Source organism: Paramormyrops kingsleyae, chromosome 23 (genome assembly GCF_048594095.1).
Source record: "Paramormyrops kingsleyae isolate MSU_618 chromosome 23, PKINGS_0.4, whole genome shotgun sequence".
NCBI lineage: Eukaryota > Metazoa > Chordata > Actinopteri > Osteoglossiformes > Mormyridae > Paramormyrops > Paramormyrops kingsleyae.
The window spans coordinates 13098390-13242568 of NC_132819.1; the positions used below are offsets into that span (position 1 = coordinate 13098390).

The 144179-nt window shown below is 50.1% G+C and overlaps 2 protein-coding genes across 4 annotated transcripts; one reads left to right on the top strand and one right to left on the bottom strand.

Moving 5' to 3' along the window:
* Nucleotides 1–370: 370 nt before the first annotated feature.
* dtnbp1b (dystrobrevin binding protein 1b) lies at nucleotides 371–17966 on the top strand. Its single transcript, XM_023811998.2, has 4 exons — nucleotides 371–662; nucleotides 15032–15187; nucleotides 16631–16774; nucleotides 17611–17966. The coding sequence occupies exons 1-4, from the start codon at nucleotides 620–622 to the stop codon at nucleotides 17754–17756; spliced, it is 489 nt and encodes a 162-aa protein (XP_023667766.1). The 5' UTR covers nucleotides 371–619; the 3' UTR covers nucleotides 17757–17966.
* A 369-nt stretch (nucleotides 17967–18335) lies between these two features.
* jarid2b (jumonji and AT-rich interaction domain containing 2b) lies at nucleotides 18336–78528 on the bottom strand. 3 transcript variants are annotated; one of them, XM_072705384.1, is made up of 19 exons: nucleotides 77778–78528; nucleotides 46820–46958; nucleotides 44578–44704; nucleotides 35719–35888; nucleotides 32327–32350; nucleotides 30926–31102; nucleotides 30155–30357; nucleotides 26759–27821; nucleotides 25457–25947; nucleotides 24809–24901; nucleotides 24529–24647; nucleotides 24347–24417; nucleotides 23839–23953; nucleotides 22701–22806; nucleotides 22046–22228; nucleotides 21390–21520; nucleotides 21110–21293; nucleotides 20176–20283; nucleotides 18336–20084 (listed from the first exon to the last, which is right to left on the bottom strand). In XM_072705384.1, exons 1-19 carry the CDS (start codon nucleotides 77820–77822, stop codon nucleotides 19902–19904), a joined length of 3732 nt encoding a protein of 1243 aa, XP_072561485.1. In that variant the 5' UTR covers nucleotides 77823–78528; the 3' UTR covers nucleotides 18336–19901. The 3 variants fall into 3 exon arrangements, with proteins under 3 accessions (XP_072561485.1, XP_072561486.1, XP_023667746.2); XM_072705385.1 differs by lacking the exon at nucleotides 32327–32350 and having other exon boundaries at nucleotides 77778–78526; XM_023811978.2 differs by lacking the exons at nucleotides 30926–31102; nucleotides 32327–32350.
* Nucleotides 78529–144179: the final 65651 nt, after the last annotated feature.

The following is a 144179-nucleotide window of genomic DNA, read 5'->3' on the forward strand; positions in this document are numbered from 1 at the left end:
CTGGAAGCTCTGTCCAGAAGTTATTGTCTGAAGTTGTCAAACCCATCATGATAACTCTGACCTGCGATTCTTTTCCAGAGAAACGTGAACACATGTTTCTGGGATCACAGATCAGAGAAGTTCTGCAAGGGGAGGCATGAATCAGTAGTACACAGACAGACTACTGTCTATAGTCCTAGCGGCCATGTTTTTTTATTTTTATTTTGGGGAGGACAGTATTGTTTGATACCGTGGGGATAATATGACCCCGCCACGGAAATAGCCCTGTTGTATTGTGACAGGCTACAGTTTCTCTCTGCCTCCCCCTAATCTGAAGCCGCTGAGTGGTACGTTCCCGAACTACTACAATCGCTCCTACAGTAGTAACGTCTCCATATCGCAGTCTATCCAGGGGCGACTCTGCAGAGAGCGCGAGGCGGCGCGGCGGACACAGTGCGCGTTACCACTTCCCGCGTTTGCTTGTGCGCGTGAGCGGTTGCGCGCGCCTGTGTATGTACGTTTACAGGACTGGCTTCAGCTCCTGCTCCGTCTGCGCTCTTACCGGTCGGCCGTGCAGGATGTGCGGCGGCCCGTCCGCGCTGTGACCCGGAGTTGTACCACCGGCAAACACCGCTCCGGGATGTCTTCCCCAGGCTCCACTGACAGCGGCAAGAGGGACTCCTGTAGGTTCTCCGCTGCTCTCCATCACCTCGCCTCATCGGATACGGTCGCTCCTCGAGACCTGTGGCGCGCGCCGCTCCGTGCGTTTACCTTCACGCTTTCGGTGTCGGCACGTAACGGCAGCCGGGTGCCGGGCGATATGCGTTCGCGATCTGCCCAAAGTCGGAGACGGAGTACAAGATTGCGGGGCTCTGCAACTTTCAACAGCCGTCAGGGAAGCAGTGAGCGGGGACGAGGGCTCCTTTTCATGCTCTTTTTAGGGGTGTGCACTTGCGCCGTAAACGACGTTCAGTACGCCGGTGTTTCGGTGCAGGTTCCGCCTAATGCGTGCCGATGCATTTTAGCGACTTTAAATTATGATGATTTGGGGTCTTTGCACGACAGCAAATTTTATATGAAAACCCCGAAGCCGTGGCGTTCCTGCATGAATCATCTGACATTTTTATTCGTTTAAGCCGACGGAGCAGCCTGCCACTGTTTGGATTGTTAATTAGTTTAGTCCTGCCGTGAGGAATAAGAATGACACGCAGTTAAATTTCAGGAGTGCCGTGTGTCTGGCCTACTTAATAGATGATTTAAAAAAAAATCTTTACTGTTTCAGAATGCTATTTTCAGTGTCTTAAATTGTTGATAATGATTAACAGAGTAACAGTAGGACTTGGTGAACAGAATTTCATGTTATGGCTTCAGTTATGGTGGGGTGGGGTGGGATCGATTGCCTCTGTCAGAGTGGTGCTTGTATCATTGCTCTCCTTTTTCTGTCAGTGGTCTGCTTGGCTCTTGACTTGATTTCACCATCTGGGTTCTGTAGCTCACACTTGGAAGACTCCCATCTGTAGTGTTAACTGCAAGTTCCCTTGAGCAACTTCAGGCTTTTAAACTTATAATTTAATAGATTGTTTTTGGGCAACTCTGATCCTTCAGTCCTACTGAATTTGTCTAACCTGTTGACCAGGAACGTGTATCATGGTACTGGATTTCCTGCTTAGCCAGATAACTTTGTAGATTTAAGGTACTACAATTTAAATGGACTTTATCTTCATTCACTTACATTTAGCCAAGACTACCTTAAATAAAAAAATGTATCCAGCTAAGCAAGAAATCCGGCTTTGTGATACAGACCCCTGGTCCTTAATATCCAGATAGGGATGTTAGTTAAGTTTGTCTGAGGTCTGTGATTGGATCTTGTGTGAAGGACTCCTTTTCCCATGTTCCCCTGGGGCATTCCTTGAAATTAGCCTCTCCGCATGGGCGCAGTACGGTCATGTCACCCATGCTTGTTGGGGTGAGGCTTTGAGAGCAGAGGAGATGGGTGTGATTGCAGCATGTGTGTATTACAGTTCAGGTGGATGCTGTCACAGTGAGGCTGGAAACACACACCTGGCCCTTCCCTTCCTGGCTGTTCCCATGCTTCCCTCGTGGAGATGCTTTGCCTCAGAGATCTAGAATAAAGCACTAATTGCATTAGAATTCTGTAGAGCAGAAACTAAGCTCTGCACTGTGTTAGACTGTGCTGGAGACATCCATCCTGAGCCCAATAAATGGCTTTGGCTTCACGCAGTAATTTTTGTCTGGTCTTTAATATGAATGTCAGACACATGATTGTAATCCAATGTCTGTACTGAAAATGAGGGAGCGAGTGTAACCTTTGGTGCTCCAGCTCTGATTTCCCACCGCAGGGGGTGCTTGGTGTTTCCCTTGGAGTGATGGTGCCTCCTTTTGGGGCTAGTCCTGGGCCTTCTCCATGTGCACCTCTGCCCACAGAGTGATGGACTCCTAGCATTAAGGAAACATTAGCTGTAATATTCCGCCGGTACTGAACCGGCCGCGGCATCTTTATTGTTGTCAGCCGGCTGCCCTGCTGGGTCTTCATTAACAGGCGGCAGAAGGGTGTGGGGGGGTGCTTGGGGGAGGTGTATTAATTCAAGCTGCCTTTTCTCATCTGTTTGTAACCCACTTTACTGCTGGTGCCTGAAGCAAGGTCTTCATGTTAATTACTGCTATTTCTGTACCGCGGTGCTGTCCACACCTCCATGCCGGCGTGCAGGATGGGCCCAGGTGCGCTGAGCGTGTGGGGGGGCAGCGAGAGATGTGTTGTCGGTGCACGCTAATTGGTGGGAGGAGGGGCAATGAGGATAAGGGAGCCCCTCCTCTACATTTCAGCGGAGCGACGGCTGATGTCTTTCTGGTGAAATTCTGTTCAAGAAAAAAAGCCACTTGAGTGTCTATCCCCCCCTCCCCTGTTTACACCCCCCGACGGTCACCCCCGCCCCCCCCCCCCCCACCTTCTGCAAACTCCCAGTGCAGCTGTCACTGGTGCAAGGAGGCTGAGCTGTTACTTTGTTCCTGAATAGTCTGATTGCGATGGGAACTGCTCACCTGGGGGGGCTTTCCGCACGGTGGAGGAGCTATGAGGGAAACAAGGTGAGGAGGATCTCTTGGCCAAAGCCCCCCCACCCTTCAAGGAAGCTGCTGTCCTTCACAGCTGGGTGGGGGGTTAGGGTGCTGGCATGGCAACAGTGGGCACAAGCATTCCAGTTTGGGGGGAGGGTGATATGCTGGGTTGGAGTGTGTGGGGGGGGGATTAAAACTATTGTTCTGCAGGCTCTTATGATGACAAACAGGGTGCTCAGGTGTTCTTATGAAAACAAACCAAAGTTCTGATCCATCATTATGTACTATTTATTGAAGTGAATTATGCTCAACCTGAGGCTGCTGGGAGGGGGGAGGGGGTGGCGGCGTCCTAGCAACAGGCTGGACCTGGCATGCCTGCAGCATGTTTGGGGCTTCATTACATTCAGCGGGGGGGGGGGCTGGGTGACAGCCCACACATCCCATAGAGCGTTAGGAACGGAGAGTTCCTCACGGTGCTGAAATAGAAGTAGCCACAGGATGAAGGTGTCATCGGCCTGCAAAGCCGCTTCTAGAAAAATCCTCCATCCCAAATGCCATGGCCTGTCGCCATGATCACCATGGTCCTGGGTTCACAGAGGCGTGCGGCAGATGACATCATCCTGAATCAGGACCAGTTTGACACCCCACACAAAAGTAACGATGAATTTAGGCATGCCCCTCCCCCCGGTCTGCTTGCGGTCAGTTGTCGTCTACACTCCACCCATGGCTGATGGAGGGACCATTACGTCTGGGTTCCTGGGGTCGGATTTATTTATTCATTTGAACAATTTGCCTGCAGTGACCCCTACTCCTAGGGATACCTGAGAAGGGACAGAGAGGGAGATCGAGTACCTAATTGGTTGTGAAACAGGAGCTCAGAGGAGAACGGGGGAAATGGGAGGTTTGAATTTAATGAGCTGCTTGATCGCTGAAGTCTCCAGTGGAATTGTGTAGTGTATGCTTACAGGTCACTGTAAACCGTTAATGCTGCAGGTCTGACCAAAGGTGGTGTGAGAGAATCTGCTGTGCGTTCAGTTGTTTAGTTTTGGTTCAGTTTATGTCTGTAGTTCTGGTTCAGACAGATCCTCAGTTCACCATTCCTGTAAGTGGATAGCCCCTGTGACCGAGGAACCACTCAAGATTCGGCTGCAGAGATTAGTGTGTAAGCATTTCGGGCCCCAGGTGCGATTCAGCCCCCTCAAGATCGGCTCAAACCCTTAAGCAAAAATGTCTTATTTTAAAATGTTTTTGCTAGTCAAGTTTAATTAGGTCTCCCGGGTGTCACGCCTCAGGTTTGACACATGACATGTGGTAGAATTTTATTCTATGTGTTAAAAAAAAATAAAAAAAAATAAAATAATAATAAATTTCTTGACAGATTGTTTAATATGCTGCAGCATTAAAATATAGTTTATATATTAAAGCCTGATCCTCATGTGGTCTCCTGGGGGTAGATTTATTAAACCAAAAAAAAATGGTAGTTAAATTTAAAAAATGCTATGTGATTAATATACCAAAGGCAAGTACCTATGGACAGGCATATGCGTTAAAAACCACTGCTATCAGCAGAGGGCAGCGTTCCTTCCTTTATTCAGCACCCCATTGGCGGGAAAAAGGATGCCAAACAAGCCCTGCAGGCAGACCTTTGCACCTGTGCCATACTAATGGGTTCTCCTTGCTGATTTTGTCACCTTCCTCCCGCCAGTTCTCGAGATAAATGGTGTGGTTTTCCATGCATGTTACCACACTCCCTTCCAGGAAGTTAGCCGGCTCTCCTGGGAAGGCCCCGGATTTCTTTATTCCTTAATCAAAACCCTCATAACTGAAGCGCTTGCGTGCCTCTTGCGTTCAGTGCAGGCTAATCTCACTGCATGCTCTTCACAAATCCAACTGGGGATTCGCTGCCTGCTGAGGCAGCCTACCGGCTAAGTGCCCCAGCCCGCCCCCCCCCCCCCCCCCCCCAAAGGTGGATTTAGCAGTTGTTTACCTGATTCCCATGAATCTGGGGACATGTTTGGCTACCTACGTTAATAGGTCTGTACTGCACATCACAAGGCCATAGACATTGACTGCCGAGGCTCACTGACCTTGGCTTATGTGTGATTGCTATTAGGGTATTTCGTTAAAGTAGTTTCCATAGCAATGTTTGAAATCCTACATGTATATAATGAGAAATTAACACAGTATATCTGCAGTTGGATAGTTATATTTCGAAAATAATAAGGAATGGGCTGGTGTGCTGATGACTGCTCAGAGTCATGACATGTATTGTCAGTACTGCGTGTTTTTGTCCTTAAAGCATTTCATGTCTACCTATTTGGTGAGAAGCGGCTGCCTAGAGTGCCATCTTCTGAGGGGGTGCCAACTTGGCAAGGGGTCAGCACTGATGCTCAGGGCTCCACGTGAGCTTTGCCCTCCACTGCCTGAAAGCCACATTTGGGTCCTGAGGTCTCTGTAAAACAGCAGTTGTCTCCTGTTCAGTGGTAGGGTCTAGAAAAACAAAGGCATAAACTAGCGATTAGTAGCTGCGTCCCTCATGCATCCCCTGGGTTTCTTGGGTTGGACTTTGAGCCTCCCTTGACTTGATTGAGAGCTTAATTTGCTCACCCTGGTCTCACATTATCGTCCTGCAGTTTTTCGGCCTTCAGTGCCGAGGAGTGGAAACGCTGCCCATTACTGTCCTTCTGAGACGGCCGTTCAGAGCCGTGGCCCCCGGTCGGGCTAGTGGGATTTCTGCGGGGGGGTCACCCTCTATTTCCCTTCCTTTTATCCCTCCATTCGCAGCGCTGGCTTGCTGGAGCGCCTGGCCATAAAGGGTGCCCCTTGCCACTGTTTCCAGCAAGCTCAGCGCTCTGTCTGGGGGCCCGCTTCGCTGCCCGCTGGGCTTTATTCTTGAAGTTAAATTAGGAGCTCCAGCAGAGCTCCCTGTCGTACAAACACTTGCAGGGTAGTTAAAGGTTAGTTACATCTGAGGCAGGAACAAGGAGTGCCTGGGGGCACAATGGAGACATGTGGTTCAGATAGCCGTCTGGGTGTGGAGTAGCTTTGTCTGCTCCGGCTTAAGCTGACGTGCAGAAATGTGCCCCGACTCTTGAACAGCATTAAATGAATTGCATCAGCCTTTGTAGCAGAAGCACCTGGACATAGTCTGCCTATTAAATTTCGATGCGTGCTCACTCGCAGGATTGGCTGCTTGTGGCAGTAGTCAGGCCAGCGTGTATCGAAATGTCACGCATGGATCACAGGCCGCATGTGCTGGCGTCCTGCTTAAAACGGTGACTCATCCCTCCCCCGACTTGAACGATAAACAAGAAAACGTACATTGAAGTATATTCAATGTATTCAGCACTTTTATACCAACACTCCCAGATACTGACTTTCGTTGATTCAGTTCAGTTATTACCAAAGCTGTGGTTTTAAGCCTGTTTCTTTTATTAGCGTGACGTGGCCCTGTTGGTTAATTGGGCTTGGGTTGGCTTACGCAGACCCCCCCCTTGTGCCCCTACACTCTCAGATGGGGCTTCTGCTGTGGAGGATAAAAGACAAATCCGGCTAAAAGCTGCATCCTGCATCACAGGCGAACGCAGCCTCCCAGTGCTCCGCACCTGCTGACTCACTCATGCCTGATTTTTTTTTTTTTTCGCATGGCTGCCAGCACCAAGCGGCTCCGGTCATGAAGCGGGGGGGGGGGGGGGGGTGTGAATTTATTCTCAGAAATTTCACAGCACAAATGGCAGTGGCCGCCCCCATTTGCAGACATCGCCACCCTGTGTGACAAAAGAGAAAGCGTGACTGTGTTATTGGGGCGTTTCGTAACTCGTATCTGTTTCGTGACCCAGTGATTTTCCTTACGATAGAGATGTAAACCCTTCTTCACTGAGGTGTGGGTGGAATACCCTTCAGGCTGGCTACTAGGTTCCATTCTGGTTCCATTCTCAGAATTTGTGTAATGGACATGTGCCATGCGCCATGTTACGTGCAACAGTAGAGGGCACTGGTGAGTCCAAGGTTGGGTTAGGGTTAACCACAGTGCCTCCCTGCTGTAACAGATATTTTGTTGATGCTGGAGAGCAGTTACTGATTCAGCTACTTGGGATTCTGGTAGAGAACGTGGATGCATTCACCGCGAGCCTCTCTGCACCCTAATGGCCCTCTGAGTTTCGCACCCCTTCTGATGGTATGGGGGGGCATTATGCTTCAGTAACAGGCCCCCTAAACACCAGCAGCAGCGGTGGTGGGGGTGGTTCATTTATGCAGAGATGTGACCATCAAAACCTTTATAAAGACCCGTTCTGCCGCAATCATTTCCTTTTCTCTGAATAACTTTTTTTTAAAGGCAAATGGCATCTTGGGGTGCGTCTGCGTGCTCATAGACCCGAGGGAAAGGTGTGCACTTTGCAGGTCCTCCCACTCAGCATTTCATAAACTGGCACATAGATCGCATATACATTTCTTTACAAGGTGGACCTGGCATTCATCATGGCGTCATGAAAGAAACCGCATGTTTTTCATCCTCGCCTTTCTGCACTGCGAAGTTTAATGTCAGCGTGCCGCGTCTCCTTGGTGCCAGAGGCCCTTGACTATAAACACCTGAGATTTGTGGTTATGAATTAGTGTAGAAAAAACCCATATCACCATAATAAACAAAAATGCCACATAACTTGGAATGATTAGCTATGCAACAAATGTTTTTGATAACTTAATATTTTGTTGCTAAAAACTAATAGTACCCCATATAATTTATAGGGTAGACAGTAGTGTTGTTGTACCTTTGACAGGATGTTGATGTGGAGTCCGGCCTTATAACTGCAGTGAAATGGTCCACATCAGCGTTATTGCATTTCCTAATAGATCAGGGTGCACCAATGAATAATCCATCCATTCATCCACCTTTGAACTGCTTATCCTGGCCAGGGCCTCGGTTCTAATGAATAATTCAGCCGAGAAATAAAAGATATGAGTGTGTTTTTCCCCCGGTTGGGACTGGAGACTTGCTTGAGTAGAGCCATCCACATCAACCAATATCTGTGATCGTAGTCAGCTCTGGGCTTACTGTGTGGTTACCTACATAAAGTGATCATAGCAAACAGCTTTACAATGAAATTGCAAATAAGAGAAGGGTAGCTTGTTTGAAAGACCACCTAGATTTTTCTCTATATATCAGTAACTGCAGAAGCTCCATAACCATGAAAATCTCTTCTGGCTCACTGTTCATTCTGCACCCACCAGTCTGTGCTCTTTGGTACTGATGGTGTGCCTTAGCTTTGGTTTCCCTACCGAAGACACAGATGAGTGAGATGCCAGCTCTGAGTTGGTCCACCCTGATGCATTTACTGTCTGCTGAAATATTACGTCTGATGACTTTGATTATCCTCGGCCTGAAATGTGTGACTGTCTGAGCTAATTAGCTCGGTACAGTACTAGCTTTTCATTTTATTATAATGGTTTGGAACAAAATCTCTTTGTTAGGGATGTTAGGCATGAAGGAGCTGGCTGGGATAATAAGGAATAAGAAAGCCAGATTAATGGCTGGCCTGGACCTTTATACATCAGAGAATGCAAGAACCACATCTCTATTCAGCCATGGATTCATAATCAGTGTTCAGCAGGAATAATACAGTTGGATCCATGTGATGGAGGGGAAGTGAACTTAGGGTTCTTTCACCTCCGAACAGTCCCTCCTCCAAGGTGAAGTGTCTCTTTGGAACTGGGATAACAATCATAATTATGAGGTTGTGTGTTGCTACTATCCATCCGTTTTCTGCAGCCACAGGGGTCTGGAGCCTATGCCAGAAACTACAGGTGCAAACTAGGGAGCAACCCAGGATGGGGGGCCTGCCTGTCACGGGGCACTCTCACACACCTACAGGCAATTTGGTAACGCCAATCAGCCTAAGCTTGCTTTTAGAGTGTCGGGGGGAAAACTGGTGCAACACAGAGAACATGCAAACTCCACACACACACACAGCCATGGTGGAGATTTGAACCCTGGTCCCAGAAGTGTGTGAACAGTGCTAACCACTGTGTCACCCCATATACTGATCTAATCTCTCTAATAAGATGTCCTCACAAATTACCCGAACGGGAGTGAGGAAGCGTTTGAATGATCCCTTAGAGTACAGAGCTCTCCATTACTGTGATTGTAAGATACTTGTTAAACCAAGCTGCAGATCTGAGCACATGAGGCCAACCCTGGAGGAAACGCTGGGCTAAAATCACAACCAAATTAGGGAAAGTGATGCTGCTGAAGTGACTAATCAGACACAGGAGGATGTGCCGTGATGAGGTGATGGAAACGGTGATGGAGACGGTGGTGGCTGTGCGTGCCGGAAGAGAGGGATACAGTGTACTGCGCTGCAGTCCGCGGGGTCTCCATTGTTCCGAAGTCTGAGCTGCTCATTCTTCAACTCGAGACCTGATTGGGGCTCCCCGTCTATTTGCTGACTGCCAGAGAGAAGAGCCTCCAGCTGTGACCTGCCAAGTGGTTCTGCTGGGGTTCTGGAAGAAAGGCCAATCTGTCTGATTTAGAAATGTCATCAAAGGAGGGAAGATTTAAAAATAAAAATGGAGAAGTGTGTCATGTTGCACGTGGAGGGTGGCCAGCATACTTCTGCCACTCTGACATTTTACGAGATTCAAATGGGAAAGGAAACTAGAAGATGATAGTGATGAGGACTCAAAAGCAAGCGGTACTGTTCCTGCATTACTCTTGGTTCGTTCAGTTATTTGCCATGTGACTTAATTGCAAATATCCAGTTGCTCAACCTGTTTCATGAATTCATGTCCATAAATAAGAAGTCTCTCTCCCTCTCAAACCTATAAGGCTGACTGTAGTTTATCCATGCTTTAGCGCACTGTAAGTAGTACCTTCCTTTGTGGTTCACTATAAAGGATTCACAAGGTTGCTGCATGATTATGGATTCTTTTAAAATTCTACATTTGATAAGTCTGCTGATATATAGATATTTAAATATGCAATGGGAAAAGGTGGTTGGGTTGGGAAATCGTGAGCAATGTATGCAACAGCCTCTGGAGCTAAAGGGACACCAAAGAGATGACCAGAAAAGATATTCCTCATGCTCCTGGATCTAAGGGGTAATGCAAAATCAGGCATTACCCAACGAGTGCCTGGCAAAATCAGGCATTACCCAACGAGTGCCTGGCAAAATCAGGCATTACCCAACGAGTGCCTGGCAAAATCAGGCATTACCCAACGAGTGCCTGGCAAAATCAGGCATTACCCACGAGTGCCTGGCAAAATCAGGCATTACCCAACGAGTGCCTGTTGGATCTTTCATGCATCTAGTCTTGTTCTGGTGATGTCTTCAGGGAGGTCAGTGAGAAAGGCTGGCGTGGAATAATGCCTGTATATCACAAATAACGGATACCACAATGGTCTATGGGGCAGTCTGGAAGCATTAGGATTTAGCATTTTAAGAGCAGCACATTGCTCTGAAGCAGAGAGGTATAAATGTATTTTTGGTGCACCTGGCGAGGTTAAGGCCTCGTTTTCATTCTAATGACATCAATGGTCAGTCAGCCGTATAGTTCGCCCATCTGATTGTGATCTGACCCTGTTTTCCTATCAGGACATGACTGGCCTGTGATTCAGCCCGCCTGCAGTTTCACACTCCCACGTTGCTTGCAGGCGTTTGCACAAAGGATTCTGGGAAGGTCAGCACACTATCCGGTGCAAAATGAGGCAGGGGAAAAGCTTGCACTTCCTGATGTTGAAGGTGAGGTCCACTGTCTGACATCAGGCAACACCGGGACATGGCATCCTCTGCTGGGGACGGTGGGGTTTGGTGTCATGCTGCACTGTGATGTCATACTTGTACAGGCTCACTGCCTACTGAGAGGACTTTGATTTGATTGGATATTAGCTGGCATGCTGATGACAGGTGGGAGACGGGAGGGTGAGTTAGCCGCCTTATGCACAGTCCCGCCTCCGCCTCCTCTCCCGCTCTGCTCTGTGCAGATGAAGCTGCTCCGCACATCTACCCAAACTGATCTCCTGGAATTAGACATCAGCATGAGAATAGAAACCCGGAGTTTTCTTTGGCGAGGAAAATCGGGTGCCTCCTGATGTCTTCAAGAGATTGTTGCATGCTGTGTGCATCGTGACTCATTATAGTGTGCGCTGTGTGGTTTATCGAATAGCTTATTATAATGAGGGTGCTGCTTTCGGCATTAACCAAAAAGGGGAAAGCATGGCTTCCCTTGTTACTGACTAACACTCTAGTGTTGGATTTTTTAAACATTCTTCTTCTATCCGCCCATCCATTCTGTGACAACTCAAGCGATCCTCGTTAAATATCCCTGCCAAATGACTTCTGGTTTAGTCAGTGCAGTGACCTTTGGAGGACTCGGCATCCCAGGTAATTTTACCCGTAGCCCATCGGCATTGGGCCTGCCTCTTCATAACATTTTTTCGCCGCTGTAAGGGCCCATACAGTATCAGTGGCCCTGAAGGGGTGACTGCATTCCTGCTGCGACACTATGGACCTCTTAATGCTTCACTGCAGATTACTGACTGTGTTATTTTGATCTCTGGACTGTGCAACATGGAGACACAGCCTTACAGGATCTCAGAAATCAGTTTCTCAAGAATGACACAAGCTTCTAACTGCCGTGTCCGACTGCTGTCGTATAGATTTCAAGGCCAGAAGGGAGGCCTTTAGCAAGCTCGACGGTGAAATAGCTGCTGTAAAATGTGAACGGGGGCTCCGAGTCACTTGTGGGTTTACAGCAAAGTGCTATGTCTTTGTCTTCATGAGGCAGCTTTACTAGTCTTTTGCCTTCTGGTCCTAAGGTATGGTAGGCTGGGCTCACAGTCACCACTGCTTTTCGCATGCCACATTTAGTCTTATCTATAATGTGGGGGTGGGGAAGTAGATTCCACGGGCTGCCTGCCCCTCGTCTTTCGGCTGAGGCTGAGATGATGCAATTGGACAGGTCTACTATCCTCTTGGCACACGGACAGACAGGAGCTGACAGACCATGCCGGGCTCTGTCTTCCAACACTCCCCACCCCCCCTCCCCTCTGTCTCGGCCCATTTTACTTGAAGTCTGCCCAGGGCAGTGAAACGTGAGGGCGGACCCCATTTATATGGATGGATGTGGTGGGCGACAGGTTCCTGCGCGTTCCAGGTGTCAGCAGACGGGTCTTCGCCCAGCAGACACTGGCACGCACATGTGAGTGGGCTGTCGTCCATTTGCATCACAGAGAAATGAGGATTATCCACGTAATGAAGCAGGCAGGTGAGATGAGGAATATTGAGAGAGGGATGGATGTCATGGAGAGCAGGAGCGGTGATTCTGCAGGAGGAACCTGGAACACAGAGGAAACCTGTGTGATGCGTCGAGGACATGCAAAGTTCACGATGAGAGCGGAGGTGGAATTCAAACCCCCAGATTTGGAGGTGTGACACAACAGTGCTACACAAGACACTTTCCCACCCCCAAAGAGGAGCTGATGAAGGAGGCAAATGTGGAATCGATCTTGTTTACAGAAGATGTATCTGATGAAAACCCTTAAAGGAAGTGGATCTGAAGGGTGAAGCTGTCCCCTACTCCTTAGTAGATGAGAATAATAAACACTTCCACTCAAGGAACTGGATGTTCTTGGTCTCCAGCTTTTGCCTTCTGGTCCTAAGGTAGAGAGCCCTCTTCAGGACACCACCTCACCGCTTTCTGTTCCTCCCTCACAGCACCGCCCTCACAGCACCGCCGTCAAAGTCTGCCAATTCACTTTCAGATATTGCTTGCATTTTTCATGTCTTACTATGCTGCTGAAGAGCATGGTGTTATTTGTAGGAGGCCAGAAAGTTGTTTCCTCATAAAGCCTGTTTCATGTATGCCTTTTACGGTTCCTGCAAGGCCATTACTTCGTAACGATACCCCAGTCTCTTCAGATTAAAGTGGAAATGACTTGGTTTATGTAAAAGGGTGTGCAGGGGTCTCTAGTCATTAGGCAAGCTGAGAAGGTTCTAGCGATGGCCTTGCTGATACATTATTAATGGCAGGATGAGCACTGCCAGGCAATAGTAGCAGGTTGAAGTTGTACCCAGCTCAGCCCAGCATGGAGCTGGACTGTGCCTCTCAGACTGACAGGAGGCACCCTGCTCATCCACCCAAGAGGGACTCGGTATGTCATGTGACTGGGGCCCCCTGGGGCTCATCTGGAGACCAACAGCGTGCAGTGTGCCTCCGGGGAGCCGGCAGAGGAAAGCGCTGTCATGCAGGCCTTGTGTGAGTGTCGCAAGCTGAGGATGGAGAGGCCTGGACACACGGCTGATACTGTGGCCGGTGGAATCGGGCCTTCAGCCAATCATGCAAGTTCCTGCTTTTTATGCTACCGTCTCAAACAAGGTACAGCCGATTTCCACCGGGACGGGCGTACAGTTAACGAGCGGTTTAGGCACTTTACAAAGACATGGGTGAGTGACAGATGGGCAGTTGTCTTGGCAGCATGCAAGCAAAAAGCGTAATTAAAACCTCCAGTAAGTAACTTAATAAAACAAAAGGTTTTATGACCAGCTCCAATTATACAAACTCAAAAATGAGCGTAATACCTCGCCGAGCGCGTAACCCTCCACCGCGCTAAGGCATCTGCTGGCAATTAGCTGGCTTCTGCTGTCAGGCTAACAGCCGCTCAGTCAATCACTTTGGGAGGCGCTGATTAGGAGGCTGGCTAATTGCTGGCAGCTAGCGCTCATCGAACGGGTGTGAGGGTTGGCTGTGGAAGGCCTGTGCAGGGAGCGTCTGGGATCTGATGGACGGAGGAATAAGATGGACAGAAAAATTCGAATTATTCTCGGAGCTGTGCTGAACTGAAAGGTTTTAAATTATGAAACCAGGCTAATTAATTTCCTTTTAGAAACATCCATCCGAGTCCTAATCTCCCACGGCTCTTGGAGACAGTGCTGCTTCGAACTCACTTCAATGTGCCTTGCAACCCTCCGGACCAATCCCTAATAAGCAGTGGAAGCACTTGCCATTTACTGCATTAGCTGGACGTATATTCAGGCATTGCTCCGGTGAGGTGGGGGTGGGGGCTGTTGTTTTCTTGGAGAGAGAGGTGCCAATCAAATCGGGGATCAGGAGCATCATCCGGGGCCATCTAGCACCGTGAACAGTACCCTTTTGGAAGGCTGGGGCCTGTAAGAAATGCTGATGTGATGCCAAACTAAAGGGAAGGGGGTATTTGAAAGCACCTCCCCAGGTCCCAGACCTAATCGAGCAGCCTGTGCCCGCCGCCGCCGGCTTTCCCTGCGCTCTTTGCTTTTACCGGCGCACGGTGCTTTAGGCTGGCGTCTGTTTATGGAGGAACAGGGAGAAGCCCTCAATCATGTTATCGCTGTTCTATTATGCGGCCATTACGAACGCGAGCGATCGTCTCAGGGCCAAAGAGCACATCACGTCTCGCAGGGCTCAGCATACACTAAAAGTAAGAACTCGGCCCCCATAGTGGTTTAAGGTTTAAGACTGTGTTCAGCCCCATCTACGTGGTTGTCCGCGTGTCCCCTGCCATAAATCTGTAGAGGCATCTGCAGCTACGGCCTGCCACACCTTGGCAAGCCACTCGGATCATGTCCAGTCTCCACATGCAGCGGTTGCTAGTTGCTTCGTTTCCAACACTCATTGTCTGCCCTGGCACAATTGCTGGTTATTGTGTATTTGGATGTGGTCTTTATGTCTGGGATTACTCTGAGTTCAGGAAGCTTCCAGTTCCCCTCTTTCCTGCATCGTTGCCATTGGAGCACAAGCTCTGCGACATTGTTCTCCGCCGCCGTAAACCAAACGTGCATTATTTAGGATAGTAGCAGCCTTCCTGCCATGATAGAAAACGCAATATGTGCAGAACCGGCTTTTTGACTCGCATTCAGCAGGTCCAAAGTAAAACGAGGTCACATGAACTGGAAGATTCCTGAGGTTGTTTGCGTCCAATAGCTGACATATAATTCACCCTCCGCAGCGGAGCCTGACCCCGAGCAGGACCAGAAGAGGCTGGAAGCAGAGCGCCCCCCACAGGTCAAGCTGAAGGAGAGGCAGAAATTTTTCGAGGAGGCCTTCCAGCAGGACATGGAGCAGTACCTCTCTGCGGGGTACCTACAGATTGCTGACAGGAGAGGTGAGCGGCCATGTTACATTTTTTTTGTATTGTGGCTTTAGAAATGACTTGACTAATTGTGGATTGAGTGTGGTTTACCTTGCTAAATATATTTTATAAATCTTCAAAACTGCCAGAGGACTCAAGTGGTGGTTAGGACTCTGTGACCATGGTCGAAAGGTCACTGGTTCCAGTCCCATGGCAGGCAGTGTTATTTTACCGTTGGGCACTTGAGGAAGGCTCTTATCCCCAAGTGCTGACTGTGATCTCAGATTCTCAGTCATATGTCACTCTGCACAAAAGCATCTGTTAAATAAATGATATTGGCACACAATGAGTCTCACAGCCTATATATATCAGGGTTTTTTTTGAGATCTTAGTTCTGTTTGTTTCTTCTGCCACCATTTAAAAGGAGACTCTGAGAGAGTGTAGAATGATCATCCCCCCCCCCACCTCAGCTGAGATGTTTCCTTCTCAGCCATGTTACTGTGCAAGAGAAAATCTTTCTGTGAGCAATTCCCTTAAGGTCAGGGAGGGCAGACAACTCAGCAAGTCACCTCATATGTAACTGGCCGATAGGGAGGCTGTATGTGGGCATTTCGGGGAGCTCACAACCACGTGCAGTGTGAGAGGTTTCAGTGATGCATTACCGTGGTAACAGTGTCATCTCTCTCTTCTTCTTGCCCGCCCCGTGGCCGTCTCCTGCCGCCTGAGGTACGCAACCCTGCCAGCACAGCAGAAGCGACACATGGCCGCATTACACACGTGTCTGTCTGCTGCGCAGTGCATGCAGTGTCTGTGAAGCATGCACTGGCTGGGGTGGGGGGGGTCACAGCAGTGTGAGTGAGCATGCGGCTGGGGGTACGCTGTCAACTGCACTCTGTATGCTCGGCTGACGGTCTGAATACAAGGGGGAGGGGTGTGCCGTGGACTGGTCGCCATGGCAACATGGGGGGGGGGGGCACATTTCTATGCGTGCCAGCCCATCCATCTGCATGGCAAAGGAGATTTGCGAACATCTCTGGCATTTGATACGACACGTCGCATTTTGGCACCAGTGCCGACAGACAGGACGTGACCCCCCCCCCGACAGACAGCCCCCCCGTGCTCGTCTCCACTGCACCGCTGGGCGCCATGCCATTCCACACAGCTTCTGCCTCCCTAGTACCTCGTGTTGTTCTTGTTGCTTTGTCCGTGGAGCCTCTGATCCTGGGCTTGTGGCATCTTGCCCCACTGGGCACCTTTGCTCGTGTGATCAGGCCTCTACTGGCCCAGGGTTAAAGGTCCCTGCAAGTGTCTCTCACTAGACTCCACCTCTGGCATGTGAGCTGATCCATTCGACACACCCTTGGCTGAAGGATGCCTCTCTCATCTACACTCAGTGGTTCACTGATGGCAAAGCCCTTTGGGATTGCTGGATTTTCCCCTGATTGTGACCCATTTCGCTGTCTGTGTGACGCTCAGAACCTCTAGGGAGCATGTCTTCGATGGAGGTGAACGTGGACATGCTGGAGCAGATGGACTTGATGGATATGTCTGACCAGGAGGCCTTGGACGTCTTCCTGAACTCTGGAGGAGAGGACAACAGCGTGGCTTCACCCATGCTGGGTAAGGCGCAATGAAAGCAATGGGCCTACAGTTCAGAGGGTTAGCTTAGCAGTAATGGAGGGTGACTATAAAGTCATAAAGGTGGAAGAACGGTCATTCCAGCTGCACTGGCCAGAATGCAGGTCACATGACCAACCCAGATTGCTCTGCAGTCACCACAAACCATGCTCATGTTGACCTAAAGCCGAGTCTCCTTTCATTTCGGCCCTTTTCGAAGGGCTGCAAACACACAGAGGAACAGCACAGATGAAAGGACTCTCCGTCCTGGCTTTGTCCTCCATTAATTATCCACTACACCACAAGGACTTAAGGTTGATTGTCTGAAGTCTGAGTCTTGGCCCAGCCGCCCCCCTGCAGGACACTCTGTCCATCTGTGATGTGTCAAGTCCTGCTAGAGAAACCCCTCACGTACAGCTCACACCTTTACAATATTGAAATGGGGGCAGCATGTGGCTTAGTGGGTTAGGATGCTGTGCCTGCGACCGGCAGGTTGCCAGTTCTAATCCCAGCGCTGGCAATGTCACCATTGCGCCCTGGAGCAAGGCCCTTAACCTCAATTGCTCCAAAGTTTGTCTGACCCTGATTTTGCTTAATGCATGTCACTTTGGATAAAGGCACCTGCTGAACAAACCATAAGAAATTAAATGACCCACTGCTCATCAGATTAGCCATTTAACATATGAGTCAATATTTCACACCAACTCCATGTTCCTCTAGGTGGCACTGCAGCAAGCAACACGGCCACACTATATAAACGCGTCACCCTTGCCTTTATTAGCTTCATTAGCCCTTATCTACTGGCCGCCATAACTGAGCCAGTGACCCCCCCCGCCCAGGTCCGGATCTGGAATCCTTCCCGGCGGAGATCACGCTGCAGGTTCCCACACAGGACGAGCTGCGGCACAAGCTGTCCTCCACCTGCACAGGCACGCCGGGCCAGGAGGGCGGGGCACGGAGCGAGGGTGGTACACAAGCCACCTAGAGGCCAACGGAGGATGGGACTGCTTCTGCAGCCAGCGTGAGTGACGCTCACCACACCAACGGGAAATCACTTTTCAGATTGATTGTTTTCTCTAATTTTTCTTTTGTAAAAAGCAAACTGTCTTGTATCTTAACGCTCATTCCTGTGCAGTAAAAATTACCCACCCAGCTTCTACATCATGTACTACAATAAAATGCCTTCTTCTAAGTCCTTCTTTTGTTTGTAATCCACTTATGTACTTACCTAGTCTTGGCTAACCACGCCAAGAGGCAGGTTCTGCTGAAGACCATTTAAATATAGACTCTAGTCTGATAGGGCAGCAACGGGAAGCAGGAGATTGCCTTAGAATAGTGTGGCTGTACAGGCAGAGATAAGTAGGAGCCTGTTTTGGTATCCAAGATAGATGCCTTTTTAAATTAATCCTGAGTCAGTAAAATAGGAGTAAGCGGTGGGGAGGTCTCTAAAGCAAGCTGACGGCCCGATGGTGGTGCTGACGCGTGGGTTTTTTTTGATAGGAGACTGGTGTTAGGAGGTGGTGTGTGCAGAAGAGCAAAGAGAGGAAAAACAGTCTGGGAATAATTGACAGTGAATCGTCCTTTAGTTTATTAAACCTTAAAAGTACAAACTCGGGGGAAAAAAATTTAAACTGGCAATAAGCAACATGAACATTTGTTTCCCTGTGGGAGGAAGGAGGTGGGGCTAATAAATTAAAGACGTCAGACTGTAAGCAAGTTTTACCGTAGAAAAGGACAACAAAACTAATTCGGAATAAAATACATCGTAAGGCCATAAAAACTTGACAACCACACTGTCTGAAAACACAACTCTGTTTTCATTAAATATCCTAAAACAGCTCAGTCTTCCGTGAAGGACAGCGACCGACAAACAGGGTATAAGATCTTGACAGTCACCACTGGCAAGCTCAGTGCAACATGAGTAGCTACTAAATCGTTGTAATTTTCAGTAATGAAAATGTAAAAACCATTTGTGAATATTTTCCCTTTTCTTTAAAAAAGTAAAGCTAGAAAAACTAAAGGGGGCGCCACTACTCCAGGTCATTTTCTTTTCTTCTCCTTGTGACGTAAGCAGCACTTATTTATGGTACAAGAGCGACCCTGTAAGATGAAGAATCTGAAATGTAAGGCTATTTCTTCATCAACCCCCACCCCCACACCCCAAGAAGGCTCAAGTATTTAAAGAAATTTACAGGACTATGTACAAAAAGAGAGTCTGCTGTTTTTCATTCATCTCACGGCGTTTATAATACATCTGGAAAAGCGGAAAACCCAAAAATGAGGGACAAAAAAAACCAAAAAACTGGGATTCTCGTATTTCACATTTCAGACCTAGTGGCTCTACCTGTGAAGCCCATCAGATCAAAATAAAAATCAAAACATTAAAAATAATATAATTATTAATGCTTACCGGTACGGATGAAACTGTAGGACTAAATGTATGGAATGTTAATAGGATTGCACGTCTAAAGGGGAAGGACCCACACCTTCCTGCTGAACAGAACTAGCACGCAGCACTTCCTGTTTGATGTCTGATATACAGTAATACCCAACAGCACCAAAAAATAAACAGAAAAACCAACACAAGGTGTCCTAATAAAATCAGGCACAGTTTCCACATGCTTGTGGGAGGGCGGCATTTTGCACGTGTCCAGTTGGCCACTCCAGTCTTGCCGGAACCTTCCTGAAGCGCAGAGCCCCACATAAGGCTCCTCTCCCATGACTACCTCCCCCAGCAGGGGGGAGGGGGGATAAATGACAGAAGCACCCAGAAAACAAAGTTGGCACCCCCCACCAAGGAAAGACTGAACCGGAGCAAGACTGCGCTGGTGTGTGTTGTCACCGACCACGTCATTTAAAGGGAGCGGTTTTTTTGTCTGCCAGGTTCATGGGTCAGGATCGGCGTCTGATGGCCGGGGGGGGGAGGGTGAGGCGGGGGGGTGCAGCCACATAAATGTCAATGTAATGCTAGGCTCTTCCACATGAGAAGACCTCATAAAAACAAGGATGACATCAAACTCTAGTGCAAAAACTTCCTCATGGCAGGAAGGAAGTGGGTGACAAGTGGGGTATCGTGGGCAAGGGTTACAACAAATAAAGAACACCACCCTGGGACTTCTTGGCATCTTCACTAGGAACCCGTAGCACTTTTGGCCAGATGGGAGGACGGGAGGCGGGAGCGTGAAACCTCCACCGTCGCTCGCTTCCGCGGGCCGCGCTTGGCAGCCATCTTGCCCGGCACGACCCCGTTACAGTTCTGATGGCCTTTCATTGCCTTGCCGCACACGAGGTCCACCAGGCTGTCGATCTGCTCCTGTCCCAGCCAGGAGGAGAGAGAGTGGGCATTAGAGAGACTCTGCGGCCTTAACGCAGCCGGCACCTAACCGCGTCACATGATGTCGTACCTCGTCGTAGCGATACATCATCTTCAGGCCCCGGCAGGACTTGTGTTTCTCCACATGGTGTGACGCGCACTCCAAGCAGAAGACCACATTCTCGTTCTCCTGGACGACCTGCCGCCACATGCAGATTATCAACGGGGCGGAAATCGACAGAGGGGGATTTGTGGTGCCTTTGCTACGTAATCAGCTCATTGTGGTCGCTAAGCAACCGGATGCGAGTCACTGAGATCGGCGGCGGCTGTGTTGCGGTGATAAGGCTCCGCCTGTGAGGAGGCTCCGCCTGCGATAGCCCAGTAAAGTGTCGTGACACCCTACCCCACCGGGGGGGGGGGGGGGGGGGTTAGCCAGCCATCCCGTTTACAGGGTGCTGAGATCAGCAGAAACTGCCCCTTCAGGCTCAGCGACTCCCCCAACAAGCTGCTCTTTAATTTTGCAACTGGCAGTAAATAAAACAGCGTTTCACCCAGAAGTCCAAAGAGGGACCTTGGTTCTCTTATCCCCATCGGCCTAAGCCTATACGTTGAGCTGTACAGACTGATAAAAGATGGAAATTAAATAAAAAATAAAAAAGTGGCATTTTCAGCAAGTATAGGAGTCCGAGTGTGACGGGCTTGGTGTGCACGGCTCCATCTGAACAGGACGGTGGGATTTGGGGGGGGGGGAGGATCAGGCAGGAGTTTAGCAGCATCCTCAGCATATAACAGATGGGAGCGGTGAAGATACAAACACACAAAACCACTTTGCTCTCTAACCAAGCCCGGAAACATCTGGTCTCCCTCTCCCTCACAAACTAACTGAATCGTCCAATTAATGACAGGTGAGTATATGTGCCCTGACCTCACGCACCCCCCTCCGAGGCACTTGCTCTCTACCCCATCTCATAAAGAGCAGAGTGGGATGGGTCAGTCCATCTCATGGCGGGGAGGGGAAGGCTCACCATGGATAGGTAGCAGAGGTGCTGGCATGTCTGGCAGCGGCGCTCCGATGACTCCAGTGCCAACCACTTGCGCTGCTTCTTCCTGGCCTCGCCGGGAGCCTGAGTGCCATCGTGCGAGCCGTAGCGGGCCGAGGAAAGCAGTCCGGCCTCGTACAGCTTCTGCCGCTGGCGCATCTCTATGTCCCTGGGGTGGCCAGAACACGGGGATTACCTTGGAGGATACTGTCCGCGCGCGCCGCTCCGGTCCGACCGCGGCAGGAGCGGGTAGCTTTGAGCCTACCTGAGATCTTTGAGAAGAGTGGCGATTGTGCCCAGAACGTGGCCGTTCTCACGCTTGGACTCGAACATGGCGATTTGGTAGAGCAGCTTCTCCATGGAAAAGGGTTTTGCGATGCGCCGGCATTTCAGGTCCTGCAGGGGGCACCGTGGGGCTTACATCAGGAATGTTCTGGCAGCACAGAGGGGCGGCCATGTCGGCGCACCAGCCCCCCACCCCAGCCAGCTGGGCTGTCATCTTCCCAGCATTCCTGGCTCCCGTTCGGCCATCCGGTCTCCTCTAATTATTATGCTAATTAACAGCCCCCAATCTAGTCCTCAGGGCCCCCAGCCTGACCCAGTTTTTGCCACAGTCCAGCATCTGTATGCCTAAACCAGATAATTAAGGGCTTCAAATTTAAAATTACAATGCCAATTTGCAAATAGTTAAAATTACAATTACAATTGGTAAACGGGGGAGTGTGACTTGATTGCCTGAGGACTCCAGCCTCCTGTCCTGGCTGCAGGGCAGTTTTACTCTGGGGGGTTTAAGCTACAGTGCTCTGTAAAAACTGCCTTGTAACAATTCCCATTATAAGAAGTGCCACGCAAATAAGATCGAACTGAAATAACCTATTTACAGGGATCTGGAAAAATGAAAGGCAGCCATGACAGGCTCACCTTAGCAGCCTCGTATCCCAGGTTCATCCACTGGGGGGTGGCAAAGTGCACGCTTTCGGAGACGCTGTACCCACAGCAGACCCTGCACACAAAGGTTCCCGGGAAAGAGACGACGAACTGGCCACTCTGCTGCACCGTGCGGTGCACCTTGATGCCCTCGCGGGAGAGAACCTCCGGAGAGATCTGAAGGGGGGTGACGGATGGGGGGGGGGGGGGGACAGACAGATCAACCATTGGTGCAGCGCTTGGCCTGGTTCACAAAGCCTGATCCATACTGAATATAAACGGAAAACCATGACATTAAACGAAACAAGAACAGAATGAACAAGCGTCCAGGAGATGCGTCTGCTTTAGGTTGCCTGGCTCTCCTTCACAGAGAGCCTGACGTTAAACAGACGGGCTGTGGAGGCATAATTGGTATTAATAAACATTCCTGTTAGCATCTGTCTGGTTTCTGAGGCAATGCCAGGTCTTGCTGGCAGCTCGAGAAGGACCTGCACCTCCTCGTCCTGACAGCTGAGCAGCTGCAGCTAGAAAAGCTGTTGGAAACACTGTGTGTATGTGTGTGTGTGTGGGGGGGGGGGGGGGGGGGGGCGTTAGGCTGAACCACCCCCCCCCCCATTAATGCCCCAGGAGCTGCTGCCCATCTCCTCACCATGATGTTCTTCTCCAGCATCTCCAGCCCAGGGGTGCCGTTGGCCTGCAGCAAGGTGTGCACCACTTTGTCCAGCTTCGCTTTTTCTTCAGCAGGAATACAATACCTGGGGGGGACGACTCTCTCTTAATACCAACCCTTTGCCCACTGGAGAGAGGACAAAATCATGTGGACACACAAAAATCCCCCCTCCCCCCAGACAAGGATAAACCCCCTCACTAAGACTGTGACTTCTGACATGGAGCTTCTCAACAGAAATTGGCTTAAATGGATAGACTGAGATGCCCACAGATGGAAACCTCCTTCATTCCGAATGTTGCAACTACACCATTTTGTCATCGTCATGTAGCCAAGACTATGGTGATCAGATATCTGGGATCAAAACAAACTTCCACCATTGCTTACTATGTACTTTTATAATGTGTCTGCAAGTGTTCCAAACTGCATTCTGCAATGTCTATACTTTGATGTCAGATTACAAACTTAACACAATGTCTGACATATTTACAATATACATTAAAATTAAGACGAGTGTAATGCCAAAACAAATATATAAGAAATAATTTATGTGTCATGAATTAAGTTTATGATATTGAATGAAATTGTCACTGACTGGGGCTTAGTCACACATGTGTTCCCTACCCCTAGACCCTAGAGAGTAACGGGCTGCTGAGAAGGGAGACAAAAGAGCCTTGGGAGAGCCAGATAAGGGGGGGGGGTTGCTTTGGCCACCTACTGATTTGCCATCATACTTTCGTTTTGTCTCGTACTATTGACCTCTTTGTAAATTGCCTTATTTGATCATTACATTCTAGTTAAGATACTTGGTGTGTCTCCTGTGTGTCCCTTCCGCTCTGAGCCGAGTGGATGTGACATAGGATTACATTAAAAACTGCACTAAACCTCCCAGCATAACCAGTCACTGGTCCACAGTTCAGACATTATCAGCCACTATCCAACCCAAGCTGCTCCCTGCCACACACGTCATTCTATATGCGCTCCGGCAGGCGTGTAGCATTCTGGTTGCATGTTATAAATTAGCATCTATTGATCTAAAGCTGAAATGCGGCGGTGACCTTTACTTTGTGCTGGGGAACGGGGAGGGCGAGGCGACCACCCCCGGGCGGGTAACACTTACCAGATGCAGTCCGCACCCGTGTGTAAGTAATCGATGAATGGAAGGCGGTTCTGGTCGCGAGACCAACATGAGGTAGAAAACACCATGCCGATGTTCAGCCAGGGGACGGTCACCCCTGCGGACAGAGGGGGGGGGGGGGGGGGGGGCAGTTGAGTGGAGTTCCAGCAGGAGTAGTTTTGGGCCAGATGGAGGCAGAGAGTGATTTCGGTGCTGCAGACCCAGAGTGAGAAGCTGTCCCTAGGTGGGGGTCCCAGAGCTATGCAGTCCCCCCCCACGGCCCTCTAGGAGAGCAGCACTGGTCCCGCACCATCTACACCATACTTTCACACTCAGTCACCCCCACTACTGGCTGGATCCTCATGCAGTCCCTATGCTCAAAGGGCTAGTAATTATGCTGGGAAAGCCCCCCCCCCCCTCCCATTGGCCCCTGGCACATTATGCAGAGCGAGGTTTCAGAATGGGGGGTGGGGTGAGCGGCTAAGAGCCAGTTGTGCACGGCAACCCTTACCAGGCACAGCACCAAGGTAACGCAGGATGGACCCAGAGTTGTGGGGCAGGATTGTGAGGTTCCATCCATGCCTGTGGGGACAGAGGCCAGGTTAGTGAGCTCCGCAGTCAGGCGGCACGCGTGGCGAGGCAGGAGCAGGCCGAGACAGCGGGCGAGAAGAGAAGGCGAGCGGCGCTCCTCACTTGGAGAAGGGCTCCGACTTGGCCACAGGGAAACCACTCCCATGAGTGCTGGTGTCCACCTTCCCGCTGTGGACGGCCACATGGCAGTCCTTCTGCTCCACGATGCGCCAGTACTCTTGCTGTTGGGGGGTTAGAGACAGGGACGGCAAAAGGAAAGGAATCCATTTAGAAGCGTACGGAGACCGGGATGCCGTGCTCCTCTTCGGCTGAGTCACACTGGAGGGTTTAATGGCTTATTAGCAGGCACAGGGCAGAAGGCCGGCGGCGCATGCAGGCGTACCTCCACTTCGGCGGCCGTGGGCTCCTTGTTGAAGCACATGTTCATAGTGTTCCTGGCTGTCCGGTAGAAGGTGGTCAAGGAAACAGAACGGCCCTGGGGGGAGGGGGGGGGCGGAGAAACGAATCAGGGGGCCGTGGGCATGGTCCGGGGAGCGCCGTCGGCGGCCAGTGGCAGCACTGGCACAGCGAGCAGCAGCCAAATGCTACGTTTCACCAGAGTTACACTGTAAATGAATGTGGATCCTGTCTGCCTCTGAAATGAGGACAGTCTGCTGACCAGAAAGCCTGGAGAGATGACTAGATCTTTTCACTGACCTACATTACATCCCTGTCTCTCTGACAGACACCAGAGCAAACACACACATGGAGGGGCCCAGGGGGAACCTCACTGCTTCTCAAAAGAGACCATGGTTCAAGTTTGCAGGCCTTTCTTGTTCTTTGTCATATATATAGATCATACTTGGATGCTTCTGGAGCACAGATCATGGAACTTTCTAGAAACTCACTACTTCTCCAAAGAAAGCACCGTAGTTCAACATGCACGTTTTTATTTTATTTTTTTTAATAGTCATTCGTGCAGTTCTTGCATGCGTGCCTCTGCGGTGAGAAATGCTTTGTGGGAAGCAGGAGGAACATGGAGTGTGCTCACCTTGTAAATACACTTGTGCTGGTCGCTGAGGATGCCGCGGTCCTCCTGCTCGTCAGCCTTCCTCTCCTGAGCGAACAGCCGGCGCCGGCCCATCTTGAGGGCGTCCACGGCGTCCTTGAGTCGGCCACGAAGGCCATCCTTGTGCACCATGCCGTTGACCAGGCCGTTCTTGGGTTCGTAGCGCGGCAGTGCCAGCGAGCGATGTGCATTCTCTGAGTGGCCCTCCAGGGGCCCCCGCCGACACTCTAGGTTCTCCTTCTCGGCCAGCACCTCCCGCTCCAGCCTCCGGCGCTCCTCGGCTGACAGCGAGTCGTAGGACAGCAGGTACTGGCAGTAGGCCTCCTGCAGTTTAGCCAGCCGGTCCTGGGCGGAGCGCGGCACCCGCAGCAGGTCCGCCAGCTTGCTCCACTTCTTGAGGTCCGTTACCTGCTGCATTCCGCCCATGTCGTTGATGAGCTGAAAGAAGCGGGCCAGGTCCAGCTCGCAGCCCCCTGTGGAAGGAAAAGGGGGACTGAGATCATGCATGTGAAGGCAGGGTGGGGGCAGACTGTCCTGGGGCACGCATTCACCTTCCCAGCTGTGTAAGCGGTGAGAAGACACCGATAAACCACCCCCCCGCCCCCCCCCAAAGCGTGTATCGAATGACAGAGCAAATCCACGGGATCGTGTGGTGCTGTCTGGATCACATGTCAGTCTTGAAAGGCAGCTTGACCCGAGGGGGCAGCCAAATTTAACGGTTTGGCAAACGCAAGAACCCCCCCCCCCCAAACGGTCCCGTTTCCCCCAGACTCCCCGCTGGGGCCTTTGAAGCCAACACGGAGACACTCCCTGTCCATCACAGACAGTCACGAGCGAATCCATCACTCAGAGTGAGCCAGGAGGGGGTCTGGGCGAAGGGGTGCCGGGGTCGGGGGACACACGTGGACAGAAACACACACACAGACAGAGCAAAACACACACGCATACTCAACAGGCCCTGGATAACTTGTCTACACTACAGTATAGAATCCCTCAGAACAGGGAGGAAAAATGAATTTGCTGTAAGGGGAACCTTGATAAATGCCTAACCCTAACCCTAACACTGCTGTAGAATATTCATACATCCTGCTCCTTGTCCGATATCTACAGACAGACAGAGACAGACGCAGACAGACAGACACTTCTAAGGAAAATGCTTCCCACTCTCGGATTTCAGCACAGGGCGTTTCCCCACACAGGACACCACCATGGGAGGGAGACGGAGCCCAGACCCGATCCCAGGTGTGCTCGCAGCCCGGCCTTGCGGAAGGTGCCGGCACTCACCGATGAGGGGCGGCTCATCCATGGTTATGCCCTGAGAGCGCAGGTGCTTCCTGATGCAGGCCAGCTGCTGCACGTTGGGGCCCCAGCGCCGGCCCAGCTTGTGCACGTGCTGCACCTGCGTGACGAAGCGCATGTCCTCGTTCAGCTTGCACTCGGGCCGCCACTCGGGCGGGGGGACTATGCGGCAAAGCCCGTAGGGCTCGGCCCGCTCGCGCACCGAGTCCAGGTACGCCAGCGGGTCCTGGAACTCCGTGGAATTGGGTCGCAGCACCAGCACGTCCGTAATGGGGGGGCAGCCGGCCTTGGCACGGGGCTCTGCCTGCTTGTGCTGGGGGCGGGGCGGCTCATGGGCTGAGGTAGGGGAGCAGTCAGGGGCGGCCTGCTGTGGCGCCGGCCCCACGCTGGAGATCTGCGAGTGCCGGCCGAACATGAGTCGCCCCGCGGTGGAGCGCCTGGGCCGCTGACGTTCCGGGCTGGGCGCGCCCGTCTCCGTGGCGACATGCCCGTTCGGCACTGCCGCCCCGCTGGGCACGGCCGCCTCACCGGGAGCCTCGGGGGCGGGGGCCGGAGGCTTCGGTTTCTTGGATCTCTCCAGAAGCAGCTGGACCGTGGCCCCCGCCGCCGCTAGCCGTCTCTTGGAGTTGCGAAGGCCCTCCCGGCCCTGGGGGGCGCCGTCTTTGGGGAGCAGCTGCCCGTTGAGGCGCCCGTTGAGGCGTGCGGCGCCCTCGGTGGCCAGCTTGTGCGCCCCGTTGGACAATAGCACCTGTTTGCGTGTTTTTGCATTGCTACCTTGGGCTTTTCCTGAGTTGGAGTGGGGCAGTCCGTTGCCGGGGTGGTAGTGGTTTCTTGGGGGCGGTCTGTGGAGCGTGGCGTGTTTGCTGTGGTTCAGTCTGGACCTCCTGACCAGCGCCCCCTTGGCTTTGGTGTGCGTGACACGGGCTTTGCTCGTAGCCTGCGTGCACTTCACAGTTTTGGACGGCAGACGGAAGTCCTTTGTTTTTTTGGCACTGGCTGTGTGCGTGACGGCAGGGGCTCCCCGCGTGAGTCCGTTCACCTTGGAAACCTGCCGGGGTGGGGGGGAGACGGAAGACAGCGTCAAGGACAACTTCTGCGAAAGCCACCGGGGGCCACCGGGGAGATCCGCCGCAGGGCAAGTATGTGGGGTTAAACTCGGCCTTATGAAACAAGAGGCTGACAGATCAAACTGTGACGAGTACCAAACGTTTAAGGAGCGAAGCCGAGACAGACGGGCAGGGGAGGGGCGAGGGACATTCTGGCTCATCAGTGGTACCAGATGCATCCTTTTGGAAGATCTTGTTCTCCAGCTAAAGCTCCACTGATTTTAACACTTTACAGCCAGCGTCTACCGGCCCAGAACCTGCACACGTGTACGGTATCACAGGGAAGAGGCCACCGTTTAAAGGGACGTCAGCGATTTTTACTTATGAAGTACGAAAAACAAAGCGTTCCCCATCAGTCAAGTAACAGCTCGCTCTCAGGAACACTCCCAACTCAGTCTCCGTCGCAAAAAAAAAAAGATGTTTTCATTTTATGTTAGTAATGCCAGATGTTCTGCAAAACACAAAATATGGTTTATATAACGGAATCACATCCCAGAGCATAAAATAATTATACTGGCTTTGGTTTGCTTAAGCTCTGTAATTTAGCTTTCATGTAGGAAAGAAAAGGCTCTTCCACTGAGCGGCCTGAGTGAACCAGGCTGTCATTCTCCGTCTGCCTTTGCGCCCCCAGCGGACACCGTTGCTTTTAATGCGATGGACGCACACTGGAACGCCACCTTACCTCACACGCCCTCCCAACACAGAGGTGAATGTCGCACCAGGGAGGTGTCAAAATGGGGGCAGCCAACAAAGAGACAAGATGGTAACATGACGCCTGTCGTCACGCTGCCTCCCAGTGGGCGAGGCGGGATGGGCGCTCGGCCCCGCACGGCACATTAATCATCCCACCCAGCAGGTGAGGCCCCAGACACAGCGAGCGGCCTGGCAGTGAGGAGTCCAGCTAAACCTGATTTGCCCCCCCCCCCCAGCACAAGGTATTAGGGGGCCTCGACTGTCACTCAACCTCCTGCTAGCTCCTCCTCGTCCTCATCCAAGCTCCCCCTACCCTTCCATGACATCACTGTACCTGGCTAATGATGAAATAGATTATTGCGACTTGTGGTCCAGTCAGGACAAGGTACCTTTTCGGGGAGATGCCTTTGTTTGGGGCAGTTTGGGGTACCTCTATGACAAGAAGCTGGTTTGATACAATTCTAACAATGAACAACTCAGTACAGCCACACATTCCACAGAATGGTGTCCTACAGAGAATGGGGTCAGGACTGTAATTTATACATTTCAACAATTTAAGAATAAAAAAAACTCATTCTTAAATCACTTTACTTTGTGGCAAGTCTGTAAGGACAATAAACAATGCTTTCGTTTAGATTTTTCACCATATATTACGAACTTCAAGTTTTAAAGGAAATTACTCTGTTTCACCAGTAGAGGGCTCACTCACACTACCTCATAAACCTCCTGAGAATTCATGCACGTGAGCCCAGCCTCGCAGCACGATTGCGGAGCCGGCAAACAAATAAATAAAAATTTCAAAAAACAAGAAAACACAGCTGGGGGTGACGCCGACCTAAACATGCGAGCATCGCCACACGGTAATTCCCAGCAAAGCACGCTGTGTGTGTGTGTGTGTGTGTGGACAGGCTGGCGATCACTCCCAACCAGATCACACGTCCCCTGAAGAAAGGGGGAGAAACCAAAAGAAAAACAAGCACTGTAGTGTGCTGCACGTGAGCACCGGGGGGGGGGGGGTGGGGTGATGTCATATGTTGCTATGGGCAGCTGCGGGACGGCTGCGCACTAACGTGAAACACGTGCGGCACAGATCCCTGAGCAAGCAGGAGGGAAACGACTCGAGTGCCGTACGGCTCAGCGAAAAAAGCCCCCAGCACGGCGCACCACACTGGCCTCGGCCCTGGGGGGCATCACCATCACCTCTTCCTAAGCGCCCAAACGCGCGTCAGGTCCTCTGGTGATCAGCAATCATCCCTCGCACCAGGCTCTCTCCCGAACGCTCACAGGCCCAGCTGCAGGGTTAGTACCCCGTTAAAGACGTTTAGAGGAGAAGAAGAAGGCGGCGGCGGCTACGGTGCCAACAGGAGCCTGCAGATCACCATCAGAGCCAAGTGGGCCCTTCTGATCCCAAGCAGATGCTGTCGGGGTGGGGGGGGGGCACACACTGTAAACCAGCACACGCTCGTGCACAATCACACACTATAACCCGGCACACAATTATGTTTGCTCACACTCTGCAAAGTGGCACACGCAAACACGTGCTCACACGTTTGGGGGGGTGTGAGGTCTCAGAGGGGTGTACCTGCTTGCGGAGCTCTTCGGCCGCGCGCTTGTATGGGACGCTGCCGGCGGAGGGCCCCCTGGCTGGGGCTCCAGCGTGTGGGAGGGGCTGTTCCCTGCGGCTGTCTGGCCGCTCGCCGCGCTCCTTCGCCGGCGTCGCCTCCCGGCCCTTCAGCTTGCCGGCACCCTCTCTGTCCCGCGACGCCTTGCTGTAGCCGTTGAAGACTGAAGGAGAGGAGGAAATGGAGAATCAATGGCACAAACAGCCTTTCGATGCCCCCCGTCAGCCCCGGAGGAACCAGGACATAAAGTGCACGGCGTGACATGCCCCCCCCCCCCGGCCCCGGTGTGCCATCACACCTTTTCGGGGAGAACGCCTTCACCACCAGCACTGACAATGAGCTTTCGCAGACGTGTCTGCACACAGCCCAGCAAAACAGAATCTGCATACATTTCTTGTCACACTGCTTACACACCCCCTCCGGGGCACAGCTCTGACCCCCCCCCCCCCCCGAGCATCCTGTGGCGTCCTGCACAGCACAGCACCCCCCACCCACCCCTGCTGCAGCTACATGCAGCACTGACATCATGCACTCCTGTTGCTCCTTACTGGAGCCCCCAGACCCAAGGGTGTTACCCTACCCATTAGGGGGCCCTCACTTTGCCCCCAAAACCCCAAGACTCAGTGGTACACGTTTCAGTGCTAAATTATTTTCAATGACAAGCCCACACTGCAGAGGGCACCAGTGAGCGGAAGCCGCAGCAGCCCGGGGAGGGCGTCTAAGGGCCGTACCATGGCCGTTCAGGGCCTGCTTGCCAGGTGGCTTGCCCTTCCGCGGTGTGCATGGGCAGGACGCCGACGCCACGCTGGCCTCCGTCCGTGCATCCTCAGTCTCGTCCTCATCCTCCAGCTCGTCCTCGTCCTGGGAGCTCCCCAAGTAGGCCATGCTGCTGGGCAGGGCCACCGAGTCTGAAAGTGGGGAGGGACATGGGGGGCAGGGGGGTATGTGAGACGAGGAAGCGAGGACCCATGCACCCGGCTTCTCCTCCAGGGGGCGCACCAGCTAATCCCCCCCGAACAATCATGATGATGAATCCTTACAGACGGAGTACACTGGCTCAGCCCCTTCACTGCCGATACCCCTCGGTTCGGGTTCTTAACAGGACGCCGGACGCCGTTCGCCTGCTCACAGGAACGTCAACAGACTGAAGTGGGCGGCTGTCGGCCCCCCATTCCCACTCCGGATCACGGGAATTAGCCATCAATGAAATTTACATCTAATGAACCTGGAACTTGTCCAGGTCATCAAGTCATTTCGTAATTACTGAAATCAACAAACAAACTGATGAATAAGTCTCTATTTACACACCTGCAGGCCGGCGGAGTGCCGTCTGGGCGTGATGTCACAGCCCGTAGATTCAGCAGCGGCCTCCATAAAACGCTGCTCATTAGTCGGCTATAAATCCCGCCTTTATCTGGCCGCCTGGTGCTAACGAGACCCTCATTAAAGCCCGCTGGCCAAAGATCATCCGTGGGGGGGGGCGGGACCATGGCTCAATCTGGGCGGGGCCATCAGCAGCCTTTTCACTGAGATACCGCCTGTGGCAGCAGCCTGGTTAACAGCAGCCTGGTTAACAGCAGCCTGGTTAACAGCAGCCTGGTTAACAGCAGCCTGGTTAACAGCAGCGGTCACCGGGAGCTTCTCAGAATGCCGTCCGCCGCTTAGGGGCCGCGCTGCCCCTCGCTCCACATGGCGCAAGTGACGGGAGAGCGGATCAAACCACGCTCACCGCTTCCAGAGCGGCGCTACAGAAAGGCTAAAGGAGTTTCCTGAAGCAAGTAGCCGGCTTTTCTTAAAACATGGAGGCCCAAACTAAGGATTCCTGACAACGACCTCTGAAACCAGGAAACTGGTTTTAAGATTACAGATTTTCAGGGAAACAGATTTTCCTATTAAAAACATGTCTACAGAAAACATGAACAAAACCACGTTTCTATGCATGTGCAACATGCTTAACTAACGTACATCAAAATGAACCAGAATTAATGAGCCGATCTGCAAACGCTCTAATTACTCTCTCAGAGTGGAAACATCTTAAATACCAGAGTTGGGGACTACAATACGGGGGGGGGGGGGGGGGTGACAGTGGTTACTGGAAGTGTTATTGATAGGAATGGATAAAGTTAACTAACCTGCGTTGTGCCACGTACTGTAACCTGAAATCAAAGGCACAGCAAACCCAGGGTTAGTGTGACGCTTCTCAGATGTAGCAGAACAACACAGGCGGATGAGAATCATCGTGCGCTGCTGGCTACTGACGGAGGCAGAGAGACCAGAGGAGACGCCAAGGAGGTCAGCTGGGGGGGGGCGGGGGGGTGGGGGGGGGCTAGGGAATGAACGCAGTAAGAGGATACCTCTCCTGCCCGTCTGCTGGCATATTTAAAGCATAGCATTCAGAACCAGGTAAACAGCACTGGGTGGGTGGGGTGGCTGGGAGAATGCAGACTGGGAGGGGGTACAGCTAGATGGCAAGCAGGAGCCATGGGGGGGAGAATGTAGCGTAAGAAAGACACATTAACTTGACCTGGGGGTGGGGGGCTAGATTGGGCTATAAAAAATTACCACATAAAATTCAGACAAGCTGGAGGACCTGCAGCTTCCATGGCATCAAAACCCAGTGTGGGCCACTGCACTTGGGGAGAGCCACACCACCCCACTGCACTGCCGAAAGGGGGGGCCCACGTGATCAGACTCTGTTAATGGACAACATCTTCACGAGTACACCAGCCTGACACGGCAGGTCGAAGGTCAAGGCCCCCGGCGTCTGAGGGTGCGTCTCGCAGTGGGGGTTAGCCAGTTAGCCGCCACGCACAGACGTGACCCAAAGCCCCGCCCTCGGGGGCCCCTTTCAGCCCCATTTTCAGCCGTTTTGTTTATGACAGGCCCCCGGGATGATCTGATAGGCAGCCACGCGGTGAGGGATTTACAGCAGAGACGCACAGACTCTCGCGACTAAGCATCTGGCACAAGCGGGGGGGGGGGGGGGGGGGGGCTGACACAGCCCCCACCCCAATTACTGTAACGTTTAAAAACGGGAAGCGTGGACAATCAATCACGTATTTCTGTGAGGTCGATCTTCCGTGTGGGATTATGTAAACAGACATACCAGCAGCCGCAACATGCTACTTATTGGGCTTAAGGGTGATCTTTAATTATGCAGCCGAACACAAACACAGACACGCATGTGATGATCAGTGCCTGCGCAGACATCGCAAAGCGACTGGACCCCTCCGTAAGGAGATCTCATCCTATAGACCCAGGGAGAGACCCTCACGCAGAACCTCTTTGTTCCTCAGGCTGTGTCTGGACGACAAACTGCAGCTGGCCACAGCATCGCACCCACGTTTGATTTCCCCCGGGGCGGCACTCACGTGCTGGGGAGGGGGGGGGGGGGATAATCCGGCAGCATGCGGCAAAGCGGGAGGGCAGGCCCCTTTCAACAAGCGTCTCCAAACCTCAGTGGAGGATGCGAGAGGATTATGGATTATATCCTCTCTAATTTACATTCCTGAATGTTGGGAAATCCATTAACCCAGTTTGCCCTCAGCCGACGAGTCACAGGCAAATTTAATCAGCTCGCTCCCCGCCAGAACGCAGCCCCTCTGCGGACTTAATTGAATTGGAGGAGTCTGCCATCTTCTTCTGGCTTCGAAAATTCCCAGCGAGTCGAACTCGCGGCCACAACTCAGCACTGCGGTGGGGGTGGGTCTCTTATTCAGAACCGTTGCCCCGCCGTGAGAAGACGATGGCCGGGCCGGACCTGTGCCTCGGAGGGTCGGAGACGACCGGAGAGTCCGCACAGCTCTGCTTTAGCCTGCGTCTGCACAGCCAGCGAGGTGATTGACAGGCAGTATCCGAGGCCACAAAGGAGCATCCGTCTGAGGACCCGGAGGGCCGATAAGGGGAGGGACACCAACCGAAAGCGGCCACTGGGCCAGTGCCGCGCTCAGAGTAACGTCAATGGGCGACGCTAATTACTCCTCACCGCATGGGGATATACACACTTCCAGGGAGGATTAAAAATATATCAATCTCCCACTAAAAATATATAAAAGGCAGAGTCTGACATTTTTGTTAAATCCCTGCTGGAAAATCTCCGGTGACTGCAAACCCAACAATGACTTGGGAACAAAGGCAATGACAAAAAAAAAAAATATCCTCATAAAAATCACAAAGAACCTACAAATAGCTGCTCTTTTCACAAAAAAAGACCCCCCCCCCCCCCAAATGTTTTCAAAGGATTTTATCACACAGTCGGGCTGCCTGGCTGTAGGGCGCTTGGCGTGTTTGTTAGACAAGATAAACACTTCATTGTGGGGAGGGGGGCGGGGCACAAAGGAGGCGACCCCTGTGACCTCTCCCCTCGTACCGGGAATGCCATCGATCTCTTCCTGCACTGAAATAGGACCTCTTTCTGAGGACTGGTCCCTGAACAGAAAAAAGTCGAACATCAACAGCATGTTCAGGCTCAGTCAGAGATAGCTCTTTGAAATGGGAGTTAAAAAAATAAAGTAAAAATTTATTTTAAAATAAATAATGAGAGCATAACCTATCTGAAATACACGAGATGGTCACACGGTTGCTTGGCACCCCCACCTCATCGGATGGTGATGGGGGGGGGGTGTGGGGTGAAATACAATGCGCTCCCTCAAACCCCGCCCCCAAATGAAAGAGTGCACGACAGCCACACGGCTAACCGTTCTGCCCATACACTGGGAAAGGTCGCTTTGTGAGACAGCAAGGCATTCTGGGAAAAACCCGCCACTCCGCTTCAAAGTTTGACTCCTGCAGAATCATGTTTGCATTGGTGGTGGTGGGGGCTTCTCAGTAGTGGACTTTCTAGGAACAGAACGTTTGAGTCACTTTTTTGGGGGGGGGTGGCAGGGTGCCAGGATTGCGCAGATTCTGGGTGGGTTATCAAATAACCTCACTGGCAGGGCCATTGAGGATAGACGTGGACTGGAGGCCAGCAGAAGCTCACTAAGACAAAGGCACAGGAATCTGGCCTTGTGAGCGTCACGTGGGGCACGTTGACCATTGCGGGACAGCCGACTGGCACACGGCAGCCTTGGCCAAACACCAAACACGGAACCTGGGGCGTCGGATTTCAGCTGGAGCCACCTGAAGGGCTTGCCCAACACCGCACGGGATAGCAGGTAACGGAGGTGGAAGATCTGCGACGGGTTCCTCAGGTGGGCCGAGAGACCGGAGGCCAGAGCATCATTTCCCAGGAGAGAGAAGGGAAAGCCTGGGTTCAGAGAGTGCCCAGCACCCCTGGAGAAGCCATGGTTAAGGGCCTCGCCCAAGGGCCCAGAGCTGATGCAGTTACTCTGCTGGGCATGAGCTTGGAACCCCTGACCTTTCACATACTGAGACACAGACCACCCCCATCTTTAGCAAGATGACTGCTCGACCCATTTCAAAGCCCAGAATGCACTGCTCCTCTTCAGAAATGATCCGCTCCCCAGAGGTGGCGGACTGGGGTATTCGTGAGGGGACGTGTCACGGTGCTGGGGTGCCTCACCTCGGAGACAGAGGAAGGTCAGGAAGTCCTCCGTTTTGGGCTTGCGCCTGGAGAGGTCCGTGATCTGCGAGGCAGGGGTGGGCAGCATAGCCTCAGCTGCCTTCACTGGGGTCGTGCTGGGAGAGTTGGGTTGAGACTGAGCAAACTTCCTCTGGGCTTGCAGTCTGGGCCTGTAGGGAGGCAAGAAGACGGCATGAATCAGACTCTAGCATGAAGCAGCTGCCCAATGGGAGTCATCAGCACAAGTCAGGGGAGAAGCTTAACCTCAGCACTGTGAGTGTGACGGCTAGTGGGCACCTCAACACACGGCTGGCGGGCACCTCAACACACGGGTGGCGGGCCCCTCAACACACCGCTGGCGGGCACCTCAACACACCGCTGGCGGGCCCCTCAACACACCGCTGGCGGGCCCCTCAACACACCGCTGGCGGGCCCCTCAACACACCGCTGGCGGGCACCTCAACACACCGCTGGCGGGCCCCTCAACACACCGCTGGCGGGCCCCTCAACACACCGCTGGCGGGCCCCTCAACACACGGGTGGCGGGCCCCTCAACACACGGGTGGCGGGCCCCTCAACACACGGGTGGCGGGCCCCTCAACACACGGGTGGCGGGCCCCTCAACACACGGGTGGCGGGCCCCTCAACACACGGCTGGCGGGCACCTCAACACACGGGTGGCGGGTCCCTCAACACACGGGTGGCGGGCCCCTCAACACACCGCTGGCGGGCACCTCAACACACCGCTGGCGGGCACCTCAACACACGGCTGGCGGGCACCTCAACACACGCCTGGCGGGCACCTCAACACACGCCTGGCGGGCACCTCAACACACGCCTGGCGGGCACACCAACACACGGCTGGCGGGCACCTCAACACACGGCTGGTGGGCACGCCAACACACTTTGAGAAGCCAAGATGTCATCTAGCCATGTTAAGCAGACCCATCATGACCACCATCAAAACCTACCTGCATCACTGTGTGCTAACAGCCAGTTATGTCAAGATTTCAATACAATTAACTACATATAACCAGAGAAACACCAATCCAGTCACTTTTATCTGATTCTTGATCGAACATAATCATCTTTTGGTATTTCAAGTTCAAGAAGTTTATCATCATATACACAGTAAAAACACTGAAACGTTCTTACTTTGCTGTCTTACTTTACTTATCGTTGAGTAAAAGGAAAGTGTTCTGCGTATTGCTACAAACAAGGTAACAGTCAATGACAGTAATGTATTTTAATCCTGATAATTAACGACAACTGATCCGATCTTCACTCACAACAGTATTTCTTAAAGATAAGCTTCATTAAGACCGACTGCCGAACAGAACTCCACACTTTAACTACCGTTCAGTTATGTAGGTCCTGCACTTACGCTCCTCTGCTCTGACCTTCCCACACAAATATTCTTCCCCTAGCTAAAGAAAACAAGATTTCAAGCCAGGATACCTCTGGCACTGCAGATCAACACTTCACAGCTTATTTTAAACACACAGGCCCATTTCCCGTCTCAGACACGGACAGGACTTTTTAATCTGTGCGGTGCGTTTAGAAAACAAACAGATGAATTAAAAAAAAATTGAAAATGGCCATAAGTGGCTGGGGGGAGGAGCAGTGGAGGCTGGCCAGCCAAGTAAATATCTTCAGACAACTGCTGTAACCCTCGAGTCGGTTGCAGGTCGGGGGGGGGGGGGGGGGGGGTATCTGTGACATAAATGGAAACCAAACTATGCTTGTGGCAAATTGGCTAGTGTAGACTCTTCCTGTGTGTGCGTGTGTATGTGTGCGTGTGCGTGTGTGTGTGGGGGGGAGGATAGCTCATGTTGGAGCCGTGTGAAGCCGTCCTGAACTCCAGAGTAGTGGGGGGGGGGGGGGTGCAGACCTTCTCCACCATTCATCAGAAAAGAAGCCGCCATTCATAGAAAAGCCAGGCCTATGATGTACAGCAGTGCTTGTGGAATGTTCCGGAAGTGCAAAGCAGGCAACTGGTCGCAGCTGACAGGCCCCACCACACGCAGAGCGGGCGAGCAGAGTGTCCTCAGCGAGCGAACGGAACCACCCACTTCCAGAGAGGAGCCAGACATGGGCGTTTGCATCGCGTTGCGTCTGGCTGACTTCCTAATCGGATGAAAAACGGCCCTATCGCTGACATTAATCTGCCAAACACGCATGCTGTATCTGAGACCGGTCACCCTTACATACATATTACTCTTAGCACGGAGGAAAAGCTCTCTGGCACATTAGCAGCACATTACTAAATATTTTGATGGCAGGACTTTACTGGTTAGAATCACAGTGTAAAAATAAGTCAATTGTCTTATTCCCTAACCAATTGCTGGTAAATAATCTGGGCAACTATTCAGCATCTACACGATAAAGACATTTGTCTGTTTGATGTTTAATAACACCTTAGTCAAGAAGAGGTCTGTAAATTTAAAACAAATCTTGCACCCAAGACAAAAACAAACGATCATCCAAAAACACAAATCCACCAGCCAACAGAAGATCGCATACGGACTGTCGGTAGTTAGCAAGTATACCCCCCACCCCCCCGGAGGGGACGGCGTCTCGTCTTGTTAAACTACAACGAGGGCCAGCACTGGGGTGTCTTTAAGAGCTACCAGATGAAGTCCAGGCGGCTAACAAGTTAAAGGGAGGTCAGAGGTCAGGCGCTCGAGCGCTTTGTGGCAGAGCAAACAGCCGGCAGACAGCAGACAAATGTGCTGTTTGTTTTTGCTTTTGTTTCAGGTTTTTTTTTTTTTTGGAGTCTGCTTCTTGCATGAGGCCCCAAAGGCATCGGGGGGGTTCGGGTTGCTATTGATTTTACCTCCACTTTTGTTTTAGGTTCACAGGATACAAAAAAGATGAATGGGGGGCCCATCGGCTGAATAATTAAGGAGGACTTTAATTGGATGAGACACCAGTTGAGCAAAGGGGCCAGTAAAATGAGGATGTCTGTGGTCTAAGAACTCCGTCTAGACGGCATCAGGAGTGGATTTTATTGGACCGTTACGCTTATCAGTTACCGTACTGCCCAATTAAATGCAGCTCTGATTCATATGCGTGGACTCACACACCAATAAACACTGGTGGTGATACCCGGCTTTATCTGCTACTGAGAATTAAGAATAGCCCCCCCCCCCCTCTCCCGACTGCCCCCACTGGAAAATGAGAGGAGACAGCCAAAACGTGCCACTTCTCACTGGCTTTGGGGAAAACTGGGCGCAGTCGCTTCCAGCAGAAACAGCCCCCACTCCTTGAAAGTCACGGGTGGGCCCCGCTCATCTGGATCCAGTGTCCCAGACAAAATCCAGGACCCGGCACCAGAAGTCCGCAATCCTTTCAAATTCGCCTCCAAAGGACCTTTGGCACTGGGACCACTCAACAGGGCGAGATCCAACGGCGTGACCTTCCTGTTTATGCAGAGATCCGAACCCCCTCCCCCGACTGCAGCTCAGCAACTTGGGAGACGGTGGGGGTGGGGAGGGGCCACAGAATCGCTTGTCATCACCAAAATTACCGCCACCCTCCATATGTCACAAAAGCTGCATTGTCTAAATTATTTCTCACGGGTCAAACATGAACGTGCAAATACTATGATGTCGGAAGAATCGAGCAGAAAAGGAGAGCGCCGCCCTGCTGGCAGGCCGTGGGAAGGGCCTCCCACTCAGGGCAGAAATCAAAGCCCAGGGTGAGAGTTTATCCCAGACATAACCAACTCCCACCCCCCTCCTTCAAAGGAGCCTGTGCTCTGATGTCCTGTATGATGATGCACGGACACACAAACCCAGCAAAGAAATGCTTTCCAGAGCTGCATGACCCAAACGAAACACTCCGAGACCATCCAAGGCGGTCGCTCAGGGGCTCAGCTTGCTCCCCACGCGAGAACAGGCAGGAAATGCACAGGATTGAGCCCTCAGCTCCCAGCTGCAGCCCTACTAAGCTTATACATTCATAAGTAAACGCAAGTCTGCTCCTGCACCTGAATTTAATTATGGTGACCTAGAAAAGAGGTCGTTGCATCTGGGCCTATTCCAGGAGGTGCCGGAGGTGACCCACGTACAGACCCACGGGTCTAGACTGATCAGAACACGCCGGGTCCACAGAGCTTCCACAAATGAGGGGCAACACCCTAATCGCACCCCGGTGCGGGGTCGGGGCAGCATCAAAGGCATTCCTGAACAGCGGGGGAGGCTCTTAATCTGCAGGTCAGGCTGAGACCCCGCGAGCGCAGCGGCGAGGAGGTCTGCGAATACAGAGGGGTGTCTGTGGTGCGGAGCCCAGGCAGCCTGGATGCAGATGGTCCCGCCGCCACCGGGTGAAACAAACGGAGGCCAAGGACAGGCATCTGGCGCTGAAACACACCCCACAGCAAGCAGGCGATAGGTGGCCACCCCGACTATAATTAATCATGTCTGACTGGCAGCTAGGTGACCGAGGTAAGCGGCCTCACTGAGGACCCCGCGGTGCCAGACCGTCCGGAACGTCGGGATTAAAAAGCGAAATGACGTCGGTCACGCACGCGTCCCTAAGCGCTTGACTCGAGGTCAAGAGGCCCCCCTCTGCCGAGGGCTGTTTAATTGTGAATGTTTGCGTGTGTCATCCACTGATGTGGTGGAAGGGGGGGGGGGGATTGAGGTACCAGGCCATGAAACCACATTGAATTCTGGGTGAAACAGATGATCCGGATGCCTGGCTGGACGTCCCGCGACCTGGTAAACATATCCCAGAGACAGACAGACACAAACAGAGCACTTCAAAGCCCCCAGGGTCCCTCGTATAACTGCACCCCCTGCTGGTGGACACTGCACTCTTAATTAACAGCATATCTGGGGTCCTCGCCCCAGTGACACAGAGTAATGGGGCAGCTTATGTGACGGCAGCCCCCCCCCCCCCCCCCAATCAGCACCCAGCAGAATAAATGCTTCCAGATGTGCCAGATGGTGCGAATGATCTCTCCCGACAGCAGCTACCAGCTGATTCCAGTGGGAGACGTCTGCACATCTGCACGGAGACCGGAGCAGTCAGCGAGGCACGCAGTGCCGCTTGGTGGGGCGGGGGGGGGGGTAAAAACCCTGCTACCGCCATCAAAAAACATGACCAGCGACTCCAAGGCTGAAACCTGATTTTTAAATACGAACGAAACAAAGAAAGATGACGTACCCAACTACGATGCGTTCTAGCTGAAGAACGTTTCATTAACATTTGATTAACTCTATAAATCCGTTATTTAAGAGCCCACTGTGGACACGTGTCCGACAGTCACATTAATAAGCACACCGATTAAGGCCTCGTTTAACTCTGTGTGTTTACTGCCTGCTGTCAGCCCACAGCGGCCTGATTTGTGTCTGTATTGATGGATCGTCCCATACTAACCACTGACCCGGTGCCTCAGCCAAAGGCCAAGCCGTGAAATGCCAGTAACGACCAAAGGAGGGCGCTAGTGTCCATCTGAGATATTGACACACCCCCGGTAATGTGTACACTGTCAAACACCAGTCACATGATCACACTGTTGGCGTACAACGCGTGGAGGAAATCCTTCTTAAGCTTTCACTCTCCGTTAAACCGGATTGACAACCATCTCGAAAAAAATCCCAAGCACAAGCAAACACACATACAGGACATTTGAAGAGCGCCACCACTTGGCAGGTAAGAAGCACAGCGACAGGCCAGGGCTGTATGACACCCTTCCCCCCCGAAATCCGACTGTTCGGTCCCCACGGTTCAGCCGGACGGGAGCTCTCCCAGGCTGCGTTAATGGCATCTACGGAACCATGAAACTGAATCCAATCTAACTGCTATTTCATTAAGGGGGGGGGGCATATTTCAAAAGGGACCCACATAATGCTACATAGTATAACGCATCTCATACACCCACACTCCCCCAGACCCGCACTGACACATTATCACCATTAGGGGGCGCCAGTGGAGGACGAGCAGCGGCAACGACAGAGAGGCAGTTTGTTAGATAAAACCGCAGGGTGCTCGCTTCCTTCTGAGCCAACAGCATGCTTCAGTCACGATAGAGAGACCAGCTTTGGCGCCCTCAGCTACGCCATGCCACACCTAACCGCCCAATCGGACAAGGCGTCACTACTACAGCAGGAAGCTGCTCTCATTCTTACGCTGTGAGTCAGGCTCTCCTGCACCGAGGCTTCTCACGCTACACGATGCCACGGCCACACGCACGTATGCAGGGGCGTATGTGTGCGCACACACACACACACACACACACACACGTTTCACTTTCACAAGGAGCCGTTTTGCGGTTGGGCAGAATTGCTAGGAACTGGAAACGTGGCCAGGGCTGTAGGTTAGAGGCTTTATCGGGATAACACCAAGCCGGGAACATTATCCGCGGGTAACGCAGGCATGACGCCCCATTCTCTTAGCGTTATCATGGACGTATCTTTAGCCCGCATGGCGATATTCGATACGAGGCACATGCCTCACAAACGTTAGAGTATGGGGGCATGAGACGCGACGTTAAGCCAGCGATCAGAAGCTGGGATCACGACTCTACGCTTAACAAAATATACTGTTGTTCTGGTTGAAGGAGCCCTTTATCAGCATCGTCGTCATCATCCGCCCCTCCTGGGCCTCCCGAGGGGGCACTTGAAAGACTGATCTCAGATCGGCGACATACCGGCGCCCTTAAAGGGACAGGCATTCCAACAGAACTGCCACGAACTAAACCCCGAGCATTTGGATAGGTCACATTCGACCTCCCCATCACCCAAGATGTCCAGGTGGATCTTTCTGGAAACAGCACAATGTCAGGGTGAATGCAGGCCGCACAGAAAACGAGGCCTAATTACACCAGGCTTCGCTAACGTGCCTCTCCTCCCTCAATCAGCAGCAGCGTTCCTCAGCAGCCCAAGGCGGTGAGACTGACTTAGCACGCTGTCCAGCCGATTCCATTGCGACTAACGTGCCGCTCGCTCCGCCAGTACAGCGGGCTCAGCCATGTCTCATCACACCTTGGAAGCACTGCAGCTGTTTATGGCTCCTTCCCCAAGTGAAATGCCAGCGCAGTACGTTCACAGCCCAGATGAACATGGCTCATAGCCCCGCCCCCTTAAAGACTCCGCCCCTTGTCCTCAAACAGCCTCTTCCTAGCTTTAGGAGCAGACCACCTGGATCAGAACGCTGAGGTACCTGTAATGCCTCTCCCTGTGGTGCTACTGAGCTACCCCTGCCCCCTCCTCATGACTGCCAAAGGTAAGGCTGCCTGACTCCCACTACTCATTAAAAGGGGCGGGGCAGTGGAAGGTGGGCGGGGCAGTGGAAGGTGGGCGGGGCAGTGGAAGGTGGGCGGGGCAGTGGAAGGTGGGCGCTCACCTGCACTGCTCCGGCCCTTTCAGACACCACGGGACAGCAGGCCTTTCCTTAACGGCCACATCTGCTGCCCTCCCCCGCCTCACACTGACTGGCCGCAGAGCAGCTCGCGGTGACAGGTACGCCGGCGACAGGTGCGCACCCCACGGGTCCTTCTGGAAAGCGGGCCAGTGTGAGCGTGGGGCTTTCCAAGCGGATCACAGGCGACCCGACGTCAGAAGCCCGAGATCGGGGCCAAGCGAAGCGGACATCTGCTGGAGGCGGCGCCCAGTCAGCCGCGGATTAAAGGCAACCTTTGATGTGGGGATTTCGCGTCTCTCCCTCCTCTCCGTTCCCGTGCGGCGGCCGCGTTTTTAATCCGGGGCTGAGGAGCGACAGCGTCAGGCCCTGTGTGCTTTTACAAAGCCGCATGCCTGAGAGGCCCCCGCTGCTGGGGGAGGGGCATCTATCCTGCCCCAGTGAGAAACAGCACTGGGAAGAGAAAGCGAGAGACGGGCGGCGGAGACGGCAGGTGGGATTTCAGCACCAAGGACCGTGAGATTGGAGCATCACAGGCCATCAAAGCAGAAGACCTGAGCAAAACATGGCGGCGACAGGTCAAGGTCACGGCCGTGACGCTCATCATTTAATTTCGCTTTCCTGACCACAGATAAAGAGGCTCCCATAGCAAAGGGCAGCGTGATGGACAGCGTGGCTTCACATGCAAACGGTCCACATGGCCGCTTACCCAGGCTGCTACTGTAAACAGGCCAATTCCTCCCAGCTAGACGGGGAAGGGGATGCACATCTTATCTGACAGGAAGGACGCCAGAGACCCCCCCATCCCATATCAGCGGGAAGCCAGGCACAGAGCTAGCTAATCGGTATAATTAATATGGAGGGGGGGGGGGGTTAATGGTCATACAAATGCAGCTACCGGCCTCATTGATTGGTGCCATTACAAAGATAAATGCGTGCCTTGCTTGGCAGGGAGGGGGACACGCTGCTCAGAGGCAGACAGGAAGTCACATCCAGCAGAGGGGAGGGGAGGAGGAGCCCTTGCTGATTAGGAAGCAGCAGGGGATCTTGGGTAATCTTTCAGAACCGCCCACTTCAGAGCCCAGGACGCCGCACTCTGTCTTTGCCCTGATTTTAATAAAGTACCTGGTATGAAGGGAACCAGACGCTGTAAAACGGTGCATTTACCGTGGTATGAGGAGCAATTGACTAGTAAAACGCCGCATCTACCGTGGTACAAGGAGTTGCAGGGCCACCCTGAATATGCCTTCCCGTCCACACTGACGCAGCCCCCAGATCTGTTCCACATTTTACACAATCGCCTCTGCTGTGCTGACAAGCAAGTCAAGCAAATCTGCTTTTTAACTTACCACCTATGTGTCAGGATTAAAAAGGTCACATTTTGTGTCTTACTCAGCATTTACGGTTGACATACAGCCTAGCGCAGTTCTCATTGGTCCACCTGACAGCCCTGTGGTGCAATAGTAGCCGCCGGTTCTGCAGGTGACTCACCTCTTCTTGACTGGGCCGTCCTCCGAGTAGTCACTGCCGCCATCTGTGCTCTGAGTCGAACCCCGGCCGCCCTCCTTAGCCAGGCCTTTGGACCCCGAGCCATTCAGCTGACCAATCGCCAACGAGCCTGTGTGTGTGTAGGGGGGGGGGAACGTTTAAGGTAAACAATAAAAATGGAGTAACAAACGGCCTCATTTCTAATTACGGCACAGAGAGGGATGGGGATTAGGACACGCCGAGTCATGTGACATATGACAGACCCACAAATAGTTTTTCCCAGCATTCACCAGGGTCTCCACGCGCTACACCATCAGACACCAGAGAGACGGCCACGTTCCATTCCCCACACACACACACACACACACACACACACACACACACACACACACACGCACACACACACAGCCAGCAGGATACATCCAATGAGCCACCCCACACTGAGACAACGCCCCCCACTGGAGCAATTTAAGGATCACACACGCTCTTGCTCAGTCAACATCCTCACATACAAATTAAGGATATAGAAACTTTAGATCAGCGTTTCCCAATCTGCGACCCACAGCCAGTCCACGTTTTGCTCGGAGCTCCCTGACAATTGGAAGCTGGGAGGAAGCAAAAACGTGGACTGACCACGGATTGGGAAGCACTGCTTTAGGTGGCTACAGGGAGGCATGAGCACAGTGGCTCTCATACACACCCCCACCCCGTACAGCTGCCCTGGGGCAGATCTGTCCCTGGTACACAGCATCTCAGCCAAAGCCCTCTGCAAACACACTGAGGCACATTGTGTGGAAGCATGAGGTCAGGCGATCGCGTGTGCCGCTCACTCCTGCTGCCAGGGGGCGGGGGGGCAGGCCAGACGTCCAACATGGCCCAGTAATGAAGCCCAAGCAGATATCATCATCATCATCATCATCATCCATTTCACTGTAGACAGATATGCAGCGTTGCCATGGCGGCAGCGCCCGCCTCTTCCTCCTCCTCCCTCCCCCCACCATGAGCAAAGCCCCAAAGAGCTGTGCTGGGAGAAGAGGGGGTCTCTGCAGGAAGCAGGGGCTTCTGGCCACTGATCTGATCACAGAGGTGAAACAGTGACCCCTCAGGTTCCAGGGGTGCGGCTGGGCGGGGGAATGACATCACTGCTCATTTCCATGCAGTGACTCCATCCGGAGTCAGAGCCTGTTGCAGGGAGTCCTTCGCACTTCACACCAAAGAGCAGCTACTGGGAACCATGACAAGGAGACACCCCGTGCTCCAGGCCTCCCTCAGAAGCGGAGCTCCTCCTGACAACTGAAATATCACCCCAAAGAGCATCTCTAGGAAATGTGACCCTGCCCAGGAACTTCCATGGAGCACAGAAAGTGGGGGGGGGGGGTGGATGCTGTCATGTGAAGCTCCCCCCACTGATGCCAGCGCCAAGAGAACCTCGTCAGAGTCACTTCAAACGGCCCCCATTTCAACACCTCAGGCAAATCCACCATATCCACCCCCCCCCCCACCCCACCACCCTCAGATCTGCTTTCTTGATGTTCACGCTGGTGCCCCCGCTTACAGTTTCCATCCTCACCACATGCCCCCCCCCCCCCCTAATGTGGAATAATCACCAGCCCTTAATAATTGTGCCTATCTAATGTGAGCAGCCTCTCAGCACTGACGGACATTCAGGTGCATTTTCCGACATCGTTCCGGAAATCTGTTGTCCTGTAAAAAATTTTTATCCGTCCCACTGCCTATGAATCAAATGCACTTTGCCCATTCAAATCACATATCTGACACAAAAAAGTGAAAAACAGCTGAAATACTTGTTTCATTAATGGTTTATACACATAACACGAAACAGGCTGCTGTCAGCTTTACAATTAAAATGCCAGACTGGAGCCGAACGTGGCTATGCATTTCTCACACTGTATCCAAAGATTATGTATTTTTAACCAAATTAATATTCAGGGGCATCTGACGAGCAGCTTCAGTGGAATATCTCCACTTGGTCTGGTGGGATGACAGATGGATACATTCCCATCCAAAGGCTGCTGACAGCAGTGCAGGTCAAATCTTACACTCATCATATAGCCAACCTGACCTACAGTTCCCATAAACCCCTGCAACAGGAAGTCCTGGCAGCACATGACCATGCCCTAACCAATCAGGTCGAGAACATCTGGAGACAAGACCCCCTCAGCCTGTGCTGTAGCTCTAAGAAGGACCCGACTGGGTCGCGCTGATTCGGGGAGAGGGAGCTCACCATTCGCACCCTTGGTTCCATCGCTGATGCCGTCCTCCCCGAGTTGCCGTTTCCGGGAGCTCTTGAACTCCTTGAGGGAGAGATAGAGGACTCGGCGCACCACTCGCTCCTCTGACCAGGGAATGCCATCGCTGTCGTCCTGCACAAAAGCACAGCAGAGGAACACAGGTTACCATACAGCCACCGTCCACACCAGTGGTCACATGATCACTATTACCATACAAGCGACATTCCAAGTTCACACATCACCATCAGCAAGCACAGATGTACACTTGACCCGTGCGAAGCAGACGCCACTGCGACTGCACACAGCTACACAGAACAGCCAGAGAAAGCATGTGAACAACACACTGGACTGGCCAGGGATACCGCCTTGGGAGGACTATAGAGTAGGGCAACTCTGGCTGCCAGAACCTTCCATGGAACCTCCCTGCTACCCATCACGTAAATACCTGTGAGGTTTTGAACACCATTCCCATGACCTAAGGGTGAACATGGACACCCACCCACACCACACTTCCGGAACAGTGCACTGCACACGCACACGTGTATACGACCAGCAACATTGCTGAACATCTAACGTGCCTCCGACCGGATATGACCGCGTGCTCCCATTCAAAGCCGCAGGTGACCTTACGTGACCCGCTACAGTCGTTTTAGAGGGAACCTGCAGCGGTTTATGGCTGACCAGCCAGAGTAAACACATAAACAAATGACATCACCCCACTGAAACCACCATGCAACCAAAGCTGAGGCCCCCTAAAGGCCAGTACGGGAATGGCGGCTAGAGCATGCCGTCAAGTCACGCACGGGCGGTTCGAAGCGCGATTCGGCTGCCGTCAGGGGAGACTGCACCACTGATCCAGAGAGCCCCGTCGTACACCACGACCCCCCCAGCCCACGCTGCATGTTTGCCTCCTTAAACAGCCAATTAAAAAGTGGGCTACGGTGGAGACCCACACACACACACAGACAGATACCCCCCCCCATCCCAGAAAACCGCCAGCCAGCAGGTGCCTGCGTGTCCCGTAGGTAAACAACACCCCCTGAATAAAATTTGAATGTTCATTTAAAGTACCTCAGAGGATTATGGGCAGAGAGGCACAGATGAACCCCCCCCCCCCGTTCCCCTAAACACCGAAAGCAGAGCGACGCCATGGGGGGGGGGGGGGGGGCATTCATTACAGGAAGCTGACAGGTGAGCAGCGTGTCGGCGGGGGGGGGGGGCTGACAGAGCCGCTTCCTGAGCACGTGGCAGGAATCCGCAGGAGTCCCTCATTAGACATGGGGGGCAAGCAAAAAATAATTATAATATATTTATTCAAAACAGGCACGATTTCTTCATGTTAGCCCTGCAAGGCTGACTCTGTAAAGCTGAAGGAGCCCATGCACAACCCCCCCCCCCCCCCGAATAATCAGAGGCCCATCGCCGCGGTTACGGCTGGCCCATTGTCTGAGGAGTCTGGGTTCTGGGTGCCAGGTGAGAGACAGGGGGCGCTCTCTGCGCAGTTTGGCAGCCGGCCAGGCCATCGTGAAGGCAGCTCTCTGACACAGCAAAGGTTGAGATTTCAGCTCTGGTGGGGGGGGGGGGGGGGGAGGGGTTGAGTTAAAAGCCTTTCAGGATTTGGCAGGGGACCAAGGTAACACCCCCCCCCCCCCCAACAAAATGCAGCACTTAAAAGGCACCGTGAAAGGCATTACCAGGTGATTATGAAACAAGTCCAAGCCCCCCCTTAAACACAGGTCAGGCGAGCAAACGGGGGCCACAGCAAACGGGGGCCAGCTTGGGACAAACTCCGCACAAACCCCGGCAATTCAAAATGCACAAGGGCCAAAAAAACGAGAGCAGCGGGGCCGCGATCGCACACTGTCCGCCAAACCACTGTCAGGACGGCCCCTCAGAGGCACGCCCCCCCCCCAAAAAAAAGGACACTGGCCAATCATGCTCCTGCCTCAGAACCGTCCGAGGTCAGAGACATACAGAGTTCAGGGAACAGCATGGGTGCCTGAACACGTTTGTATGGAATCAGCCAATATTAACGCAGCCGAAGCTGGATTTTTAAACTAAACTCAGTAACTTCTCCGGCATGTTTCTGTGGGAACAGGCGTGTATTAAACACAGAAGCAGATGGCATTCCACACCACAGCTGCACTGAGGAATTTAATCAGTTACATATAACCCAGGTAAGTACAGCTGCAATTGTGGGGGGGGGGGGATTAATTACTCTAAAAAGTCTCAGAAAAAAATTAAAACAATATCAGACGCTTACACTCTCCCGAGCGAACAGATCGCAGACAGCCCCCCCCACGATGTAACGCCGCCCTCTCTAAAGGCCTGTCTTCACAATCACAGCCCTGCCGCTCACAGCCCCATCTGCCCTGCTGAGGTTGACAACAGTGTGGCATCCGACAGCCACTGCCACCCCCCAACATGGGTGATTACTGCCACAGAAACATGTATGGGACCTGGGGGCATTCCCCACCCCCCGATCTGGGAGACCAGGTCCAAAACAGGAACACCCCCCAGGATCACGTACTGGAAAAATGTCCCGATTGAACTGAGGGAGGGTGAATACAGCGCTGGGTCAGACCAGTCGCTCTGTCAAAAACGAACAGGAAGGACGGCTGATTGCGGGGGACAACAAACGGCACCCCCTCTTACGCGTCGCAATCAAGCAGGAGGGGAATCCAACAAAGACGCATCAGAATGGATTTGGTGAGGGGGGAGGGGGGGGGGGCAGTGGAGCATTCAGAAAGGACTGTCTGTAAACAAACGAGTGCAGATTCACACGGCCGGCTCTATTTATAGCTGACTGGATCTCACCAGCAAAGAGGGGCGGCCGTGTGTCAGAGGGACCCTTCCTGCTCCCAGGGCCACTGCCTTCCACTGCTCTCCGGGAGGGGCAAGCAAGCCCCCACGCGGGCATTGGGGGAGGGTCAGCATTCCGGTTTAAGAGGTGACACAGACCTGGCAGCTCCACCTTCCCAGTCACTCCTCACTCAGGGAGGGGGGTCGGGTGACAGGTCTGGGGGCTAATGGAACGGGAAGTTCATGGTGTCTGCCAAGGCTGCTGTCTGCGCGCTTTTGGCAGTTTATACCCATGAGCCCAGAGTTCTAATGAACAGGCTTAGCTGAAGGGGGTGTGATGTTCAAAGGGAAACCTGACCCCCCCCCCCCCCCATCCGCCCCCTCGCGCAGGTCCCGGCCCCCGGATGTCGAGCCTCTCCATGTTCGGTGCTCTTCATTTCAGAGCGGCCCTGTTTGTCTGAGGGCCGCGGTGCCACTCCAGCGGAGCCCCACACCACCCCAGGTGTTTACGAGAAGACCGGCAGGGCGGGGGGTGGGGGGGCTCTAGGACAGCAGCCAGGAGTCATCTGTCCCTTTAAAAAAAGCCTCAGAAACGAATAACAGCCCAGCGGGTCCCAGGTCAGAGGGATCGCCGTCGCTCCAGCTGGCTCAGCGGGTCCCTGGTGCGGGCATCAGGCCAGCCTGGCCCCCCCCACCCGCCTACCCACCTGTGCTAAGCCCAAAGCAGGTCAGCAACACTCACCCATGGGAAAACATAACACTCGCCGACCCATAATAGCCTGACTCTACCTCCCCTGGCCCAGTAAACCACAACTCTGGCCAACATAAGGAGCACTGCCTCTCGCTGCCTCGCCGTGCCTCTCGCTGCCTCGCCATGCCTCTCGCTGCCTCCGCCTGCCTCTCGCTGCCTCCGCCTGCCTCTCGCTGCCTCCGCCTGCCTCTCGCTGCCTCCGCCTGCCTCTCGCTGCACCAGCATGGGTTACGCCATGATCCCACAGTAATGAAATGGCCCTAAAGGTACACCCCACGACCTCAATACAGCAAGATGAATTTGCCGGAAATCCTTTCCACATGCCGGCACTGAGAGCAGTGAGGGGTAGGTCAATGCACAAAGTGCAGCTCCAGTCAGAATAAAATGAGGGGTCAAAAAACAGGCAGCATTTTTATAAAATCCACATGACGAGCCCCAGAATGGGTGTAATGATTCAGCCAGATCCCCTAACGGGGGCCATGGTGCACGCAAGGCTGTGACAATTCCCCTAAAACACAGCTGACAAGGGAGGAACTCAGGACACGTGATAGGCTGAATCTGGACACATGACTTAAAGCAGGAATGTATGTGAGCAGATGATTGGCTGCCCCAAGGTGGTGACCCTACGGTGGACCCAGTGTCGGTCAGATGGAGCAGAGCCCCCAACAACATGCTGGCTCAGGGAGCCCCGGGGGTCAGACTTGTGGGCTGAGAGGTCAGATTACCGAGGCAGTCAAACCCCCCCCCCCCCCCCCCCCCAATGCCCTCAACAGAAGGGCGCTTCCTGGAAAGGCCCCACCACTGCACCCCCCCCTAGGCTGAGTGTAAACAGCTAACTCTGAGTTAACTATTAGACCAGGTGAAAACAGGCCCCCAGCGGCCCACCTGATTTGGGCCCAGACTGGAGGGAGGGTGGCTAGGCCCCCCCTCATGGGCACTCTGACCTCGCAGGGGTGGGGGCTGAGGCAGGAGCCCAGCGGCTCTGCTCCTCGCCAACGCAGCAAAGCGCAGGCAGAGCAGATGGCGTGACGGACCTACCCCCGCCCCACCAGGGCTAATTGTAAGGGCTCTGACAGGTTCCTCTACGTCTCACACGATAAATAAGCAGGACCTACCGGAGGTCCGAGGTCCACAGGACACATACAACAAAAGGGGGCGAAAGCAGCCAATCGGCACAGGGCGGCCCGAGTGTGTGAAGCGCTTATAAAAGGGGCTGTGGAGCCGTGCAGGAATCCCATCAGCGAGGGGCGGAGGAGCTGCAGCCGATTCCCTGCCCTCATTATTCCACCCTCCCCGGGTATCTAAATGCCATCTGCATCGCAGAGAAAGGCCTCGCTGGACAGGCTTGGGGGGGCGGCAGCTCCAGGGCCTCATGCCCGTCACGTTTCCAAAGGAGGAACCGCAACATGTTTTCATCGCCCCCATGAGCGGCACGGCACCACCCACACCCGACCGCAAAGGGCCATTGTAACCCCCCCCCCCCCCCCTTATGCAGAGATTCAGACACATGTGGGCCACCTTAGTCATCCATACAGCCAACAGCGAAGGTCTTCCAAACCCCCCCCCGGGTCACATCATCGGGAGGCAGGAGAAAAGCTGATAGAGGGTCAGAGTGAGGCTGGGGTTGTGACACGGGCAGGGGGGGGGGCACCCTGCAGGGAGGGGTCACAGAAGGTTGCTAGGCATGCAAATAGAATGTGCTGGAGGTGCTAACTTAAGGGCGGAGCCAGACCTTACAAAAGCGGAACAAAAAAGGCATGGGGGCGGGGCCATACCTGTGGGAATAAAACGGCAGCTGACAGGGGGAGCCGCCCTCCCCAGGATCCGGCCCTTTAAATAGCTGCCAGGATCAGAATTCAACACCCCCCCCCCCCACCACCAAATCACGACTCTAGGGTCATGTGATTATTGTCCTGGAGACGTAGACAACATTCACTCTGCAAAGACCAAACGCCATTTTCTTACAGCACGCCGTCGGCAGGGGGAGCCCCAGGTGACCGAACGGGTCACATGGCAGGAAAAGCCCAGTCAGATGATACGCATCACTAGGATGGCACGAGGATTCCTGAACTCATGGGGGGGCTTTGGTCACCCTCTACCTGCAGGGATGTGTGTATACAAGGCACAGTGTGGAGGCTGAAGCCCTCCGTCGGCCCCTACCTGTGGAGCCGTGTACATGCAGCGTGGAACCTTTTCTCGCGCCTCATCTGCGTTTTCCTTCCTCGGCAGTGGAACCCCATAAGGATAGTGTGACATGTTACCTCGGCGACAGGGGTGACCAGCAGGACGGGCGCCAAGAGCAGGGGACACATATATGAAAAGGTAAGGTGACTCTCCCCCGGTAGCAATAAGCAGGTTGCACATCCCCCCCCCCGCTGGCAGTTATAAGCAGGCTGCCCATTTATTATTACGGCCAAGTATCAGTGCTGTTAATAAAAAAGGTTTTTCAGACCAAAACACATTCCTAAGTCCATCAAGGGCAATAAAACTTGCTAATTTTACCCAAACAGGTTTTTAATAGTAGACACACTGCCACGGTCACCTTCAGTTTTTATCAAAACAGGCAACATGCATCAAACCACACTGCCTCGTGATCTCGGAAGAACATTCCGGGTGTGGGAAGGTCAGGAGCCCGGCACCTGTCTAGCGACGGGACAATTACAGGAAGCCATTTAAAATGAGCAGGAAGGCGGGGCTTGACAAGACAGGATCCAGCTCATGGGGGGGGGTAGGTGGGGTGTGACAGGTACAGGACCGAACCAGCCAAATGTCATTAATTATCCCACACTGGCCAACACATTGCCTCTGGGGCTGAGGTGCAAAAAGCAGGGGGAGGAGCCCCAGGGTGGGGGTGTCAACACGCATAGGCTGCACACGCTCGCTGGGAGGAATTCACGCCCTGCAGATGCTGCAAATACTCTAGGCTGCTGACAGGCCACAGCGGTGAAGCGTAACTTCAGGGCGGGGGGTTAGGAAAGAGGGTTGCTGTGCCCCCCCGGGGAATGGCGGCCGTCCTCAGGTGCCCCCGGCCTCGCGGTCCGCAGCACGGACTCCACGGAAAAGATACTGTAACCAGCTGAGGTTTTATGGGGGCCTTGGAGAGAAAGGGCGGCTTTGTTTTTGCCTGACTGGACTGTGAGGCACTGGTTTCCCCCATTTTTTTTTCTTCTTTCCTGGGGGGTGGGGGTCCAAATGAGTGAGGCTCCTCTTTGTAGCAGAGCAGAGACTCTAACACGCGAGGGACTGTGCCGACAGGGCCCCCGGGGCTGGACAGTCGAGCCCCCCCCCGACCCCCGACTGTTTCTGCCCCACCTGCAGCCACACAAGGGATAAAGGGGGCTTGCAGAGCCAAGATGCATCATGGGTACTGGAGTCCCTGTCTGCACCCAGGAGGCCAAATGTCCTTCAAACCACATTGAGTCAATTACACATCAAGGGGCCAAAAAAAAATGTCCACCATCGGTGAAAATTTAAAATGCTTTTTCAAAATAATACTGCTGCTACTAATAACAGTAATAAATACTGTCACTGTGGTCCCGAGGGAAGGCCTATTCTTAACCTAATAACAGAGTACTGAGCATGAACCTGCAAATTATCTGCCTGAAATAGAAACGTAACGTTATATTCAGACGGAGACGCCACACGCCACGCCAGCGGCCGGAGCCCTAATTACGCCGTCGGCCGTGTTAATAACGAGGCTGACAACATCACGGCCTGCAGTGGCCTTTCAGGGGCAAATCGGCGTCGTTACGCACAGGCCGCCTAAAAGGCTGACATTACAGCTCCATTTACACCCGTGGCCGTACTTTCCTGTTCCAGTGTGACCTGCGAGGGCCCATCCCTGTTCCTCTACAGCAGAGGTGGCCAATCTGATCCGCAAAGGGCCGGTGTGTGTGCGGGTTTTTGGGATAACCTGTAGGTCAGCTGTTCAAACCCAGGTGTGAGGACTCTTCAGCCAATCAGTCCTCTAATTAGTAATCTAATTAGGGAGTTGCAGCGAAAACCCGCATACACACCAGCCCTTTGCAGATAAGATTGGCCACCCCTGCCTTACAGCCCTGCTCCTGTAATGATTTTTTTTTTAACATTTCTGTGGCTGTCCGTCAACAGAGAGGAACTGGGGGGACAGACACCCTGAGACATAATTCATGTTAGATATAGATACACATGGATACATACTTTATTGTCCCCATAGGGGGCGTATTACCATCTGCCTTCATCCCCAGGAGGACGGCTGTCACACACAGGGTCTCGGAGCTTTAAGATTCCGGTAAATTCCCGGAGGAGCACGAGGTCTGCAGCTTGCCAGGGGAGGCTGGGGCCCCTTTCTGGCCCCCCCTCCCTTTCAGAAGCATCAATGGCCGACTATGCAACTTTCCCGAAGCCTGCGGAGCACTCAGGCAGGATGCCGTAATGGGACACGCGCTCCCCCCATCGCGCAGAAGCAGACGCCTTTCAGCTGGGCCCTTTAAAGCCCAATAAAGCCATATAAAAAGGCATATAAACATGACGCCATAAACCGTCACGCAACACGCCGTGCCTCACGGGCACATGCACACGGAGTCACGCTTAACGGGCTGCACCGCCCCCCCCCGTATCGCACTCAGAGCTGAATCTGTTTCCAGGGTCGTTAAACATTGATGAGGAACAAGCCGGCGGAGGCCGTTGTCATTACTGCAGGGTGTGGCTCTCGCACACGCTCCCGGTGACGAGCCCCCGCCAGCAGGGGGCAGTATAGCCAGCCGGCGGGCGCGCTGATCCGCGACTGAGAAAGGGCGAGATGGAGCGAGGCCACCATTGCTGTAAGGGGCATTAATGCGGGCAATCGTCACTAGCCATGACATCTCACCAGACGATCCAGGGGGAAATGAAGAGTAAAGATGGGAAGGGTGGTCCATAGGGGGCGCCAGGGGTCAGGGAGAGCAGGTGGGCCCAGCGGGTGGGTGGGGGTGGGGTCATACCATACGCAACCCGCGAAGGTTGAGTGGGTTCGCTCAAAGAGTCCGTCAATCACCACCCACCAGCCAACTCCCCCGAGTCCAACCTGCCCCCACCCAAATAAAGGTTCCTTTTGTATGACAAATGCCAACAAAAGATCCACCCACCCAGCCTCATGGCCCCTAAACACCTCCCTTGCCACCAGTCAGTGCCTCCATCCCTGGTAATGGCAGGGGGGGGTCAAACCCCCAAGTCACCATAGCCAAACTGAACTACACCCAGGCTACACCCAGGCGCGGAGAGACCAAGGGGTCATAAAACAAAACTATTCAAAATCAGTCACTCTAAGCATCTGACCCCCCCCCCCATTTTAATAAAAGGTAAAGGCTGTCATTCCTGCGATTCTGAGAGCATAGCCCATGCAAAGGCAGCAGACAGGCAGCATTCACATAGAGAGACGTGTTTGAACTGCTCCTCATGGTCGAACCATGTATCTGTGTGCTGAGTCCTAAACATGCCCCCAGCAGGGGGGGGGGCACACTCATCTCTCTCTCTGTCACCCCCTCCCCCCCGAGCCACTGTCGGCCACCTCTGTTCTCCTCACCATCCAATTTCACACAGAACACAGTGTGAGCTCCTCCTGCCAAATGAGGCAGCCCAGCCCCAAAAAAAAAAAAGGGGGGGGGAGGGCGGAATGGTACGTGTTGTTCCGACGATCTGTCAGAGCAGCGAGCCCCAACCGCGCCAATCACCTCCCTCCAAAGCAGCCACTGTCAGCAACTCGCCAATCCAGCCAACTCGTCTGAGCTCAGGGCCACACAGCCTTCGACCCGTCGGATCAGAACCACTGGCTTGAGAAGCGCAGGAATGGTACAGCGCCACCGGATCGGCGGCCAGGGTCCCGGACGGGCAATTTGTCCGGCATGCAGCCTCAGGACCTGTGATATTTAGTGCAAACCCCCCCCCCCCCCCCACCGACCGACAGCTCAGAGCACCGCCAGCCTTCTCTGAGCTGCCTGAGGCTGTGCCCCCCCCCAGCACACCTTCGGGACTTTTATAGCTCAAACAAAATCTTCATCCATCACTGACAGCACCAGCGGCCGGGGTGGGGGAGGGGGCGTGATGAGGAGGGGTGGCGTGACAGGGCCGGGCCAGCGCTTCCTTCTGCCCCCACCCCGCCGCATCTGCAGGAAGTGACACGCTGAGAGACAGCCACGGGAGCCCAGTTCGAGCCCTGCTAACAGGCTACCTTTCACAGGCCATTTACAAGTCAAACAAGCCTCTGCTGCTCAGACAAATCAGGGGCCGGCAGCCTGAACCAGAGCCCCCACCCGCCTGATCTCAAAGTCACAAAACAAGCTCCCAAAAACAAAACCTGCAGAAGAATTCTGTACACCCAACAGGCATGGGGAGAGGAAGCGGAGCCAGTCACAGTTAATGTCCTAAGCATGAGCGACCAGCAGGAGGCGCTCTGTCACGTCAAACAGCTGCCTCCTGCTTCACTGAGCCCCTCCCCACGCAGAGACATGCAGGCAGGTGGCCTCAGCATGCTGAGGTTTCAAACCCTCCCAGTGTGGACTCTGGTCCCCCAACTCCCCAGGGATATGAGCAGCTGGGGGCATCACCAGTGACAGAGGAGGGGGGAGCACACTTCTCAGGTCACCAGTCTTTGTGTCTCCCAGACGCAGAACACATGGAAAGAGGCCTGTGATCCAGGGCAATATCCCAGGGCCAGAGTGGACACTGCAGCAAGATGGCCTGATGTGGTTCAGCCCGTGGGTGGGTAATGCAAGCGCGCCTGACCCCGCCAGCCTTCCCAGAATCCTCTGAGGCAAAGCATTGTCATGAAAACCCATCCAATGCAGCTTACACAACATTTTCTATGTACCTAGACATTCGCCATTCAGATTACAGACACAAACACACACAAACACATAATTCTAAATCACCCCACACTGCTCAGGTCCCCACTGTGACGAACCTAATTGACCCCAGTCGTATCCAACCACAACACACTATGCCTGATAGCAGATGGCATGTAAACGCAACCTCATTTAAAATCTTAGGTTATTTTTAACTCCCGCCCCCATAAATTGGCAGTCTGCAATGAAAATATGCCAACATATCTGACATCGTTCCCCATCCGCTGTTCGGCCTATGAAATAAAATGTTTTACGTTTCAATCTTTAGATCATTCAGGTGCTGATGAGTCGTTTCCGCGGGTGTCTCATGTGACTGACCAGTCGCCATAAATGTGACTAGCCATTGCCGGCCCATTTTATCTAGCTAAATATTGCATTTACCCAGAATGCACAGCAAGCCAGGGATGATCCTTACACTTCCCTGCCTGATAGAATAGCACATTGGTGGAGGGGGGTGATCTGGGATGCCGGAGAAGGTTAAACAACAGCAGTCTCTTAACAGGGGGGGTGGGTGCATGAATGAAGGGCCAGCCTCTAACGAGCTGACATGGGGGGGCGCGGATTCAGGGTGTTGATCCACGATCTGTGAGGACAGTAGAGAAACCAGTCTGACTACAGACAGACAGCGTGTTCCTATGTAAGGAGACGTGAGGAGGGGCGGGGAGGTGGAGAACACAGACATGCGAACACACCGACAAATACAGACAGACACACACAGACACCGACAAATACAGACAGACACACACAGACACCGACAAATACAGACACAAATACAGACAGACAGACACAGACACAAATACAGACACAAATACAGACAGACACAGGCACAAATACAGACACAAATACAGACAGACAGACAGACACAAATACAGACACAAATACAGACAGACAGACAGACACAGACACAAATACAGACAGACAGACAGACACAGACACAAATACAGACAGACAGACACAAATACAGACAGACAGACAGACACAGACACAAATACAGACAGACAGACACAAATACAGACAGAGACAGAGAGATACAGACAGACACAAATACAGACACACACACACACAGACACACACAGACAGACAAATACAGACAAATACAGACACACACACACACATAAATACAGACACACACAGACACACACAGACAGACAAATACAGACAAACACACACACATAAATACAGACAGGTGTATAACGAACAAAGAGCTCGCAAAGGTCACGCTTCTGCTAGTAACTCCTCAGTGTCGTCCACCTTCTCGAAATGTCACAATCTTCAAATTGAAATAATCAGATTAAACAAACATAGTAGCATCTTTAAATGATAAAAGATTTCCCAGATGAGGGAATGCTGGTCCGAGCTGTGGCCCAGCATCCGTACTGGAGCTTTTGTAATAAAGCTGCGTGATGTGTCAGTCGTAATACATTTTAGCCCCCCCCCAGAGTAGGGCTGCACAATTAATTGTTTAAAAAAAAAAATGAATAAAAAAAAAAAAATCTCGATTCACAACTCTATGTGATGTAATTTCAAATTACAACGGTTCTTCTGCATTGTATTACATCAGATGGATCAAAACAAGCGCTTTTCCATACTTCTGCATTCTCTGTAAAAGGGCACTTCCCCACCGCATCGAGTACCTAACCTTTGGTACTTCAAGTACATTATAGCACAGGGAATTTCGCTTGTTGACCAATCACAGGAGTGAGCCTCTGAGGCAGACTCCAATCAAAAGCAAGCAGGGCATGGACTGGCCTATGAAAACATGAGTGTAAACCCATAACAAGGAGAGATGATCCAAGCCAGCCTTAACTCACAGGCCACAGGACCCCCACGACGAACATCACAAGCCCAGGAAGACGAGGAATAGCTGGAGTCAGTGGGGTACTTCACTAGCACAGAGGGAGGGGTCCAGTCATGGAACAATGGCTTGATGGGCCGAGCACACTCTTAAGGATTTCACAGAAACGATTCAAGGCTTGCGTTCAAAGACCAACGTGTAGGTGACATCACCCCTGAGAGCTGTGTGTAACATCACCGAATGGCTCAACGTGGGGTCATCCCAGGCACCACGGCAGGGGATCGCCGAGTCAGCCCCGTAGGGCACAATCCGTGCGAGTCACACGAGTTCTCTTGGCGTCCGTGCCCCTTCCGGGACCTTCCGTGGAGCCAGCAGCTGGGATCCATTCTGGTGACGCTACATCCACAAGTGGTTGTTTTGGAAGAGGCCCTGTTAACTGCAGCCGTGCACATATGTTCTTAAATAACATGGGGGGGGGGGGTCGTTCAAGGGGTAGAGCGAGCGGGAGGGGGGCATGCATGCTGACGTTCAGAGCTGTGAAACAGCTGGCGCACCAAGGGGGGGGGGGGGCGCAAAACAATGAGCCAGCCTCGGGAAAATGAATGAAAGCGTCTGAGATGCACTGCTTAGCGGACATGGGGGCCAGCGCAGACACGGGGGGCCAGCGCAGACACGGGGGGCCAGCGCAGACACCGGGGGCCAGCGCAGACACCGGGGGCCAGCGCAGACACCGGGGGCCAGCGCAGACACGGGGGCTACAAGGCAGCACAGGCAGGAGGAGATTTATAGGCCAAAAGCACAGGCCCTGTCAGTGGGGGGGGGGGGGGGGCATTTGGAAACACCGCAGAGCTCAGCCCTGGCAGAAAACCATCACGGAGCCTGAATACATGGTTGCCTGTGATTTGCGAGCCCCCCCTTAGCACAGCATGCTTCAGCCCTCCCCCCCCCCCCCCCAGGAGTACGGGTCGACTCACGTCCCTCTCCCCCCACCCTTGTAGTGAGACAGCAGGCAGCTCTGAGTCAGAGCACAGATGCTACCGGGCAGAGGGACCGGCCGGGAGTCCTGACGGCCGCCAACGCGAGACGAGTCACTGGCACAGCTTACTGAGCACGCTCGCAGGCTCCCCGGGGTCAAAGGTCACATGGGGCCCAATGACAATGAAACACACATGTAGGGATAACGACATAGCAGAAATAAGCCTCACTGAGAGGTCATTCTTATCCAGAGCTGCCAAGTCCCATTTCTTGAAGCAGGGATCCGCAAAAACGCCATAAAACATGAAGAAATGTCCTGCCGACCTCCCCGCTTGCTCTGCGCTGTCATGTCATGCTCACCCTCCCAGCAAAGGGAACTTCAACAGAATTTCAAATGTGTTTCCTCCCCAGCACCATCCCCAGGGTGAAAAAGGGAAACCACTCCCCCCCCCCCCCCAAGTTATTTACAAGACCACACATCACCCAAGCTCTGGCCTGTTCTCCTTCGGTGGTTCCTGGTCTGAGAAGGTTTAAAACACCCTGTTTTTGAAGCCATGTTAAAGAAGGGGCAAACCCAAACCTGACTCAGGGTGGCCAAATTAAGGCCAGGAGATGCCTCAGGTCTACAAAAGGCGTCCCTCATGTCCCCCCCGAAGAGCTCAGGGCAATGGCCCCTCAGCCAGGGGCTTCAGGAAGTGACCGGGAGCTAGGGGGAGGGCCGGCGTGTCACACAGCAGCCATTCACACTCCTGAGGGTCCGAGAACGACCGCCAAAAGCTGCAAACACAACCATCCTCCATAATTAACAAAGTCTGGCCACAAACACTTATTCAAGCTTTCACATCCTTATATGCCATCCCACCCCCCGATGATGTCACACCGATTCGCCGCTGCGGGCCCATCTGTTCCGAAGCGGGAAGACGAGCCGATTCCGGCCCCGGTCTGCTGGTCCAAGGTCCCGCCATACCGCCAAGCCAAGAGAGCAGCGGCCGGTGTGACTCTTCTGGCAGCGGCACGCCTCCATAGGCCTGGCGTGAGTTAGCTAGCCACCGCGGCCCGGCCACGTCAGGCCGACCTCCATCAGCCGCTAAATGCTAACCCAGCACTCTGGCAGCATGTCAACTACCCTCAACCACAACTTAAATAAAATAAAAAAAAATGGCGTCAGGCAGCTGCAGTTCCCCTTTATGGGGCGGGGGGGTGGGTTCCTGTACGTGAGCAGCCGCACAGAGATGCCCGACACGCTCCCGTCTCTGCCAGTGCCGCATGTTCCCGTCAGCCGCCTGACCGCTGTCATCATTTCCTACTTCCCCTGCCTGCCGCCATTAGCCAGTGACATTTCTCCTGCCAAGCTGTTGTTCTTCAGAGATTAGTCTCATTGGAGTAACCCCCCCCCCCCCCCCCCCCAAACCAGACCCGGGGGATGACAGCTTAAACCACAACACCAACCTCAACCTCATCACGGCAATAACAATTCAGCATTTCCCCCATGATGAGCAAAAACTGGGATGCGAGATTTCATTCTGTCCTAGGCCCCCCCCCCGGATTTTCTGGTTGTGGCGGGTACCAGCGGGGGCACAAATGGCACAATTCCGTCAAGGAAAGACCTGCCCTAGACTCGCCTAGTTCCTGGTAGGAACCTTTGAGGAGGTTCTTCCCCAAGGAGCCATTTGTGAGGCTTTTCCAGACCAAGCGGTCGCCCTCACGCCACGCAGTGATGCCGCGCAGTGATGCCGCACGCACGGCCAGACGTGACTCACACGCCTGACAGGATCCGTCCGTCTAACAGCCCGGGCAGGCTCGTCTGCCAGCACCCTGCGGCAGCGCCACACTGAAGGGACCAGGAAAGAGGCGGGGCTTGTTTCACCACACATAATCAACATCACATCCTGCACATCAAAGGGAAACACTTCCTTCCGAATGTTGTGTCGCATTTTGGCCACAATTACACACCAGGGGGGCACCAGAGTATCCCACACGCAGCCCTGGGTGGAGAGGGGGTCCTCACTGTCCCCTGTAATTAAGGGGGACACAGGGCCGGTGACATTAACACCCAGCAAACTCGGCTAAAGCATCCCGCGGCCTCCGCATCAGCGCGGAGGCATGCGACACGCAAGTTAGGCTCAGGTGCATTTTCTGCATTGTTTCCCTACCCTAAAGCCATTGTGTTGATACTTCGGGCTGAATCCAAGTTTGTTGCGATGAAACAGTCTCAGCGAGAATAGTACAGTTATGTTTATGTGGTAAAAGCAGAAGCAGAAGGGTCTTCATTCATTCTGAGGTCTGGTGGGGGGGGGGGGTCTCATTCTAGCAGGTTACCAACTATTCTGACTGCATGGCAGGAAGGAGGAAGTACATGCATTTAGTAAAGCTATTTCAGAGGTCTGTATGTATGGGATTTACTACTTTTTAGCTTGTGGGGACATTTTCCAGGTTAATAAATAAACAAACAAAAATAAGATAAAAAAAAACTAAAAATGCAAAGTTTCATATTTTGTTTAGTTAATTATGGTTAAAGTTAGGGCCTTAGTTAAGGTTATGCTCACAGAAATTAATTATGAGTCCACACAATGATATGAATGTATGACACCATCTTGTTAGCGGAAGAATGCCTGGGGAGGGCGGTTGGTTAGGTTTAGGTTCCCCCCCCAGGGCCACAGAGACACAAACGGAGGGGCCTCATTGCTGGGCCTGTGCCATGCAGACAGACACCCCCACTGTAACGCCATTACTGATCCGACAGCGACGGGAGCGTGACATTGCAGGGGGGGGCTGGACAGCGGGAGACCTGGGAAAGACGGGGGGGGGGGAAACGGGCTGGAGGATAATTTGGCGCCGATCTGCCGCTTCCAGAACAGAGCGCGTGGCTCAAAAGCAGAGCAAAGGCCCTTGCCTCTGTCAGTATCCCCTCTGCTGAGTGTGCAGGAGAGACCTAGCCACTCACCCCGAGAGAAGAGGGGGTGGGGACTGTCCGAGCGGGTACAGCTGGTGATTTTTAAAAATTAGCGTCATTCTTGGTCAAAAAAAAACCCTAAAAGCTCTGCTCTGCCAGCTCGAGTCTAACAGTAACACGGAGCCTAACGCTGGGCGAAGACGGACCTGCCCGTCAGATGCAAAACATCCACAGCTTCCCATCCGCGCGACAGATCTCCGCACGTTACGTAAAGCCCGTCTGCTGTCCGCACTGCCCATAGGCTGCTTCCGGATCGAATCGATCTCCTTCTTAGAAGGGATCAGGGAATTATCTGTTTTCGGCACCAGTGGCATTTTAAGTGTTCTCAAATTTCCTTTGTGTGTGGGGGGGTGGTGACTAAGAGCTCTTAGTTTGTGGTCGGCAGATGATCTTTGTCACCAGTTGCAGCTGTGTAACATTCAGAGGAAAAGGAACAGCACTTAACTGAACGGCGGGAGTTAGCCAACAAGGAGCCGGCTGCCCGTCATTGGCCGAGTTTAGACTCATGCGCCTCCACGGACGAGAGGACACGCCAACAGGACGAGCTAAAGTTACCGCTGACGCTCAGGTGGAATCGGCTCTGCTTTGACGGGCCGAGGTTTACATGATGACAGGAGGGCGACCCGGCCAACCTGAAAGGTATCAGGTTGAGTAAAAGTCGAAGAAAGTCGAATACTGGAAGCATAGGTGGGTCTTTCCTGTAAGACGTGACGGCGACGTGACGCTATGAGAGACACAGCGGACGAAGGCAGGGAAACAATGGCATGAGTGTACCCTGAGACTCACAGAGATCGCAACACTTTCACTATTAATCACAGTGGCATCGAACTTGCGATTCATGGCAACCCAGAGAAATTCAAACTACGGTCAAAACAGAGTCAAACGAGATAACATGCAAAATATTTTCAGGAGGGAGTGACAGACTGGGGACAGGTGGCAGTGCAAGATGACAGTCAGGGGGCCTGCCTGGACACCGCCGCCCGGCTGGCCCGCACAAGGACACATATGAGCCCTTCAGGGAAATAACCGAAGCATATGGGTAATTCTGCGCGCTTTCGTATCTTCCGCTGATGCCAGACCAGGGCTACGAGAATTAAACCTTTAGCAACATCTGGCTTTGCCTAACTGTCGAGCAAAACAGAGGTCCATGGTGAGCGAGCACACACACACACACACACACACACACACACACACACACACACACACACACACACACACACACACACACACACACACAGGCCGGCCAGAGGGAAAGGGAAACCAATCCCCCCCCCCCCCCCCCCCCCGCATCTTCAGCTCAGGTTTCCAGATTTCCAGCAGCTCTTGTTTTGAAAGGCCTTAATGTCAAAATGTGGCCATTGACTGTGGGGGGGGGGGGGGGTCATTAAAGCCAAAGACGAGGGAGGAAAAACAAAAGGCCGAAGGTAGAGATTTCACCCCATGGGGTGAAACGGGGAGCAGGAGGGGTAGAATCATGGCGACCAGGTGGGGGCATCAGGGAGCACTGCTGACATCACAGCTGTCCTGGCACCACAGACTTGGGGGGGGGGGGGGGGGGGGGGGGGGACTGGGAATGGCCAGTACACGGAACTGGCAAAGTGATGATCATCTCCACTGGCCAGGAGGCGAGATCCCCCAGCGCGTTAGGAAACTAACCAGTCTGAGCAACCCTATCAGTGGGCGTCACCATGACAGCTAAAGCAGCCAATGACGGCACGTTGTCATGACAACAGAACAGCACCCTGAGCTCCACCCCTCCTCACAAACGACACGCACAAGCATCAGCAGTGTCTCTGACTCGCAAATGATGCCGGCTGGCGTGAGAAATGGTTGGGGGCCCGGGGCGGGGGGGGGGGGGGTTGGCACGTTTTATTTTCCGGCTTACCGTTCTCACATTAGAATTAGATTATAGATTGAACAGCTGCTGGAGAGAGGACTTCACAGACTTCTGACAGACTCAAAAACACCACAGCACGTGTCAAAGATGCTAAAAATAACTGCGGACAAAGTCAATTAAGTGTGATTAATTACGGTGAGGCAGTAACAAGGAGGGACAAACCCGTCGCGAGCGCGGGGCCTGACAGAGGGACCGGGGACAGCGTTCACATGTCAGCGGGTGGAAAGCGCTGCAAGTGAACTTCGGTGACGTTGTCACTCCAACCACAACGACTTTCCACCACAATTTCCTCTCAGGGCTTCCATTGCGCTCACAGCATCCCCCCCCCCCCCCAGCAACACCAAAAGGACTTTTCCAAGTCGCGTCAAACGCGAACACAAACATCAGCCTCTGCCAGTCCCACTCAGAGCAGGGGTGCTGTTGTTTTTGCGAGTAATTCTGAATGCCGGACAATCCCGCCTCATTTGTTCCTGTTAAATAAGCAGGTTTTTCCCCTCGGCAGCCATAACTAGTTAAAAAAAATAAAAAATAAAAAAAATTACGTCTATCGAAAACAGAACCTACTGACGAGCCAGATCAACACTGACTGGACCTGGGCTCTTCATCAGACGGCGCAGTCATCAGAGATTGTTCTGGAACAGCACCCCTACCAAGGACGAATAACACTCAACCCAAAATCACAGGTTTGCCCCTCCCCCAGCCATAACCACATTAGACGCCTCACATCTGCTTGCCAAGGAGACGTCCTGTAAAATTAGACAGCCAATAATAACAGGAAAACCAAAACAATTACAGCAAATGACAGCAATTATCATAAAAGGGACATCGGTACCAGCCAGTCAAACCGCTGTCTGGATCCCAGTCTGGTCGCTTTTTTGGGGATATGTAAAAACACATCATCACCAATTTGTTAGTCAGCACGCAGCTTTAACTGACAGTTAGGAAATTAAAATAGAAATTAAAATATTTTTAAATACCTGAGAAAGCATTTAATGTTTTTTTGTTTACTTGGCCCAGAGTGGTATCTGGACTACTGACAAAATTCCAAAATAGAGTGAACCGTTGGCGAAAAGCTCATATGAAGTAAACAGCAGGATTACGAGGCAGGATAAGAATGCAAAAGCAGGAAAGTGAAGAGAAATGGACACATGCCTGTTGCTATGATGAGGTAAAACCAGAAAACCAATAAAAGTTACAAATTGACCATAAAATGAGTATTGAAATCAAAGTATGTGCAAATTAACATGCTGGACTGCTTTCTGACAGCGGGACTGTGAGACCCACACTGGGGGGCGGGGGGGCGTCACAGCACGGCAGGGCCCCGCTACTCCGGCATAGACGCCTCTGTAAGGACACGCTGACGACACGGGCCAGCGGAAGGGCCATGAATCACTGTCAAACAGCGACGGAGAAAGAAAAATCTCCACTTTTATGCAGCTACAGAGATGGTGTTACTGCTCCTCATGAGCCGCTGGCGTGGCTCTCCGGAGCTGGGGGCAGCAGATTAAGTTACACAGCAATAACGACGACAATAACAATAGCGGCAGCGATAATAATGATAATCCACACTGACGGGGGGGGGGGGGGGGGGTTCCTGACCTGGCCCTTCAACACAGACGACACTCAGGGGAGCTACCCACCCTGGGGTCCGATTACAGCGCCACAGGACTGGGGATCAGGCAGAAACAGGATGGGATATTATGAATAATAATAACAATAATAACAATAAATGACGATGACGATAAGTGTGTGCCGCTGACAGGCCAGGCTGATCAACAGGCTGACCTACTTTCTGCATCATAATAAAGTAAGAAAATTCCTGAAAACATGGTGGGGGGGGGGGACCCCTACCAATCTGTTTATACATACATCAACCACAGAGTAGCGTCTGGGGTGGGGGAATGGTGGCATTAGCTGGGGGTGAAGCTCACGGCGACGTCTCTGCTCCACATCCTCCATCGATCTTCTCACAGCCCAGCAACACACCTACATCTTTCACAGGGAGTCAGGGGGGAGGCACTGCAGCCTGAGGCCTACCCCCCAGTGGCCACGTGCATCGGGGGGGGGCAATAACGTCCCTCTGTACCCAGCGTCAGATTTCGCTGGGATCCAGGAGACCCCCACCCCCTCCCAGGGTCTCTGACACCCCCTAGAGGAACACAACACCAGCCCGTTTCTCATCATGCTCACTGCAAGTAAAAGCCAACAGAGCTAGGTGCTGCCCCTAGTGGAGACGCAAAGACGGGGGACGATCCGGGACTGCAGCACTGAGCAGCATTTGATGAGGGCTGGGAATATGACAGCGATCCCTTACTTATATAAACATGCACACGTCACACCTAACATACCCACGCTCAAGGGGGCATGAATTTGCGAATTAAAACGATGCAAATCAAGAACTAAACTCAGAATTCACGTCCTCCTGATTTTTAGTACCTCCTTCCAGAAGTACCCATGAGCCATGGGAAGGTGCCATTTTGGTGGATGCTAAAGTAACAGATCGCAACATAACTCAAGTTCACAGATTCCACTTGGGCCTCAAAGCCACCAGCAGATGAGGGCTGAGCAGAGCGGTTACAGCTACACAGACTGGCGCGCAGAGGAGAGCGTCCTCTTACATGGAGCCATTAGCAGAGCACCAGGACTCTGCTGGGCTCATCGTTGGTCCCAACACCTGCAAATGCAGCACTGTAACAGGAGAGCAGGTCTAGGGCTCAACAAAACACAATCCAGAGAACATAAGAGGAATGTATGCTTGATATATGGTATAAGGACACATTCTGCAAGCTACACTACCGGCACAGCAAAGGGGGAAATTCAAGAGGAATTTCACGTCATCTTTAAACCGAGCGCACCTCAACTCTCACCCTAGTCAGGTAGGAGGATCTTGAAAGGTTCATGACCGGTTCAGTTAGAAAACCAAAAATAAACCCAGAGAGTTTCCAGAAGCAGTCTCCATTAGATGCCTTTCAGCCTTTTAGATCAGTCCGCCGCTAATGGGCTCGTTAAATATTAAGGCGCGTAGTTTGCCTGAGTCGCTTCGGGTTCGGCACACTGTAGGGCCCCAAAAAGATCATTTCACAAAACTGCCGTGACAAATCAAAGCTTACGACTCATTAACCTCATTACACAACTTAATTACGCTGTGTTAGTAAGAAAACTCCCTTTTCAGCAGAGGGCTTATTTTAGATGAGGAATCACACCCTGGAATGAGCAAGAACATAGATTTACAGGATGAGGTTTATCGGGTCCAATGGCCATCAAGAGGCAAGAAGTCAAAGGTGTCCAGCATTTCGCACCCGCGGCCAGGAGACACCAACCCCCCGGGATACTTCCGGGAGACACCAATGTGAACTGCTACATTAGAAACTGGCCCAAGTGGGATCTGTACCACATATATGGTCACGGGATCTTGGATCTGCTCCTCAGACAAGAGCAAAAGGGCATCAGGTCAACCGGTACGACTGAGGGCAAACACCATAAGCGTCAGGAACAGAAATACGGGCTCAAAACCCAACTGGAATGTTGCCTAGACAAGAGTCTTATTTCACCATCCGTTAGCAGGTCAGAAAATCCATTTTGGTGGGAGGAGCCTAATCCCGTGGGAATTCAGGATACAGACGGCAGTGCGGACCGGGAATATTGTGGTTTGACTGAAACACAGTAGTTATGTAACACAGCAGGTTCTCAGACACACACACACACACACACGCTATTAAAGGTTACTTACACAGCGAACCTTTATCTGATTTTTCTCTGTGGTGATTGCAGAGCAATTCTCAGAAGATCAGGCAGGCGGGGAGGGGGGGGGGGGGAAAGAGGTTCTGAAAGGCCGAAAAGGAAGGTTGGGGTGGGGGGGGGGGGGTCTCTGACCATTCAACTATAAATCCCAACCGATAGCGAAGGAGCTGCTTAAGCCCCCCCTAGAAGTAGAAACCATCACACTGCCTGTCCCATCTGAAGCAGTGGGTCATAGTGCAGGGGGGGGGGGGGCTTAAGCAGTTGTGTGCCGGGTGTGCACAGAAATAACAGTAAATCATGGTATCGTGTGAGTTCAGGCATCAGCAGAAAGTCGGGGCTCTGAAGCCGGCAGATTTTACTGAATGAAACCGGCACCTGTGCAGCCATAATATTTTGATTTGGGGAGGACTGGGAGGAGCACCGCCACACACACACACACACGAAGACGGCCCCACAGCGAGGCCCCCCGCAGCCACCCAAAAGCACAGGCAGCCTCTCTGGCCCCGCCCCCCCGCTTCTGAGTGAGCCCGAAAGCGGCGCCCCACAGAGGCCGCGGCTGGCTTCTCGAAACAGGCCCGTGGAGCCTTTGAAACTCAGAAAGGGAGATTTCTGTTGTGTGGAAATCGAGAGACTAAAAACAGAAGCAGCCACACTCGCGATCTCTCGCTCTCCATCACGAGAGAAAACAATTCCAGCGCGACTGGAAACGCTGGGCCTCCGTAATGGTTTCTCTAATGGTTTCCACCTCACCCCCAGTGCGTGCTGCTGAGCTCTGAGCCCCCTCCCTTCCTGTAAAGGCCCTGTTTCCGTACAATGGGCATGCGGAGGTGCCTGGAGAAGCCCTCAGCTAAGGTGCCGCCGGGGGTCACGCTCGCTCGCTCGCTCTCTCTCTCTCTCTCTCTCTCTCACACACACACACTTGGTTTAATCTTTAATTTCTCTCTGCTGGCATTTTGGTGCCATCAAGGTTTGGATCTTAATGACCCCTCTTTATTGCCGAAAAGAATTTATGGAGTGCGAGGTAAAGTCGCAGACGGCCCAGATTATGAGCAGACAAAGACCGGTCATTTACAAGCCCAAGGAAAGGCCCGCAGTTCCTGAGATAATCTCCCCCCTCCCCACCCCACCAGCACCCAGACAGCTCAGATTTCTGTTTACCTCTGATTTGACGAGAGGACCAGGGAGGGGGGCAGGAGTTACAGCCAGGCAGAGTTAGTTGGCTATTTTGACCCACTCAAGGGGTGACTCTAAAAAGCCCACAACACACCACGATGGCACTGTGGCTGTTGCTATGGAAACAGGTGGTTAGGCCCCACTGATGACAACCAGCATTAAAAATCAATTTTTTTGGTCACCATGGCAACATTTATCTTTAGGTAACTTTAAAATTAAATTTCTTTCACCTCCCAAAACGCCTGTAAATAAACAAACTGAAGACCTGATGATTTCTTGGTTTTGGGGCAAATTAGAACCATTTGAAATGTAAAAATATGTTTTCTCTTTTTTTTTTTTTTTTTTTAAATAAAATCAGTACTCTGCTTCAATATTTAAAAATCAGAAAAGCCACTGGAAAAAGCCATTAGAATGTAGGTAACTTATAAACCAGGTCCAGGAGCAAACAAGCCAGGATGTAATTCCATCCAAGGCACGGTCTTAATTCAATTATTTCTTTCCCTTTAAGTTTAAGTCTCCGGTGAGCTGGGGAACTTCCGTCATTCGATCTGGGCCAACCGGGGCCTCATCTCTGGGCTGAGCCGTCACCAGATCCCCCTGCTGCACGGCCTACCAGCTGCCTGCAGCTGCTAAGCTTCAGCCCTCCTAAAAGCAAATTATAAACCCAATAGCTGATATAAAATTACAGGGAACTAGCATCTATTTCTGCAGCACAACCTGCTCCTAAAAGTTTATTAAAAGACGGTCACACAGGAACACAGAAGCAGTAAATCGCTCAAATGGGCCTTAAGTCACATGACGTGAAACTCAGGTGTTTATTGGCCCGCTTTTGCCGCCATTGAGGCTTCAGGACCCGCTGGAGTGACACGGCCGAGCGGAAACAGACGACAAATGTTTGATTAACCTAGAAGTGGCGACAATTCGCTTCTACTGGGGGTGGGAGTCCCAGAGAAACACACCAGCCAGGCGGCCGGCGATTCCCGCCGCGGGTGAAACACGCACGCAGTGCCGACTGATATTCATGAGGGAATCCCCGGTCGGAGCCGGCAAGGAGAGGCGTCCGCGGATAAAGCCCGTTTCCTTTGTTCCGGAGCTTTGATCTGGTAATTGGCTGGTAATTGTGCAAGTGCACGCGCCGGTGAGGGGGCACTTCAGAGCACGCGCTCATCCTTAACGCGGCAGAGAGCCTGTGCCGCTGCTCGTCCCCACGGCTCCAGGTCTCCCGCCATCACCTCCCGAGGCCTCGTGCCATGGATGCGAGAGATCGCAATGGAGCACCTGCTCCAGGCACCGTACCCGTCCGGCGCCCGAGTGGGACACCTCGGCCCAGAAAGTTCTAGGACGTTCCCACTACTCTGGGACATGCAGAATGATGGACAGTCATCCCTCCAATGAACCAGAATCCAGGAGCACGAGCCCCTGTTTTTGAGACTTGTGCCCAAAATCCATGCATTATTTGGCAGGGAGGGGGTGGGTTTTTCAAAGCTTGCTCAGTCACTCAATCAGTTGGTCAGACAGACAGACAGAATTTGGGACATGACCCCCACAAAGGTACAACAGCAACACCCCCCATATGTGGGTCAAGATCCCGGAACTGTATGCGCATTCAGCTGCAATGTAACCCATAAAAAAACAAATTACTGGCATATTTAAGTCAAGCACCTTACTGAAGGGTTTCAAGACAGGGCCCCTCCTAGGACTAGAACCAACAACCTAGAGACCAATCCTCCTCGCTGCAAAGCTCAAGCACTTAAGGCAGCAGTTTAAAATACAGGTCTCTCTCTCAAATCAAATAGCTATTTAAACAAAAAAAAACATAAAACCTACTATGGCCAAACCGCAGAACAGGCTGAAACGTTCTTAACCTCCAACAATTTCAGATCCTTCATAGTAATGCGAAAAAGAGAAAGAGTAGATAGAAGTAACTAAACTGAAGAGACCAACAGGCCATTCCACAGAAATATTAATATCAGAGCTATATGACTCTTATATTGGTGATTAGACATAGCTAAATGACTCACGGGGACCAGATGTGAAAACAAAACTTGAAAAACGCATAATTAGACTGTTACTACATACGCATGATGAGAATGCAATTCATAAACCTGTCTCGGGAACATAATCATACATAAAGAATCGGCCTACTTGGAATTGCAAATGGGCGCCCGGCCCTGGCAGTAGGCCGCGCGCGGGAACGCTCTCGCTGGCGGGATGAGACGCGGGAGGGGCGCGCGACATCGGCGAGAAACACCGCCGTAAATAGGACAGGGATGCTAACGTGGGAGCGGGACACACGACGGCGGGAGGTTCTGATGGGGCACGCGCCGCTCGCCTGCGCAAAGAGAACACGGACGATCCCTCGACACGTTCTCCTGCGGATTTTTCCGGGGAAATCTGAGGTTTTTGGAACGCATCTGTAACAGGTAATACAGGAAAATTGAAAATCATACGTTGGATGGGAGCCAGGCCTTCAGGAGGGCTGCACACTTCTGTACTTCACTACCAACACTGAGGAAGCACCAATTAAAAACACCACACTGATAATACCACAATGCAGCGAGGGGGAGAAGGGCGGCTCGTCCGCGAACATGCACTCCATTTTTACGACACCATTCTAGAAAGTTCCGCGCGCTGGAGCACGGCGACCGGGAGGCTTGCCTGCCTGGTGGGCGGCTCGTCTGGATTCCTATGACAAAGGGCACGTCACATAAGGGGACGCGTCCGAGTCGGGCGTCACCGGCAAGTGCGGCAGCCACGATTACAGCCGATAGCCTCACGCCGAACTCCGCCCAGCCAAGACGGCAGCAATGCGGCAGAGTGGGACACTGCGTCACGGCGTGGAAGGGGGATTAAGATGCGGGGAGGTTTTTGCGCAGTCTTACGAAACGGTCACCGAATGTGTCCACAATCAGGGCCCGATAGCGTAGCGAACACCAGACGTTGTGCAACTGCATGGCAGGGGCATTATCTGCACACCTGAGGCAGGGGAGTAACATTAAGACATGGGCGCCGTGTGGTTCAGCAGGTTTCGACACTGTGGCTGGGAGCAGAAGGTTTGTCGGTTCAAATCCCATGCTTGTGACTTCACCGTTGGGCCCTTGAGCAAGGCCTTTAATCACCAATTGCTCCGGGCAACGTCTGACCCAGCTTTCTCAAAAAAAAATCGCTTTGGATAAAAATTGCCTGCTAAGTGAATGTAATATTTTTCAGCAACACATTAAAGTTATAAAACACACTGGACGTTTTGGTCCATTTATTCATACCGGACGGCATCAAACACGAGACCTTAAATCACGAAGTGTTACCCAAACTGACAGTGCACTGCTTTCACTCTGCGTCAGCCGCTGTAAATGAATCAGCACCGTGCCGCCTTCACCGATTCCGAGGTAACATGTCTCTCGATGATGGCATCTACGTGCGCATGTGCCGAACCTCGGACGCCTATTCCCGAGCAGGAACTATGATTTCGAGCAAATGAAAAATGGAACATCCTGAGCGAGACAGAGATCGCTTCCCATAATCAACGCCATTGAGATCTCACCATTTCCAACTCCCATTTCAGTGTAACATGGTCTGTGATTGGCGACAAAGCTACGTTTTAACGTCGTTTAACAGTTACTTTGCTGTGCCCGTCACAAAATCACAAACAGCCCCCCCCCCCCTGCCCACGGTAGCCAGTCCCTCCCACCTGGTGCTTCCTGACGGCCTGCCTTAACACCCCACACCATTACGACGCCGCGCCCCCTCCGAGGACCCGGGCAGGACCCCGGGTACGTCACGCGTGTCAGCTTCAGAGAGAGACAATTTGCAATAAAACACAAGGTGAAATGAAGCAAGGAGGGACTCCGGCACAAAACACGGCGACCGCGAGGGCGCACGCGGGGGCCCGCATTTAAATTTTAAAAGGGGCCCGGTGCGCCGGCGGAGGCCCCCACGGGGCCCTGGCTGCACTCTGTTTTGTTTCCTTTCTTGTGGATTTTTCGACTCGGCCTCATCAGTTGTGCGCCTGATGAAACGAAGACTGACAGCTCCTTTACATCTCTAAAGGCCCCAGTGCAGCTGTGCTTATCCCACCAAGCAGCAATGAATTAGGGGGAAGCCCAACTGGGCACCGGGGCGGCAGCCTAACCCTGCGCGGCTCGCTCACTTAAACCAGCAAAATAAACCAAAAAGAAACCCATTCTTCAGCACTATCCCCAATCAAAAACGAACTGAGGTAAATACCGATTTGCCATTATTAACAACATCAAAATAATACTAAAAGCATACGTGTGCGCAGGCTTATAAGGCAGCCGTTAATACGGCTCCCAGATCAGGGCACCTCAATCCCGCTCCCTTGTTTACTTCACAGATGACACTCCCCTCCCGGCTGATGAATTTTCACCCCACCCTTTGCATATGTGGAAAAACAAAACAATGCAAGCTCCCATTCCACGGAGGAGGGTGGGCGAGGAGGAAGCCAAGCATGTTTAATTGTCTTACGCTAATTAAGGGGAGGTTAGATCAGAAGGGCGAGAGCTTCCGGAAGGGAAAGGGGGTGTCCCTGGTAAGGCTTCACCGGGTCGTTCCCGTGTTGTTGCCGTTTGCCCGTTTGGCTTTACCGAGTTTCGCCCACAGCTGCCAAGTCTGCGCAGACGGGACAGGTCTCGCAAACGTTACTCAATTCTGAACAGAGAGACGAAAGCGTGACCGTGCCATTAAAACCCAAAAACGTAAACATGCACTATCGGCCTACACCCCCGCACTCCGCTCCCCACCCCCGACAGAACAAACACTGCCACTTTCTCCAACACCTGCATGTTCTCTGAATTCATTCCGAGGTTCAACGACGGTAAATGGAAAAAGTTCACATCTAGAAAATAAAAAAATTGATAGGAAAGCTGACGAGCAGGGGGGGGGGGGGGGCTACAGGCCCACCCGCTCAGGCAGCCCGTCGCCCTCCATCTGAAGCAGAGCATCAGGCCTAATTAATTTCTACAAGAAAGCACATTAACAATTTGAAGGGATTGCCTGTAATGAGAGCAGACTACCGCTATTCTGAAGCACAAAAAAAAACAAAAGCCTTGACAGATGGAGCCCAGGCTGCAATGGCATAAAGAGGAGGATGATGGGGTTACGGGGAAGGGTACTGATGTGGGTGGAGTCCACACGGCAACCTGCCCAGAAGGCCCAGAGAACACCAAGCCGCGGACAAAGGTGCCCGAATCTCCATCTAACTCTCAGCTTGGCATCCGCTCCTGCCGCAGATCGATAGGTACGTGGACGTTTTCTGTGACGCGATAGCGAGCAGCCCACAGACCCACAGAAGAGATTCCTTAAGGATACTGGCATCAGGGGCGTGTGACATTTCCCTGCCAGGACACCCACATTACCTTAAACCCCCAGGCACATGGTCCAATCCTGACCCTTACACAGCGCTGCTGTCAGCTGAGCCATCGGATCTGCAGTTCACCTGCATGACACCATGCTGCCGGGAAAGAACTTCAGCCTCCGCAAGCAACCGCCACAAGCCCACAATCATTTCCTCTCTACCTGAACTGCAACAGATGTAATTCACCCGGGTTAAAAATTATGGCCATCTATTCATATTAAACTAAACTGAATCAGCATCAAATTTCATCATACATAAACTGCAAAGTTGTTGCCTTGGTAACATCCCAAACTACGCTGGATTTTCAGTTAAATGGGGTTTGTAATTGTCGCCAAATTACATTTTACCTGTGATATGTGATAACTATGAAAACAGTAACAGAAGTAAATACTCACGTACCCTTTAGATATATATGACTCGTCTTAAATTTCTTATGTCCTGAAGATCCAATTGCTTAATTAGCCAAACTTTCCAGAAAAACAATAACTTGGTCTTCTAGTCCAAGCCCTTTGTTTAAAGGTTACAGAATGGTCATGAATCATAACTTATATGGGACAATTACAAATTAAATGTTACATCCAGAGTATATTTAATAAATACTCTTTTAGGATGAAAGTAGTCTATATCATGGTGCTTGTTTATAATTTGAAGAATGTACTTATTTTATATAAAAATCACACACATTGAATGCCTAACTTTATTGATCCCGACAGAAATTGTCTATCAATTCTTACATAACCACACGCGACTGCTTGGATAGGCCTACACAACTAAATAAAGTAAAACTGGAAATCGAGGCATTTTTTTAAAGGCCGCTTGTATTGTATGTAAATGGTTTACATTTTTAAGCACCACTTTTCAAACCAGACTTGAAGAGACTCTTTTGAACATTTCACACCGCTGATGTAAAATTCCTTCCCAAGACGGTGATTAAATGACGCAACAAAGTATCACGCAAGCGGGATTAATGACCGACGCACGTTCCGCCGAGGAAGTTTCTGCATTCCGAACTCTTTGTGACGTCACATCAAATGCCCGATAGGGTTCTGTATTGACGTCGTAGATTAACCTGTTGCTCTAAAAACACATGGCAGACAAAATACTTGTCCTTACACAGATCCTCACAAACTTTACTGTGAGAGTTTTAAGAGTGTGAGCACTTTCGTCGGCATCCTGAAATAGTCATGCCGATGCTTTCTAAAGAGGGCCTAAAGGCACACAGAGTTTAGTACATACAACGAAATTCAATACGCAAGTTGTTTGCCACAATTGTTTCACATCCGTGAAACGTCATAAAAAAATCTTCCCCAAAACTTTACCAAGAGGTCAGTTACAGTAAGTTCAGGGTCAAACGCTAAACGGGGTTATAGAGAAATGTGCTGAGCGATTCAGATGCGTTAACGTCTTTGTTTGCCTTGCACTTTTTAATCCCTTGGCTCACCGCTCTACATTAAACACGTTGGGAGTCCGTGTGCTTTTTAAGACATCCACGGGCTTCAGTCCGCGTTTTTAAATATCCAGTGTTGCGGTTGCAAAGATAAAATGGTTGCTTTTGCGGTACAAGCACCTCTGCAATGCGACTGAAGGAGTTACAACTTAAAACGACCCCCCCAGTTCGCGATCCTAAGCGTAGTGGATTCCTGGATTTACCACGATCTGCTCAAACTAGAATTTAGGATACCTTCGGCCGCAAGCGTCCGTGCGTTTCAAGAATCAACTAAAATCTGAAATAATTGCACAGCCATGCCGTACTTGGGGGGGATCCTCATCCGTCTACTCAGAGGTCATACGCAGGATACGTGCAAAAACGAAACAAAAACATCGCGTAGTGCATTTAAGGGTCCGGGTTATAACGTGTCCCTTGCTCGTCGTGAGTTTGTACACATTAGCGCCGAGTCGCACTGAATTGCAGCGAAAGGCTCAAACGCAGCACTGTTTTCTGTCCCCGCGTGTAGCGAGAGATCCGAAGATCAAACCCCTTTCTCGATGCTTTATGCTCCAGTGGCCGATCTCTCCGAACGCGATACTCACAGATCCTTCCCAAATAAACACTACGAATCGACAGCAATTCCTCAAACGAAAAACCATACTCTTGTATATTAATTGCCGAGTCGGTTTATTAACGAAAAGCTCTTTCATCGGGACATGTAACCCGGAAAAAGCCAGAGGCGATATGGCTGTCTGCATGGCTTCAAATAGGAACACTATGAAAACCAAACAAAGCCATTCTGACAACAATTACAGAGGAAATTCGCGCTATTTCAACCAATATTGTTGCTAATCAATGTGGCCAAGCACACAAATGAAGCATTGTAATGGTGCTTCAATGGTTTCTGTCGTTTTTGCACAAATAAGAGTACCTCGGTAAGTGATCAAATATAATAGATTTGATGTTGAAAAGGAAAAACCTGGCACCACGAGTGCTCTCTACAAAATCGGTGCCAACACAGCTAACTCCGAATATTTAGTCTCATCGACACATTTTAATACACAATTCTTTGTTCTTTTACAGTGTACGTGAAAGGCCGGCAATGAAAGTTTAATACGTTTTCATTATAGCAAGCAAAAAGGACGTGTAAACTTGTAAAGGTCGATTTAAAAAGCATTATCAATCATTAAAATAACACACTTACGTATTTCTTTTGGATTATGTTTCTCTTGGGTCTTTCCTTGCTCATTCTGCAATCCAGACTGTAGTTGCTAAACAGAAAAGCGCCACATGAATTGTAAAGGTTTCTCTATTTTCGCGGAGCACCAAGCGATTTAAATCCCCGGTTTGTTGTCGAGCCGTAACGCCTTAACTCCCCTGTTCCGTATTTCCTTCGCGAAACAAACGCCGCGTTTCGTTGGCAAAATCCCGAATTACCAATCCACAATGAAAAGGGAAAAAGAAAACAAAAAATCACTTCGGCATAACATACTCAAAATAATTAACAGTAGGCTATCTTCCATCGGCGAAACAGGGCTCATTAAAAAAATATTTAACAGTATTCTAAAAGACTGTGTATTGAGTATAAGAAGTTACATCTTGTTTGGGAAGCCGATTAAAGGTAAGCGAACAAATAAATACAAAAAAGGAACGTAGTCACGTTTTGCTGGAGCTACCAGGCGATGAGCGAACTCCCCAGCACTGTAATCTACACAAGGCAACCTTCTTACAGCGGTAACTTTAAAAGCACTGACGAATTAGGGACCGAGTCAAAATGCCCTAGCAGCGGTCTCTTCAACGGCTTGGCTAGAACCTAGTAAGAACTCGTTAAAAGTCTGTGATCGTAGGCCAACCAAAACTGAACTGCACTGCGCATATACTCCTGCATGATGTCCAATATGCTCATATTTTTGTTTTATTAAAGCAGCGTCAATGTATCTAACGCGAAAGGAATACGGTTTGGAGCGCCATCTGCATCTCGTCCCATCTAAGCTTCGATCAGGCTTAAAATGTGCACTCTTTTTAGAATGAAGCGTTTTTTGTGATTATAACTCTGTTTTAAGTCGCTATCCACGCAGATATATTGTGGCACGGAAGACTTCATATTTCATCAGATATTTAAATTGTCAATGTGTATTTCTTTGATCAAAGTTTGACTTCGTTGCAGCTCTGATACACATCTAGGCAAATAATTCTTCTGAGGGTTTTCCTCTGGCTTGTGGCGTCGTCTTAAGTAATGATATAACGTAAAATAATTATGCCTATAGTTAAACGGAAAAAGTTCAGAGGTAACTGAATAGTCTTTAACGCAGTCAATTGCTCATGTAACCGTGATGACATTGACGGTATATTTGACATAAGAACAATAAGGCTCGAACAAAAAGTAGCAATAGCGTTATTTACACCATTAAATAAATAAATATATATATATATGACCCTTACGTACAATTAAGGATAGATAGATAGATAGATAGATAGATATACTTTTTTTTCCAGAAGGTAATGTAGGACTTAAGGCAATAAACCACTGTCCATCCATCAATTTTCCATCCGCTTATCTAGCACAGGGTCGTGCAATACCACTCAGTCTTATAGGTGACATAGGCAGCCGTCTAGGGCGCCAACCGCTGAGAGGGAGCCGATTTGTCAGGCAATTTCACTTTGCCTCGGACTGGGGGGCGCCGGCCCTGATACTGGTGCTGGTATCTCAGTCACTTTAAGACACAAAGCATGTCTTCTTTAAAATCAAGTTATCCCCAACGTTATATAATCAGTGTTGAAAGGGGTAAGCCCTTTACAAAATTTTAACTGTTCTGTGTACCAGTAACCCAAATTGAGAAGAAATATACAAACTGTAGTATAAAAAGGCATTTTAAAATGTAAAACATGTATACAAAATAATGTATACAAGATGTAAACAGAAGAACGTAAATGGATCAGTTTCAGGGACAAAACAGTTTGCAATATATGTCAGGATCAGTTAAACATCAAAGAAGTGCACTTATTTATTTATGCACATAACTTTGTCCGTATAAATTGGTCTTTAGGTTCCTCCAAATTAATGGATTCCAGCTGCTCCCCTGTCCAGCGCTTTATTGTGACGGTGCATAACACTGGTAGTCAATTTACCAACGAGCAACACTCAGCAGCCAAGCAAAGCCGCCGCTTTCAGCAGACTGGAAGCTCAAAGGAAGTGTGAATGTGTGGATGATTTTGCAAATAAGCCGTTATGACTGTTTGCTGACTGAATCCTCGTCTCCCATACTGGCCCAGAAGGTCAAAAAAAAAAAAACACGGACAAAAACTCGTAGTAGGAAATTGTTCATTTAACCCTTGGCGTATCACACTTAAAGTATGCTGAGTGGCTCAGAGCACAAAACCGGTCTTCAAGTGTTTTTATTGACGGTGCCCTGCTAAAGGACCGGCTTTGCCGATTTCAGCCTTCCCTGGGAGCTGCTGAAGTGCCTGCTCACTGCTGCATACAGGAAACGCTATGGCTAAGGGCTACACTCTAGTACATTACAATCTATGGGGCCAACGGCATCTTTTTTTCTCTCCTCTGGCCCTTAATTATCTTTGCTTGTATAAGCAACTTTTTGACCCAGATTAAAATAAAACTGTTTTGCATATTCAAACTGGTTGGGGTAAAATCTATTTTTTATTCTGCATTCAGATCCCCGTAGACTCCCGGTTTCTTCTGGCGTGCTGGAGCGATTCCTCTCCAGTTTATAAATGAGGGTATCATCGCGGGGTCTTTCTGTGCGCTAGATATAGTCAGCAATTTACCACAGGCAATGGAAATGTAACCGGACGATGGCGCTTAATCTTAGGTGTCATCTGTTACGCTTAAACGGCAGGGCGCTTTTCCCACTGAGTCTACACTTTCTTGGCCGCGTTATATAGTGTGCCAACATCCTTGTTATAGAAACTTTACGTGCGTCTCTGTCAGACTAGACTGGAACTACATCAAGCGTCAATGTATCGTCTTAGTTATTACATATTAAATAACGCCAAAACAACAGCAACAACAATAATAATATCCAACCAACAATCAGTACACATGAACAGTATTTAATAAAATGAAGACATTTTCGTTACTTTATTACAAAGTACAATGCTGGCAAAAAAACTTGTTGTTTTTTTCCTTTTCCGTGATACTTGTTCAGCTCTGAATGCCCTATAAAGCCCTCACCTCCCCCCCCCTCACCGCGTGCTCTCCGCGATCTGCTCCATTCTCACCGCGACCCTGTTGGATCAGCTCTCGTGGAAAAAAGGATGGCTGATTATATTCGAATGGTTAGGAATTTGGCATCGGCTCAGAAATGTTAGATGTTCCCATATTCTCTTGCCAAATTTCTGGAAGAGTTAAATTGTGTATCACTGAACAACACTTAACTGGGAGAGACATTTTTTCTAAGGCAGATGCCAAAGTTAGACCGAAGCTGGAAGTAGTCGTCTTTAGTGATATGTTACCAACCATATTTTTGCATTTTACATTTTAGTAACTACTGTTTTTCGCGTGAAATTGAGTTTACCTGCTCACCCTCTCCTTTTACACTCTAATGCGATCGAAAAACAAATTTCGTTGCTCGTGTCTCCGGGTGTGGGGAGACCTGGGGATTTTTAGACCCTTACAACCGATAATTAGGTATCTCGAGCTGGAAAACCTCCCGTGACATGATTCCCCGAAGGAGAAACCGAAACGGGTCAACAAAGGCAAGACACTCATATCGCGATCGGCGTAAGGTTTTTGTTAAAACCGGGATCTGCACTTTGATAAATTGTAACAATCAGCAATGTTCTATAGAGTATTACGGAGGTGCCGGTGAGTTCTACTGTAGTGTGCGATGCATTGGAAGAGCCCTGTTTGTAAGTAGGGCTGGCTTCTTCAATTCACCTGGGATCCTTTCCTCCCTACAGTGAACGTGCCTGGAAACCTGTAAGGTCACATGACCCCGCGTGAACCGCCGCACTTCCTCAGAAGCATTGTTAAACCTGACACCTTTACACCCCCCCCCCCCCCTCCCTCCCCCAGACACAACCTGCCCCAGCTGTGCATTAATGACCTTCCCTAGTATTTGAGTTACAGGGGAGGGTGATGGGTCGTTTGCCTTCCAAATGCGGAGCTCCTCACCACCGTCAGAAAGGCCCATATAAAAGGTGTATTCTTACAGTGGGTCTAATAATGCATCCAGGGTGGACATGGGCACAGGTGGAGCCCCCTGCCCCCCCTCCCCACAGCCACTGCTCTGGCCCAGAGTCCTTTCATGGCAGGACACCTGCGCCAGGCACAAAGGCCACCCCCATGGCCCATTGTGGGCGCGAGGAGGGCACGGGCGACCTTCACTGCACGGAGACAAAGTAACACAAGCATCCGCCGCCAAGGAACAGCTGTGGGGTAGGATGACAGCAGCTTGGGTGGTCTGTTAGGGGGGCGGAGCTTAGGGGTTAGCCGGCCAATCAGAGTAGCTGAAGAGTATGCATCGACTCATAAGTGAGACTTGAGAGGGGACGTGAAGAATTTATAATTTTCGATTTTGCTTAAAAAGCGGTGGGGAGGCGTACACGATGTAGAATTTGATTAACAGCAAAAGAAGAAAACAACTAACAAAATCCTTAATTGAAAGAAAATAGGAATAATATTCTACTAAGTAAGAGCTCTTTGTTTGTGTACTACAGATCACTCGTTACATTGTGCTCCGCCATGCAGAGAACAATGCAGGGGAGGTGTTTTCTTTTTATTTTAGTGTTGCAGTTTAGAAGCAGCTCAAATTTAGTTGCTGAATGAGAGTATTCAGCACAGTGGTGCAATCTGTCTTCTAGGGTTATTAAAGGTGTATCAATGGAGTATTCTCAGAGAATATACTACAGCCCATTCAGATAGACACTCAAAGTGGGCAATATTCCTTATGTTTTTATTCTGGGCTTTTCATAGCAGCATGGTTTGCATGAAAATAAAGGATATCGTTCTTGTGGGAGGTCCATCCAATTTGCATTTCCCATGGGCCCTTGCAATTTAGCTACATATGTCCTCCTTATAATAGGTGGGGGTTTTTTTGGTGATGGTTGCTTTTCACGTTTGTTTTTCTCCTTCTCATTCTTCTTCAAGCTTATTTGCAAGTGAAAAGATGCCATCGTTCCAAGAGTGACTTGTAAATAATCGCTTAGGTGAGGAACTGGGAGTAAATGACATGCGTGTGCAAGGTATGTCCAGACCATCTGTGTGTGTGTGTGTGTGTGCGTGTGTGCGTGTGTGTGTGTGTTAGTGTGAGTTTGAGTGTGAAAGTGGACCGTATACTTTACCTTATGGGGACACAATTTCCCCACAACGTGATGAATACCCGTGTGAATACCAGTATCCTGGGCCCCATAAGGGAAAACTCAATTTAATAAAAATCTGTGACTGCAATGGAAAAACTAAAATGAGCGGACCCCATAAAGATATGTTTACTCGACATGTGTGTATGTGTGTGTGTGTGTGTGTGTGTGTGCGTGGGCTGACCCCAACGTGGAACACAGCGCCATTAGGGTTCCAGCCTGTTGGACAGTGCCGTGAGCTCACCCCTGGACTGGAGGAACCTGCCTCGAGGTAAATGTGGCCTTGGGGCAGCCATGACAGCTGGCCTGTGTAATTTTCCCATTGAGTAGGGATGAAAATAAAATTTAAAATACCCCAGTGACCCCGCCTGTGTGTGGTGTAGGTCATTTAAGGGGCGGCAAATGGTGCCTCCCTGCGGGCGGGATCCACTTACCCTGGCCGGGCGTCTCAGCTCTTACTCCAGGGCCTGTAAGAACATCACAGCCACGTACTACTGTCCCTCTGACCGCATTAAACTTATTTATTCAACTCCAATAAAGACCTTCTCCTAATAAATAATCCAGCCTACTGATTCCTCGCAAAAATCTCTATGTTTACTGCGACGTTGGCTGTCCATTCCCGAATGCAATTTCAACAAATGCCGGACATGACAAATATTTTGCTGTTGTCACCACAAGGACTGAGACTTGTACTGATAGTACTGATTGTAGTTTGACATATTATATTTTAATCCAGTCCCTGGACCACAGTAGGGAAATGCTAAGTGTCACGACATGGGCCGGGGAAGCAGGAGCAGGGAGATGGAGAATCGGGGAACGAGGGATTTATTAGGAAAGCAACACTAAACACAAGGAAAAGCAGGCAGAAACGTCAATGACAAGACTAGGGAAACATAATGGAACATGGACCTAAATACACAGGACTAATCAACATGACTGGAAACAGCTGGTGACATCGGGATTCCACATGAGGTAACGAGGGGGCGTGGCTCACGGGAAGATCAGACGAGCAGGGCATGACATTAAGGAATAGCCATACCAGATGTTAAGCAGTAGCGTGGCGGCACATAGACCCTGTTACCTCACAAAGACTGGAATTTAAATGATTGTACATTCCAGCATCATAAACTAATGACACCTATTTCTTTAATGCAGGTTTTGTTTCCCGGTTGAATATTTTGAGAGGGATAATTGACATGCACCTTAAACTACACCCTAAAGTGTGATCATTCTGCCATAATAATCTATATATATTTATATATACAATGAAATCTATCAATGTCTTTCAGGAAAATTTAAAAATCAATACAGTTTAATTGATATAATATTTTATATCTGGAATATCTACAGGTTCATGATTCATGAAAGAAATTCTTACGTTTCTGGTTTCCTGCCAGTCCACATGCCAGGCAGGATGAATGTCATTCACTTGCGTGTTTATAAATGAGTACATCAACTAAGGAGCGGGTATGTTTCAGATAATGAGAAGTTAAGATGAATTCTTGTCCTCTGGGCCCTGGGGCTTGATAAATGGTGCTCTCTGTGAACGTTTTCCTTTAAGATCACGCAAACATCCCAAATAACAAAGTGTGATTATGATGACATTAATTATCATTACTCTCAATTACAATATCCAACAAGGCCCATCCATTATGAGGCCAGATCCCTCTGGAGACGGAGCAGGGTGGGGGGGGGGGGGTCGTCTGTAGACTCATTAATTGAGCGTGTTTGCACTTCCCTGCGTCCACTTAACTCAAGCACAGGACTGACCCCCTCTCAGAGACTTGGGCCTGCCCTTCGGCCCAGGGATAATAATAATGGCTCCACATGGGGGTCGTACCATAAGTTTACTGAACGGGGGTATCCTCAGAGCAGGGCTAGGCTTATTTGTCCAGGTGACACCTCCCCTCAGCACATCTCTGCCTGTCGTCCTGTTGGCCTAGCAGTAACGACTCCTTTGTAGTTGGATGCAAAAGGCAAAAGGCTGCTTCGCTTATTTCACAGATATGTGCCCCCCCCCCCCCCGATTATCAGGCAACCCCCCTCCCCTTACAACATGACAGCTGCCGTGGATTACAGCTATTAATAAAATACCGTTAGCGCCATGGCTCGCCTGGGCCGGCTCGTGTCCGCCCCAGATAAGGCCCCGCGTGAGTCGCGCGGCTGTGCGCTGGCTTCCGTGAGCGTTCTTCACAGGATGTGTCCGATTGGCCCCCCTCCCAAACGCTGGGGTGTGAGAGGCCGCCTGTTTGAGAAAGCCATGACTGGAGCAGGCAGAGCAAGCCGGGGGGGGGACTCGTCACCAACATGTGTCAGTGCCGGTCGGTAGCGGTGGGATGGGGGGGGGGGGGGGGTGATGTCGCTTCCCAAGGAGCACGAGCCTATTCCTCCTGTCAGCAAGAATCCCTCTGCTCACTCCCAGATCTGCAGCGGCCGCGCCACATCTGAGTGGGAGTGCCCCCCCCCCCCCAGGGATGCTCCCTGCGAGTGCCTGTCCGAGTGTCTGCCTGACATCTGTGGGAACGGCCAGCGCTTCTCCAGGGGGGTCTCTGGGCCCTGGAGGGGTGTGTGTGTGCGGCTCGGGGTAATTAGGAAATAAACAAATTCAGCAGCAGCTGTGAATGGTAGTCTGTATGCGTGTATCTGTCCGGTGCCCCACACACACACACACATGTTGGGCAAACATATCTTTATGGAGAGCACTCATACATTTCTATGGGAAAAATGTACATACATACACACACGCACACACACACACACACACACACACACACACACACACATGCACACGTGCACGTGCACATGCGCACACACACACACATGTTGGGTAAACATATCTTTATGGGGACCACTCATTCATTTCTATGGGAAAAATGCTAACGCTAACTATGACAACCCTAACCCCTACCTAACCTTAAGCATAACCATAAGTAACCAAGCAAAATACAAGAGTTTTTGCATTTTTAGGACCAGAAAACTTGTCCTCATAAGGGAAAAAAAACGGGTATTCATTTCATGTTGTGGGGACATTGTGTCCCCATAAGGTAAGGTATACCCGCACACACACACACACACACACACACATACATTCTTCTTCCGCTTTTTTCAGCTGTGACATTAATGCTGTATCCCAGGGGCCTGTGGTCAGAGGTGTTTTGATCAGTTTGTCACTGGCCCCCTTCACAAGCTCCAAGGCCGTACCATACTCTGGGCTGGACAGCTCAGACGACAGCACACATTTGTGTGTGAGGTCTGAGGTTTGTAACACATTAGAAACCCCAAACGTATCTGAGACAGATGCCAGTGAATTAACAGCACTCTGTCCTTCTGACATTGAACGGCGCAGCATCCCTGTTGAATTCGTACATTTATGTCACACAGTTGCTTCGCTTTGACAGCACAGCCAGTGTCTTCAATAAACAAGAGTCCCGTTGACCTTAACAGAAGAGGAAAAGCCTGTCTCTTGCTATCTGGGCAGAATGTTTACTATTCACATGCCCTGTTTGCTGTTTGTTTTGGAAGTCGCACTAGAAAACGGCCCGATACGCAGGTTTGCCGGGACTGTGTAGAGATGAGCCGTAACTATCGTGGCGCCTAAAAGCCCACCCGCGTCTTCACACTTAAACGTGCGATGAACCCAAACAGTCAGCAGTACCTGTCGTTATCTCCCAACGGCCGACCCCTGCGTTTAGGTATCTCTCCCAGACTGCCTGATTTTGTTTTTCAGTGTTATTTGGGAATCTCTGCCATCTCTGTGTGCTAACGGCAGCCCCCTTCCCATAGGCCGTCACCGCCTGATAAGCCCGCTCACCCCGCTGTCCCACTGGCTGAAAGGGAGAGAGCGATAGATAAAGAGCGGATGTCTGCTTCTTCAGGGGCCAAATGGTCTCTGCGCCCATGGCAACCTACAGATCTGCCCCCCCAACAGGAGTGGTGCTGTGAGATTAGAGTGCCTGCACAGGGTGGGGCCCCATCCATTGATGACCACCCCCCTGCCATGGTTTCACACAAGACAAACTGTCACTTTAAAGTCCCTCCACATCATGGTGACCTCCTCCATGTCTTCACCTTTTTTCGGTCCTCTCCGCCTCCCCTTACTCCTCAGTCTTTGCCCACCTCCAAAATTCCTTGCCCCCCTTTATATAAATGGCAGGAATAGCTGTAAATTATAAGGCGTGGATGAGGCTGCGTGTCTGACGGCTCTAATGTCCGAAAGCCACTGCTGACGTTCCCCCGAAGGATGCAAAGTAGGTGCAAGCAACCAGGCTGATGGCCTTTAATGGCGGAAACACGGTCATGTGACGCAGCTCCGTATCCGAGCATCACAGCTACGCCATTTTACCCGTCTGCTTTTCTGATTCTGGGACTGTCTGCTGTAGGAGAGCTGTTACTCCCCTTTACCATGCACATGCTTGACCTCCCCCCCCCCCCCCCAAAAAAAAAGCAGGGCTCTTACGATCCGCCATCTACTGAAAACCAAAACGCAGGGCGCTTGCAATCCCACAGATAAGTTCCAATCCAAAGTAAAATGACTCCGACGTAGCCTGATGCATTGCATTAAGTTCAGGGTCAAGGGAAAAAAAAAACAGCCAAGCTTTGTTTTGAGAGCGAAGCAGTTCCTCTAGTTGCCGTTTACTTGATTGCTTTTACAGCAGATGTATAACGGTGCCCTGGCCTCAGGCCGACTTGACACACAATTGACACAGTCAGTTTCTAGAAGCCCTAACTGATTCCATATTTTATCTGGGAGTGATTATCCAGGACGGGCACCCTGAAACCATTATCGATCACATTGATTTGTCCACTTTTTGAAGTGAAGCATTTCAGCCATGCATTTTCTGACTGCCTATCGCTGAACGTATTGAGCTAATACTCTCCATTAACCTCCCGCAAATCAAAGGTCCTCGACATGCCGGCCGGCTAATTTACCGTCATCAGCCATAGTTACGAGGTGCTCTCCGTGCTACATAAGGTTTACTTTTGTGTTTTCAACTCTGATGTTTAGCTTGTAGCGAAATAATGAGCTTTTTGTTCAGTACAAATTCGGTCTCTCTGGTTGACTGCTTGCAACCATGTCGTTAAATCACTGGTCTAGTACTGAATTTCATTATGCGATGATTATATGATCCTTACCTCATATTGGTGAGTGTTTATGCAAATTGAAGCCTATATTAAATACACACAGGGTTGAACTGGCCAATCTGGCACCCTCACGATCAGCAAATTTTATTGTCAAACAATGTCAACAGTTTTTTAATTAATTTATTTTTTTTAATGATGCATAGTTTTTACTTCTTTTTTTACTTCTTAAAGGTAGCAGAAACGTGGGAATCATTCAGCTCACACTAATGTCCAGCCTGTGAAACTGACACTGTTGATGGCTATTACCTTTAGCTTTAGATGCTTTGGGGGTGCATGAAACGGAGGACTAGAGCTGTGTTTCCCAGCCTGGTTCTCGGGGGCCCCCAGTCAGCCCACGTTTTTGCTCCCTCCCAGCTCCCGATGGACTTTCTGGGGATCCCCAAGGACTGACTTGGGAAACACTGGACTGGGCTACTTGAAGCAGGAAGGGAATGCAGCAGTTATACCGGGACAATGGTGTGCTTTTCAGGGATCGCGGGGGCTGTGTTGGAACAGGAAGGAGAGTATGCAACCCCCCCCCCCCCCAAAAAAAAGAACACCGCTGAGTCTTGGACTGGAAAGAAAACCGAAGAAACAGGACAGTGATGGTGTGAAATGGTTGTGATATCAGACCTTTGTCCAAGTGCTGTGGGCAACAAATTCAAATCTCTGCACAGTGCAGGGAATGCGGCAGGTAGAAGTAAACAGAGCAAACCGTCAGGCACATCCACAGCCACCTATTCTAGGGTCTTAACATCTCCTTCTCAGGAAGATGGCGAAATTCTCACATTTGATCAAATACCTTACATACAACAGCATAAAAGTCCTCGAAGTTATGTCCCAGACCCTACAGTCAGAGACAAACATCAGCTACATCACCGGACACATTTTCCTGCAAGAGCTTCTTCGAGAAATTTTGTGAGAAAGAATTTTATGAGCTGGAAGCAGGTGCCTTAATCAGAGGAGGCTCGTGTTCTCCTCTAAGCTCATGGATGATGTCTCGCCACTTGTCAGCACTAATGCGTTTTCCTGAACTTCCCAAAAAAAAAGAAGAAAGTAGCTACAAGGAGGGTGTAAAGATAGCTAAGTGAGGTTGGGGTGTCTTCAGCAGCTGCTGGAATGACTGAGCAGAGACAACAGGCAAAAACCTTCAGCCACATAGAGGAACGCTGATACACTGTGACTCCCCCCCCCCCCGTCAGTCGCAGTGTGTTTCGAAGGGCTGCAGTTCCGGCACATCTGCCTGAGGGATTTCGTTTATGTCCACTGTAGCTTCCTGTTATTCTGTATCAGAGCCGTGGTCTCACTTCCGTAGCCGAATGTGTCGCATGCAGTGCGCTCTTGCGGTTTCCCTGTCAGAACCTGTGCGACGGCTCTCTAAAATATACCCGTCGCCACCTCTGGGCTCTCAGGTCACATGGCGAATTGTCTGGAAACAAAGAAGCCCCGAGGGTCGATCATAAAGCGGTCAGCGGTTAGTGAAGCACAATGGACAGATGGACAATCAAGGAGGACTTCGGCAATTTGTATGCTAGTGCTTCTCACAGTGGAAACAATGAAAGAAAGGGTTATTTTAAAGGGATGACGAGAGGTCACGTTCCCTTGATGATGTTCCTGCTGTCTATGCCGTTCTGATTCTATTTAAATTTAAATTTAAATGACTCTATTTCCAGCAGGACAGGAAATGGAAGACAGCCCCCACGGAAGCTCCTGTCACCCTTGCAGCTTGGGTCCATCCTGATCATTGGTTCTGACTTGACGTTATGGCTGCTCCTGCTCCAGCTGATTACGCGCCTTGTTGGTTAGTGAGGTGTGAGGGCTGTGCTTGCGGGTGGGGGGGTCATTATCACAGTCAGTCATTTCAGGGAGCCGCGCGGGGGCCTGGAGGTGGGCTGGCGCTGGGCGAGTGGGCGTCCTCGTGTGCGTCGGCGCGCGGCCTGAGTCATTATGGACACGGTGACCAAAGTTTAAGTGTGATGATGCAGCGGTGAGAGAGCATGAGGGGAGAGCAGACCACCCCCTCTTTAGCACAGGATGTCTCCCAGACAAGGCTAACGCTGTTGCTTGAGGGGGGGCACCTACAGCCTGAAAGGCGTGATTCTGGTGATGGGGGACTGGCTAAACTGTTAAATATAATTTGTGTTTATAAAATATGCATTGAAAAACTGAAAAGAAGTGTAAGTCGTGTCTCAGAAAGGCTGGACATGGTGGCGGCTTATGAACAAATTCCCAGTGAGGGAATGCAGCAGCGTAACGGAGGCAAAGGACGGCCACTTAACCTCGGGGACTATTTTCATTTTCATGCAAATCAGGATGGGTCCCATGTTCTGGAAAAGTCCCTCTTCCCATTCCCAGGAATCATGGCACACACACATACACACACACGTCGCCGTCATGGAGGACAGAAGGTGGCTTCTGAGCCCATCCACCAAGCGACTTTTCCTGATTTCTCAGAGGAACATCATGATGGATGGATGGATGGATGAATAGATAGATAGTCAGAACTTTTTAAACTTGAGCGATACCTTATTCAATGTGTCATTGTTCTTAAAGTCATTTAAACAGCAAAAAGCAGAGGTGCCCCATGGGGTCACTATGGCAGACAGCAGCTCCCGGCCCTGGTCGGGGCCTCTCCTTCTCGGTCGCTCTCCGGTACAGATTTTTGTGTGGGCAACCTGGTGGCCCCTGATCCGTGAAATGAGATCCAGGGGCCTTAAGTGGGAGTGTAACTGGGCTGATGGCTGCGGGTGAACTGAGTTCTCTAGGTGCCGACAACTAATGAGGCCAACAGGATATTGGCAACCACCCCTAATAACGTTCCCACAGAGCGGATGCTCCTAAATCAGGGCTGCTCCTGCCTTTGGAGAGGGAACAAAGCAAACCCCTCCTGTTTGGAGACTTCAGGCTTTTAACGGGGGACCTTGGACCATTGAGTCAGGCCCAAGTGTGCTTCACTTCCTCCCGATGTGGGATGTCTGAAGGACTGTGTACCGCAAGCTTTTCTTTTTTCCCATAGAGACTGCTGGGAATGTGGGCCAGTCATGCGGGTTATCTGTGGTCTCCCCCACGATGAAGGGACGATGATCTGCGGGAGCAGAGCGTGCAGACAGACCACTTCACACGGCGCGTCCGATCTGGAGAAAGTGAGCAGGACCTGTGCTCTTTATGTTTGTGGGGGGGGGGGTGTCTAAGTAAGCGATTCCAAACCATAAAAATAACATTTTCCCAACCGCAATATCCTGTTTTCCCAAGTTGCTGGGTCAGAGCACAGGCTTACTGAGGTCAGCCTTCCTCTAAGGTTTCTGCCAGGGATGACGCTGGCCTCCGTCCGTCTCCGTCCCCATCTGGAGAAAGCAGTCTCCCTCACTCCCCTCGTGTGCATCACGCTTTAATGTTCTGCCTGAGAATTTGCCGCTTTAAGATGATGTCACAGATGTCCTTGAGGCGGCCATTTTGACACGCCCGTCATTCCATCTGCAGATTCGCCCCCGCGGGCCACGCAGCCCTGGGGAAGTGCAGCCACGCCCCCTTACGGTATGTGCCGCGTGGAGCGCTTTTCTTAACACCTGTTTCCATGTATGCCATGTGACTCGATATAGTTTCCCTAAAACATTCACAACCAATCGCATTTCGTTTATACGTTTTAAAGAAATCTGCTCAAGAACCAAATCTCCATTCAGAATTGGCTGAAGGTGTTTTATTGTTTATTAAAGAAAACAACTGGCATCATGCTCCTTCGGTCCTGCAATGAACGGTACTAATACTAACAGTATTACTAAAATTTCCCAGTGCAATTAGGGGTTTTAAATGAACTGTTTTCCATCTTTTAGCAGTTTTAGTTGTCATGGAGATGTAACCTTTAGCAGGGCAAAATGCTCATCTGAAAGTGTGATCATTATCAACACACATTTGAAACTGGAGAGCTCATTCAAAAAAGAATTAATTTGTTATTCAAATTAAATATAAACCTGTGCAGACCTTTGTTACTCTGGTCCTGGCTGATGCAGTGAACTATGTTGTGTTTAGTATTATGTTGGGCCAAAATGTTCTGTTCGAAAAGCCCTTTCATTTAATGATTTTAAGCATTCAGGCAGAATCTGGGTAAACAAATCACTTAAAAGCTAACAGTTTTATTAGAAATATCAAACGATTTATTGGCAGGAACCAAAATTATGTGTGATGGTGTAAAACTGAGATAAGGAGTGTTTTCAAAGTGATAGATTAGACATTTCAACATTCCCTCTCCTAAAGTCACCCCAGTATTTGCAGCAACCATCCAGTACACCATTAACACACCTTATTTTACTAATCAATACCTCATTAACTTTTTAAACCATTTAAATTAACTAAGGTGAAATTTAATGAATACATGGAATGTCTGAGGTGCCCCTGAGGAGAGGTTTGGCAGCTGAAGCGGCGTTCATCTAGCCGTCCAACAAGGCATCACTAACTTTTGGAGTTTTTATTTTGTTATTATTAATTTGCACACATTCTAATGTTCATTTGTTTTCTTTTTCTAAGCAAATAAATACTTTCCAGGTAAATTGCTTTAAAAATTCTCTTTGATTGCCGAAGACTGGGATGGCCAGTCTTATCCAGAATGAACCATCATGTATGTAACTGCAAATTAGAGGACTGACTGGCTGAAGAGTCCTCACACCTGGGTTTGAACAGCTGACCTGAAGGTTATCCCAAAAACCTGCACATACACTGGCCCAGCACTGGGTTGAGACCTTCATACAGTGCTGTATGTTTTACTCTCATGTTCACAGTCAATGTCAGTCTGAGCTTCCTGTGATTGGTTCTAGGCTCTGCATGACCTCATACTGGTTACAGCATGCGATGGTTGGATGGATGCATATGAGTGTCAGACAGTGCTGTCCCTTACCCCGATGTGTCACCCCAGGGTGACTTTGTGCACTCTAATGCTTTTGTTCCCATACTGTTTCACTGCTCCCTCTCTCAGAACAATCTCTGCGAAAGAGTCGCTCTCCCGGCGGGGGCGTTTTGGACACGGGTCCGAGGGGGAGTCAGTGAGAAAAGGCAGACGGAGTGGGGGGGGGGGGTGTTGAGAGGTAGCATGAGGGTGCCAGGGCCTATTTTCCCCAGTGTTTACACTCTGTCATTGTGAAAGGTAAAAGGGTCAGGGGCAGGGGGGGGTGGCCCGGTGACAAACGCCTCGAGAGTGCCCCCCCCCAGGAAGGGATAAAGGCAAAGCGGGGCCAGCTGTAAGGGCACAATGCAGCTGAGGGTTTGGCAGCAGCTCAAAGCCTTGAGTTTTATTCCCAAATTAAAAGCAGGCGATGGCGTCGAGGCTGGGGTGGCCTGGATTACGCGTCAATGTGCTCCTTCACCAGCGTAATCCTAATAATTACAGCAAAACAAAGGCAACTCGAGTCTGTTTTATCGTGGGGGGGGGAAGCAGGTGCCAGGAAGGTTGTTAAGGAAAATGAAGATGGGGGGGGGGGACTATCTGTAAATATTTAGAGTGAGAAATGCTGCTGAATGGCGCTGGGGGGAGTGGGGAGCTGGGGCTCTATGATCCATCAAAGGACAAGGGTGAGGTAGCGGGATTTGGAGGGGGGGGGTTGGGACTTGGCATATGGGCATGGAAGAGATGGCTGGGCGCCATGCTGCGAACACAAAGCCACGAGCGGGCAGCAGGAAGACGCGCCATGTTCCCATACACCTCCTCAGTTTCGTCAAGTGTGATGACGCTGAAATGTAATGAAGTGTTTGGGGGGGGGGATAGGGGGCCGCAATTGGAATCTGCAAGCCCGTAGCTTAACGGTGAGCACGTGAGGCATGTAATCCAGTGCACCCCCCTCACCGTCTTCTCAGCATCTAATCAAGCCTCCCCCTCTTCACAGTTCCCCCCACTGGGAGAGACGCAAGCTGGGCCTGAGCAGAGACCCCCCTCCAGAGGTGCTGCCCCCGTTCTCAGGGGGGAGGAGTTTGGCTGGGGAGTAACCGTCGACAGCACCGTGACCGGAGTGGGAATGGCCAGAGGGTGGGGGCTCCTCCAACGTGCCACGGGCCTGGTGTCTATCCTTTGTACAAACTCCGTCTGACGTGTCCAATAAATATTTCATGCGCACCATAACATGTTTGAGCTACACCTTATCTTTACACGTGACCTTTGTGAATGGTGCCGTGTTCAGAGCAAACAAACAGACCCCCCCCCGCCCGTTTACCTGCAGGCCGACACGATCCCCGCTGCTCTGCAAACTCACATCGCTGCTGGGTACTCTAGCAAAGCCAGCTCACTATCTCAGCAGTGTTTACTCTCAGGCCGGGGTTCCTCTACAGCTGGGGCCACCTGGGCCCCCACAGAGCCCCCCCCCCCACCCCCATCCCTTCTTTTGGATGGTTCTCAACACCCCAGCGAGGGTTGTCACCTAACACATCCTACACCTGTGCTACACGAGGTGTGTAACATGAGCGTGAGACACGGATGGCTCATGATTCATGTAATATGCATTACCTTACATGGCTGTAGGCACATTCTGTTTAATTTAGTAATATGTCAATTAATTAGTAACATATTCCCTTTGGGTTTTAACCAAATTGTTATTTCTGCCTTTGTTATTTCATCTTCGCCTGTTCTGCAGGTGATTATTGTGTTGAAGGCAGATTACAAACAAAAGCCTGAATAAAGGAGTTTAGCTCACGGTGACTCTGAAATGTTTCATTTAACCAGAGAGACGGGCTAAGCGATTCGGAATATTCGAAGCGCTAATCCGTCCCTGATGAATCCTATAGAAAAGATGTTTCATACAGGGAACAAAATCTGTCCTGTAATGTGAACAGGTAAGTGCACGCTCGATTAATGTCGTTCCTGAGTCTCGGCCGCAATAAAAGAATCCAGTGGATATGGCAGTGAAAGCAGGACAGGGACATCTGCGGTGTACGATCTCCGGTCGGTCAGGGCCCTCTCTGCTAAAGCCATCTGTCTCCCAGGAAGGCAATAATCCTCCTCTGTGCGTTTTTACTCTTGCTGTTTAAAAGGCACGATGACAGCGGTGTGATTTAACTCGCTTCTGCGGCTGGCAGCCGCCTCTCTCTGCGTTTCAGCTTCACGTCTCATGAACCCCCCCCCCATCGTGCCCAGCAATACAGGGACTCAGCAACCCCTCCACAAGGCTCACAGCCCACCCCACCCCAGAAAAACTCACAGAGCCCCAGCTAAGCTACAGAATGGCTACAGAGTGACCAAAAAGGGGCGTCTGCGATGCTCTGAGGTGTCTGTAAAACTACCAGGCGGGATGTGGCACATGGCCGGCATGTTATGGGCCATTTGTCACACAAAGTCAGGACTTCAGGAGTTTGAAGTATACATTTCACTCCATTCAGGAAGCGTTCCCCATGAATGCAGGACAAAGATGTCTTATTTGGCCATTTTTTTCCATGCTATTTTATTAAACAGGAGCGGCTTAGAACACAAAGCTCATTTTGTCTCTAGTTAAGTGGTTAATGAACTCGGGGGCTGCGTCAGACAGAATGCTGATGACTGGTGACCTCTGCGCGCCATAGTAATGACACTCGTTCCGATTTGGAGGAACTTACCGCTGACTTTGAGTATAACGCTGAATAAACATCAATTTTAGGGCAGTTTGCGGTGGTCGGGGGTGTTCGGTACGATTTTGTCTTGCTGTAATTGCAGCCAGGAGTTTTTGTCCCTGCTTGTGATAGAATGTCAATCCCCCCCCCACCCCACCCCACCCCGAGGACATGATTTCTTATGCTGCTCATTTATTTATGATGTCCGCAATTAGACTCCATTAAAGCGGACGGGGCGGTCCCGCACCATCGGCGTCGCTGTGGGGAACTGGCGAGCGATTCCTGTACGAAGTCCCCCAAGGAAGCGTGACGGAGGGTTTGGTCTGTCAGCGGCAGAGGGACGGTCTGTCCGGAGCCCCGTGGAAAAGAGCGGCGACCTCGTCGGTGACGAAAGGGGAGACGAAGGGAGACTCACGTTTCTCACTGACCGTGACGGTCTGTGTTGCCTGACGGGCTCGCGTTTCACAGGGGAAAATCTCACCCTAGCTCACGATCAGATAGCCAGGAAAACCCAGCGACCCCGGCTATGGAGCACGCTCCGATAGCTGTGCTTAGCCATTCGCCCCTGGGGGGAGCACGGCTATATCGGAGTTCATAAATTCCCTACGAGAAAAGCCTGTCTCACAGTGTCTGGCAGAGCTCCCCTTCCACGCTGGGAGGATTTCTTTTTATTTGTTTGCCGCAGACGGTAGGAGGTATCCATTTCCTCCTTCTGGTGGTTATATCTACGAGTTAAGGGTTTGAGAACAAATTTTTACAGGGTAATAAATATGATACCACTTCATAAGGACAACTGGGTAATGAAAATGGATCCTTTTCATGGTCTATGTTGCACTGAGGACTTAAATTACCTTTGGTGTCATATAAGAATTGTTCTAAGTCTTCGTCGTTTGAATCTTAATAATGCCTTTACGTTATAGATGTACCAGGTGTCCCGACTCACTGCCTTTATCAGAGGACCTCCGGCTCCAAGCCGGTTCTGCAGTATTTAACCTTGGAGACATACAGCAGCACACATCTGCTGGCGAACGGTCCCATTAAGCGTGTTTATTTCCCTAGAAACTCCCAGAAAGACATAAGACATTTCTCTGAAGTATCCGGTATGCGGACATACTGCAGAAACACCCTGGAAGTCTGATAATCGCTCCCTCACCCCATATTCCAATTTCAGGGGCATTAATTGGATTCCTTAATTAGTTCCAGCAATAATTGTTAAACTAGTATAACAGCGCGGTGTGAAATTTTATCTCGTGTCTGAGGCTCCAATTCCAAGTGCTGGTGAAGTAGGTCATTAACGCACACAGGCTGGGTTTCCACGCGATGCAAACGTGTTAATCGGAGGTGCGCATCGGCTGACTTTATCTGCAGGTAAAGATGGCCAATGGAATGAGACCGCAAACCATTCAGGAACCCCGGAGGAGTTCTTGCCGGCGAGCGGGATGCTAACCGAGAAGCAGGACAGCCATACCTGATAAAGACCTGTGATGTGATTCGGAACACGCCCTGCCACTCGAATCTCTCATAATTGCCAGCCAGTGGTTTATTCCAGCTCTGCATAGGCTAGAACATCATGGAACACGAGAAAAGCTCCACGCAGCAGCCCGCGGGCAGCGAGGGATCTTTCGCAAACAGGGCTTGTCGCTGACAAGGCTCTGATTCACGCTATTTCCCAACACAGTTACTGACCCTCGGTGAGCGAAACAGGCGCGGGTGGGTCACTGTACAGCACTCTCCTGATGGCAGATGATCCAGATCAGGGCCTGTCAAGGTGTGGGAAAACTTTTTAAGACTGGGATGTAGAGGTCGACAGCACAGCGAATCGTAACTGAGATTTTGATCGAAGTGCAATTTTACCATGAACCTGGTGTGTAGAAGGAGAGACATCACGCACAGAGGTATGACTGTATCCAGGGGCACAAAAAACAGCGGTGTCTGGGGGGGGGGGGGGGGCTAGGGAGGTGATGACAAGCTTGCTCTGTGACGGAACCCCCCCCCCCAGCTGAACCCTCATCGCTGTGGCGTTTTCACTCGTCCCACTGCCCGCACGTTGCCGCTGGCTCAGCACCATGGCTGCGCTCCCTCATGCCACAGCAGGCCGGAGGCGGGACGCTCACTGACTCCTGCTGACTCAGCAGAAGCCGCCCGTACAGGAGACCCGCCCCCTCCCACCTGGCTCTGCTCGCCTGAACAACCCCCCTCCCAGGCGATGAGCAGGCCCTTCACTCCTCTGCTGAGCCCGTCTGTTCCAGCCCTCTTTGGACGGGATGCTTATCCTCGCAGCTGCCGCGGACGGTATCTAGCGAGGCCGATTCTCGGTCTGCTCCTTGCAGAAACTTCCCGTTCATGTTAAATAGCTCGTGAAAGCCCTAGATACAGCTTTCGGAGAAGTTTCCTGTAATAAAAGCTATTACGTGACCTTTGAGAAATACAGTATCTTGCAAAAGTATTGAAGCAGATTCAAAATGCCCAGATTTGCCTGAATTATAAATGATACATACACATATTCTTCTTCTCAGTATTTTTATTGCAACTCATAGTCACAGTAAATTTTCAACATCAATTATTTGTCAAAGCTTTTAAAAAAAATCAAAAGCTGAAAAATGCGGCTTGCATAAGTACAGAGTGATCAGGAAGCACAGAGTCACCACCAGAAATAAACCTTGTGAACAAAAGGGTTCATTTCGCAAAGAGTGACGTGTGAAATTCTGATAGTAGAAACCTGTCGGTTCTGTTAAACTGGCTGTATGTTTTAGATGAAATCTACATTGTTTCACCAATATGACGTATGCCCCGTAATCACTGCAGTGATCACCGTTTCGGCGCACCACCTGTGCATAGGCACCGAGGTGAACATGCTCATTTGTTCTGATCCCACCCGCTGTCCGTGATTGGTTGACAAAAATGTGACGCCACGGGGTTGGTCAGCAGGACTAATTATGTAGGTACCGGCATGCTTTGCACTACACTACACTGTAAATTAATATATGTATTCATGTATTTCTGTTAATAGTAAATGTCATAACCATGTGATGTTTTACGTGGAATGCATGTTTTAGCCACTGCTGGAGTCAAACCAATAGTTGCTACTTATAAAGACAGGAGCTTCCATTTTAAAAGAGCTGCCACGCCTTTATTAGAATGACTCACGCACTCCCCACAGTATGTTTATTTGCGCTGTGAGTGTGAGTCTGCCGCACCAAACACATCCTGCGCCCTCTAGGGTTGTGGTGTAACACACAAAGAACAAGCTGGCAGCATCGTGTGCGACTGATTGTTCTCGCCGACGTGTTTGATTTTGTTTTGTTCAGACGTCGTTTGAAGTATACAGCCACCTTCTTTCACCACCCCCCCCATAAATAAAGAAGCCTGACAAAAAGGTTACTTATGTGTAATAAGTACTGCTCTAAAAACCAGGGATATATACCAAGGGAAGGAAACTTAGGTAACTTTATGGAACATATAGCTCGTCCATATGCAGGAGAACTTTCTGGATGGAAGGTGAGATGTGGTGGAGGGCAGCCAGTGGAAGGATCATTTGGAATGGAGCGAGTGATCTGATTATGGGATGGGGAGGAGTCCGTAGGGGCTCCCACTCCGGCTGTCCGCAGCCTCGCTGCAAGGTGAAACCCGACACCTGTCATCGCCTGTGACAGAGGGCTGGTGACCGGGACATGGGGACGAGATCCACCCTGAAAGACGCGAGAGGGTGGAGCCCGAAACGCTGGCGTCTGCAGCCCACTGATAGCCAAGCCGTTTGCCTCCTGCCCGAAGTTCACTGAGTTGACCAGGGACATGCCAGGTTACAAACGCTGAATCGATGAGCCGCTCTGTCACTGCGGGACCTGAAGTGTCACCTTCATACAGTGAAACTGTACTTTCATTTTCATTAACCTGCCAGCAAGAAAAGCCCACCACGTTAACACTTGCTACTATGTCTACAGCATGAAGCAATACGGTATTGTCACAGGATGGATGCACCATCGACTCTGCATTCAGCTTTGCAGACACTGCTGTTTTTGATGCAGGAAGGGGGCAGGTGTCAGACCTTGCGACAGGGGCAACGGTCAGTAACACCCATCTCACCGTGGTGCTAAGTTGCACTCAGAGCGGCCTGTGTGTTCGGCACCTACCCAAACAGGAAGCAGCAATGACACGCGCGGGCAGGCAGTAAACATCCAGCGCGCGGTAGCTCTGTGTGGTTAAGGGCTCTGCCAGAAAGAGACTCAAACCTGTTAATTCTATTGTTGCAGAGGGTTTTAACTTCAGTGTACGCACTGGTCACGCCTGCCCTTGGGGTTATGCTGTCTGGTTTGTGTCTAGAAATACATAGTGCAGATGAAGCGAGCAGATCTGTTTTTTCCATAAAGAGCATTTCATTAATAGGGGGAAGATCTGGCATGTTTTATATGTGCTTATAAATGGGGGTGTACAAAACAATGGAAACTTTCAAATGCTAAGTCACCATTACAGGCATAGCCACAGAGTTCAGGCATATGAGGCTGAATAGCAGTCAGTGTCAGCCGTTTAAGGGGTTTGACAATCGCAGCTCTGATTTTCAAAGCAACTAAAACAGATCTAGCGAATTAGTGCCGTAATTGTAGGTTGTGTTTGTGGATAGTTAGCTGTTAAATATGGTGGGTGATCCGTAATGTGTAGGATGATTGCTTTGCATGGTCACACAAAAACCTGAAACTCTGAGGCCATTTATTGTGAATAAGTTTACCCTTCGGGGGGAAACGCTGCCCGCGCATGATGGCCCCTAACACACTGCTAAACAAACTCAAGAGTGGTTTCATGAGCACCAGGATGAAACACACTGTGTGCCATTCCATCTCATCGGGTAGATACACCATTGAATCTTCACTGGTGTATCTACTTGAATCTTCTGGAGTGAGAAGCATATTTTCTCCTACATTTTCCCCTCGATGGAACTGAAGCTTTTCTTCTTGATCTCAGTACATGGATTTCAGGGTCTAAGAAGGGTTGATGCTGTTTTGAGAGCAAAAGGGTGGCCCTACTCCTTGGGTGCTTGAAAATAATATCCTCTATCTTGTCCAGTCCTCTACAGACACTGTACTTGTTTTACCACAGTAAGCTGACAGGCCTAGCGCTAGAACGTTGTGTTATTTTGTGTTCAGCTAAAGTTGGCACTGAATTTGATGCAGTATGAAGGAATTCATTGCTGTGGTGTTAGTGTGAAGAGTCTGGATTAGGAGCTCTTCCTGTGTAGGGAAATTGCAGGATTTTATTTTTTTTTGGGGGGGGGGGGGGAGTTTCAGGAGGCCCACCAGGCGGCACAAATACAGCGCCAGTCCCGTCATCTCATGTAGAGATGTTCGGGAACAAGGCGAATCGACACTGCAGCCAGAAATGTGCCTTGGAGGTTCGTGTCTTAATTGGGCGGTGACTGGGCGTAGAGACGCGCTCTCGCTCAGGCACAATGCGAGACTGTCGCCTCAAGAGTCCGCCCCCCTCTTCCTGGCTGGTACCGCTGCGTCCGTCGTCCGATTGTCTGGAAGGGTCTGGGGCCTGGATTTTCCTTCCCAATCACAAACAAGACGCACTTGTTTTCTTGAAAGAATCCCTTGATCTGGTGCCTGGGGGGGGGGGGGGGGGGGCGCAGTTCGGAGCCCAACACAAATTTAGCTAGTGGGGGAACCGTGAAGCTTGCAGTGCCACTGGGGGCTAGAGAGGGCCTCTTGCTTGGTTCTGACCTGTCCCAATTCAGCGGGAGTCCCATCCTGGATGCATCGCTGGCTGTAACTGCTGCCTCATGCCTTTGTGCGGGGGGGAGGGGGGGGGGGGCTGTGGGTTGAGGCTGTTCAGGGGGAAGAATGGGGGGCCCCGGGGAGGGGGAGGGCACAATAAGGTCCAGTGGCGTTGTTCTCTCTCAGCTGTGGCTGAGAGCCTTTCTTTGTGCCCTCAGTGGGGCTCCTGGCTTCTTGGCTGGTGGGGGCTGCGCGTGCTTTTGTCCTCGGGGTCGGATTCTAGCCGGCCCCCCCTCGCTTTCCCGTAGGTAACGGCTACAGCTGGGCAGGTTACTCGAAAAAGCTACAGTAAATAAAACCATCTTTATGCCGCTCAGATCAGAGCGTTCTGCCCTTGCAGAAGCAGCATGTGGCCTATGTGACATGAGGCTGTCAGGAGAAAGGTCTCTGAAGAAGGACAGATTTATCCCTCGCCGAGAGTCTTTTGTGCTCACGGCTGCATCTATATATAACACCTTCCTGCCCCGAGAAGTTTATATTATCTGAGAAAACGTGCAAATGAGTTTGATTTGGGTGTGAAGGGCCTGAGAATGATTTTCCTAATTAACACCTCGATCAGAGGCCTACCTTTCCCCCCGGAGTGGAGATTATTACCTGTTGGAGTCTTCAGAGTCAGTCACACCTGCTCATTTGGCAGAGCTGCCTTTCGGGGATGGCTGGGAGGTCTGGATGGAGTCCAGGACTCAAACCTAAGAGTCCCAACTTCAATCTGGAACGACTCCCTTTCCCGAAGCACTGTTTCCTGCTGCGTGTTTGTTCTTGTGTTTTACACATATGCAAAGTAATGGGAATTATGTTCTGTTTATAGTGTTCAAGCTGAGTTTAGATTTGGAGTCAGATTTTGTTAACATAACATTCACTGGTATGTGACCATTACTAGTAGTAACCACAAAGAAATTCTGTATCTCTTCGTTCCTAAAGCACAACCTGCAACTAAACTAGAATCACAAACTGTCCATTGTAAAAAAAAAAAAGCCATTTAAATGAAAATGAAGCTTCCAGAAATAAAGATGATCAAGTTGTGTGAATTTTACATTCTGTGACACGCCATACCTGTGAGTGAAATTGCACAAAAAGAGATGTTTAAATTGGGTTCGCCGCTTCCTGAAGCTGGATGCTGTTCGAAGTGGGCGTGTGATCTCTATCTAGACAGAACCGCTTGAAACGTGGGAGATTCTTCTCCTATCTCTGAATCAGCTGCTGGGATTGCGTGTTCATAAACTGGTCTAGCTGGGAGTGTGTGGGTTTTAAGGAGTTTAGCCCTCGTTTTATCTGCACTGGTTTTCCCAGTGGGGGCGGGGGCACAGTCAGAGCACGCGCCCGAGCTCCAGACATTAGCTAGCGTGTATCGGTGGGATTTGCGATTCTCACCGGAAATACCCCACTGTGCATGTTGCCTGCAGACCTGTCCGGGGGTGAGTACTCAAATCGACGCCTATTTGTTTTTGTTCCTGATACATTTTTTAGCTTTTCAGTCAGATTTACATACTACCGTTACCCGAGTTCTTATTGTAAAGTCCCAGGATCCCAGAATAATTCACACAAGTAATTTCAGTTGTATAATGAGATAATTGTTCCTTTTTCCCATAGATAATTTTTCTCCACCTCAATCCATCTACAAATATTTTTCGTCAATATATATTCCTATGAATAATTTATGCAAATTCCTCTCTGAAAAGAGTGAGTTCTCCTGCCAGATGTCCATGAGCTGTCCTTTGTGTGTGAGGCAGCGATAGACTGTCAGATCTCACCAACCGAAGCAGGTGAGCGAGAGGTCCTGAAACGTCGGCTGCGGCAACAGGCGTGTTCTGAGGAAGACCAGCGTGAATGCACACGGCTTGTGGCCCGAGGGCCCCGCCAACACGGAAGATACCATAGGCACACGTCATACTAACGACCTGCCAGAGACGTCCGCTACAGACGGAACTCGCATGCGGATGCTGTCAGTGATCTCTGAGAATGAATGATTTCTGGCTTTATGTGGCAGGCATGGCGGAGGGGGGCATTGTGGTGCCTGCTCGGGGAATCTGGTGAGGAAATGAGACCCCCCCCACCACCACCATTTGTCTCTGAAATAATGTTCCTCTCGCCCGCAACAGTAATCTATCTACCACCCATACAGCCACCCCCATCAAAGCAGTGACCACCATGGACGACGCCACCATTGTCTGAATCACCAGTGCTGAGTCATAATTCTCATGACATTGCTTTGTGTGTTTACTTCACTCTGCCTCCTTTTCAATCTCACGTTTCCCATCACACAACTCCAGTCTGTTTGGCTTCATCTGCAGTCCCCTTTCTGGATGGTGAAGATCAAGGGTAGAAGTTCCTGGAACATGCCTGTTGCCTCCTTTGAGGTATTACTGACAAGCTTTGAAGAGTTGCCTTGATATCTGCACTCGTGTTCATAATCAGCTTCACAAAGCTGGCCACTGTGATTATCTGCAAGGACTATGTTGGTTCTGTTTTGAACTGAACCAAATCCATTCCCTTTACCAAAGTATTACCCTTACAACCCAAAACACTGCGTACACTGTATCCAAACAAAAGCTCATCACTGTGGATTTGCCTGCAATTATTCTTTCACCACAATATCTCGAAACGGAAACACAAAACAGAACCTGACTTTTTCACTGACAGCATATAAATTTGCCCCAATATCTCTGTTTACTGGCACTGAATTGGACCCTAGCAAAATAATTGCATGAGTAATAGAGATGTAAAAAGTGAGCCAAGTAAACAGATTGTGTACCTTTCACTTGAGAAATAGGACAAGGTGTCGGCAAACTGAAGCAAACGTTAGTTTAGTTTATGAATAATATTCTTTTGTGGAAGGTTGACAACCAATAAATCTACTCATTACATGCCATTTTCATTTAAAGTGGAATATTTAATGTTGTTTGAGACACATGGCGATGGTTCTGCGTGGCTGAACAACCTCAGATTTATTTGCTTGTTTCATTTCTCCTGGGAACCAGATCTGGGTTCTGGCTGTAAGCTGGTGACACCCAGGTATCCCGGGATGAGCTCCCGGCCCATCATGACCCTATACTGGATTAGTGGTTATGGAAGATGATGTCGTACGCATTGGCTTTGGAGAAGAACTACATTGTCAGGTGATGAACTATATTTGCAGTTCAGCCCCCCTTCAAATCAGGTGAATTTGGCCGGATGGTAGCCTAGACTTTGGAGCGAGCACTGGCATCCCATAAGCTCCTTACTGTGGACACTACAAGCCTGAAATGATTACGTTTTATGAATAAACTATATTTAATCTTGTCAGAAAGGCCCTTTAAGACAGGACTGGCACCTCATAGGTGCTGATAGCTGAGTGCTGTGCTGGAGAAGGTCGACCGCAGGGAGGGAAGCCGGCACTTTCGATTCATGCATCATTAATGCGGTGCTGTGCACTGAATTGACTTTTGCCGGCTGCCCGCTTTGAAGACTGGCTTTTGTAATCGCTGGGGGAAAATGAATCAGATTGCTCCAGGGCCGTCTCCACGGAACGGTGGGGCCACCCCTCACAGACCATGAACTGTAGTTTGATCTGATCAAAATCGTCATTAAAGTTCTATCTGTGGACTTAGGAGCTAAAATGTCTGTCTGTCTGTCTGTCTATCTATTTAATTGTCTGTCTGTAAGTCTGTCCCCCCCTCCCCCCTCCACCCCATCCCCACCCCTACCATTCACCAGGCAGCCGGGTGTTGGATTTCCAGTAGCCCTGAGGCCCGTGTGACAGGCGGGGGCAGGCTGTGGTGTGTAGGGAGGGTAAAGTTTGTGCCTGAGCGCTTCGCGAGAACCGAGGATCCCCCAGCGGGTCCAGACAGGAGCCAAGATAAGCAGCGGGGCTGCCAGGTTACCTGGGCCTGTGTCAGCTGGCACTGACCCGCGAAGCTGTCAGTGTGAGAATGAGAAAGGCCTCCCCATTCAGCCCCGGCCTTCATCTGCGCCGCCACGCCGCTGTGACTCTGCTGGACTTGGCAGCCGGGCCGCCGCCCCCCCCCCACTGTCGCCACTCCATTGACACCCTTCCAGAAAAACCAGGGGGAAATATTACTCTCTCCCCTGCTCACTTTTTTCATCTCATTTAGGTGCGTATCTGATAAGATATCTGTGCTAAAATGATTTTTGAGGAGAGGGGGCAGGGCAGCAAATGCTATTTAAATTCCAGAAAAACCAGGGAGGTCTGGACATGCAAACATGGTTGATATAAACTCATTTACTGAAGGATTAAACACTAACAGCTTGTGCTACAGACACACAAACATCCCAGAATTACTCTGCACAAACAAGTAAATGCCTTTTGCGTGCTTTTCAGCTGCCTGTCCTAAGCGTGATGCAGCTGCCTGTCCTAAGCGTGTTTCAGCTGCCTGTCCTAAGCGTGTTTCAGCTGCCTGTCCTAAGCATGATGCAGCTGCCTGTCCTAAGCGTGTTTCAGCTGCCTGTCCTAAGCGTGTTTCAGCTGCCTGTCCTAAGCGTGATGCAGCTGCCTGTCCTAAGCGTGTTTCAGCTGCCTGTCCTAAGCGTGATTCAGCTGTCTGTCCTAAGTGTGATTCAGCTGTCTGTCCCAAGCGTGTTTCAGCTGCCTGTCCCAAGCGTGTTTCAGCTGCCTGTCCTAAGCGTGATTCAGCTGCCTGTCCCAAGCGTGTTTCAGCTGCCTGTCCTAAGCGTGATTCAGCTGTCTGTCCTAAGCATGATTCAGCTGCCTGTCCTAAGCGTGTTTCAACTGTCTGTCCTAACCGTGATTCAGCTGCCTGTCCTAGGCGTGATTCAGCTGCCTGTCCTAAGCGTGATGCAGCTGTCTGTCCTGTGATCCAGTTGACTTTCCTACCCATATTCTGGCTGTCTGGCAAACAATGTTCTAGCTGCTTGCCAATAACGCATGTTTTTGATACTTCCAAAGATATATGTCTTCCTGATGAATATATCTTTGAAGTGTCTTTAAAACATTCTATTTTTAGCTTATCACACTTGCATATGCGTACAATCATATTGAAATAGTGCTTTAACACATAACCGAAAAAATTGAGGGTATAATGGCTTTCGTTCACAATGAAATTGGTTTCGTACACACAAAGACGAAACAAAACATTGAGCCAGTGATTCAATGTATATAGATATGAAAATGTTATATTTTCATTATCACTTTTGGTATACATTTACCAGCTTTCAAAACATCTTCAACAACATTCCCCAAGCTCTAAAAAACAGCAGTATTTATCATTTAAAATATGTAAACATATTGTTGGTGTAGTGGATAGCACTGTGAACTCACACCTCCACGATAGGTGTGTGGTTGGAATTACACCCCCATTCTGTGAGTGTGGTGTATGCATGTTCTCCCCATATCTTGTAGGTTTCCTCAGAGTACTATAGTTGGCATCACTAAATTACCCATAGTGTGTGTGTGTGTGTGTGTGTGTATATACATGCACCCTGCAATGGACAGACATCCCATGGTTGGATTAATCGGTTGTTTTCAAATATTATGTTGTATATTATGCAGAAAAATTACATATACATTAGCATTTCAATACTTTTGGTTGGCATAAAGAGATTGGTTGCAAGAAATATGTATTTATTGAGACCTAGAGCGATGATAATCAAGTCGCTTGATTATCATTATAATCATTATCTCTGCCATAATCCATGTGTTACATCGGCTACGCTTTGGCCAGACAGCACAGGTGCATCACCATGGCGTTCATCTTTAAAGGGACCAACCCAGAAAGCAGCACTGAGGGATGGCCACACTGAATGGCACTGAAGCCACTGCGGAGATCCCTGCGCGTGAGCAGGAGGGTCCAGCGTGAACTTCAGCACCAAAGGGAGGAATCCGTAAGGATGGCATATCCAGGTCACCCGCATTAGGAGCGACCCCCGAGCTCACAGATGTGCAGATTCGGATCATTAGGCCCGCGGAGCTGGGGTGGAGGGAGGAGCCGTCGATGGGAGTCAGTAGCGGTGCCCAGCATGTGCGGAATCCACAGGTGCGGGTCGAGTCGGACCGAAGCCAAGCGCGTGTGGCGGTGGGGGTTTGCATCAGCCTCGGGGCTTAGATGGAGGGGGAGCGCTGTTTCAAATGCAAATGACCTGCTTTGGCTGAGGTGAGGCCCTCTGTTTGAGCCGTGTGTAGAATACACACTCCGCATGCCCCCCCCCCCCCACACACACACACTCACACACACCCCCCCCCAACCCCACTCAGCGTAAGTGGGGTACAGACAAAAGGCATCTGGAGGTTAAAAACATGACATGAACGGGTGCTGTGACGTGCAGCGTTCTGCTGATGTAAATCCTCTGCAATCTCTGCACTCCTCACCTCAGACCGTTTGCAGTGCAAGTTAAAGGAATTATGGAGGGGAGATCTATAACAGGCTAATATTTGTAAGGCTGGGTTAAATAGCCAAAGTTCCTCTCCAGAGACGAGGCCATCTAGGCTTCTCTAGGTTGAACACACTAAAATGCCTTTCTCATGCTTAAAGCCCCAGAAAAGGCCTGGGTTTGCGGTTGCATTACAGTAGTGCTACGATCACAAAGCATGCTAGCCCTGGATGCTAGCACGTTAGAATGCGACATGCCAACATGCACGCCATGTGGCCTGGCGGTCGGATGATATGTTGCACAGTTGCTATGGGGAGGAGGGAGAACGGAGGAGTCTGCACAGAGCTACAGGCCGCGGGGTTACGCATCGCAACCTGCAAGGACAGCCGAGGTGGCAGATTGGGGAGACAGACAACAGACGGCCGAGGCTGTGCCCAGACATCCCTCCAAGGAGAGGCCATCGGAGGAGATACTAATCCCCAGCCTGGGGCAACCTGCCGGGGTTATTGATCACATCCCCGGCACGAGTGTTACAGCCAAAGGAGGACAGATTAACTGGACATTATATAATACATTACAGTGGCCAAGCCAGGCTGCCTTTTCCAAGCTGGCGTGTCCGGGATCGAGCCCATACGGCTTCAAACTCTGCTCTTTAAGGAACTCTGACAGAATTACAGCATGTGCTGGATCCCAAACCACAACACCATCACTCAGTATAACCAGCCAGCTGGCTCGACTCCCCTGTGTTTTTTCCAGGTTTTTTTGAGAAAACGGCCGAGAGTTTTTAAAGAGGGATTTAATTTATTATTTTGCCTTTTTTTTTTTTGTTTTTTTGCATAAAAACCATTCTTTAAATTTCTCCCAAAGATATGAATGTCAGCTTTGGAGACTAAGGGCACAGAAAGGCATCTAGTCTCGAGTTGTAAGTATGTAGGCAGTGGCTGAATAGGATACGAGTACGAGCATTTTAGACAGACGGTCTTTGTGCCATCAATACAAGGAATGTCACACTTCCTCTCAATATGAATCATGGGACCTTGAGGGACATTTTTGTATGTGTATTAAATCGTCATTTATTAATGCTCAGCTGTTGCATTATGGGTCGCTGCTGCAAAACCGGTCCTCAGACTGGGCCCCCGAAGTCCCTCCACTCCTCTGAGGGCTGCCCCCGACCTTGGGGACGTGCTGTCATGGTAATGGATCGCTGGCTGTTTCCTCCTGTGAGCCCTGTTTACTCACGCGGGGAAGGGGCGCAGCGTGATGGGGACCACCCCCCCAGCCCTGACCCTCATGGCCTACATTTGAGCAAAGCCCGACACAGACACAGCCAGTTAAAGATTCAGTTTGTAATTATCCGTCGTTTAAGTCACCAATACAATCTTTCAGTCATCGAGCCATAAAAATTCAGGAAATTCAAGGAATTTAGTGTTTAATTGGAAGCCACAGTCTTTGTATTATTCACGCAATATAGATGTATTTACTCAGCGAACGGTGGCAGGGGTCAGTGTTCATAGTGAAGGAGGAATTTGCCTCCATATTACCCTCACAATCAATTATTAAGCCTCTGAAATATGCTCTGCGATCACAGGAGGTCGGCTGATGTTCCTGCACTGGTGTGAATGTGAAGAACAGCACTCACAACAGCAAAGGGAGATCTGCCGAATAGTAAAACGTCACGTTGGCGTGCATGTCTACGTGGTGATCAGGCCGGCCAGGATTTTCAAGCTTCAAGATCCAAGAGTTTATTTTCATATGCACAGTAATCAGTCGGTAATACTATACAATAAAAATGTGCAAATCCCTCTGGCTATTAAGACAGAGACTGGGAGACCCAAATGCAGGGAGCTGGGGTTTATTGAAGGAGACCAGTAAACTGACAGTGAATCGGCAGGCGGAGATCATGGGGAAGTCAGTCTTGAAACGATATGAGGGACAGGAGGTAAGGACAATGGGGAGATTCGAGGGAGAATAAGGAGGAGGCGATCAGGAGCTAAGAAGGAGACAAAAGCTAGGGTAGGATGCAAGACGGAGAGTAAGCGCATTCATTCCACAAACAGTTCCTCGCAGTGAGTGCTCAGGCAGGAGAGTATCACAGGACAAAGGTGAATATAAATGCTGCTTATGCAGTGTGACACTGGCCACTGGGAAACAGAAAAACAAATTTAGACAATAAATACAAGTACAATTATGACAATAAATACGTAACACTGTGCAGTGTTAGTGCAGTGTAACGAGCTGAGAGCTGGCTGCTGATGTGACCGTACAGCTTGTAGAAATGCTTAGCAAAGCAGACTGAGCCGCTGTCTGGGAATCTATATTCGCTAGAGGTGCTCTAGCACAGTGATGAAATCGCGTGGCTAGGCCACCTGATGCCTCTCCCGGAGCTACTGCTGGGCGTTTGGTCCCGAGGCTCGACCCCATGTTTTTAAAAACACCTCCCGCCTCAGGAGACTGGGGTCCCAGCCCCCCCTTCCAGGGCAGGAGCGCAGCAAGGCTCGTCAAACACGAGCGGGGCCTCGTTCTCATTGTTCGTAAACACCTGCAATTACACGGTGATTAAACCCACTAGAGTCTCTACGTGAGGGAATGAGCTTGTCTTTCAGGTGCCGTCTGCATTAATTTGATCCGTCTGTAGCTGGTAAGCGAGTCGTGCCTTTTGATTAGCCGTGAAGAGCATCACAGCCAAGAGTGATCTGGAAGGAGAATGGCGTCGCTCCTCTCAGGTGACCCCCCCCCAGCAAGAAACCCCCAGCAAGAAACGGGTGTGGAAGAGATCACGGCCCAATGAATTACCTTTTTGGAAGCTACCTTTAGCTTCCTTTAGCCTTTAGCGATGCTACATGCTAAGCTATGTTGCTACGTCAGCTATTAGTGTACACAAATAAAAATTTTTTTACAATGGAGTAGAAAGTTCCATGGGAGCCAAAAAAAACTGAAAAAAGGCAACACGTCAACTGAAACTATTTCCAGATTGTCCCCCTAGGACTTGAAAAAGGAAAATGTATGGTACCAAAGGCAGATAAAGATATTAAGAGTGCATAGATAACATAAGGGCACATTCACACACGACAGCAACGGGAAGTTCCCTCAGTGATTTGCCTTCATCCTGCTCATTGTGTGTTTATCTTTTTTCCAGCGACCTGTGGGAGTAAAAGGCAGCCAGCCTTTTCTCCAGCCGTTTAGCTGGAGTCCCGGAGCAGATGGGCTGAGCCTAATTGGGAGGTTATAAGTATGCCCGACAGCAACTGGGGGGGGGTTAGTTTTCTTGACAGAATAGCCCCCCTGTCTCTGATGATGGCAAGGATTCAGTAGGTGAGAGGTGAAGAGGAGAGACCTAGGAGAGCCTGTAAAAGCTTCCTGTTTATAAAGTGATGATTGGAAGATAAGACCATTATCACTCATCTCTGTGTCAAATTTACTAAGAGTGGATGACTGTATGATGCAAATGCTCGCATGTACAAATGCACAGGAACACATGCGTAAAGTATTTCATATACTATAAAACGTGCTGGGAAACATGCATAAAATATTGCATCTTCTATTATCTTATAATAATGCATGCATAGTATTGCTCAGGATATAAAAACGCATAGGAAAATATGCATGAAGTATTGTACATCCTGTGAAAATGCACAGGAAAACAGGAAATGTACAAAGGATATGTAGATGTGTAAAGTTTCACATATACTATAAAATTGTGCTACACAACATGCATAAAATTTTGTATATACTATAAAAATGTGCTGGAAAACATGCATACAATTTCACATATATTATAAAAATGCACAGAGAAGCATGTGCACAGTTTCACATATACTATTAAAATGCACTGGACTACATGCAAAAATTTCACATATATTATAAAAATGCACAGGGAAGCATGTGAAAAGTTTTGCATATATTAGAAATATGCGCTGGAAAACATGCATAAAATTTCACATGTACCATAAAAGTATACAGGGAAACATGTGTAAAGTTTTGCATATACTGTAAAAATGAACTAGAAAACATACATTTTTGAATATACTATAGCAATGCATTGGGAAGCATGGGAAAAGTTTCACATATACTATAAAAATGCGCTGAACAACATGCATAAAACTGTACATATACTATAAAAATGCACAGGGAAGTATGTGTAAAGTTTCACATGTTTTATAAAAATGAGCTGGACAACATGCATAAAATTTCACATATACTATAAAATGTGCCAGAAAACATGCATAAAATTTCACATATACTATAAAAATGTGTGTGAGATTTCACATATGCTATGAAAACTGGAAAACATGCATAACATTTTGCATATGCTTTAAAAATACACAGGAAAATGTGCAGAAAATTGAGTATGACGAAGATAAGAGGAAATGCCTTGTAGCTCCTTGTCTATGCATTTATACATAATGCTGTAAAAAATGAGACAGCAGGAAGGCCGGGTGCAGATGAGCAGGCTGCCTTCTCGTTTGCTCTGTGACCCTGCTGACATATATTTGTGGAGTGGGGGTACTGATGGGGGGGGTGAAGGCCAGACGCAGCAGCTGTGCAGACGAGAGGTGTCAGGATGGCTTGGTCCCCCAGCCTCGGACCGCACCCTGCAGACATGAACGGCGGCGGCCTGTTTCTGAGGCGGGCTACCAGCACCTTTTAATCTTTTTTGGGTCGGGCGTAGCGATAGGCCCCGCACTGCCTGCGCTGTGACATCCTCCTTTGATGCGACAGAGTGCTGGCAGGCATTTGCAGCTCTGCACAGCCGGCTGGGGCTGGAGCGGCCCGTCTGCAGCTGTGGCCGCCGCTGAGGGCTGAGGGCATCCCGAACCCGGAGCCCTGACAACAGCTGAGGCGCTGTCCCGTATCTCCCTACCTGACAGCCGCGCATGCTTCCATGCCACATACTCTCACCTCCGGCTCTTAACGAGTCGGACAGATCTCCCGGCACCCAGAATGGACGAGCCTTCCAAGCGTCTCTGCTCTTCATCTGGATACGGCGGAGAATCAGTCTGTGTGTCAGGTGGGGAAGTGCAGGATATCAGCAGAGGAACCCCCACCAGTGCCCCCTTCAGCCTCCGTAAACCCGTCAGCCGGCGCCCTGGGGGTTCGCTGAGCCTGTATTAACAGCAGCTGGCTGAAAACATGTCCCCTCAGGTCTACAGTGATGCCTTAAAATGCAATACAATACAACCCCCCCCCCCTTAGCAGCAATCAGAGAACGGACATGTACATAAATACATGCCAACATACATACATGCAGATATACATACATGCATACATACAAACTGTACACATGTGCCATTTAATGACTGGCACACTGATCCAGTCCTTGGCTAATTAGGATAGAGCTTAGATCGATATACAGGTGATCCTCTGGGGGATGAATGCCACCACCCTGTTCTATAAGTTTCCATTTGCCCCAGACCCCCATGCCAAATGCATTTACTTCCAACAGCAAGGTGCTTTCACTAAATTTAGCAGGGAGCAGGTGTTCCAGGTGTGAAACATCTTCCCATGCCTGCGTTACCCCCCACCCCCCGTTGTGTATTTGATGCTAAGGCCTCGCTCCGCTTTCAAGGCCGTCCTGGGGTGTGCTCCCGCCTCTGTGCAGGCCTTTGAGGAGAACAGGCTCGCCGTGGACTCCAGCTATTTGCTATCCGATATCCGCCTTTGATCGACGGAGCCAGGCCCCCCAGGCCTCGGTTCTGCTGCCAAGACTGGCGCTGTGGGCGCACGGCCCCCTTCCTAGCGCAGAGAATACGCCCCGAGTCAGCAGCCAGGGAGGAGTCCATGACATTTGGTGTGTTTTCCGCCACAGAGAAGCCAGCACACGGATAAGAAGGAAACAGACTGTGTCGGGGGAAACCGCTAAGCCGGATCCAGCTTAGCTAGCGGCGGAAATCACCGCAAGTTCAGACCTTTATTCTGGCATAACCGTACCTGCATGGGCCGATATGCATGGGCTGAGGTTTCAGACATACATTTTCAGCTCATCCCTTCGCTCCGATCGTCGAGAAAACCAAGGAATCACAAAGGCTTCGTGAGACACAAACGCAAAAGCCAGTCATTCGTCAGCCGGACTGGGCTACCTGCCGAATGACTGGCAGACAGCATATTCTCATGAAGAGAGATTAGTAATTATTTATATCATTATGATCATGCCACTTCTGATAAATTAATAACTCGGTGACATATTAATCTTTTCATGCTGAAATACACTTAGCTCTGGATAACAGACAGGAACTGAAAAGACACACATGATATACCTTTGGGGACCAGCGTGCTGGCAGATTTCAGGCTCGAGTCACAGTGAGTCTCCTTTGATCTCTGACACATTCACTGAGCTATGAAGGCTGTTGAATATCAAAGGCCTGTTCCTAGGTTTTCTCCCTAGCCAAAGATCTCAGAATAGGTATTATGGCTGGACATACTCCACAGGTGTCCCGGCTTCCCATTGGCTCCTTCAGATGTCACATGTCTTCCGCCAGCTTCGGTGGCGGCTCTTTGATGTGCCTGCTTCCCGCACGACGGTCCCCGTCCCCTTCCTCGGAGCAGACGCTGGGCGTCGTGTATCTGGCAGAGACTGACCTTGGCCTCCGTCCACGTTGGCCATGCCAACCTACCAGCTGCGAGCTGCCCCCGGTTTTAGGCTTGACTGGAGTAGAATGGCACCTGGGCGCCTCCTCCTTACCACGGCCAGCCCCTGGTTTTCCGGCAGCTCTGACCTTTGCCGGCGGCAGATGCGTACCTGCTCCTTCAGTTGCTCACACTTGGGTCCAATCCCCAGCTGCTCTAACAACTAACTAACCCTAATTGGCGTACAAAAGTGCAGAGTTGGACAGTTCAAGTCCAGATAGTAAAAATCCAGACCAAGATTTTGTTTCAACTAACCAGTTGAATACTATGTGACTTTGATTCTTTATACTCAGTTGATTGGTTGAAACAAAATCTTGGGCTGGATTTTTACTATCTGGACCTGAACTATCCATCCCTGCAAAAAGGACACTGATCACTGACTACTTTGGCAGCGGAATCGTCAGGCAGTAGAAATGTTGGCCTCTTAAGCTTTAGAGCAAAATGTAACTAAAATAAATCAGGTTTATGTTTAGTCTGAGAGAACGACTATGTCAGGCTATGTTTTTATTAAAGGCTATAACTTTGTCCTTTTCATTGTCATAAACCCCACCCCGAACTTGAAACATAAAGGTTATATTTTGACAACATAAGCTTCTAAATACCTCAGGGCAAATGAGGCAGTTAGATCAGAACAATGACGGCTGGAAGTGTAGCAGTAGCCCCCTCCCTCTGTCAACGAGAGGAAAGACGTCCTTGTTTCCTGATCACCCCTCCCCCCACCCTGCCTCGTCATGTGACTTTGTTAGTCCTGGGGCTACCTATTTTTTTTTTCAGGAGGGGTGGGCATATGCCTTTCACATAACTGCAGTCAGTATTCTTCAGCAGATGGCTTTGCACCTTGTCCATTTGCTGTGCTGGCTACTGCGCTTTTCCGCGCCGCTGGCGGAGCGCCCGTTTCGGTGCGTCCGCTCTTTCCCCCACAGCGCACCGGGAATGGGCCAGCTTTTGGCTCGGACGCCAGGCCCCCGCGCCACGTACCGTGTGCCACTAGCGAAACACGTCGTCCAGAGCGCGACGCCCCGTCCGATGCCCAAACACGACGCTGCCGGTAAACACACTCAGCAGTGAACCGCGTCTAAACGAAGCGGTTTTCCAAAGGAATTATGGCGAGCGGCGAATGCTGCCGACCCCGTGTGACGTTCCTGAATGTTTGTCGAGCACAAAACGGCCCCTTCAAAGGTCACTAAGGTCACATCACCTCTTAAAACAAAAAAGCCCTGATGCAATATAAAACCATTTCCGATGCTTAATAAGTAGATCAAAGGCAAAGACCATGTATTTCATACTTCAGTATTCAAGACGAAGTTAAAATAGAAAAACAGAGGGGAGGCCACACTACCGCAAGATGAGCGTGGCCAGATAGTACGGTATACCACGGTAATTTGGGTATATCGTGGCGTTTTTATTGAGTGAATGAATAGTGCTGCCTTTGAAAAAAATGCATGGCATGGTGCACGAGAAGCACGCTAGCTAGCAATGTGTTATAAACAGGGATTGACATAACTGGTACATGAATATGCATTAGCAGTATAAAGGGCTAAATGCAATGGTAACTTCTTGTCATAATAGCACAAATGCCTATCTGGTTGGTTTGCCTTGCTTGGAGCTGCCTCCTCTATCTCTCCTAACCAGTCAGTTTTCCTTCTGCCCATTTTTGTGTAAGTAAAACTCCCACAAGCTATTTGTAAACAGCTTTAGGCTGTTTTAATAAACATTATGGAATTATTTATACAAGTGCAGGTACAATGGAATGCTTCTTTGCAGATATCCCATCATGCTCTCTGTTGAGATGTACACAAACATACAGTATATACAACTGAGCGTGAAGCTTGTGTTCTGAGCAATTTATCCCGCGTCCCTAGAGTACGTTGCGAGATTAAGGGCCTTACTCAAGGGCTCAGCGGACATGTGACTATTCCATGACTTTCCGATCACAGGCGCTGAGGCTGAACCTGCGGAGATACACGCTGCTCCCCAGTCAGATATAAGAAGCTGGTGTTGTTGCCGTCGCTCTGTGTAAGACGAGGTGCCCCAAAGGCTCCCCCCCTCTGCTGTGATACACTAAACTTTAAACAAAACTGACAGAATCAACGTCGTTTTAGCAATACAATGTATTACCAAGGTAATCACTGTTGTGGCACAACACCTATCCAGGGTCCCCAAGGAATGCTTTTTAATTTGATTTAATTTGATCCCACCCACTGTCCATGATTGGCTGACATATAAGCGACGCTGCATGGTTGGTCAGCAGGACTGATTATGCAGAGACCAGTATGCTTTGCACCGCATCTGTAAATAGTGTAACTGAATATGTGTATTTGTGTATTTCTGTTAATAGTAACTGTAGAAACCATGTGATGTTTTCTGTGCAATGCGTGTTTCTCCTTAGCATGTAATCGTGATTGTCGTTTAAATTGCTGACTACCCTGTATGAGTCGCTGCTAGTTTTAAACCGATAGTGGCTGTTATTAAAGAAAGGAGCTTCCATTTTAATAGCTGTCATCTTCTCTATTAAAATGACTCGCACACTCCCCATAACACGTTTATTTGCTCACATTCCACGTGACATAGAATGAAAAAGCTGCCAGCGTCTTTTAAAGCATGTGACAGAGTGTCTTCCCCGACGTGTTCGACTTCGTTTCATCTGGATGTCGTCTGAAGTCTGAAGTATATGCCCACCATTACATCCCCCCCCCACCCCCACCCAGCCCCCATGTGTGAGACTTTCACTTTCCAACGTGTCGACATGCTGTCCTGCATTCGAAGGCCTTGAGTTCTCCATCCCACACCAGGCAGTACGACGGCTTTTCCCAAACTCGTTTCTAATATTTCTCTCCCCAGTCAAGAGAGGGAAATTGAAAACACGCTTTCCGAACCAATTAGACATCGCCGCTGTGAAAAGAAATAAAAGAGCAAACAGAAAAAAAACACATTTAGCAGGAAGATATTAGTCTTCCAGCTGTCAGTGAAAACAGAGGCAAAATCAGTACATACTATTTAGTTTTAAGTTTGGTTTTCTGCAAATATGTAATGAAAATTAAGATGAATTATAAAACCCTAAATCATTATACACAAAACCACAGACTCATATCACTCGTTTAATGAAATAAATTAAGGTGGGACGCATTAAGATGAGTTTTTCAGAAAGTGTCCCATTTTAACAATACTCACCCTACGCATGGAGATTAACTACTATCTATTAACTACTATCTGTATCTACTATTCTGGATATTTTTGATTATTTGTTATTTTGGGATATTTTAATTTCTGGATGTGTGTGTGTCTATAAACATATAAACTTGCATACATATATAAATAGATTTATACATATATGTTTTGCTGTCGATATGTTTTCATATTGTTGCTGTGTGCCCGTTTTAGCACATCGCACTCGTCAATGGGGAGCCATTACCGATCGGTGCAGTGTGACGCCGTTTAGGGTTTACGAGGCCCGTGGGTGTCAGGCTTTTGCACGCAGGTGCTAAGCCACGTCTCGCTTACTCCTCTTCCTGTTTGCATTGAGCCACTTGCAGGGCCGTGCTCGTCCGGAAGCCACTGTCCTCAATGCCGCCCTGCAGTCGCATCGCAGGGCTGTTGAGAGAACGAGAGCGAGCCGACACGTTTTCCTGAATAAAACATCACACATCTCCCAGCTGGGATTTCACCGTTAGGAGTGCCGGTGTTTTGTTTATTGCAGACAGTAGTAAAACACTGAAAAATTAGTCCACGTCCAAGTATAGATTGGGAGTACACTTGGATTATAGCATAAAAGCACTCAGTTAGCTACAAAGAGTATAGAGAGTAAGACTTGCTCTCGGTAGAGCTGTTAGAAGTTGTGCGTTTGCCAGGTAGAGAGATGATCAAAGCCCGCAGAGGCTGTTAGAGGCAGACCAAGTTCCCCTCCCCCTGGTACTCCACTTCCCAGCCTGACCTGCACCCCACCCCCCCTACTCCACCCCCGCCCCCGGCGCAGCCCGAAGGGGAAACTCCCTCTTTACGACTCGCGACTACATCGTGCTAATTAAACCTCCTTTGCTTACAAGCGAGATCCAGATGCCAAAACAAAGGGAGGGGGGAGGGGTTTTGGGGAAAGGATCCGGGGGAGGGGGGCGGCGAGGTCGGGCGGGAGGGGGGGTCCCGCGGTGAGGTTTATTGACTGCCTTCACAGATGAAAGCCCGTTCCTCAAGTGTTGATTGCACATCCGAGGGAAACAAGGGAACAAAGGGCCCCAGGCCCTGGAATGCCCCCCCCCGGACGGCTGCTCTGCCTCCCGCCACAAGCCATGCATGAAAGCAGGGCGGCTTGGCCTGAAAGGGCTCCGCGGACAGCCAGCTGTTGTATTTTGGCTTAATCAAGTGTGGCATCTGGCTGCCTCTGCCGTTTCGGGGTGTCACAAATCCATTCGGAGTCAAAGCGAGCCCCCCACCCCCTGTCCGGCCTCGACCGAGATGAGGAGACGTGGCTCGTCTCGATGGTGGACCCCGCCACAGCCGGAACACGGCGACACAAGGGCGTCGAGCCGTAAAAATGTTCAGAGGCGGGACAAACCTCGACAAAACCCTGTTTCTTTCAAGGCTGTCGATTTACGGCCTCCATGTTCCTGTTATTGCGCCTGTTGCGCGGTATTTAAAGAGCTTCCACCAATGCACTCCCAGATGTTACTGCTTGTTTGTATAGGAAGCCAGTGAAAAGTCACACAGTCTGAGGCTAAGCGAAAGTCTCGTGGCCCCGGGGCTATCACACCCTCCAGTGTCAACCGTGTATCATCGGAAATATGCCTTTTTTTTTTCTTTGGAGGACCTATTTATGGAGCAACCACAAGACAGCTAGCCTTCTGAGCTTCCTGCCAGAGCAGCGGCTCAGCGATGAGATGAAGTTAGCACGGCTGGCCTACATCCTCCGTTAGCTGACTGCTTTGAGTTGATCGACAGCTTAAAGCTCGAATCCTCTGCCATGTTGGCTAATAACTGACGTGGGTCGTCCCCCCCCCCGAATTATGAATCGCACTGCAACACTGTGCCAAGCTCACTCGTATTCAGCCCGCACCACAAACCAGAGCGCATTTCGAAATGCGAGTGCAGGTCGCTCCGCTTTCCGTTGCATTTCCAGAAAGCCCGCAAGGCGCATTAGTTGACAGGCTGTGAGGCTGAGACACTGCGATGTTCAGGCGATGTTCAGGCAATGTTCAGGCAATGCTGGGAGTATGGGATGGTGCTCCTACATACTGAATCCCCCCATGTTGCAAAAAAAATAAAAAATTTGCAAAAACATGATAAAATCACTTAATCCGTGCTGAATATGCAAATGGTGACAGAATGATTTCCATTAAGTGGCGCGATAATGTTTTTGACCTCTAAGAGGTAATTTAACATAATGGATGGACAAAATTCCATAATCTACTACCATGTGATTTTCATGAGAGGATCAAGTGCAATTAGTTAAACCCGCTCGCAATATTCTTCCCACCAGTTTATCAGAAAGTATGTTCACTTGTCAAAAAGCTGCAATTATGTTTAGCCACTATTACCCATGATTTTTAAAGACCACGGCTTTACAAAAGACGCCTTTGATTCATCAAGACGTAAAACCTCTGGTCAATGATTAATCAAAGTCTTTTGATGCCAGTTCAAAAAAAAAAAAATAATTGGGGAATTGTTACCATGAGGCAAATGCAGTCTAGAGAACCTATTCTGGGAGAGCTGGTATGTTCCGCATTTTCGTTACGTGCATATCTTGATATCGCAACAATGACTGACCTACAACTGGAACGAGTGTAATTGTCTACGTTAGCTGTGTTTGTTTTCACATTTATTGTCCTCAGAGGAGTTTTTTCTATGTTTTTTATGGGCTTAATAAACCACAAAGATGTTGGCTAGACTGAATGAGCGCCATAGCGGAGTGGCTGTAACGTTGTCCCAGTGCAGGTATGTCAGTGGCCGACGGGGGACCGTGTTCAGGTCTCTGTCACGCTGCTCTCGGCCTGACAGTTCGCCAAGCGCCGCTCGGCGGCTGGCTTTCATTAGCCCGGCCCTCTCGTGCGGCCAAAAGCTGAAGCCCCGCTCCGAGTCACCCCGAGTTCGTAACGCCACGCGCTCCAGCAAGACACTGAAAGAGGGGGCTAAGAAGGAAGAAGGAAAAAAAGATGAGAATGAAAATAGCACTTTGTGTGTCTGTTAATTAGAAAAACTAATCACTTCAGATGGTTCCAGAAATACTCAAGGTCACAAGTTTTGCATAACATCTATTGATGCTGCAGGGGCCTTCGCAGATAATGACCTTTGTACCCGGGTACCCGTGGGTGGGAAGCGCCCTCTGGCTTTGTGAAGCCCACATTCTCCTGAAACCCCCCCCCCCCCCCCTGATCTCAGCACAGCTCCTCACTCTCCTTTTCCTATATTTCTTTTTAAATTCAGATTGCTCCCAGGCAATCTGTCGCGACCCCCCATCTGTTTGGGGGGAGTTTCACTTTATTCCATTTCATTGGATGCATGCGCAGAGGTGCAGGAATAAACTGTAAACTGCCAGTGACATCAAATGGGGCAGAGTCACACGGGGGCAGGCGGGGAATCATATTAATATACAGCAGAAAGAGGGACAGCATTCAAACCGGTGTCACTCTTAGCTTTGTTTGTATAAATACATCATGGGGCTGTTTCAGACACACATCCTTTGTTATTCTTGTTGTTATTGTTGCTGTTGTCATTGTTAGTAATAATAATAATAATAATAATAATAATAATAACATTAAACATACAAAGAAATTGAATTATTATTGCAATTGTTGTTGGTATTAATAACATCTTAAATTATTAAATTATTATTATTATTATTGTTACTATATAACTTTAAAAATTTTTGTATACTGAATTGTAATATAATTATTTTATTTCAAGATCCAGTTTAATTCGTAAACCTGTTTCACCCCAAGTTTCATTTCACGCTTGGTAAGGTGTTAACCTGTTTTTCTACTGTGTTAACTTCCTTCCCAGTTAACCTTCAACCTGCTTTCTTTTTTTTTGCCCGTGTCTGTGCCTGTAACCTGGCCAAACCTGTAGATCGTCACTGTCAGACCCGATACTCCTCGCATTACATTCCCGTCCCCCGACTAAATGATCGAAATCTATGCTGGCTGTGCGAGTCATTTCTTTATGTGATACTTTCAGGTTTGTTTTTAGAGAGTAAGACTAAATACATATAAAATTAGAAAATATACATTAAAGAACATATGTAATGTATTATTATAAATGCAGCAGTTTGTTTAAATTGAAAATTAATTAAATCTGTCAAAACAGCAGGAGTTTTGCTGAAGTTGAGATGTCTTTGGTCTCAGTATACTGCAGGAGTATACTTTGGGAGTATACTGTAGGAGTATACTGCAGGAGTATACTGCGGGAGTACAGAGCAAGTCTGATACACTCTAAATTTCACATACCAATTACTTGAGGTTTTGCAAGAAAACCTACTTTGAGCTAAATTGATGTGCAGCTGTGGTGCCTTTACAGACAATTAAACTGGCTGTTAAAATACTGAATGACTCATGATGACACATAAAATCAACAAAACCACAAATATGGTAAATTAACCACCAGTGTATATTGTTTTATTTATCTAACATGGACAGTATTGATCAGTATTGATTTTCATATGGCTATAAATATTTATAAAGAAAAGCTTTACAATAGTGATCTTACATACTGTGGATGCATTGAAATGAGCGAAACCAAGGAAAAAAAGTCAAATTTAAAGCTGCGTTCTACAGTGCACTACACATACCTACACAATGCATTATAATGGCAGGTATAAGAATTAATAAAGCATTACAGCTATTCTCTTGACAGTCATAAGGCATTGTAGTACTGATTATAATGCTTTGTAAGCTCCAATGACTTTAATCTATAATGTACTATAAATACTGTCATAATGCATTATAACGGTCATTACAAAAATTAGTAAAGCATTTTCTGCTGATTATAATGCTTCATAAGCTCCAATGAAGCTCTCATCTATAATCCACTATAGATACCTTCATAATGCATTTTAATGGTCAGTACAAGAATTAAGGATGCTTTGTACTGCATTACGAAGGTATCTGTAGTGCATTATAGATGAGAGCTTCATAAGGCAGTCATAATGCATAATAAATATGGCTATAATGTGTTATGCCTTTTTATAAATATTTACAGTCATGTTTAAAATGTTTTATGAATGTGTTCATAGATTCTTATAGACATAGAAACTGTTACCGTAATACCTAAGTTTGCGAATGAATTGTTACTGCAATTTTATAACACATAAAACTGGCTAAAGTCAGCCTTGGTTGTCATGATTTTCCCGACATTCTAAACCATCCACTTCCATCACCTTCTGTAATGAACCACAGGAGACCTTCAGAGGCTGCACATTACAGGCCTGTAATGGTAAGAGCCCATCATATCAGAGAGCAGCAAGAAAATAAAACACATTTGTCCAATAAAACACTGAAACATCAATGGCATGAACTGCAAATATATCATTTGATGCTTCTAAATATTCAATTTCTTCTATAATGATGATGATAATGAAAACGAGTAAGATTTTAATTTTTTTGCAACCCTTAAATCCTTAAGTGTATATGAGTAAATATGAATTTGTAATAGTGGTTTAACTGAAATCACATTTGCCCAATTTTATAGAAAGGAAGATATGTTACTCTGTCAAGGGGAAACTTATATCAAAGAAAGGGGATACTGGACCTGTACAAAGTGACCTTTAATACAGGTCTAATGTAATCCTCTCAATTCTACACAAACCCTTATTTCAAGGAGGAGATGTGATTGATTTAATGGGCTGCGGCAGTACAATCGGGGAGGAGGATATTGGTGTTGCTGTGAGCCAAGTAGGCCCATGTGGCCTGAGCTATGAAGGGGGGGGGGGGGGCGGGCAGGATGGCTGGGGTGTTGGGGTGAGACAGTGCAGAAAGCGAGGCCTTACACACTCTGTGGAGTGACAGCGATCCGAAAGGAGGGTCTATGGAACCGGGACTGGGGATCTTTTCTGTGTGGCTTCCTGGATGCTGGCTGGTGTATGTGTGAGTGTGTGCGTGTTTTTGGAAGGGCTCTCTTTGTTCACCAGGAAGTCGGAAAAGCAGGAAGAAGGGGATCTTTTTGGACAAATGGCCAGATCGTGGGTCCGACTGGGGGAACAGAGACGCCAGGACCCAGCCGGTGTGAGTCTCATGCACACAGATGTTGCCAGTGGGTTACTTTGTCCGTTTTTGTGGTTTACTTGTAGAGGGCACCTAGAACGTCAGGTAGATCTGTGCCCCACACAGTGTGGCATTGCCATGACAACGGAGTCAAAAAAAACCAACTATGGCTATGGGGTGTTTATTGCTACAGATGTGTGACCACACACCCCAGTATAGAACACAGGCCTTAGACAGGATTTCATTCATTATGATTGTTATGTTATATTTTTCATTGAAAAATGCATTTTACATATTAATTTTGACAATGTGCAAATAAGCCTCTTTGGTTTTGTTATTCAGACACGTCGACAGATGCATTGCCTTTGGTTTACAACTGTTTCTAATTGTGTTTGTCTTTGCAGTTTTAACAATAAATGATATTAAATTATCTAAATCAGGGGTCACCAACATGGTATAGATTTGAAAATAACAATATCTAAGAAAAAAGCATTTAAAATATATTTATTATACACGAAGTTTAGATTAGTTTAGGAGGGTGTTTCAGACTGGTAGCCCTTCGTATGGCTCAGTACCCGTGAAGTAGCTCTCAGTTTCAAAAAGGTTGGTGACCCCTGATCTGAATCATCAAAACCGAGGTTTATACCGAATTGTGAATTTTGAATTTATAAGTAACATTATTTATAATGTCTATTATGGTTGGGACTCTCCAAGCTACAACATAAAGTGCATCTTATGCCTTAAATGTGTCACATATAAAGTCACTGTATTCTAACCGTTTAAATAAACAATATTGCAGTGCACCGTGGAATAATATCCATCCATCTATTATCGTGACCGCTTATTCCCCAATAGGGTCACGGGGGGCCTGGAGCCTATCCCGGGAGCACCGGGCGCAGGTGGGAACCAACCCTGGGCGGGCACCAACAGACTGCAGGGTGCACACACTCACACAGCCACACCCACATTCACACAGCCACAGGGCCAATTTTAGACATGCCAATCAGCCTATCCTGCACGCTTTTGGACTGTGGGATCCACATATCTAGACGGCAAATCAGTATTAAAAATTATATATCACCCAAACCTAAACTGACTCTGTTTTTCAATTGTCCTCATGATTAAACATAACTACTGCAGGGAGACTGAACACTGACTGACTGTCTCTCTCTCTGTGTAAGAATGAATTACAACAATAATTCTTTTAAGATGCTGGCTTGCTAGCCAGATAGCTATTGGTATATTACTATGTAAAAATAATTTCGGCTGAACATTTAGCTCGTTATTGCCTCTTAACAAGCTGAGCTCACTAACATTGCCCTCCCTACCCATCTTTATGTCTCCTTTCCAAACGGGAATAAAAACCGTAAGATGTGCCATCCACCTGAGTTACCGAAGTTTTGCAATGTGTGTGTGCTACAGTGTGCCTCTTTTTACTGGATGTCTTGCACAGAAACTCCTTATGGTTCTGAGTACACAAACCGGATAATCACTGGCCAGTCAGACACGGTGAGGGCATCAGTGGGCGCGAGCACAATATCCGAAAAACACCGAAGCTAATATAAGAATTTGTGGGGGGGGGCTAAAGCTTGATGCAGACTACAGAAATACGAAGATTTTTCAAGCCACAAAGCGTTCGAATCCGAGTCACGACTGAGTGAAATTTCACCCGAGTGCTTAACAAAACTGAGTACGTGGACTTGGGCCGGTCTTGAGTACCGCAGTTCTGGAAGTAATTCATGAAGGAGTCTCTCAGCAGCACCTCCTGTGTGCTCGATAACTAAAGTGGGTGTTTGCCTGGGAACCTCCTTCGCGTTATGTGTAATCGAACACCGGTGCTTCAGCTCTAATCATGTGCATCACGTTAAAAACTCAAAAGTGACACTGCATCCACCTTCCTGATGTGAGGGAACCACCGCGCAGCTTGGATGGGATCTGCCCTGACCTGCTATGGCACATTAGCCGGTGATGTTGAGGTCTGTAAGGCTGGGGGAGGAACCCAGTATATAGCCCTCGCCTCCAAGCATGTGACGGAGCTCCGTGAAGCCTACGGAGGGAGAGAGAGCCACAGGGAGTCTGCAGACACACATGGAGACCCCCCTCCCCAAGCTGGCATAGAAATAGACCCGCTAATTACGCTAAAGTTGACTCGGTTGGCAGATACGCTAAAACACATCGCTGAGTGATTTCACCAAGAAATCTATATCCGCCATCAATTTTCAGATAAAAATAAACGATTCTCATGCTGAACTTGGCCACTATTAATTTTTTCTTGCTCTCTGTGGGGATTTTATCAGGAGTTCTGATACATTTAATGTCCTATCATTCCTTGCCGATCCCCCGCCGCACACGGACGTCCCACCCGCCTGGGCAGCACGCCCCCCTCTCTGTTCAGCCTCCGACTCCCATGTCGCCCCCCCGTGGCCCATTACGCCTCCCGCCTTCCCATTCCCAGCTACCATTCAGCGCGCTGCATTTCCCATCAGGCCGAGCTGCAGGCTACCGCTAATTAGCGGCTGCGCTCTGAGAGACATAGCTATAAAAAAACAATGTAAGAATTAAATTAAAGTAAAAATAACGAAGATACAAACCCGCCACTTTATAGATCCCCTCGGAAATTCTGACACTAACGATTCTTGACGCACGTCTTTCATATTCTGGAGCAGACCGTCCGTGTGTAGATCGTCGTCAAGCACACACAGCTATCGGTTGGAAATGAGCGTGAGGTGTTCAGCTGGATCTTCCTCCCTCTCCACTGGACTTTCAGCTGCCACCTGGACAGAATTACGGGCACTCAGCCGCCCCCCCCAAATTTCCGTTCAACCTCGACCCCCGCACACTCAATCTCTGGAAGACCTCCGCTTCTCTCCAGCTCAGGATTTTTCCACTTAGTCTGTAATCGTGTTAACCAGCCCATCAGTAGCCTCCGGTACTTAAAAATACGAAGTAATAGAGGTGCTGTTTTTAAAATATCATCGTGATTATTATTATTATTAATAAGGAGGAGAAGGTTACAGTGGGGCAGCAGAGAGCCTGGGGGCTCGGCGGCATATTTCCTATAAAATTCACCCGTGGGTCTGGGCTGTAAATCACTAGAGGAAACGGGCTGTCAGTCGTAAGTGGAATAAGAGCACCTTGAATGAATTACTGCTCTTACAGACTTATAATGTCCCGGCCTATTTTTACACCTTTCGTACTTGTTGATTAAATCGAAGTGAGGTTCAGCTCGCCAAACTGCTGTCTCTCAAGCTCGTAGGTCCGCCAAAATATTATCGGCAGGAATAACAGAAGGAAAAATCTGTTATAGTTTGATTTTAGGTTAATCGGAAACATTTTTCGGGCATTGCAGAACAGTGCCATTGATCAGAGGGCTGCTGCACTTCTTTTTTTTTCTATGGAGATTCAGTTAACGAGAATAATGGAATATAACCAGCTTTCAGGGGAAGAGACGTCGCGTTTGAAGGATTAAAAATGTCACATTCGGATGGCGGGGATGGATTTGTATGAGGAGGCGGGGGTGGATTGGCAGGCGGAGCGGAGGGTACCAGGGGCAGGGGGCTGCGGCCCAGCCCACCCCAGCAAGGGGCGAGACCTTCCTGATGAACTGTGGCTTTTGTTTGCCTGGGGGCCCCCTCCTGCCCCCCCCTGCCAATGCCCTGGCCTGGCCGCACGCTCGCGGAGCAATGCGTCACTCACACAAAGCGCATGAAAAGAAAGGTTCATTAATCGTCCGGGTACCGCTGCCCGTTCACTTTTCATTCTTCCTTTTCAAAAGTGACCTCCTTTGCTTAGCCAGTGAATAACGGGTAAAGAAGGCCTCTCCCGGTGATGTCATTATGCTTCAGGCCCATATTGGGGCTTTTTTTCAGTCGAATCTGTAACAATAGGGTGCTGGTGTGCAGGCTTTGTTTCTCGTAAACAAAGCACTATCTGAGTCCCAGCGCTCGTCTTGCCGTTTCCTTTCCGTTTGCGTCCGTTACTGCGGAGTTACGGCGAACGTGGCACGTTTCTCATGCCAGGCCTTCGCCGAGCCGTAGCTGCGCTGGAGAGCCCGCGCGATCGGGCATAGAAACGTGCGCGGGCGACACACTGACTCTCCTACACATCCGGCGCTGACATCTCTGCCCAGAGATGGGATTCCTGTGGGGTTGCCTTGAGGGGTTCCCCGGTTCCGCCTGGACCATGGGTGAAGCGGGCCTGCGCCTTTTCCGCTCAGCGATGCAGCCTGCCTGGCGCATTCTCCCGGGGTGCCCATTGTGTCATGAGGAAGCGTTACAGCATTCTCGCGTGGTCTCATGCCAGCGTGGGGAGAGTTCCCCTTTGGGGGGATACACTAGGGGAGCCGGTACCATCTGTCAAACACTGGACCTTTGCGAGTGGGACCGTTCTGTTCTGTTTCCTCAGCAGCTCTGACGCCGTCTCCCAAAGCAAATGCCATGATGCCTTCAGCCGGCGGCCAAACCAGCAGCCGTGCATCTTCCCAGCTACCTGGGGCTGAAACGCATCTGAGCGTCAAAGATACATAAAAAAGGTGGAAAAGGTCAGGGGGGGTCACAGGAGAAGAAGGGACCCCCCCAATAAACCACGCAGAGGGGGTCTGGCTTTGAAGTTTCTGCAGTTCATATTTTCTCATGTTTTTGAGGTTTTGTAAATTACCAATAACAGCAACAGATGCATGCCCCCCCCCCTCCCCAGGCAGGTAGGCCTTCCAGACAGCCAACCGGCAGGTGCTCTGGTTTTTAAACGTTACCCCCCACCCCCACAGGGCCTGCAATTACACTGTTTAACAAATACATCTTTGAGACCTTTGCATCTTGCTCTAAGTAGCTGTCTCTCCTGATCCCCTTTCTGCGCACGCTCACTCTCTTCAGCTCACCAGCATCCAGCCCCGCCTACTATTTCAATCCTCCGAGCTGCTCATCAGAGTTCGGGCCCTCGTGCCGGGTCAGTCCAAACGCCAGTAAGCTCTCCCACGGGTGGAAAGTTCAGGTCCAGAAAGTACAAATCCAGATAAAAATTTTGTTGGTACTCTGTGACAACTGGTTGGTTGAAACAAAATCCTGGTCTGGATTTGTGCTTTCTGGACCAGAAATTTCCACCTCTGACCTCTCCCTGCCTTGGCTCTTCACGGTAAAATGGAAAGAAATTCAAAAGAGAATGATATGGAAAACATGGGAATTAATTGAAAATCTACTTTAAAAAATTCCAAAGTATTAGTGAGCAAGGATGTGTTAAAGGGAGGGGGGGGAGCCTCTTTCCGGGGCCGTGACTGTGAGCTGGGGCTGCGTGATGCGTGATGCCGCCTGACTGCCAACATGCCGGCGTGCCAGGAACCACGCCTCTGACCAAACGGCTCCACCACACGGGGGCTCCAGCCTCTGCGGTGACGTCAATCCTCTGGGGTTCGTCACGAGTCTGTCATTCAGAGGAGGCGAATATCATGTAAAAGGCCTTTTGTTTATGACCAGAAACACAGAACAGGCACGATTTGTGTTGGGGGGATCCACGTGTCACACGGAGGTTTAACCGTGCCGTGTGTTTACAGAATTAATTACGGCAGACAAATTATGATTCATTTAAAGGGGCGGTGGCCAAGTGTCCCTGACAGGAATGCTCTGGTGAGACGGGGCTGCCGGGCTCACGGCTCATTTCACAGCTTTGAAAAGGGAAAATAAATCACGGAGAAATTAAAAACGAGAGCTGATGCAGGAACGGGCGCCCAAGCCGTGTGAGAGACGCTGGCACCATGCGAATATGAAGATTAAGGAGGGAGAAGCTGGTGATTCAAAGCCTTTTATATGTCGGGAGGAAGCGGCGCAGATTAGGAGACCCCTGTTAGCAGGGCGCGGAGCGGCGCATTGTCTGCATCGGCTTGGATACACTTTCTCCTGGGAAAACCCAAAGGGTCCCAGCTGGCCCAGCATCTCCGCGTAGCCCGTAAGATTCCAGCAGGCTAAGATTTCAGCATTTCCAGCAGGATACACATCCTACATAATTTACCCCTTTTTTATTCAGAATAATATATTTCACTGATCCAGCACAGGGTTATGATGAGAGCAGAACCTACCCCAGACAGTAGATGGTGCAAAGCATGCGGGGTACCCTGGACAGACAGCCAATCTATCATAGGAGAGAAACTCACCATGGATATATTAGCCTAAGCACACACATCTCCTGCAGTGGTTAGCACTGTTTTCTCACACATCTGGGGACAGGGTTCGAGTTTTCGTTGTGTGCAGTTTGCATGCTCTACCTGTATCATCGTAGGGTTTATCCCGGTACTCCGGTTTCCCCCAAAGAAGTCCAAAAAAAAACTCTGAGGTGAATGTGAGTTGCTTAATTGGCAATAGATGTGAATGTAATTATGAATGGTATGTGTGTGTGTGTGTGTGTGTGTGGTTTGCGATGGGTTGGAGCCCCATCCTGGGTTGTTCCCTGCCTTGTACCTCCAATTCAAGCTCTGGACCCCCATGACCCTGAATAGGACAAGCAGGTACAGAAAATGGATGGATGGATGGATGGATGTATGTCTTCGGACTATATGAGGAATCAGGACAGCCTGGAGAAGGCCCACACAGCACAGGGAAAATGTGCAAACTCCACAGCACAGGGAGAATGTGCAAACTCTACAGCACAGGGAGAATGTGCAAACTCCACAGCACAGGGAGAATGTACAAGCTCCACAGCACTGGGAGAATGTGCAAACTCCACAGCACTGGGAGAATGTGCAAACTCTACAGCACAGGGAGAGTGTGCAAACTCCACAGCACAGGGAGAATGTACAAGCTCCACAGCACTGGGAGAATGTGCAAACTCCACAGCACTGGGAGAATGTGCAAACTCTACAGCACAGGGAGAGTGTGCAAACTCTACAGCACAGGGAGAATGTGCAAACTCCACAGCACAGGGAGAATGTACAAGCTCCACAGCACTGGGAGAATGTGCAAACTCCACAGCACTGGGAGAATGTGCAAACTCTACAGCACAGGGAGAGTGTGCAAACTCCACAGCACAGGGAGAATGTACAAGCTCCACAGCACTGGGAGAATGTGCAAACTCCACAGCACTGGGAGAATGTGCAAACTCTACAGCACAGGGAGAATGTACAAGCTCCACAGCACTGGGAGAATGTGCAAACTCCACAGCACTGGGAGAATGTGCAAACTCTACAGCACAGGGAGAGTGTGCAAACTCTACAGCACAGGGAGAATGTGCAAACTCCACAGCACAGGGAGAATGTGCAAACTCCACAGCACAGGGAGAATGTACAAACTCCGCAGCACTGGGAGAATGTACAAGCTCCGCAGCACTGGGAGAATGTGCAAACTCCACAGCACAGGGAGAATGTACAAGCTCCACAGCACAGGGAGAATGTACATTCTCCACAGCACAGGGAGAATGTGCAAACTCCACAGCACAGGGAGAATGTGCAAACTCTACAGCACAGGGAGAATGTACAAGCTCCACAGCACAGGGAGAATGTACATTCTCCACAGCACAGGGAGAATGTGCGAACTCCACAGCACAGGGAGAATGTACAAACTCCACAGCACAGGGAGAATGTGCAAACTCCATAGCACAGGGAGAATGTGCAAACTCCACAGCACAGGGAGAATGTACAAACTCCACAGCACTGGGAGAATTTGCAAACTCCACAGCACAGGGAGAATGTGCAAACTCCACAGCACAGGGAGAATGTGCAAACTCCACAGCACAGGGAGGATGTGCAAACTCCACAGCACTGGGAGAATGTGCAAACTCCACAGCACTGGGAGAATGTGCAAACTCCACAGCACAGGGAGAATGTGCAAATTCCACACACACCCAAAGTCCACAGTGCTACTCAAAGTACCTCCCAACTCACTTTAATGTTACGCCAGTCTCCACCACACCCGCCCCAGCCTTTGTACCCCCCTTCCCCCGAACTAAACTCTCCTGATTACAGCCCCCTTCATACCAGCCGACTGACTCGTGTCTGTCCACTGCTGAGGCAGGTAACCCAAGACTGTGTCTTTAAATGGCTAGCAAACACCCTCTCTCCATGAACATTCCCTGCCCAGTGGTCAGTCTTCCTGTGGTAGCTCCCAGCAGCCACCTCAGTGGGAGCGGAGCCAGAACCAATCTCCCAGATCCCTCCAGTCTTTCCATAACACTTTATACCACTTCCATGTCTTCTCATTGCTCTTTAAATTGTGACTAAAACATTAGACAACGTTAGTTATAGTACATTTTCCCACATAAACGACTCACGTCTGGTTGGGCTAATCAGAAGCATAATTACATGTTAATGCGTAATTGTTCTTAAACGCAGCACACGAGTTTGTGCGGCGATCGAAAACCGTGGGGTGCAGAGTCGGAGCCCCCGGCCATCTGGATGTAGCCCACTGTCCCGCTGGGCTATGCAGAGCATCACCCTTTCAGTGCTTCTGTGCACAACTGAATCCCCCTCAGCACTGGGGTATTTATATGGTATTTACTGGGGTAAATAGCTGTGCAGTTCACTGCTCACTTACAAATAATTATATGGGAGAGAAAGGCACGTAATGTATAACAACTACATGGTATTTAACTTTTGGTCTTTTGGCTGCTAGTATAATAATAACAATAATAATAATAATAATAATAATAATAATAATAATAATAATAACAATTGTTATGTCAGTAACCACATGAGAGAAGTTCCAGAACGTTTCAAGTCAAGTCAGTTTATTTTCTCTGAAGCAGCCGAAGCCCAAAACAAGACTCCAAAGCGTTGTCGAGGGCACAGAGCGGAGAGGTCGAGAAGCCAGGGAGACCAAACCTACGGAGAATTCACAAGAGACAGAAGGAGACATAGCAGGAGCAGGGACTGGAACACGGAGGATGGATCATGTCCGGGCTGCACAGGAGACAAGAAGAAGGTGCTCGGTAAGTTTCATAATAATACTCTTTGGGCTCAGTTGCCTTGCCTCACGCCCCTGTGTGTGTGTGTGTATGGGAGTCTGTGTCTGTTTGTGTGTGTGTGTGTGTGTGTGTGTGTGTATGGGAGTCTGTGTCTGTTTGTGTGTGTGTGTCTGTGTGTGTCTGTGTGTGTGTGTGTGCATGGGGGTCTGTGTGTGTGTGGGTGTGTGTGTGTGCATGGCCTTAATATGGAGGAATATCTGAAAGAGGGGGCCTGAACCTGAGATGGTGGAATGGGGTGATGTGCGGTGAAGATGATTCCCGGGGTCATGATGCTGCAATAAGGCAAAGCTGAGGCCAGCAGCCAAGGAAGCCCAGTCCACCTAAAAGCAGGTAAATCCCTCAGCTGATCAGGAACATGCTGATCAGGAACATGCTGATCAGGAACATGAGAGGGGTGTGGCCTCCTTACCGTACCACCATTTAAGGCTTAGCTGTTAATCTCCTCTAATGCACGCATTTGCTGGGTTCTTTGAGCAGAAAGTGATCGTAAGGCCAAGCCATTCAAAGCCTTCGATCCTGCTTCTACACATTGAGCACCCACTGCGGCTTTAATGAAATGCCTCACGGCTCAGATTTAGTGTTTGGCTTCACTGGTACGCATGACAGGAACGGAGTGTGATGCAGGGTAACTGCACAGGTTAGTTGCACGGGCTAGCTGCACAGGCTAACTGCACAGGCTAGTTGGGTTTAGGCAGGTTAGGCTTACCGTGAAAATGTGCCATTCCAACAGTCAGGTACCCCTAGCTTACCTCAGCGACTGTGTAGCTCAGGATTTACATTTAATCAGAGTTTACACCGTGAATGGTGCCCTCTCACCCCTAACATAAATCACCGACTTCACGTCTGTTATTCTTTCTCAGAAACAATTCCTGCTTTTAATGGGAGGAGGATCCTCTTTACACTGGAATTCCTTACTCAGCATAGGTCTCTGACAGCCAGATTTGGGACTTTGGGTTAGCCGATACATACTTAGCGAGTGTGGGTTAATTAGGCACACGGGAGGTCTGAGCTCAGATGTGTAATTTGGGGTTTTTGACAGAGGATTCCTCACCGTACTGAGGCTCACATTGGCACCTTTAAGTCTGTTAATTAATCGCAAAGAGCAGGTTTGCTGATTGTGTAGAGACGCAGCAAACAGAATAACTGAATAAAAAAAATGATTAATTTCTGTTGGTTTTAGAGGTATGTGACTTGGATATAATATTTGCTGTGTAATGGTTTGCTTTTAAACTGGATATTTCCATTTGATTTTCCACTAACAAATTTCATTATGAGGTGCCCCCCCCCACCCAAAATAATAAAACAGTAAGCTCATATTTTATTTTCTGTGAATTTCCTTAATCAGTTCACTTAGTCAATATCAATCCCCTCAATCTCCTGGCGAATACGAGTTGCCGGCGTAAACCCGATGGCCTTTTCCCCAAGTCCTGGGACATCTTAATAATTCAGCTTTATGATACCGCTGTTAAAGGCCACTATATTGTTTGTCCTTTAGTGTGACAGTCGCCAGATTTATATAATAAGGCAATAACTGAGAATAAGGGGGGTGAAGGAGCCGTAATGGGAAATAAATGCATAGATGACCGTGAAAGGGGATTATCAGCCGGGAAGGTTAAACCAGCCCAGAACGAAACCTCACATCCAGCTGGCCGGCAAAACACCAAACGCATCGCCGGTACGGCAAATGCAGCCCATCTTTTAATATTTGCTAGCTATGAGGTCTTATGTAAACTGATACTCTGCAGAATTAGCGACATTTCGGTGAACTGGCAACACAATAGCAATGTGCAAATTTACCGATACGACCGACAGGAAATGATGTCGTCCGGTTTTATTATTGACTTCCTATTTGGTAATCTGTCCCCTAAAAAATAAGTTTTTGGACGCGGTCACAGTTAAATAGGGGGTGGGGTGGAAGCTTGATGTCTCTCATCGGAGGGGGAGGATGACACCGAGGGGGGGGGGTTTCCTGCGGCGATCCTGAGAAGCAGACAGGAATGCGTTGCGAGCCCATGGGGAAACGGCACATTAAAAATCAATATGGCCGCGCCGCGTGCGAATTATACAGGGAACTGATCTCCGTGAGTCACATGTGGTTTGTCAAGCTTTGTCTGGAACAAAAAAAGAAAAGTTTGTGGGGATGTGCGGAGCATGGCTGTCCCGTCGCCATGGAGATGATGCTAGTTAGGCGCTGAAAGGGCCTTCGCATAAGTGACAATACAAGAGACTTAGCAGCTGATCTGAAGAGTCAGCCTGAATTAATGAGATTTTTCACACTTATTACTAGAAGTGGCAGGAATAGAAAACACACATCATTCTCCGTCCTCCAGTGTTTGACAACAACATTAAGGACAGACCCCACCCCTCTACAGACACAAGCACACACAGACACACGCACACACACACACACACACAGCCAGGCAATAATTGGCTTTTGTAGACGGTGGATTTTTGGAGTACCTTTTGAGTGTGAGTTATAGAGCTGCATGGAGTGTTCTTCCTGCACTGGCTTTGCATTCACTTCGGTCTGCAGGCTACTGAGAGTGTACAAGAACATCTCCATCCTGTTAATATAAGCGCCTGACCGCGGCAGCCGGGTACAGCAGCTCAAACTGGTGCTCGGAAATTACAGAACAGGCCGGCGGCCGTGTCCACAGTGGGGATTTCTTGATATTGCTGAATTTGTAATGGCTGTCCGCATGGTTCTGCTTGTGTGTGTGTGTGTGTGTGGATTAGGTTTATATTACATTGTGAGGACCAAATGTCCCCCACAATGTGATAAAAAAACACTGTTATTTTGATATTCTGGGGACCATTTTTCAACTCCCCACAAAGATCTGTGAATACAATAAAAAAAATATATAATAAAAATGCCTAAAGTCTCTTATTTTGTTTGGTGTGTGTGTGTGTGTTTGTGTGTGTGTGTGAATGGCTCTGTGCATGTGTGAGTATGTGATTGTGTGCAGGGGATGGGTGGGGGGCTTGCATGCAAAAGGAATTAATATTACATGAATTAATATGTTTTAGTATTTCGCATCAAACTCAGTGTTAACATCTAACTAAAACCAGAATATTTGTGCCACTAAAACCTGTGACTCCAAGGTTTCCATGGCAATTACACGGGTGACAGCAATGTCGTGAGTCTCATTAATGTGGAAATTTTATTTGCATTACACACAGGAAGAAATTATTTATATTACAACTACTTCTTTGGAATACTCTCAGATTCAGATTCAGAATACTTTATTGATCCCTGAGGAAATTATGTATTTAAAACTGTAAGGGTAATTTAAAACAGCTGACTTAAATCAATCTTAATTTAAACAAAATTAATCAATTAAAAATAAAAATGTCACGTTATTCTTTTCAACCTTTAAAGTATGTGTAAATATTAAGTTAGTAGGAACTTTCTAAACTTTGGCCCTTCTTTTTTGCAATTTTTAATAAATATATTTTTGATGGAGTAGCCTTGTGATGCAACCACATGTAAGAGCTGTGATTTATGTCTTCGCCTTCAGACCAAGCGGCCTCAAGTAGCGTCACGTTAGGTGGGTTTAAAACAAAAACACAGTGTAAGTTAGTAAATAATATACCACGCTGCTAGGTTTGTGCGGGTGACTGATTAAAAAGAGCAAATGGTATGTCAACAGCTACGATTGTAATCCTATAAATCGTGGATTCAGGAATCTGTCGTCTGATGGACGACTGAGCTTTTTCTGCAGCGCTCCGTTAGTCTCCATCTATTTTCATTCGCCGTTTGATTTGACGTCTAAAATGGAGACCCATCTTCTCTCCTCAATGGCGCGGAGCCTCCAGAGGGTCGCAAGGGTCAAAGGGTTTGACCCCATCACTCCGGCTGCACCGTCCCCATGGAAAGCATTCTTTCCCGGGATAAGTCTCAGAGCCTGGGGGCAGCGCCGACCCCATCGCCATGTCCCCAGTGCTGCGGGGATTGCGATCTGGTGCGACGGGCTGAGAGCTAATTGAACCTTCGGGGTCCTCGGCATCTCGCGGCGCCCTCCGAGGGAGGGCAGGGGAATGTGCTCATTTAGCTGAGAGCAGATAGCAAGGCCTGAGATGTGAATTCCTTTACCCCCCCCCCACCTCCCCACCCCCCCCCCATCAGTTTGATGATGTAAAATGTCACTGACGCTGTCACAGCCAATGAGCTCTGGGCTCAAAACTCCCCCAGCAGCAGCCGGGCAGGTTTCTCTCCGCGCCCCTGAATGTACACTCCTTTCTTGTGTGTTTGCTGAAGGAAATGTCAACCTCACCTTCATGAAAACGAATGAATTATTAATAGGGGCAGATTTAAAGGAAGGCGTGTGTCAGCCCGCACACGGGAACAGACAGGAGTGAGAACAGCACGGGATCAGATGGTCAGTTCAGTCCCTTCTGCAGGTCATACGCTGTAACACCACAAATTTAATTGTATAAATTACAACCGGGGGGCTGAGAGCCCCAGTACATTTCCCCAGAGCTCTCTGCCACTCCTGTCAAAATAAAATGTCCCTGCACTGTTAAAACACAAAGGAAATCGAGCCCATTTGTTTAAGTGCCTTTCTGAGGACGTTACGGACAGCCTTATTAGAGACCACCTTGACTACCATGAAGTCAGTTCATATTAAGCTTGATGTAATTTCCTTCTCTCTTTCCCGCTAATGTGTGTGTGTGTGTGTGTGTGTGTGTGTTTTGTGACAGACAGCCTAAATTTTTTGCTAATCGCTCCATCTGCCTGTCATGATTTTTTGGACTGTGTGAAGTTGCCTCTCAGCCAAAGCCTCTGCCAAAGGCAGTTTGGATGGACTTGCATGGACGGCTTGGCTGTACACACGCTCCGAAGCAAGTGGGCAGAGACCAGAGGGCGGAGCTTAATCGCACTGTCCACCAGCTCTGGGCCCTGTGGTGTGAACAGGTGACCTTTGGGACTCCGTGTGACTCAAGGTGATGCCACATCTGTCGGTGTGTGCAGTTCCAGCACCATGCCGGCTCCTCGCGGGGTCCGGAAGGCTCTGACCCCGACACCGGCTGTGCCGGAACCGGCTGACAGGTGGTAGCAGTGGGGGCGCGGGACTCTGGGACCCGTTGCTGTCCAAGCAGAGTGAGACCTGGCAGAACCTGAGCTTCCCTGTCCAATGGGAGAGAGACCTGGCAGAACCTGAGCTTCCCCGTCCAATGGGAGAGAGACCTGGCAGAACCTCAGCTTCCCCGTCCAATGGGAGAGAGTCCTGGCTAAGCTTCAGCTTCCCCATCCAATGGGAAAGAGACCTGGCAGAGCCTCAGCGTCTCCGTCCATCGGGAGAGAGAACTGACACAGCCTCAGTGTCTCCATCCAATGGGAAAGAGACCTGGCAGCACCTGTAGTTCCTGTTGCTGGTTTCAATAATCCTGAGTTAGACCCAGTCGTAACATTCTATGCCCACAAAATCGTCTAGAAAAGGGTTAATCAAAGATCCTCGTGGCCAGCTAGGTGGGAGACAGGGCAGCACGGGGATGAGCGGTAGGGGGTTGGTGACGTGGGGGAGAGGCTGTCATTTTTAGCAAGACAGTGCCTCCCGCTTTCAGCTCAATGGAGTCTCGCGGTTCTCATGAAGACAGCGACCGCAAGCGCGACAGAGCCGCAGATCAGCCTGTAAGCAAACTATAAAGGCATCTGCATCCTGAGCATGTTCGTGGGGTGTTACTCTGCTAGCGAGACAAACCCGAGGGGGGAGAGCGGGCTGGCGGGGGTGGTGTCTCCATGCCGTGGTTCCCGCTCAGTCCTCTTCCTTTGCTCTTTCCCTCCAGGACGGCCAGGCGAGGCTGACACAGCTGTGCGAGAGCCACACTCCCATCCCGCAGCACGATGTCATCTCAGCCAGGAGCGAATAAGCTCGTCTGTCTTCACCCTGGCATTGCACAGCCGGCCGGAGTCTCGAGCCCAATTAACCCCCGTCTCTGAACGAGTGACAAAGGAGGTCGATACCAGCCATGCTGATGCCGTCCGTGTGCCTTCCCGGGTTCCGCCTTGCGAATCTGACACTGATTCCAGCATTCCAACGGAAACGGTCGTGGTCATGGCCGGATATCAGAGTAAACACTGTCACAGGTGTGCGAAGTAAATGTCGATAAATTACCACCATTAATGCTGGCTGGAGACAGATGTGATGAGTGCTGCCTTTGAGGCAGAAGGAGAGAGAGTGAGTGAGTTAGTGAGTGAGTGAGTGAGCAAGCCAGCGAGTGAGTTAGTGAGTGAGTGAGTGAGCAAGCCAGCGAGTGAGTTAGTGAGTGAGTGAGTGAGCAAGCCAGCGAGTGAGTTAGTGAGTGAGTGAGTGAGTGAGCAAGCCAGCGAGTGAGTGAGTCATTCAGCGAGTGAGTGAGTCATTCAGCGAGTGAGTGAGTGAGTGAGTGAGTGAGTCATTCAATGAATGAGTGAGTGAGTGAGTCATTCAGCGAGTGAGTGAGTCATTCAGCGAGTGAGTGAGTGAGTGAGTCATTCAGTGAGTGAGTGAGTGAGTGAGTCATTCAGCGAGTGAGTGAGTGAGTTAGTGAGTGAGTGAGTGAGCAAGCCAGCGAGTGAGTTAGTGAGTGAGTGAGTGAGCAAGCCAGCGAGTGAGTGAGTCATTCAGCGAGTGAGTGAGTGAGTGAGTCATTCAGTGAGTGAGTGAGTGAGTGAGTCATTCAGCGAGTGAGTGAGTTAGTGAGTGAGTGAGTGAGCAAGCCAGCGAGTGAGTTAGTGAGTGAGTGAGTGAGCAAGCCAGCGAGTGAGTGAGTCATTCAGTGAGTGAGTGAGTCATTCAGCGAGTGAGTGAGTGAGTGAGTAATTGACTGCGTGAGTGCATGTGTGTCTCTGCAGCCTGCCTGTCACCCCCACGTGTCAGTTGTCTGGGAGCTGCGGTTTGGCCTTCTATTTTAAAGCAGTCAGCGCAGATACAGGATGTGTTGCGCGCTTTTTGCCCCTAAGCTATAAACAGTGGCAGGAGTTAACAGGAAAGCGGTGACCTGAGCAAAGCAGGGCTGCTGCTTTTTACTCGTACAGCCACACGGCAAGTAAGCAGACAGGGAGAAATAAAACCAGCTCTGTGAAACGTTACTTTTTAGATTAAGGTCACAGGAAGACGCAGGCCTCGATGCATGCGTCGCATTTTTTCTAGTTGTTGAAGAGCTCGGGTGGCTTGGCATGTCTTAAGATGATCTGGCCGCCCAGAGTCCAGGGCACCTCAAGGGGGCACTTGCTTAACCTCCCCCCCCCCCCCCCCTCACATTTGTGATGATGCCTTCCGGCTGTACGGGGGCCACACGGCACCACAGGGGGCCTCATTCAGATGATGCCCACAGAGCGAGAGTGTGTGTGGCGGTGAGTTGCTGCTTCCCGGAGGTGCGAGCAGGCGCTGCTGATGCATGGGTGGCGGTGGGGGGGGGGGGGAGCAGGCGGGTCTGCAAAAGCCGCACGGCTGCCTGGCAGTCGGAAAGAGAGCAGAGCGAGTGCGTGTGGCTGGGAGGGGGGCGGCTGGAGCGGCCCACAGCCACCACCACTGCCACCGCCGCCACTGCGCCACGCTGCCGGGTCTGCGCTGCCAGTCGCCTTCCTGTGACCTGCCGGGCCGTGAGAGAGGCACCTGTTCCCACGCGTGGCATCCGTCAGACAAACGTGGCATCCAGCTTCGATTCTGAAGGTGGATTTGTGTAGGCGCTTCGGAGTCCGAAAAAGACACCTGCTGCATTTGTGATTGGACAGGTCCTGCAGTGGGGGCCGGGGAGGGGGGGGGGGGTGCATCCTGGCCCTGCCTACTCTGATCCCTCTCATCCTATCAAACGCCAAGAGCCATCACACACAGCCTGCGCTAACCCCAACATCAGCCAGAGGGCACTCCTGTACCTGCCTTTCCGTTCCAGTGTAAAAGCAAGACCTGTATGCTTCATAAGTGGAACAGCGGGGCTCTTCGAGAGCGTGCAGAAACACATGACCTGCTTCCTCTTGCATTACATACCACAATACACTACAATTATATTATTTTACTCCAAACCCTAATTTGAGTAAGTATGGAAGGACATGAATTAAATATCTGCAGGCGCTGAGCGGAGAGTCTGTAGGGCCATAGGCACCCTGGTCTGGATCAAAAGTCTCTCTCATATACAGAGCAGAATATTGGCTGTATGTAAATATTCTGCTCTGGACTCCGCTGTTTTAACACCCAGAAATCAGGGATGCATGGCTATGAATGCAGGGCTCTGCTGGTAATAAACAGGTAAAGCCAGCAGGTGAACTTTCTGTGAAATCCACAAAATGATGCACCTTACGCTTCAAGCGACTGGCTGTCATGAATGCGTGATTGCACCATCCCACTGAGTTGCATGTAGATTTGTCCTTGTTGCACGTTTACCCCAGAAACAACTTGCCAAAAATAGTACATGCTATACGTCAAGCCATACGCTAATATGTAATTATGTTGAAATGTTATTGAAATCAGAACATATTTTTCAATACATGCCATCGCAGTAAGTAAAAGTCTGTATTTTGTATCAGAATAAATAGTGTAATTGACTTAATTTCCACAAATTAAATGGTTTTCATTTTAAATTAATTCTCTAGATTGTGTTGATATTCTTTTCTTGCTCAGTAGTATCAGTAATGTGTTACAGCTCGTATTTAAGTCTGAATTACAATGTATGTTTAATTTATTTAACACTATACTGACTGCCGATTAACAGGGCGATGCAAAATGATTTTTAATCTCACGATTACACACACTGAGCGCTGGAAACGGCTCGCCTTCCGGGGGGGGGGGGGGGGGGGTTATTTTTATTTAAATGAAGAGCACAGAGCGCTCTTTGAACATGCTGTCATCCAGAAGAAGGAGCGCGTGCACACACGCACGCACACACACAGTCACACGCACACACACAACTACATTTCCATTTCAGAATGGAAAGGTCTCTTGACAGAATAAAACATAAATATTTAACACTTGAAAAAGAGACTGACATGAACAGTTTTTATTTAAGCAAAACCTTACAAAGTTGAACCAAGACAGACATTATGCTCCATAAAAAGTCAGGATGCAACGACATATACAAACACGGTGATATATGTAAATAAATTACAAATATGTACAATACATATTTATAAATAAGATATATAAATAAGATGTGACACCACAAAGTCTGTCTTGGTTTGCTTAAATAGAAACTATTAATGTCAAGTAATCACAAATCAGGGTGTATTAAATATTAACTGATATAAATCATTCTCCCTATGTAGGATATACAGCATTAAAATGAAATTTGGATTATAACTGATGATATAACTGGCTTTTGGCTCCTGTGTTTAAATTGCCCAAAATGTCTTGAAACTGGCATGTTTCAATATCGCGGGGTCCTCCACGCCTTCAGAGCAGCTGGGGATGGTGAGAGACTGGCCCCCAATTAAATCCCCCACAGGCCGCCCCCGTCCATCTTCAGCAGCCCAACAGGACCATGCGGGAGTCAGAAATGAGGATATAATGGGAGAGAGACTTGCATCGGAGCTGAAGCATGACACTACGGGTAGGACTGTCCCAGAGAGAGAAGGGGAGAAAGAGAGTCAAGAGTGAGGGAGAGAGTCAGAGAGAAGGGGAATAGGAGAGAGAGAGAGAGAGAGAGAGAGAGAGATAAAGAGGGGGAGTGGGAGAGGGAGACATAGAGAGTCAGATAGAGAGGGAATAGGAGAGAGAGTCAGAGAGAGGGACATCATCAGAAAGTGGGGTAGTGGGAGAGAGAGTTAGAGGAAAAGAGTCAGAAAGAGGGGAAATGGAAGAAAGAGTCAGAGAGAGGGGGAGTGGGAGAGAGCCAGAGAGAGGTAGAGAGTCAGAGAGTGGGGAAATAGGAGAGAGAGTGAGAAAGAGGGAGATGGTCACAGAGAGGGGGAATGGGAGAGAGAGTGAGAGAGAGGTAAAGAGAGAGGGAATGGGAGAGGGAGAGGAAAGAGAGTCAGGGAGAGGTTGAGAGTCAGAGGGAGGGAGAGACTCACACATGAGGATATAAAGAGAAAGACATGGGAAGATAGAAGGAGAGAGAGAGAGAGAGAGAGAGAAAGGGACAGACAGGAGTGTGGCCACCCCCACCAAACAAAGCTGCCTTCCTGCTCAGCTGCTCTCCATGGGCCTGTTTCATCTGACCTGGCCACTGCGAAATGCATTAAGGGGGGACAAGGAGGGCCTCAGTGAAAAGAATAACACCCATAGCCCACAAAGAGGGTGGGGGGGGAGGGCGTCTCTGCTTCACTAAGTCCTACATTCGAATTCCATACCCTCCCTTAGCACCCCGCTAGCGCTACGTGGGGTTAGCTTGTTGCTCCGGCATGTCCTTGGTGTTTTATAGCACTGGAGTATAAAAAGACCACAATGCACTTGGAAGTGCCTCCGCGCTCGGCAGACACAAGCGCATGGAGGAAACGCAAGGAGTTAAATCACTGCAGGGTCTCGCATAAAACACCGGGGCGGCTCCGGCGGGGGCCTGGGGCTGCAGGGAGATTGATGTTGTTTTGTTTCGGGTGAACCTCGGCGATTAAGGAGGAGCTTCCGTCAGTGTGGAGCGACAGGCATGTGCAACGTTAGTGTGCCACAGTGTCCCTCTTAATGGCATCTGGACATTTCCTTGGTGCCATTTCTGTGTCCCCAGACGGAGGCCTGGGAGGACGGGCTGCCTCCCTCACCCTGCGACGTTCGGTATGGAGTCTCCCAACCTATTGTTATTGTTTCTGGATTTTCCCAAATGCCGAGAGGGATCCAGGGATTTCTGGGGGATGAGGTCAGGAGATCATGGTGGGGGTGGGATGAAGGTAGTGTGGGGGGGGGCTGCACCTCTTAAGGAGGCTGACGGGGGGAGGACGAGGGAACTTGGTTAAGGGGACGGAATCGGGGGTGGGGCTTGGTGTTTAATGATGGTGTTTAATGCGGGTACAACAGGCTGGGTTCCTGCGTGAAACTATCTACCTCGAGCCGCTCAGTGGTTTGTTTCCCTATCTTCCTGAGCACCGGAAGCTCTACGCTTTTGTTACAGTGCTGTGGCCCATATTGACGGGCAGTCAAGCCTCACAGAGAGTCAGAGATGCCGTTTGGCGTAAACGTGGATGGTGCTTTGCCTCAGTTCTCGACCCCTTTTGGTGTTTCCCCCCGTCCTTGAGTTTAGAGCTACGATGGAGCAGACACATACGCACACACACACACACACACACACACAGACACGGATTAGATATCTTTGTGGGGACTCTCCATTCATTTCTATGGACAAAACCCTAGTCCCAAATATGAGAACCTCAACCCCTACCCAGCCGCAACCTTAACCAAACAAAATACAAGAGTTTTGTCATGTTCATTTGGTCCCCCCAATGTAATATATACATGCCCCCCCCCACACACACACACCACTAGAGGGCAGCACTCCCACAGGCTTACCTGTAAGGCCCCTCTATAGGCCAGCCATCATGCACTGCCATCATGGTTCATCCTGGTCACAGAGTGGCTGCCACAAGACGCACGCGAGGACACCCAGCAGTGTCCAGGCAGCTCAAAGGAAGCCCCGTAGACAACATGGGTGGGCGACAATGGCGAGCGGGAGGACCAGGGAGCCTCAGAGCAGCTAGTGCCCCAACACCGAGGTGCACAATGACGCAATGATAGCACCCGGAGCCGAGCGTGAGTGACTGGCGTGGGCGGTGGTGGCGGGGTGGGGGGGGAGCCAGCTGACAGCTATTGAACTTTATGTCCATTGAGCGAAGCGACAAGCACAAGTCAGAGGTGGAAG

Coding starts and splice junctions, on each gene's coding strand:
- dtnbp1b (XM_023811998.2), top strand. CDS start 620: ATGTCTTCCCCAGGCTCCACTGACAGCGGCAAGAGGGACTCCT. Junction 663..15,031: donor CAGCGGCAAGAGGGACTCCT/GTAGGTTCTCCG, acceptor CACCCTCCGCAG/CGGAGCCTGACCCCGAGCAG. Junction 16,775..17,610: donor CGTGGCTTCACCCATGCTGG/GTAAGGCGCAAT, acceptor CCCCCCGCCCAG/GTCCGGATCTGGAATCCTTC.
- jarid2b (XM_072705384.1), bottom strand. CDS start 77,822: ATGAGCAAGGAAAGACCCAAGAGAAACATAATCCAAAAGAAATAC. Junction 24,902..25,456: donor AGCACAAGTGTATTTACAAG/GTGAGCACACTC, acceptor CCCTCCCCCCAG/GGCCGTTCTGTTTCCTTGAC. Junction 22,807..23,838: donor ACGGGTGCGGACTGCATCTG/GTAAGTGTTACC, acceptor CGTCCCCCCCAG/GTATTGTATTCCTGCTGAAG.